The 121,277-nt window shown below is 41.0% G+C and overlaps 5 protein-coding genes and 2 long non-coding RNA genes across 19 annotated transcripts in view; 3 read left to right on the forward strand and 4 right to left on the reverse strand.

Moving 5' to 3' along the window:
- Positions 1-899, reverse strand: part of LOC120456807 (serine/arginine repetitive matrix protein 1) — a 2,938-nt gene extending 2,039 nt beyond the window's left edge. For both annotated transcript variants that reach the window (XM_039643844.2, XM_039643843.2), the window contains exon 1: positions 1-899. This exon is cut by the window's left edge and continues 1,819 nt beyond it. In XM_039643844.2, coding sequence (XP_039499778.1) covers positions 1-603 — 603 coding nt within the window. In that variant the 5' untranslated portion in view covers positions 604-899.
- A 29,560-nt stretch (positions 900-30,459) lies between these two features.
- On the forward strand, positions 30,460-76,178 carry LOC120456589. 3 transcript variants are annotated; one of them, XM_039643497.2, is made up of 9 exons: positions 30,460-30,540; positions 31,324-31,436; positions 71,095-71,395; positions 71,453-72,557; positions 72,625-72,843; positions 72,913-73,140; positions 73,195-73,488; positions 73,554-75,952; positions 76,038-76,178. In XM_039643497.2, exons 3-9 carry the CDS (start codon positions 71,138-71,140, stop codon positions 76,044-76,046), a joined length of 4,512 nt encoding a protein of 1,503 aa, XP_039499431.1. In that variant the 5' UTR covers positions 30,460-30,540; positions 31,324-31,436; positions 71,095-71,137; the 3' UTR covers positions 76,047-76,178. The 3 variants fall into 3 exon arrangements, with proteins under 3 accessions (XP_039499431.1, XP_039499433.1, XP_039499432.1); XM_039643498.2 differs by lacking the exon at positions 30,460-30,540 and adding an exon at positions 30,813-30,841; XM_039643499.1 differs by lacking the exon at positions 73,554-75,952.
- Positions 42,967-44,170, forward strand: LOC120456590. Its single transcript, XM_039643500.2, has one exon. It carries the CDS (start codon positions 43,080-43,082, stop codon positions 44,076-44,078), a length of 999 nt encoding a protein of 332 aa, XP_039499434.1. The 5' UTR covers positions 42,967-43,079; the 3' UTR covers positions 44,079-44,170.
- LOC120456591 lies at positions 52,409-52,972 on the reverse strand. Its single transcript, XM_039643501.2, has one exon. The coding sequence runs from the start codon at positions 52,840-52,842 to the stop codon at positions 52,483-52,485; it is 360 nt and encodes a 119-aa protein (XP_039499435.1). The 5' UTR covers positions 52,843-52,972; the 3' UTR covers positions 52,409-52,482.
- A 15,400-nt stretch (positions 76,179-91,578) lies between the features above and the next one.
- LOC120456124 lies at positions 91,579-92,431 on the reverse strand. 4 transcript variants are annotated; one of them, XR_005616810.1, is made up of 4 exons: positions 92,414-92,431; positions 92,006-92,144; positions 91,788-91,941; positions 91,579-91,726 (listed from the first exon to the last, which is right to left on the reverse strand). It is a non-coding gene; the product is annotated as an uncharacterized LOC120456124 (long non-coding RNA). The 4 variants fall into 4 exon arrangements; XR_005616812.2 differs by lacking the exon at positions 92,414-92,431 and having other exon boundaries at positions 92,010-92,373; XR_005616811.2 differs by lacking the exon at positions 92,414-92,431 and having other exon boundaries at positions 91,579-91,723; positions 92,006-92,371.
- Positions 92,432-93,681: 1,250 nt separating this feature from the next.
- On the reverse strand, positions 93,682-96,796 carry LOC120457059. Of its 6 annotated transcripts, none has more exons than XR_005616903.1 (4): positions 96,782-96,796; positions 94,109-94,254; positions 93,891-94,044; positions 93,682-93,829 (listed from the first exon to the last, which is right to left on the reverse strand). It is a non-coding gene; the product is annotated as an uncharacterized LOC120457059 (long non-coding RNA). The 6 variants fall into 6 exon arrangements; XR_005616902.1 differs by lacking the exon at positions 96,782-96,796 and adding an exon at positions 94,517-94,549; XR_005616901.1 differs by lacking the exon at positions 96,782-96,796 and adding an exon at positions 94,517-94,534 and having other exon boundaries at positions 94,109-94,247.
- On the forward strand, positions 96,323-101,138 carry LOC120457058. Of its 2 annotated transcripts, XM_039644235.1 has the most exons (4): positions 96,324-96,506; positions 100,156-100,331; positions 100,388-100,705; positions 100,767-101,138. In XM_039644235.1, the coding sequence occupies exons 1-4, from the start codon at positions 96,449-96,451 to the stop codon at positions 100,794-100,796; spliced, it is 582 nt and encodes a 193-aa protein (XP_039500169.1). In that variant the 5' UTR covers positions 96,324-96,448; the 3' UTR covers positions 100,797-101,138. The 2 variants fall into 2 exon arrangements, with proteins under 2 accessions (XP_039500168.1, XP_039500169.1); XM_039644234.1 differs by having other exon boundaries at positions 96,323-96,506; positions 100,388-101,138.
- Positions 101,139-121,277: the final 20,139 nt, after the last annotated feature.

Genomic DNA, 121,277 nt, shown 5'->3' on the forward strand with positions numbered 1-121,277 from the left:
TAGACGCTTTCGAGATCGCTTGACTAGCGAGGGTGGCACATGCAACAGGATCTCCCGTTGCTCACCAACCTGGGGCAAGTGGGTTTCGTCGATGATGACGCCGTTCAAACTGCGACGACCTGCATCCGCCAGCTGAAAAATGGTGGTGGAGCTCTTCTTGCGACTCCGTATTTTTGGTCTCGATTGCTTTTTGACCGGCAGACCGGCCTTTTTGATAATTGATTGTTTCTTGGGTGGCGCTGCCAATTGCGGTGGTGACACTTTCATCTGCAGTTTAACGTTGGGATTGGCTGGATACTTTGAACGCTGTTTGATTGCTTGCTTTTTCAGGGATCGCGGTTCGTGGAGCAATAGATCATCGAAGGCCTCCTTGGACTGGGCAATCAGCTCATGAAAATTCAAGCGATCCGGCTTGGCGAAGTACATGTGACCCTTGTAGTCGGCCACCTCCCCGAGGGTATGGTGCTCGGCGACCACCTGGGCCACCACTCGCTTCATATTGCAGCGGTTCAGCTTCAGATGATTGGCCACATTCCTGGCCAAAGCCTTCAAAGCGCCACCAGAACCACCCACCTGCGGCGCACTCCAGATGCTCTGATGCATTCCTTGGCAATGGATATATGGTTATGTGGTAGATGTTATATAGAGAGATGGTCCTTCGGTAATGGTAACGAAAACAATTAATTTAAACTTGGGCCAAAAGTTGCTCTGGTTTACTAAAACTGTATAATATATTATGTATGGTTGGAGTGTGTTTTCTAATTTTGTTTCTCAATATATTTTTTTTTATTTTGTTTCTGTCAATCGGATGGGGTTTTGCCTTTAGGTTTTGAAGTGTGATGTAAAAATGAAAATGCGTGCGTTTACTGAAAGATTACCGATTACCCAGTCATGCTAAAAAGCATTTGGAAAGTATATTTTACAAAGTATTTGCCAGCTCAAAGTGTTGGAAATTTCAATGCCTACTATTTAAGGCTCCTTTTTTTTAGGCAGCTGAATGCCAGAAGAGCCGACATTAGAGCAGGTGATCCGGTGATCCGGTGATCCAGCAGTAGTAGCCACGTGCTAAGACTGCCAACTATCCCCTATCAATGGGATAGGGTCTCGAAATGAGCAATCAAGCGTCCAGCAGGAAAACACAAAACGCGACGGGAAAGAAACGAGAAAAAAAATAAATGTAAGAATAGTAACTACGGGGCCAGGAAGAAAACCAACGAACGCAACCGCAAGACATCACACACACTGGGCACATTTACAGGGTAGGAAGAAAAATTATAAATGATTTCATTAAGAGGCGAGGGAAGCAGCGAGGGCATCGATGGCATCGAGGGTCGTCGTCGTCGTCGTCGTCGTAGGTCAGGAATGGAGGAAGGTTGATGCACCTGCAACTAGTGGTGCACCTTGGGCAGGTGAGTCGTCTCCTTGAAATTCGCTTAGGGGTGGGAAAAATGATTTACGCAATGAGCGGGACACACAGTTCTGATGATGATGATGATGATGATTCGCTTCAGTAAACGCCAAGGGGAGTTTGGAAACCCAAAACCGAACTAAACTGAATACAAACGGAACCAAATTGAACCAAACTGAATGCAAACTGAGACAAACTGAGTCAAACTGAATGCAAACTGAGACAAACTGAACCAAATTGAACCAAACTCAATACAAACTGAACCAAACTGAACCAAACTGAATACAAACTGAACCAAACTGAGCCTAACTCATACAAAACTGAGTCAAAACTGGGCCAAAACTGAGTCAAACGGAACCGAACCCTTTGCAAAGTTCGATACGGAAGCCCCCTTTCTGCTCTTTTCCTTTATTTTCTTTTCATTTTTGTGTGTGTTTTTTTTTTTTTGCCTCGTTTGGGCCACTTAACCGTAATTAGGGCTTTTCAATATTATTAATGATGATGGTCGCGCTGGTCTGTGGGAAATGCATTGCGAATTGATGACGATGACGATGACGACCGCCGCAGACAACAGACAACGGACAACGGACAACGGACAACAGACATGAGACAACAGACATCAGCGGCAAAGGCAGCGGACAATGAATGCAAAAATTGTAAACACGCAAACCCAAAGCGCAACAATTTTCGAACAGCAATTTTTGTGCCGCTCTTGCCGCGCTCTATTTGACTTTTGTTGTTTTGTTTGTTTGGTTTGTTTGGTTGGTTTGTTGGCTGCACTCGGTGGTTGTTGCCAGTTGCAAGTTGCCCCGTTGCCCCGTTGCAAGTTGCCAGTTGCCAGTTGCCCCGTTGCAAGTTGGTGGTTGGGCCATCCATCCATACGTTTTTAGCGTTATCAGTGCAAAATAATCTTTCAATCAGCCCTATGCCATAGCATCAACTACACACAACTACACACACTACACACAACTACACACACAACGAGGTATGGGGTTCCTATGCCGAGTTCCCAGTTCTGGCTTCTGCGTTCTCTGTCCTGTTCTTTCCCACTCTCTCCATCTCTCTCCCTCTCACTCTGCCTGCAGAATGCTCGTGTATGCAATAGTCCAGCGAAGCGTGACGCCAATTGTTGCAGTTTCAGTTGCATTTGCAGGCGCGTCAAGGGGATGAAGGGGTTGAAGGGGGTGTAGGGGGTGCAGGGGGGCGGGGCACTTGAAGGGCTTGCAATTACAGTCGGCGCAGGAACCTATCGAATGGCCAACTTTGTGGAAAAACTGGGGGAAAACAACAGGGTCATGTATTAGTGCACACACACACACACACACACACTTGTTGCACCAAAGTGTTGAATTGAATTTGCAGTTTTGGCAAATGCACACAAACTGCTCATCTATGTCCTTTGTCCATTGGCACAAGTAAATAGCACTTGGAAATTGATAAATTTATAGTATAAATTTATATAGTATAACATTATGTATCATCATTAGTTTGGCGCTTCATAAATTGGCTAGTAAGAAGTCGATATATAATATTTGCAGCTCAGCTCAATAAGTACTTTTATTTGATATAAATTTCTTGTTCTTCTTTTTGTTTGAAAACTGAAACACAAATTTCTAGATAATTTAATTACAAGTCCAGTTTTGGGCCACCCTAATCTAATATGTCACTAAAGCTCGTAAGCAGCAGATCATAACTGGGTTAAAAGCAGTTGTTAGCATTAAATGTGATACCTTTTGCAGTTCAACTCAAAGAGTACTTTCATTTGGTGTCAATATTATATATTAAATATTATTAATATTGCAAAATTATTATTTCTGTTTTCATGTTTTTCACTCTTTCAATATAAGTTTCCTTATATAACTGGCAACTCCCCCCCCCCCTTTGGCAGCCCATCTTCTGTAGTTTAAGCCCATTTGCGCCTCGTTTGCGGGCCAAAAAAAAAGAGAGATGAAGAAAAAGAAAAGTCGGCTGGTTGGGGGAAAAAAGAAGAGGAAGCGACTTGCGACCGGGAATCATTTAAGCATTGCGGTGTGAAATTTCACACCGATTGCAATAAACATTCAACATTCAACGTTCAACATTCATTGCGGGCCGCCGGAACAATAAACTCGAAAGCGACCCTTGTGCCTTGCGCATTGGAACAAAATCAATCAAACAGACGGGCTGCGCATGCGCGCACGCCGGATGTGGATGTGTTGGTAGTTCAGCGGCAGCAGCTACCGCCACAAAGTGAGGGTGTTGCAAAGGGGTTGTGGGGGAGGGGAGCGAAGGGAAAACTGGCGGCGTTAATGGTGTCACTAAGTACGCCACAACTGGCGGCCTTTGAAGTCGCGCTCTGATCATCGAATGGAACCAATAAAAGTCGCCTTCCCATTGTCTTTATTTGCGCGGCTCTCTGCACTCGCCTGCACTCAAAAAAAAAACTTGCTGCTAGTCTTTGGCAAAGTTAAAGAAATACCAAAGAAGCTGTTGAACTTTATAAGCTTTAGTAGCTATTATACATTTTAATATGGAATTTATACAAACCACTGCTAATGACTTACATTTTACTATAATTTGTTGGTTAGATCAATGCACTTGTGTGTTTATTTTTGCTCAGTGCAGCCCGTACGCGGACTCACACTTGCACTACCATTTCCATTTCCCATTTCATTCAATTTGCATTTGTGGCCAGCTCATCATGGTTGAATGGTCTTGCGGGTGCTACTGGTGGGGATTTTTTGGAAAAGAGAGTCAACTGTAGGGCCAAAACAATTGAATTGTCTGCCTGGTTGGTTAGTTGGTTGGTTGGTTGGTTAGTTGGTTGGTTGGTTGGTTGGTTCTGCATTCGGTGTTGGCCTTCTTGTTCCATCCGCAGTTTGTTAGTTTGTCAGTTCGTCAGTTGCGCTACATTGCATATCACACATCTCACATTAGCGCTGCCAATGACAATGAATGACGATTGCAGTTTCGATGACGCCGACGAACTTTGCTATGGATTGAACGGTTGAGCGACCTGCCCGCTGCACTCGTTCTGCCCCGAATAGTGAATAGATCTGCATTCAAATATATATGGTTTATACAACGCAAATGTTATACAACGTTACATTTACAAAGGCACAAAACCAAGTTCTAGTAGAACATACAGAACATACAGAACATCCAACTGTTGCTATTGCATTTATGCCGCCAATCATCATATATCACACATTAATCGACATTTCCGAATAAACTCCCACTATCCACCATCCACTATCCCAAAAGACCCCATTTAGTACCCTCTATATGGCTTCCTTCCTGAGTGCTCTGCTAATATGCGGGCGCGATCGGAACCGCAAACGAAGCGGCGATTCCAATGTTAATTGCACTTGGGGAATGAGAGCAACGTATAAGCATACTCGTATATACATACATACATATATATGCGCACATATAAATATTTTTTCCAATGAAACATTTTTATGTTAATTCGAAAAATTGTTTTACAACCAATTAACTTAGCCAATGCACCAAAAAGATCAACGGACAAGATCGCACTGCTGCACCCGGTTGCGGGAAAATTGAGGGATTGAGGGAATATACACTATAGTATGTATAAGTATGTTGTTCAGAAGCGGGGGGTGGGGGGGTTCTTCGACGACTTCCCAAAGGGTGGGGAGGGGGGATGGGGTGAGTGTCGATCGCATGCCGCTCGGAATTCCATTATGCGACTTGCCAGTTGATGGCCCGTACCAAAGACTTCTTGGCCAGCGGGCAGGCAGGTGCAGTGCCATCTACCAAGATACCAAGATACGAAGATACCAAAACGCAGGAACCCCGATGGCAACTAGATGGTGGTGCTGCATCTAGTTGTATGATGTGGTGCACTGCCACTGGTGGTGGTGGTGGTGGTGGTGGTTGTTTCCTTCCTTATTAACGGGATGAATGTCCTGTTGGTGCGGGTCAGTGCCGATCTCTAAATCAATCAAGCGCGCTCTAAAAATAACAGAACAGAACAGAACAGCCTAAGAACGAACAGAGCTGCAACCTGATGCGACTGGAAAATACCCTTTAAAAGGTGTTATTTAAATGATATATTGAAATGAGTAATATGGAGTAATATTTGCAATATATTAGTTTTAATATATTATTGAACTTCTCAACAGGCAAAGGTTGCTTAAAGAAGTTGCTGGACTGTAACTACAGACTTATTGATAATATGATGTTAAATATGTCAGATATTTATATTGAATATATAAATATTGAATATATAAATATTGAATATATAAATATTGAAAATATAAAAATTCAATATATATAAATATATGGAAAGGCAGGCTTTGAAACAGCATACCCCTCGTTTCTTGGCCAAGAGAAGGAAAACAAAAACACGAGAGGCAGTAAAACCATTTCAATTAAAATGCCACTTGGGGTCGTGTGCTGTTCCCTTCCTTTACCTCATCCCCTCGCCCTCTTCGCCTTCAGGTGAGCTACAGGTGCGAACGGACACCAGGTAACCTGACCTGCGGTTGTGTCATGTAATTAGGCACTTCCCCGAGGGGCTGGGCATTGCCTATCGAATGGGGGATCGCTTGATCGATTCATCGATGCCATTCAAATGTGAATGGGATCGTAACGTATCGCATTGGATTGGGTCAAGTCGGCACAATAAAGTCATTCGGCAGCTGCTTCTGTATTTCATATTTCGTGTTGGCTTTTCATTACCATTTCCATTGCCATCAGTTTTTTTTTTTTTTAGCCCAGTCATGACCCGGCTAAGTGGGCACTCGTGATCTGCAAAAAAGCGAAAAACTTTCCCAGGCCATCTATAAGATCCGACTAGGCGGAGATCTTCATTATGGCCAAGTTCCCGGTTATCTACCAGTGTCGATCAGCTGGCCAGATGCATCCAGGAACTGCTGTCCTTCGGCTCACATCTATGTACATCCATCCATCTGGCCGCTTTTAGATGCTTCAGATGCACTTCTTGGCCAGCCAATCCCAGTATCCCAGTTAGCTACCGCTAATCTTGGCCAGCGAATCGATGTCACGTCGCCAGTGCCAACCACGCAGTCTCTCTCTATGAATATACACGCGAAGGCAAAAGGGGTCAAAACTCGCCTAAATGTCACAAAATTAAATACAATTATCACATTACAAGGCAGCCCCAAAAATTATACAAATATATAATTTTATATTGTGGTATATTGTAAGCTTTTGTTATAAGAATTTCATTATAACTTGACCGCTGAATAAGCCAATCAAATAATGAATAAGCCTTAGAAATTGCACAAATATATGGTTTAATTTAATGGTAAAAGTTGTACAAATATATGGTTTAATTTAGTGGTATATCATTACCTTAAGATATATGAAAATTGCACAAATATATGGTTTAATTTAGTGGTATATTATTACCTTAAGATATATGAAAATTACATAAATATATGGTTTAATTTAGCGGTATATTATTACCTTAAGATATATGAAAATTGTACAAATATTTGGTTTAATTTAATGCTTAAGATATATGAATTTCATTATAACTTGACCGCTGAATAAGTTAATCAATTGGCGTACAATTTTGTTTTTAGTTTCAGAATTTAAGTTTCAAGTGCTAAAATGCGAGTGTGCAACCTAATTGCGACGCGTCAGCGTATAGGTGAATTATGATATAAAAGTCGTACGGATAGATATATAGCAGAACTTCGGCTCCGTCAGCCGCTGATCGCTGGCGAGATAATCGCCCAGTTCCAAGTTCCAAGCTCCATGTTCCATGTTCCATGTGCCATGTCTCAGGCCAACAGTTTGGGTTTTAGCCTCCGTCGTTTCCATTTCCATTTCCATTTCCAGCCTCTATCTCTATCTTTCGGTGGCAGCAGAAATCAGAGCTCGTTAAAAACGCTCAACTTGAACCAATCAAAAGACGCGCCGTTGTCGACGACGATGCCGCCATCGTTGTGGGCCATAAAAAGCAAATAAACAACAACACAACACAACAACACAAAAAATTATTAAAAAACATAAAAGACAGAAAAAAAAAACCAAAAACAGTGCGACAGAGACGGCTAGGTAGAAGCGCTTGAGATAGATATAGATGAACAACAAGATAGATAGATAGATAGATGGATAGGAAGAAGATTTGAAGACGTATATAAAAATGGGTAACGCATCACAAAAATGGTGAAAATGTGCGACTTTTTTTATTCGTGTTAACTATTCATATCGAAAGTTCATTGTACGGAAGAACGACAACAACGACAACGACAACGACATCGAGTTGAAGTGGAGAGTCATTAAAATATGATCTATGATCCATTGTTCTAGAAATTCAGGGGTTCGGAAGTCGGCTTAGCCCGATTTCTTGAGCTAAAAAAGAAATGCGGGAATTTCCAAAGGGACAGGAAATGGCTTTAAGATGCCAACAAATGAAATTAAGTTTATGGTTGCGCGATTTATGGCTGTTATAGAAATTAAATGAAAAAAGAAAAAACACTGCTACCATTTAATAATCCAAGCAATAGTTACTAGAAAATTTAAATAAGAAATGCAAAATTACAATAAGATCACTACAGCTTTTTATAGAATATTAGGCTCTAAACTATATAAATTAATTAAAGCTGAATGTTTTGTAATAAGTCATAATCTTTACTTGGAAATTCATGCAATAATTAAATTCCTAGTTGCCATGGCAGCTACGTGCATGTTATCTCCGTCAACGGACTTAATATCAACCAACTTCAGTTGGGAGCTGAGCTTTCCCTAAGTCGTAACCCTCTTGGTGTGCCAACATATTATGGTGGCCATGGCCACCAGTCTACCAGGAGTTATGTGTGTGTGTGTGGAAAACCTCTTTCCCAGCGTTTTTCCCACAGCTTTAGCACCGAATCCGAATCTGAATCTGAGTCCGTATCCGAATCGGAATCCGCGGGCTGCAGTCTTGATTTCCAATCCATCAGCATGACTCGCCTGCTTTAGTTTTTAGTTTTCAACTTTCAGCTTTTGAGTAGCTTGCCTTTCAGTAGTTTGGTTTTCAGTAGTTTGCTTTTCAGTAGTTTCCTTTTCAGTAGCTTGCTTTTCAGTAGTTTAGTTTTCAGTAGCTTGGTCTTCAGTAGCTCGGTTTTATGTGGCTTGAGACTCTGGACTCTTGGCGGCAGCCCTAAGCGGGGACCATTAAATCAAACCACTCAACCACATCAACACCCGGGCGTGCAGCTTATTAAGTTGAATCATAATGGAATCTATATGGCCATAGCTGCAGCTGGGACTATAGCTACACTGTAAATATAGCACAGGACTTTTTGCAATATGCAATTCAAAAGATTTTTGACAGCCAAGCAAATGCTTGCTTAATTACTTCTTAAATATATTTTTATTTTAATGAAAATACATATTAATCACTTCTTATATATATTTCTTTTAATTATTTATTTATTTTATTTTAATAAAAATACGTATACACAATCAATCATCATTTGGGCTAAGGAAAATATTCCGTGTGTAATCTCTTGCTGTTTTTTTTTCTCTGCCTCGCGGGCTTATCAATTATTTTCGCAGAAGTCTCATCGCCGTCATAGATTCGACTCCACTTCACTGCGATCCACTTCACTCCCTACGAAAGCTTCCTATAAATCCCATGCATATTTATGGCAGTATGGGGTTTTGGGGTATGGAATATAGAGGGGGGGTATGGCAACTTTTGCCCATATTTTACACGTTCATAATTTTTACATTGTTCTATCACGCGAATCGGCTCTCGGTTGGGATTGGACCTGCGATGGTAGATGGTAGTCTTTGGGCTGGGATAAGATGGCTTGGAATGGGTATGGTGTGTGGTGTATGGTGTATGGTGTATGGTAAGGGGTATAGTATAAGGTATGGTTTGGAGTATGGTATGGGGTATGGTTTGGTAGGGGGTATGGTTTGGTATGGTATGGAGGTCCCACCTTGATGTATGGCCTATAAGAAACTGGGGGTTCGAACTGCCACCACTTCATCACTCCGCTCTTTTCTGGTCTTTGTGGCCATATAGCGCATATATGTATAGCGCATACTCCATTGCTTTTTAGTCATTACGGGCCCTGTGGGCATAAATCAGAAGTGGAAGTTGCCACCTTACGTTCTTATACTCGTACACCTAACTGCTATACTCCCATACTCCGCATAGCTAACTCCCCTACATTTTGGCGTCGCATGTGCAGCATTTTGAATTATTAGCATTGGACGATGGCGTTGTTTTTGCTTGCTTCGGTTCTTTGATTGCCAACTTCTTCTTCGAGCCAAGCGCCATATATATTATATATATATGTATGTATATCCAGCCATATCCGAGCTATATATCATCATCATCGGTTCGCTGTTGGCCATATAGATTGGCGTTGTTTGGTTTGCTCGCATCGTGTAATGTGTGTGGTAAATAGCGGCAATTGGCACAACTCCTCACCTCCAGCTGACTCGAATTTAAAGGTGCTATTGGAAGGGGGCGTGGCAGTGGGCGGTGGGCGGGGTTCGAGATGGTGCCTTCATTTCGGTGGCATTGACTGATTGAATGGGTTGCCTAGAAGATTTATGTATCTGTAAACCCTAAAGATCGGTTACAAAATAGGTATTGAACTGTACATTCAAATGCATAATTGGCAAATCTCTTTCTCCCACTTGCCTTACAGTTTTGAGACGCAGCTTCAGCCGGACTGGCTTAATATCATTGTAAGCCCCATTACAACGCAATGCCAATTTCTCATGGCGAACTCAATGCAAATCAGCTCATTGCCCAACGCTAAGACGGAAATGAAGAGCAGCCAGCTAGTAGCTACTCCATTAATTAAAACCACTAAATATTACCAACTAAAGCGTACCAAAAACTAAAACCTAAACCAAACCGAACCAAACCGAACCGAACCGAACCGAAGCCAAAATGGAAATTAAGAGCCAGACTTTGGACAAAGTTCAGAAGCGCACAAAAGCCAAAGCCGTGACTCAGTTAACCAGTGGATACAAATAAAAATGGGGGTAACGAGGGGCCAAAGGGGTCTGCTATAAGCGTAATCAGCGCATTGGCCGACTGATTTTTGCATAATAAAACACTTAATTTCTATGAGCATTTCCAAAAACGAAAAAAAAGAAGTCAAAAAACGAAAAAAAAAAAAAAAAAAAATGCCAGCGAAACTAAAATAATAGAAAACCCCAAACATCTTCGTATGTAATTTCAAATGGGAAATTTATACAGCGAGTTGTAGAAAATCATTAAACAAATCGCACTTTAATAGGCAACAGCCAGACGGAGGCCTACGGAAATTTACGATCCGCAGACTCCCCCCAACACCCAAAAAAAAAAAAAATATATACACCAAAACTAAAACCCAAAGCGAAAAACTACAAGTACAAAGGAAAAGAGCAAGTTGAACCGAGCTTTGAGCCAAGTTGAACTGAACTGAGCGGAGCATCCAAGCGGTGCAAAATTGAAGTGAAGTGAAGTGCAAAAGGCAAACAACAATAGCTGCCGAGTTCAAAATGAGCCTCTCAAAAATCTGAAAAAAAAAATGAAGAAAATAAACTAAAAGAAAAACCCCCAACAGCAGCCACATCGCAACACCAACATCGCAACAACGCAACATTGAATCACCTGCGCCTGCGCAAAGCCAAAAGCCAAAAGCGCAGTGGAAGGCGCTTGCGCATGTGTGTGGGCGGTGGGCGGGGTTGAGGGGAGGCAAGTTTGAGGGGGCGAGTGGAAAGTACACTCAAAGAAAGCGCCACTCCACTCTGGTATTGAAAAAAATGCAGCAACATTTATACGGACTTCTAAACTACTCTTTATTACAACTTGTTGCTTATTGCTGTTATTAATACTATTTTCCTTTTTCTAGTGTGTCTCATAATAACGTTAAAAATGTCTAAGAACTCTTACCAATTATTTACTTAATAACTATGTATTTTATGCATCTTATTAATAATAATTTACAGCATTTTTTTTTTGTCAGTGCACGGAGTGCAAGGTGTTTCTCATGCGTTTTTGGCTGCCTGCCTGACTAGTGAGCGCTACGCATCTAAGAGTCGCAAGAAGTCGACTCGCCCATTACGTTTCAGTGCGCCAGCCAACCAAGCAGCAAACCCCAAAAAAAAAGAAAGAAAAAAATAAGAGAAATAAAAAAAACACACTCTGAAGAGAAAAATATACAACAATAATGAAGTAACTGCGGCCGATACGTATGCGATTTTTATGTGTGAACGTAGACAAGTTCGGTAGTTAAATAGATGCACAAATACACGGTCGCCGAGTCACACAAAAGGCACTAGCAGCAAACAACAACAACAACAACAACACCATTCCGTCAGTTAGTTAGACGAACGGACGGACAGACAGACGAACGGACAGACGAACGGACAGACGGACGGACAACAATAAAAACAAGCCAAAGGAAAACCCCAAAGTTAACCAACATTAACATTTAATCGAACCTCATGTTCAGTAGAGCATGTCTCCTGTTACATACGAGTTATCATCCAAAAGAGGGAGGGTGCCTGCCGTGGGTTAAGCCAGAGGGGTGCGGGTGAATTCGGCTGCCAAGGGTTAAAGGGGGACTGTAGGGGAGTAGGGGTCTGGGAGCAAGGCAGCGGGAACTACTGAAGCTCTGCAAAAAGACTTTGCCACACTTGTGAGCTCCAGTTAAGGGTTACACATGAAAAAATAAATATGCATATGCATAAAATAAAATACTTATCTACTAACTACTTACTACTAACCTAATGTATATTGTAATATACTGTCATATTGTTCTTAGTTGAATTATGCAAATATATTTAGCATTTAATTTGTGTTTCAGTGCACGTATACCCGTACATATGTATCGGTTCTATATATACTTGTGCTGACTGTTGGCAGTGATGATCGCTCAACGTCATCGTCATCGTCGTTAGCGTTTGTCGTCTTTTGTTTTCGCATGTGATCGCTGCCTGTTTCCACGCCAACCGATTTTCATTTCCATTTCCATTTCCACCATTTTGCAGCAGCGCTTTAATTTAATTTTCATTCGCATTTCATTTGTTTTGGGGTTGCGGCCCCCACCACCATTTGCCATTCGCGATCACCATCGACGCTCAAGTGTGTAAAAAATCACATAAAACCTGCACTCAATGGCGCCTTTTTCCAAGACCCCAGTGTTATATAGTCAGCATATATACCTACATACATAGATTGCTAACCGATATGCAAGTCTTAAGATCTTCAGGCTTGAGCGAGCTGTAAGTTGTGATTGGGGCGTTTGGTTCTGGGCAAGAAGCTCACTCACTTCCGCATAGAAAAGTCACAGGTGTTATGATACCCGTTATTATTTGGCACTCTCAACAAAAAAAAGAAAATAAAATAGTAAAATAAAGAGGACAGCAAGGCGATCTTTGAACTAACCCAAATTAAGTGAGAAAAATATGAACCAAGAACGCTGGCACTCATTGCGAAACTATATATGCTAAACGATCCAACACTTGACCAAAGAAGATCACAGCTGCAAAGACAAAGAAAAAGACAATTTGCTAAACGAATATAAATGTGAGTAAATGAGTATATTGAAGGCATATGGCTGATATGCAGGAATGTCGGGCAATCACGTTGCGATCTGCGGTTTGCATATGCGGCTTCCGAAATGAAAAAAAACCAGCAATAGTATCTGCAGGCATGATCCCTTTGTGGATACGGGACAGGGATCTGCGGATGCACGGATTCATGGCTCCACCTTAACCCATTAAAGGCGAACGTGGCACAATTATGTGTGCGTTTGCAAATTGCTCAATTGCCCGGCTGACCACCAACTGAACCACCAAGCTACTAAACCACCAACTGAACCACCAACTGAGCAACTGAAAACCACTTGGACCACCGCAAATGCGAGCAGAAATATTTGCATTTTGCCTGGCACCGCTTATACAATTTATTTGCAATTTTCAATCAAAAGTCGTGGCCAGAACAAACATACAACGGAAAACGGAAAAATGTTGGCAAAAACCGAAACCGAAATTGATTACCTTGCCGCATTGCGGTTACATCAGTTCGGTGTTCAGCTACACTGAGGATCAGTAGTGTAAGGTCCAAGGATCAAGCTTCAAGTGGCAGCTCAAAATGCTTATAAACTATGAAAATTAATAGTTTTATTAAGGAATAACTTACGCTTTATTTACTAGTTATTATTGATTTTGAAGATGAATGCTGGCTACTTGTTATGAAACGCACTGTATGCCGTTTTGGGTGGCCCACGCCGATTCGATCACGTTGCAATACTTTGAGGTTTTCCTTTACGGATTTGTCGGCCCATAATTTATAGCGAAAATTTGTTCAATTTCGATGGCGCTTAACTCACAGGTGGCATTCGGCGCATACCCCTTCCTCATTCACCTCGAATCTCTGGATCTGGAGATCTCCTCCAGCTCTCGATACGTTTTCACGCATCAACTAAAATTGAGCCCATGAAATGCAGGAAGCGCAACGTATTTTGAAGATCTTTGTGTCGGCTTTTAACAAATCTTTACGATATGTCATTAAAAAAAAAAAACACATACACACACGCACACAAAAGTGAAATACATATAGGTATTTTGTATATATACGCAGATAGTTGAAGTCGGGCGGCGTTTATCGCTGTCGGCAAATCGGAAGTTTAATGGGTTAATGATGGGCACACCGAGCCATATCCCATAGCCCATATCCCATAGCCCACATCCCCTGCTCAAGTTGGACTAAAACTAAGCATGGCAACAAATAAACATATAAAAATGAAAAAAGAGAAACAATCATAAAAAATTGCAGCCGACACGACCGCGTTGCACCACCCGGTGGTGCTGGTGGCAGCCGCTCGGACCACCTTGGTGGCCATTCCCATACCCAAACCATTCCATCATATCCCAGCCACTGCATCCATCGAAAATATTTCATTCTGTGGATTTGGGGGCGACAACACAACGCACAGCGATCTTTAGCGCCACACGGATGAACTGTAATAGCGATCCAATGAACCTCTCACCATTTAAATGATTTGATTTGGGACTCGACCTCACTTGATCTAAACCTATGCTATATAAATTATGTTGATCGTAAAATGAAATGATATTTGGCTTCAGAACTTTTTAATTGTGTCATTATGATTCGATTTAGAACTTTTTAATTTTATCATTATGATTTGATTTAGAACTTTTTAATTTTATCATTATGCTTCGATTTAGAACTTTTTAATTTTATCATTATGATTCGATTTATAACTTTTTAATTTTATCATTATGATTTGATTTAGAACTTTTTAATTTTATCATTCTGATTCGATTTAGAACTTTTTAATTTTATCATTCTGATTCGATTTAGAACTTTTTAATTTATCATTCTGATTAGATTCAGAACTTTTAAATCATCATCAGGATTAGATTCACAAACTTTTAAATATATCATCATGATTATTCTCAGAGCTTTTTAAGCATTATTATTTGATTAGATGTTGAACTTCTTAATAATCATTATGATTAGATGTTGAACTTTTTAATAATCATTATGATTAGATGCTGAACTTTTTAATAATCATTATGATTAGATGTTGAACTTTTTAGTAATCATTATGATTAGATGTTGAACTTATTAGGAACATGCTGGGACATATTTTATATTCTAATGCTCAAACATTTACGAAACTATTCGTTGCAATGAAACGCACATTTGAAGCCCACATTTGTTAATCTGGACAATCGGAGCTAATCGTGCTGTAAAGCACTATCAAACCTATCTAATCTAATTAACCGATGATCATTGCCGTTGTCTTTCCGCCTTACTAATTGATCCTCATGGCATAATCAAATATTCAGCATCCGCATGCATACTTATATATACGAGTGTACACGAGTATCCAATGCGATCAAGTGATCACTTAACAAGTTGCCTTCTGACCAACGGAAACTCTCAAAGTGAATAAAAAACGAGAAACATTTTCAATTAAGTTAAATTTCTCCACACTCAATTGAATTGAAGCATTCACACGCCCTTTTGCCTCACGATTGCCGATCCAACGATCGCATTGACAAGAGTCAAACAAAAAAAGATACAAAAAAAAAAGATACAAAACAAAGATACAAAGTTAAGATGCTGATGAGCTGCCGTTGATCATATTAACACTAGGCGGAGTGGAACGAGCGATCATCATTGGCATTAACGATCGGCGAGCAGATGAGCTACTCATATTCATGAACATATTCATATTCATACGAGCACATTACCCATGCAGACTGACACTGCACTGGCGGCTTACCAATTCCAATTTATTGAAATGTCACTTTCAATTAAAACTAACTGCTGAGCAAACATAATTCATGCGTCGATCATGCGTCCCTTTGCATCAGATCTTTGCATTAATTGATGATATCAAACTGAAGTGTCCGCATTGGCACATTATCGTTTTGTCTGCACTGACAAAAATAAAAAAAAAAAGTTGTAAAATTATAAAATCTATAAATGCCAGTTTATAAGTGCAGTTGCAAGATAAACTGCTCTTAGGGGACTCAGTTAATTGTAATCAAGCACAGCATTTTCTCTCAGTGTCGGGCAGCTGCACTGCGCCAACTTGACCCCGAAGACAATACCCATCTTGGCACTCATTAAGCATACAACCATACAACCATACCATGTCCAACTCTTGCAGCTCATCCGCCCTGCTCCTCTGTCTGATATTGACTTATGGCATTTTTATTACCAGTACCCCTTCTTCTTTCTTTCATTTTTTTTTTTGGTTAAGCTTACAGCGGCATTCCGGGAATTTTTCAGGCTTATACTCGTGTTGCATCGCATGGTGTGGGCCGCAAGGAGCCACCAAGGACATCATTATCATCATCAATAAAGCATAATTCCTGGCAAACAATTCTATTGAACAACAACAACGTTGTCGTTGTCGTTTGGCCCACCAAAAGTGCCATTATAAAGCGAGAAGATGAAGCTTCTGGCTCGTGTTACCAGGTTCCAAGTTCCAGGTTCCCGGCTCCCGGCTCCAGGTTGCAAGTAGCAGGCTGTTGCAAGTTGCAAGTCTATGATCAGCGATCATAGCTGGTTTGCAGCGCGGTGGTGGCGGTGGCTACACAATAGGGGTCACAATGAATGGCAATTTTTTCAAACTGTCAAAAATTTATAGTTCGAGCTGACTGTCTGCCACGCCAAGCGGCAGCTTGTCCAGGAGTCCAAGAAACCAGGAGCGGTTCAGCTGTTTAAGGGTTTATACTGTATAGAAGCAACAATAGAAGTGTAAGTACACATGCATTGCAAGCATATGGCAGCCAATGATTTGTGCATTTAAAGAGCACCATTGTTTTTAAGTACTTATTATTTTTATTTCCTAATAATGATTAATGCGGCTTTTAAGGCCCCGCTGCTGGCGCCAAACACATTCAACACCGCCTCCTTGCTTATTGTCCGTCCCGATCAGAAAGTGGCCATCAGTAGTCGCCCACCTACTGAGGGCGTTCCTCGCATAGCACCGAATCCGAGCTCCAGTCCAAACCTATGGTAGCAGCACCACTAGCACCACCAGCAGCAGCACTCTCACTCCCACCACCATTTCCATTTCCTTGGACTGGCGGCCAATAGACAAATAGTGGACGGAAGAGGTGCGCGCTGGTCGATTTATAAAGGTGGCTTATTATTGCAATTTAGCCACTGGTTTTGATTTTGCCAGGCATAAAAAACACAGCGAGTGGTCTGCCAGATGAAGAAGCTCATGTGTGTGTGTGTGTTTGTGACGAGACAAATGTCATTTGGCAGCATTCGAGCGACTATATAGGCTGTCATGATCATTATCGCAATATATATTCTTCCCCTACCGAGAAACGGCACGCACAGTCGAGGTCGCGAGCTCCGTTGCTGCTGTAATCCCAGCTCATCTCGCCCAAGATCGCTGTGGTTGGTCCCCCGCGGAATGGGAATGGAAATGGGAATGGGCATCGAGGAATCGGATTGGGAATCGGATTCCGGGGGCATCGTATTCGGAAATCGGTATGCCCTCTCTATGGATGAATTGTTGAGGCGAAAGTGAGTTATGCCCGCCGCGCGTGCACTGAGCCAATGTCCTGCTGTGTGACACCGTGTTGCCATGGCTTTCGTATGCGCCTTCGATTCAATTCAATTCGAACCGAACTGATTCAATTCAATTCGATACGATCCGATACGATGCGATGCGATGCTATACTTCAGGCAACGGCAAGTTGGTCTGGATGGGCTCTTCCTGGGCCACTCATTTGTAATTTATACCATCCAGCCAAGCAGTCAATAAATGTCATGTTTGTGTTGTTGATTGTCCACACCACACTATACTAACCAACCAACCAACCAACCAGTCAGCCAGTCAGCCAAAAGCACCCAAGACCCGGTTTTCCCTTCGAAAAAAGGAGAGAGGAGAGGCGGTGGTGCTCCAGTATTCGAAATCGCAGGCATTCCTCTTGACTGGACTCCTCGCGCTGCGATTTGCATACACAAGATCAATTGCAGGTGATTTGTTTAGCTGTCGAAATCGTCGTCTTATCGTAACTCATTACGAGATTTATTTTGTTCAACAAATGCAGAAGGTGTGATTTGTCTTTGTACCGATCACAGTCCTGCTCGCTCTCTTTCTTACCCCCCCCTCACTTATTCCCCTTGCCGATCTTTGCATTTATTTTTTATTGAGTGAATCATGCATCAGGAGGCAGTTCAGTGCACAGAAAGAAAATGTTATGCTGTCTATTAATTAATTGTTAATTCATGTGGCATATGATCTCTAGGCATATGTTTAATGTTTACATCTTGATTCATACACATATGCACACATACTGAGATACTAAATAAAAAACGGTAAGTAATGGCAGTTCAATCGAATTTTCGTTCAGTGTAGCTTTGGTTCTGGCTTTTGGCTGGTGTCGGCTGAATGGACTTTTAGGCAATGGTTCAATAAATTCTCCTCGCTCCCAACGCACTTGGCAGCAGCATCATTAACCGTCCGCGGACACAAGCACGGACACAAACGGACACGGACACGGACAAACGGACACATGGACAAACGGACAAATGGACAAACGGACAGAGACAGTGGGCCGCCCACAAAGGCCGCCCGGCCGCCTGGCCGCATGATGAGCAGCTTCTAAATGCGACCGCATCCAGTTGGTCCACAAGTGAAGCGATAATGTGATTTATGCCGTCCATTAATCTGGTAATTCATTTAAGCGCAGGAAACTGAGCCGCTATACCAGCTAGTCAGTTTGGTTCAGTTCAGTACGGTTCAGTTGAGACCAAGTCCACATGCAAACGAGGAGCAGGAGGAGGAGGAGGAGTCGTCGTAGTCGGAATCGGAATCGGAGGAATCGGAGGAGTCGGAGTCGCCCAGTGAACATATTTTATGGCATTGTGCATATGAATCTCTTGGCCGGTTGCCGCTGCCTCACCGCATCGATTGCAATTCGACTGCTGTTCATCTTTGCTGGGTGAGCAACAGGTGGGGAGCGGATTGAAGGGGATTATGGTTTGGGGGCTCTGGGGAGATCGGAAGGATTATGGTGGAGTTGCAGGAAACCGGCCCCTTGCTGTCTCCCAGCGGAGGGCCAATGAAGTCCAGGTCGAAGCTGGCAGCGATCGCTTGTCGCTTGTATTAATAAAACATTAATTACACACTTGATACTCGCTCAAGTTGCTGGCTTCGACGCAGCCACTGCACTGAACGTAAATTTATATGAATAACAAATAAATAAATATAAATAAAAATATACATAAAGGGCCAGAAACTATAAGACATAAATAAATATACAAAAAAGGCCAGAAACTATAAGACATAAATGAATATATAAAATGTAAATTATGTAATAATAAAAATACATTGATTGATTTTTAAAGCACGCTAATATTTTGCAAATACTTTTAAAAATCTCATATATATGCTATTAAATACTCTACAATTTTAAAGTAGCAGTATGTGTTCTTATTCACAATTTGCTGTATCTTTTCTTACTCACACCATGCTGTACTAACGGCGTGTTTCTCTCAGTGTGCCGCCGTGCTGCAGTACTTTTTGCCTTCGTGCGCTCTGTTGCGTTGCATCGATGTTGTGATGCTGCGATGTTGCAATGTTGCGTTGCTGCGATGCTTCGATGGTCTATGAGGTGTCGTTGTAGGTGTTGCATGGGCTTGGCTGGTGGTCCACACGTTAGACGCGCCTGCTGATGCCGATGATGATGCGCAAAATTGATGGGCACACGGCCACCGAATGCTGTCAGTTTGCAGTTTGCCGTTTGCAGTTTGCCGTGGCTGCTTTGGTGGATTTTTGGATTTTTGGCCAGGGGTTTTGGGGGTCACCAGAGTGTGGCTTTCATTCACCTTTCGCCGGCTGTGGCATTGAGGTGCCGATTGATGGGTGGGTCAGTTGGGGTTAAGTGCACCAAAGGGAAGGAATTTCAGCAAGCTGTTTCAAATACACCATACAGCATAGGGTAAAAGTAACAATGCCTGTTGCACAGAGAAGAAAAAAGATACTTTACCTTCCATCAATCTTAATGTTATTCTTAATCTGTTATTATAGGAAATAAATGATGGAAGCTTCATTAACCAATCTCTCAACTTCCTGATGCCCCATCATTTACGCCCAATTTCCCTAGCCAACCAATCAATTCGTTTACCTGGCAATCGTCCAGGGCAAACAAATTGATGGCCATGTCGTCATGCTAATTGTACGTGTGATTATTTTGACAGCGACGACGACGACGGCGAAGGAAGCCTTCAACTTCCGTCGATGTTCGTTGTCGATGTTCGTTGTCGATGTTCGTTGTCGATGTTCGTTGTCAAATTGAGAATGCAATCATGCGTCCAAACGTCAAATGAAACAGCTCGGAACTGATTTCTGGCGGCAGATCGCACCAAAAACGCTGGTCCACGGCCAAAATCGTATGAGCGAACGAACACCCACTTAACTAATCGCATGATTAATGATGTCAAACTGACACTTGAGGCAGAAACTCGGCTCCTTTCTGTTCCATCTACATTCTCCATCCCTCATCCTTTGGTGCCCACTTCCCAGTTCCCAGTTGCCACTTCCCAGTTCCCAGTGCCCAGTTCCCAGTTGCCACAGCTTATATATAGCAATCTCCTGGCGATGCCCCTTCCGACCTCCAGTAGTAGGTGCATGCATGTTGGGCCTGCCAATCGCAGCTGCGACGCTTGAATGACAGGTGCTGACAGGTGATAGATTATTGCTGGCGTGCTGCCGATGTTTCTGCTTCAGCCTTTGGACCCTGCGTGATTTATCCAAAAAAAATCAAAAAAAAAAAAAAATCAACAAAAATCAAATAAAAGAAGTACGAACAGGAGGTGAAAACACATAAAATGATGTGTTCCTGATTATGCGCCGCACACTGAAAGAAAACTTAGACTAAACAGCTAATACTTAACAACTAGTACTTTCTAGTGCTAGTTACTTTTGTATATGTATAGGTACTTAGTAGTTATTTTTTTATATGTATAGGTACTTAGTAGTTATTTTTTTATATGTATAGGTAGTTAGTAGTTTTTTTTTTATATGTATAGATACTTAGTAGTTATTTCTTTATATGTATAGTTACTTAGTAGTAACTTTTGTAAATGGAGAAACATTTTTCAGATAAATAGGTTTTAGTATACAATATCTGGTTGGCTTTTAAATGCATAAGACATGATTATGACAATGATACATTGATTTTTCTTCGTGCACTATATGCGTAAGACTTGAAATGTATCATTGATTTTTCTTCGTGCACTAAATGCGTAAGACTTGAAATGTAACACTGATTTTTCTCAGTGCACCGCATCATCGAAGCAAGGCAACTCATTGGCATCGCCGCATAAAAGCATTGGAGCATCGGGCAAGCAGCCAAGCAGTCAGCGGGTAATTGATCTGTTCAATTCACGGCGATCGGCCACGCCGGAATGGGACTCCCCAGCAAGATTGCCGAGTGGGTGAAAATATGGGGGAAAATCGGGGGAAAATCGGGGGGAAAATCGGGGAGAAATCGGGGAGAAATCGGAGAGAAAACGGGGGGAAATCGAAGGAAAACGGAATCAAAATCGGAATTGGAATTGAAATTGAAATTACTTGGCGTCACTTTGAGCGTTATTAATGATGGCAACGTGTCCGCTGGCTTCGCAGCTCCGTCCTATTAGCCGATAACTCAATTCATTTCGACTAATTGAATGAGGGAAAAAACAGGACGAACGAATTACAGGCCAAGGCTTTTACTTCCGCTGCCGGTTGACATTGAACAATGAAAGGGATAAGCATTTGTGTGACTTGAGTGCTTAATAGTGCGGCGTTCAAAGGGTCACAGGTCATAGGTTACTGATGAAGGATTTAGTTTGATTTTATAAGGAAAGGATGGCTAGCTTCTGCTGAGCAAAAGCTGGGAGTACTTATTGCCATATTGCGCGATTCAAATGCAAACCCATCCTGCGAGTTATTCAACCGATTTGAACTGATCCATCCGATCCCACGTAGCGACCGCAGGCGCTGACAATTGATTTGTCATCACAATTGGACGTGGCCCGGCGATCTTGGCCAGAGATTTGCCATAGTCGAATCAATCAAAGGCCCCAGCCATTATGAAACCTGGTGATTTGGCTTGAGGTTAGGGCAAAGCAAATCGCTCAAGCAAAGCAAATATACGAGAGAGAGAGATCACCAAGCAGTGATCGTGTCACGTACATGGAATTGGGTTGCCATCGGTTTTGCTTTTAGTTTTGTTTTTTGTTTTTGGCTTCGGTTTGAGTTCTGGGTACCAGTGCCAAGTCTCCATTTCCATTTGCAGCTCCAACTTGAGCTCCAGCTTCAGCTCCAGCTCCAGCTCCATCTCCATCTGCAACTGAAGTCTTTGGGGGCTTTGGCAAGGTGCCGTCGAAGCCGTTTACTAGAACGAATTTCGTTAATTTTTATTGTGATTTCCTAGAACCGAACGACAGTCAAAGTCTTTGGCCTGGTAAATCACGAAAAAGTGTCGGCGGACACGCGCCTCTAAAAGCCAAAAAGCCCAGCGCGAGCGTTCCAATCGAATCGAAATGCAAATTATGCAACGCCGCCAAATGAGGTGGACTCAAATCCAAGGCGGTTGATGGCAAAGAAGGGAATGAAGTTGCTCTGCAGTTAATTTTTAACGACTCAAGATTTGTGCATTCAGGCGCTACAAATTGTTTATTGTGGGGGCCCCCAAATCGCACTTCAGTTCTTCTCTTTTTTTTTCACAGAGCACTGCAGTGTGACTTGTCGTCCAAGAGTTTTTCCATCACCAAATCGAATTCGCTGTGGTCAGTCCAAGTCTTTTATCTTTTATCTTTTGCTGTCTGCTGTTTGCTGTTTGCTGTTTGCTGTTTCCTGCGACATTCAATCACGGCTGGATGGCTTCAATTTGCGTGCTGGTGACAGGCTTTTTGGGAAAACTAAAATATCCAAAGGAGCACCTTAAATGAACATATAGTTTACACAAAAAATATCCTGCAATTAAATTTGATTTAAGAACTTTGCGCACATCTATGCAATTGATTAAATTGGCAGATATATGTATGTGATATAGAACTTTTGGGCTGAGTTAGGAACCTCCTGCGGCCACTCCTTGTTGAATCCAGCAAAACTCTCGAAAGAGCCCAAGCCCCAGAAGAAACCCCACACCCAAAACTAAGGAGCATAAGCAGCTCGTTTCAGTTGGGGCTGCTTAAGCATGCAAATCACGGACTCCAGCGGCAGTTGTCGTCTCGTGTTGAGGAACGCGCGTCAGCATCGTAAAAATGTCATTCCAAAGAGGCCTGACTGTAGCACCGATTTCTGCCTAAACGGAGCTCAATTTGAGCGGTCTCCTTTTTTATGGGCGAAAATCTGCAATTCGCTCCACTGTGCCGCACAGACTGAAGAAGAAGACGAAGCGGCAGGCAGAATGAACGATTTGTGTGTTTTAGATTGAAATCAAAATAAAGCTCAAAGAGCCAGCCGACATACAGCCCCCCTACCCTTTAACCCTCTAAAGTCCCCTTTCTGGCGACTACCTTTTTGAGGCAGTCACCTTTTACAATACAACACACACATGTGTGTGTGTGTGTGTGTGTGATTTGTCAAAACTGTTACGATCGCCAAATTGCAGATAAGTCTTACGGCTCCAACTCTCAACTCTTAAACGAGAATCTCCATTTAGAATCACAGACGGCGGCAGGCGGTCTTTTATATATAATTATGTTTTGGTGTTTCACTCGGCGCGTTGTCATAAACTTATTGAATATCTTGATATCGCCATGTGAATATGAATACGAATGTGAATGTGAATTAGCTGATCCTTCGACTAATTGGCAGTGGCACAAATGCTGTAAGATTCGGCAGCCAGATTTCCATATAAAAACAGCCAATCAAAAAGTTTATAAGACTTTGCTGAAAGTGATGATCTCCTTTTGAAATCATATCTTGGAGTTAACTAAAGAAAGAGTTTTTTTCATTGGTTTTTAATTCGATAAACTGATAATGGCCGTGTAATTTGGGGCAATTCATAGTGTTCCACAAGCACTTGGCTTGACTCGTGTGTCAATAGTGTCAAACGGAATGTCAACAGGCCCATGGCCACGCGTCACTCGCACTCGCAGTTCATATCAGAACCCCACCCCCCCCCCTTCCCCCCCTCCACCCCATCCAAAAGGGACCCGCCCCGCCGCCCACTTTTCCGACAAACGATCCGACCGACGGTTCGACACTCATTAACATAACAAGTAAAGTCAACAATGGAAATTGTTGTCTAAACAAGACGCGAGCGGTCGCAACGTTTCAATAAACGATGCCGGTCTTCGTACGTCTTTAATTCTTTCTTCATTTTTGTTTTTTTTTTTTTTCGTTTTTTTTTGGTTATTTTTTTTTCGTTTGGGCGCTTTGCTGCAGAATTTATTGAGGCTGTGGTAAATATTCGGGGCTCGTTCAAAAGAAATCAAACAAGTAATTTGTTTATTTGGCCAGGGCAATAAAATGAGTAAGCGGCAGGAGAAAGCAACAATCAAAGGGCAGAACGCTCAGCGGCACAAAGAGAAAAAAGTGCGAGAATTGTGTGGAGATTGTGAGGGAGGATCGTTAAAATTTTGGGAGCGACAAATACGGGTAATCATCGTGGTCGTTATCGTTTCAATAATATCACAAGATTGCCGGCCCGCAAAGCAGATACCTCGTTGTACTTAAAATTCTTGCAAAAATACTTGCAAAAGTGCCTGCAAAAATACTTGCATAAATTAAAAGACTGCAGCAACGAACTTTTCATACCAAAACTTTTTTATGAGAAAGCAGTGTCATCGCAATAAACCACAAAACTGACCTTGCACTCTGGCGAACGAACAAAAAAAAAAGTAATATAAATACAAAAAATTGGCCCAACAAGCGATCCGATTGCAGATTCCTGATTGATTTATGGCGATTACCAAACTAATTGCTTGTTCACGATCACTTTATTGCTAGCTCGCTGATCACGAACCGAAACCGATTCTCAGACTCAAATCGTATTACGGATGACAAACGATTCATTTCATATGCACATGTGTGTGGAAAGATCGGGCCCTGAGATTTATCTACCGTTTTGTTTTTGGTCTTTTATATTTTTTTAGCCTTGTGGGGAATTTGGGGAGGGGGAGGGGTGGATGCCTTCCAATGGATCACGTCTGCAACGGAAACTTATTAGAAGAATTCTAGTTCGTTTCATAGAACTCGAACATAGATGCATTCAAGATGGATGGAGATAGGCCATGTCCGATGCTGACAAATCACCTGTAATAAGTCAAAATGTTTGCTACTCGCTGGGTCGATATTTCCTTATTTTCCTCCGTTGCCGATCTCCAATGGGAAACTCTCTCCATGCCATGTCCCTTGCCTGCCTACGCCTACCTACCTTCTCCTTGGCGCGGCACTTTCACTTTTCCCCCGTCCATTTCTCTCTACTAATGAGCATCCTTTACCTGTGCGCTGCAAAACACCCAGTGCACTTGAAGAAAATGTGTGCGCGTAGTGGAAAAGATGTAAACACTTTGTGCACTTGCGTGGAAAAAACATGCATTATAAAAATCATCATCAAAAATTGGAAGAAAAGTGAAAATAATTTTTTTTTTTTCTAAAAACACAGTTTGATAGGAAATTTAATTACGAGTTCAACGAGGTATGCCATTCCATATTGGGACCAATATTTCGAAAGTTCTGATCAAAATACTGATATTTATAGGCGCAAAATAACAGAAAAACGATTTTCGGCGAAAATCATCATCAAAAATTGGAAGAAAAGTGAAAAAAATTTATTTTTTTTTTTGAAAACACAGTTCGATAGGAAATTTAATTACGAGTTCAACGAGGTATGCCATTCCATATTGGGACCAATATTTGAAATGTTCTGATCAAAATACTGATATTTATAGGCGCAAAATAACAGATTATTGATTATTGGCAAAAATTCATCATCAAAAATTGGAAGAAAAGTGAAAAAAATTTTTTTTTTTTTTTTTGAAAACACAGTTTGATAGGAAATTTAATTACGAGCTCAACGAGGTATGCCATTCCATATTCGGACCAATATTTCAAATGTTCTGATCAAAATACTGATATTTATAGGAGCAAAATAAGAAAAAAACGATTTTCGGCAACAATTAATCAAAAATTGGAAGAAAAGTGAAAAAAATATGTTTTTTTTTTTTGAAAACACAGTTCGGTAGGAAATTTAATTACGAGTTCAACGAGGTATGCCATTCCATATTCGGACCAATATTTCAAATGTTCTGATCAAAATGCTGATATTTATAGGCGCAAAATAACAGAAAAACAATTTTCGGCGAAAATCATCATCAAAAATGGGAAGAAAAGTGAAAATAATTTAATTTTTTTTCTGAAACCACAGTTTGATTGGAAATTTAGTCACGAGCTCTAACTAAACAGCGAATTTGATTTTTCCCAGTGTAATGCACCACAAATGATTGGGAAACCTCAGGCAAATCGATTTGATATCGATGGGCAGCGTTTTAAGATCTCCTCGCCCGTCAATCCGCTTTAGTGGCCGTGTGTTTGGACCAACAAATGAGTTACGGGCTCGGAAATCGATCTTCGTGTTGGGCTACCTAACCTAACCAAACCTAACCCCCATCATCATCATCCTCCAAAGACTACTAGATCTATCTATTCTATGCCCGCACCGCTTCGATTTGTGGTTTCAGTTGTTTAGCTGTCGCTGGTGGTCCCGAGGCTTCGGTGTTTTTGGCTGCAACAAATTTTGATTTATCTCATGGATGCACCTTTATTGCCGGCATTGTTGGTTCTAAATTTATACCGCCGCTGTTGGTGTTCACACCTTCGGGCCATCAAAAAACAAAAATAAAAACACAAAAAAATAGTAGAAAATAAAACTGGCAAATGGACAGCGACAAATTTGTTACAAGTTGTTGGATTTTCGAAGGAGGATCGGGACAAGTCCTCCAGGATAGCTGTGGATACTTGTGTTGGCTTTGTTCAACAGCAAAATGCAATAATTGTAGGAGCGACAACGCAACATTGTGACTGCACCCACGGATGCACTTTACAAAAAATGACTGAGGCCTTTAAGTTTAAGGCACAGTGGCAGCGAAATAAACTTTAAACTTTATGCCAAGTATTTTTGGCAGTGGCTTAACTCCTTTGGCAGTTGTTGCTCTTCACCTGACTGAAGTTTTTGGTGTTGTAAACATTAATTTGGTTACATGATCACCAGCAAAAGCGATGAAGAATAATTATTTAACGACCTGACCAACCTGACCTCTTCTACTGTCTCTACAAAATCCCTGAGCATTTTTTTGGTGGTGGCTCTACTTCCATTTCCCAGGACATCGGCCAATCCTTTGGAGGGTGGCGTACAAAAAAAAAAATAAAAGATAAGCAAACCCAATTCAAATGCTTTACGCTCCATATGCCACGTGCAGCGCACAAAAGTCGTTTTAAAATTTAAGAAGACAGCCAACGCAAAGAAGCCAAGTCAAATTCCTGGTATAAAATTCATTGAAAAATTTTATGCAACATAAATTTTGCGTGCAGGATTTGCCTGGCCATCGCCCAAAAAACCAGAACAAAAAAAAAAAAAAAAAAACAATCGAAGTGGGGTTGGAAAGGTGCGGGGGCGGAAAACTCAATCACAAGTGCAAGTGGACTGGCTGCGGGTGTGTGTGTGTGTATCATTTCAATTTTAAAACCAAACGAGCTTAGACCCAGCGACCCTGACCCCCCTCCTCCGCCTCCCACCCAATCCACAGGGCAGTCGAGAAAAAGAAAACACAAGAGGCAGAAGTTTCAACATGGAATTTGGACTACCCTCTATTTACCTAAAATAAATATATTTAGTTTGAAAAAGTATATATTTCGAAAGGAGTGCGAACAAATAAACTACAAAATAGAATCAGTACCCTAAATATAAAAAATTAATTTATAAGCAGAACCATGTCAACCTTCCTTCGAATGCAATGGACTCTTTGGTAAGGGTACGCGAAAACCCGCCCTTGGAAATCGCTTAAGGAGCAAGTACTTCGACACACGGCAGGACGACAGGACGACAGAATGGGACACTTGGTCCGTTTTTGGTTTTTGGGTCTTATATATAAATATATTTGTATGTATTTCTGTTGGTTTTGGTCGTTTGTCGGTTTTTATGGCTTTTTGATTTGCCATTTCTGGTAGCAAATGATCAAAAATTGAATGAAATTGTTATTTTCAAGTGGAACATGTCCTTTTTTACAACCCAGGAGAACTGAGTGAGGGAACCTTTCAAGATTGAGGGCTTCGACATGCCCGTTTTGTTGCGGGTTGTTAGCCTTAATAAGAGGCATCATCTGTCGGTGGACTATTTGTTACCGCTGCCCCCACTCCTTTTTTTATTTTCCATTTTTTTTTCGGTTTTTTGTTTTTGGAGGCATTAGAAAAGCTTGCGCTTAAATCTTCATTTCCATATCCATAGTCGTTTCATTTTGAAATTGAAAAATTTCCAGGCGATAAAATTTTAGCATAGCCATTGCCAAGACGCCGTCTCACATGTGAGTATTTTCAGGTGCCGTCTTCTTACTCAACGGCAATGACAATGAAATGCTCGTGGACCGAAAACAATTAAAATATTTGCTTAAATTACATTTACACATTTGCTGTGTTCTTCCCCCGTTTGGATGTTGGGGGAATGGGTTAAATGACAGTGTTTAGTCTTTTGCGAATTATATTTCTCTTGGATTCGTCAAGGCTCATGTACGAACAACCACATACATACTATACACACTGTATATGCGAGTTCTTCCCTTGTTCTTGGAGCGCAATATTAATTATGAATTTATGGTCCAATATTTATTACTCATAAAGCCCAGCAGGCGTCCAGAAAATCCACAAAAATCCAGAAAATCAGAAGCCACCCCCGTACCGGATGTGGTTTCTCTACTCAATAATAAGGCGAGTGTCCACTGCTTAACCCACTGAGGCGACGCTAATGAACTTTTGTCATTGCCAGCCACACATGGCCAACATGTGGGTTAATTCGCTACGATGGTGGAAGTGCTCTTGATATTGATCAAAATCAATTGCCAGTCTGCGCCAAAAAGGGGGTCTTTAATCGAACTTAATGATTTAACTAAATAAAAGATCATTTTTAATATGATTTTTGAAGTATCTCTTCGTTTTCCTGGTTTCAATAGAAATAAAGTATCTTGCGTTTTGGGCGGTCAGAAAAGGTCAATCGGAGCAAACTTTTAATTGCTCCCGTTCGAGTGTTTGGCTTTTTTTTATATTTTATTTTTTATGGCATTCCGGTCGCTTCGACTGTCATTCCGTCACTCTGTCCGCTTCTCCACTTGTCCGTTTGTCCGTTTGTACGCTTGTCCGTTTGTCCGGTCTTGTTTGGCCATGTTTTATGTGTTTCGTTTCCATTGAAAACCCCAAAGAGCCGAAAAAACGAGCAGCCACAAAAATTATTTGTAAACGGCGGCTGTGACAATTTTGTTTTTTTTTTTTCGTTCATCCCATTCCGTGGAAGTTGCTTGCCCACTAAAACAAAAAAAAAAACAACAAACAACAGAAACAAGCCGGTGAAAAAATTAATTGGAAATTTTTATGTCTCAAACATGTTGTAAGCGCAAAGAGTGGCAACGGCGGCAACACCAAGTTCGAGGTTAATTGTTTGATTTTCTAACAAAAAATATAAATAATTTTTAAGGCCAATCTCATGAGAAGTTGAGCAGTGCGCTACCTGCGACGACGATAAGCACAGGAAATGTTTGGATTGTCTTCCGTTGATTTTCGGGCTTCTTACAAATTCGGTCGCGTTTCCGGAGAGTGTAAACCACATGCAAATCACTGGAAAAAGATTTGACCCGAGCCCAAAACTGGACCCAAATGCTGACCCCGGCGATCGGGCTTCCTTCGGGGAATTCCAAAAAATATATATAACATATAGCCCTAATTACAAGGTGTTGAGTAAAAGGCAATTCATATTGTGGCTTTAAGATAAAATCACTTTTGGCTTAAATTCAGGACGGACGTGTCTAAATTATTTAATAATATATTTAGGACAGCTGATAACGCCAACATTTTTGCAATAATATTTGCAAATATTTTAATAACTGCAATTTTGGTTTGTGGCGTTTAATTCTTTAGTAACAATAACAATGACCCGTTTTTATGTCATATTTTTGAGAAAAGTGGGCAATTTGCAGCATCTTAAAGTTTGTAATATAATTATTTAAAAATCTATATTTATGTTTTAAATATTTGAATTTTCTATATATTAAAAATAGTAAAAATGTAGTTATGATAGTTATGATCTGCTAATGATGCGTTCTAGCTAGAAATTGGTGTTGGACTAGAAGGATTCGAAACCTAAAGCTATTTTTGGTACAGAAGATGGGTTCTGGCAGGAAAACTTAATAATAAATTAATTTTTTCAAATCCAAAGTCGTTGGCTCTGTTGATCCAGCTCAAAGCTCGTTTCCCGCCCGCGAAATTCGCAGCCCTGGCTATCAAATGATATCGCATTATCGGTTCTTATCGATCGCAAGTTGATATATATATTCCCATATATGCAGTTCAGCAAATTCTATTTGCTGCCCAGCAGCAGCAGTAAGCTTTTATCAGTCGACGAGTGAGTTCGACCAGAACAACAAGTGTGTCCTCCAAAGTATTTTGTCAAGTGTAAGTGTTTACAGCAAGTGTTTACGCCAACAGCTCCAAAAACGATCCATGGTGGGTGCCTGATAGACGCGTCGCCGAAATCCGATACGATCAGCAGCTCTCCTTGTGTGAAAATTCCAATGAATTTTGTCGCCGTGGCAATCAAGTTGGTGCCAAGTGTTCAATTGGGTCGCAGTTCCGAGATTCGAAGCTGGAGTGTTAGAATCGCCATTTATTCGATGGCGCCACAAGTGGCACACACTAGTTTCTGTCTGAGATTTGGCAGCTCCAGCTCCTGGTTCTGTTTCTGTTTCTGTTTCTGGTACTGGTTGTGGTTCTGGTTGTGGTTGTGGTTGTGGTTTCTGGTCCTGCAACAAGATCTCTCAGTTCCCTCAGTTCCCCAAGTTACCTATGCAACTTGTCCATTGTCAGTTTCGCAGACGCCACGTGCTTTGTTACTTGTATTTTTATTTTTTCTTTTTTTGGGCAGGGGAAAGGGAAAAGGGTAAGGATAATGGTTTGGTGAAGGCGTCTACGATTTCCTGTGCCTGGCAAATTGTTCTTACCTCAAAAAAGAAGGCGACGAACACTCGATAGTTGAACAGACTGATCAAACAGACTTATCTACTTTGCATAATGCCGCAGAAACTACGCAGGCTTTTGCATGGTACATCGACTTTGGGAGAAATAAGTGCAATCGATAGCTGAAATAATGTTGTTAGCTTTTAGCTTAAGCATACATATGATTTTATTGTTAATTCTTAAAATAACGAGCTATGCTTTAATATATGCATTACATTTCAGGTAAGGCACTTGGCTTTTCAAATACATATTGCTGGTATAACAAGAAACCGAGAAGTCCTACATTTTTCGCTGATCTAGTGCGGAACCTAAGTGAAATTGCAAAATTACGAAAGGTAAGAACTGAAAACCCAGTGCGTAGCGCATTAATTCCGCAGCCTCATCTTCTTTTGTGAATGAGTCTTGGCTAAATTTTTGGCTTTGGTCAGCAGCCAGTTTGCAGTTTGCAGTTTGCAGTTTGCCAAGGCAAGTTGGTCCTCCAGCGAGTTGGTTGTTTCGGTTGTTTCGGAATTGTTTATTTAACTTGCGGCTCTTCCGGCTGCTACTGGCTGCTTGGCTTTATGGTTATGGATACGGCAGCCCCAGAGCTCCAGGGACTGACTCTCAGTTCCCCCGACTGATCGCAGGGGGCAACAGTAGCAATGAATTTGCATGTAGTACATGAAAACCGTGATCTCCAATTTGTTGTTGCCGTGGAGCGAGAATAGAGGATTGCTGCATTGGAGCATTGTTGGATTGTTGGATTGTTGGATTGCTGCACTGGAGGATCGAGGATCAGCGCAACGAGGATCGGAGATCGGGATTGGGTTCGGGATGGGGATGGGGATGGGAATGGGGATTGGGAACGGGCTTTTGGGTCTGGCATGGCGTTGCTTCGAATTGGTTACAGGGCCGCACTGAGCTACAAGCCGAAAAAAAGAAACGTTTTGTAACATTATTTTAAGGTGCCGGCTTTGCGACTGCATTTGCTACCTTGCTTCTTTGATTCGCTGCCTTTCTGCTCGCCAGATTGCTAAGCCTGCAGCACTGAGAAAAAAAACCACTCATTTGAATGCGCTTTAGGTATGGAAAAACATACATTAAGTTGTTGCCAAGTGGAGTTGTTCCTTAGCTGCTTCACTTATTAAGTGCTTATAATTGATAAAAATCTATTTGATTTGTTTGATTTATTTCTCCGTGTGTATCCTTGTTGGCTCGTTGCAAGTTGTCAAGCTTGCCATGGCAAATTTGCGATCAAGCGACAACAACAGTGACAACAAGAGCCGGTGACGGGACGCCCAATGTCCCGCTGTCTTCCCGCCACCCGCCACCCGCCATCCTTCCCTGCTCCTTAACCCACTGAGTACCCAGAAACTCTTAACCATTTCCATATGCACACACATATAACACACACCCAGTGTGATCTGGTGGTGGTGAGGCAGGCTTCTAGGGTTTCAGCGCTGTACATCACGTCGCCTTGTTTGTTGTTTGCCATCGCAACGTCTCTCTGGGGTCCCCCCCCCCCCCCAAAAAAAAAAATAAAAAGCAAAACTAAAAACCCCTGTTAACCCCCCAGTAGGCACTCGTATCCAAAAGTCTGTTGTGAAGCTCTGAACTTTATTGACCATATTGATTGCTGCTGTATTGATCGCTTGTTGCTGATAACAAACGAATGGCCAAAGGGGGCACCACAGTGGGATCCAAAGTTGCAGATGACACACTGCCTGCTTTATGATGATGAGCTTCGAGTGCCAACGAATGCGTTTATGCAAGAAATTTGACATTTTTCATAACACCTCTCACAAAAGTATTAAACTGTATATGAAGAGTGACTTGAGCTATTTAGAACTGAAACTGAAACTTGTTTATATCGTGTTCAATTGCAACTGTGAGCCAGTATATCATTTCTCTTGACGCATAAACGTAGACCATGTCTAGTGCTGGCTACCGACCTGGCACAAATGCCAGCGGGTGGTTCCTTTTAAGATCCTCTGGGATTGCGAATTCAGGGTTTCAAGAAGTTGGAAGCTGGGAGCTGGAAGCTGAAAGCTGGATGCTTGGCACTGAGCAAGATTCACTCTGGCACGTTGCATATTCATAATTTCCAGTTGGGGATTTATCAATTGCACATCTCAGTCATGAAAACGCATAAACATTTCAAAATGCCTGGCGCGGGTCAATAATTTGACATGAACGAAACAATATGCAGACACGTTCGGCTGTTGGTTAGTTGCTTGGAAGGGTAGAGGATTGAAGAGAGTTAAGGTCGCCTGGCAGATGGCAGACAATGAAATGTGGCCAAGAAACCTTTTCAGCCAAGTCAGCCTGCCATGCACATATACATATATGTATTGTGTATATATGTATTCATTTATGTTTATGTTTGGCCCATTGATGATGTGTGAATAATTGCAAGCGGCAGCAGGTTGTATTTTTGTCAGTAAGCGAACGTGGAGGGGGAGGGTCTTTAAAGGGTTAAGCGAAGAGGAAGCACGAGCTTTTCCGCGACTTGAGCTGCTGGCTTAACTTTCAAGCCTAGTGGCTGAGTTGTCTGCCAACAACAGGCTAGCAAACACTTCATAAAAAAACCTTTAAGAGCCTGCTAGATCATCATCATCATCATCATCAGAAGAGAAGAAAGTCCAACTGCTCCCTGATTTTAATACCACTAAAATGAATTCATTTGAATTTTTATAATAATGTTAAAAACTCTATATCCTTCACGGCTAAAATAACTTGACACTTTTAGCTTATATTCAACTTGTGAATAACTAAATATTTAAGATATTTAAATATATCAGAGATGGCGAAAGCTGGTGAATTTGTTCGCTGTGCAGAAATTGAATTCCTCTGCTGTGTTAAAGACCCAAGAAAAGGGAATGGAAGTTTTTGAGGGATCGGAAAGACTGTGTGGGGAAGCCTGTGAGACGCCCACACACAAGTTGCCAGTTTTTCTGATTTTTGGAGTGCACACACACACTCACACACACACACACACCAAACGCCCACCTTGCCACAATTCGCGTAGAGCAGAGCCATGGCCATAAAATCTGAAAATCTCCAAATGCAATTCAGTTCATCTTCAGGGCTTTCTTTCCCATCATACCCATATTTCTCTCTCTGTGTTTTGAATTTCGTAATTAATTTATTGCCCCGATGGCGCGACTTTGCGCGATGTGTCAAAACTATTTTTAATTGCACTTGCAAGTCAGTCACTCAGAGTGGAGTCCCTGTTTCCATTTTTCTTCCCTTTTCCGATCCCGAATCCGAATTCAAATTCCGAACTTATTTGCAATTCCCGGAAGATCGTAAACCAGGCAAGAGATCAAAGCGCTACTGACTGCCGCCTTAAAATGGAATTCACTTTCTATTTTCTGCTATTTAATTGATATTTTGCGGCGTTGTGTCTGTCGCATTTAGCCACTAAACCCAACCACTCCACTTCTGCCCACGACCAGCCACGTGACTAATGTCCTGCTCAATAGACACTAAAGATGCATTACCCACTACCCAAGTAAGTGCACTGCGAAAAATCGAAAAAGGTTTTCTAATCTGATATATGTAGTAGTCATGAATGCGCAAGGTGTTTTGTTAAATCCTGCTGCTCACAATTAAATCTTAATAAACTTTTCTACACTTTTTTTCGTGTGGAAGTAATTTTTGTTAGGAAGTACAAGGAACTTCTCACGGTGTACCAAACCAATCCGATCCAAAAGCGAAACGAGACGAGGAGAGACGCGTTGCGAGTTCTGCGTTCACAATTGCATTTTAATGCAAATTTGGTGTCAACGCAATATCGACCATGACAGACGCAGTCGCAGTCGCATTCGCAGTCTACAGTCGAAGTCTCTTCCAGTCTTCCAGTCTTCCAGTTGTTCGTTCTTCGGTCTACCAGCGATCCTCCAGATCCTCCATATGCCCCGTCTCTTTCGCGACGCTCACGCACTTTTGGCGACCATCTCTTTCTGCTCCCCATCAGGCCGTCTCTTTCTCCATTGGCGGTGTGTAAGTGGCGGCTGCTGGGTGTTAAAGTGACTGATTAAGTTTGCGTTTGCCAGTTTTTTTTTCGCTTTTTTCTTCGCTTTATTTTTTCCCCTTTTTTTTGGTCTTTTAGTTTTTTTTTTGTGATTTTTCTTGTATTTGCTGGGACTGCTTTTTGACGCTAAACGAATTATACGCTTACGTAGGTGGCAGACACTCTGGCAAAAATCGGAGAAAGAAGTAGAGATGGGGTGGGGCAGGGGGAGGGGGGGGGATGGGGTGCCTAAATGAATTGAGACGCGCCAGAAAAGTTATAAATATTGTCCCTAGAGGGGCGTCATCGCCGCCTTGTTGTTGGCTCTTTTGCGACTTTGGCGCGATGTTTTTGCAAACTCAAAATCATATAGTGATCCTTGTGTGGGCGCAGCGAGTGGAAATATGTCCCCACAAGGTGATGTGAAATCGAGGGGGGAGGGGTGGTGAAATGGAGTTCGCCAGAGGGGCAGGATAATTGCCTCGAGGGAATTATGATTTACTTTCATCACTGATTTCCTCTTACCAATCGAAAACTTCATCAAATCAAATGGGATGCAATGCGTTGCGATGGGAGATCATGTAGATGATGGCTATCAGGGCATGGTTTTATAGCATTCACGTTATAGGAAACTACTGGATTTTTATATATCTTTCGAATGTATTTGACATCTAGATCAGATAGCAATTATATACTCATCGGTATCCGAAGAGGCGTTACCTCTCTGCCCCCATGCCCCCTGACATTTTCCCATTTCCCAGCGCATATTTACCATGACATCTAATAAAGTCGTAAAATATCGCACGCACTCGTAAAAGTTCTACGGATCTTCGGATTTATGATCGCCGACAGTTTTGAAATTCTTTTTATGGCGCCGCTGCTACTGTCTGCGGTCCCACTTTCGGATATAACCCGCTCTCGATACATCGATGTATGTATGTATGTATGTATGTACATAGATTGTACATAGTACACTTGCGTAATTGAAACCTTTCTTTCCTGCCTTTCGGATCGGATCGGATCGCATCGGTTTGGTTTTTGGTTTATGGCGATCGTAAAGCGATCGCCAACAGGGCTACCTGTTGCTGCCCCTTGTTGCCCATTGAGGGAAATGGTCGCCCATTGATGTTTATCGGGCTATCGGTGAAAGTTTTATGGCCTGTTACGCTCGTAACTGTCCTAGGTACATAAATACACCCATCGCCCAATACTCCCAAGCGGTAGCCATCGGTATTTTACTGCCACGCCGAGATGCGATCTAATCTACAGAGCGTTTTCGCCACACTCAGATGATGCCAAGGCCAACAAAGTTATATAGGTTTTTGTTCAATTCCGATTCAATCAGTTAAGTTTTCTATGCCTTTAATCAATTATTAAAAATCACATTTTCCCACTGTATTTCTGGCCACTTCTTTAGCTTCTTACAAGCCAAGCCTCCTGCATTTATTAGCATTTTCAATTGCCTTTGTGCGTCCATTGTCATCGAACATCCTCAACCTCAACTTCAATCTCAGCCTCAATTTCAATCTCAACCTCAATTTCAATCTCAAACTCAATCGCTTCAAAGGAAATTTCGTTGGCCAAAGCGATTTTCAATATCTTGGGCTTGCCATTTGCTATAGCTCAATTTTTTATTGCTTCCTGTCGTGCTTTTCCTGGGTTAACTTCCTGGGATAACCTGCCGCGCATTCCCCCTACTTTTCCCGATATATTTTTTATTTTTTTGTGTGTGTTTGCTGCCTCGGTTCTCATTTCAAAAGGCAACTTAATCGAGCAAAATAAACCGTTTTCATATGCTCGAATTGAGGCAAACACGTCGCATTACAAGGGGGAGTATTGTCATTTGGTTTGGTTCTTCGCATCTCCGATTCTTTGGGGAATTTTCAAACGGGCCAAGGGGTTGCCTCTCATTTTGTCCTCTTCCTTTTTCCTTTTTTTACTTTTTTTTTACTTTTTTGCACGGATTTTCTTGTTCACTTCACGCGCCGTTCGAAATGCGCGAAATCTCTCAGGTTTTCAAAGGGAAGGGGGAGCGGGTGAGAGAGCGGTGGCGGGGGGGGGGGGGGGTGATAGGGAGTGGCTGCCTTTGTCAAAGGATTATCACTTCCTTTTGGGGGACAGTGTAAAGGAGCGCAGGGTGCAAGGAGCGAGTTCCTTTCTGGGGGCAGGGCGCTGCTAATGAGGTGTGTCCCTAACTGACTCCCCTTATATACACAGCGAAAAAAAATTAATTCCAACAATTCATTCTATCTCTAGAATGAAGAAAACTGAGTTTATTTGAAACTGTAACAGAAATAGTAACAGCAACAGTAACAGTAACAGAAACAGAAAGAGTAACAGAAATAGTAACAGCAACAGTAATAGTATCAGAATAAGTAACAGCGACAGTAATAGTAACAGAAATAGGAACAGCAACAGTAATAGTAACAGAAATAGTAACAGCAACAGTAATAGTAAAAGAAATAGTAACAGCAACAGTAATAGTAACAGAAATAGTAACAGCACCAGTAATAGTAACAGAAATAGTAACAGCAACAGTAATAGTAACCGAAATAGTAACAGCAACAGTAATAGTAACCGAAATAGTAACAGCAACAGTAATAGTAACAGAAATAGTAACAGCAACAGTAATAGTAACAGAAATAGTAACAGCAACAGTAATAGTAACCGAAATAGTAACAGCAACAGTAATAGTAACCGAAATAGTAACAGCAACAGTAATAGTAACAAAATTAGTAACAGCAACATCAACAGTAACTACACTTTGTATGCACTTCCCACTTCTCACAGTGTAGTTTCCTATTCCCGCAGCCCATCCAGTTTTTCTCAGTACATCTACGGCACGATGTGGGATTGACAGTGTGCAATATGCGTTGATTTTTTATGGCCTTCAATTTGCCGTGGATGTGGATGTGGATGTGGATGTGAATGTGGGGCCAAATGCCGAACTCTCCGCTCCGAGTCGAAGTATAAGTCGATGCCGATGGCGATGGCGATGGCGATGCTCCGGAGTCGCGCTGTGCCGATCTCGAAATGCAGATAATAATTATTTCAATATGTGTGACTGACTTGCTCGAATGACTGACTGCCAGACGGACCAACTGACGGAGGGATGGATGGATGGGTGGACGGACGGACGAGCGAACGGACGGACAAACGGACGGATGGACGGACGGACGGTATGGATGGAGATCGCAGGGCAATGCCAATGCCAAAACGTCGTCCCAGATCGTCATCTTCATCGTCATCGTCATCGTCATGATCTTCATTATCATTATGCGAGTGGATCAAAACCGCGACGCCGCCAACATTTAAGTCTCGTTGCTTGCTTTTTTTTCGATACCTAACTTTCGTGGGGTATATTCACTTTTAGCTGGAACTCGAATTATTATTTCTAGAAAGTCTACTTATGCAAGCTTTAGTTGTAGTTCGCTTAAATAAATATATATCTAATTTATTTCGATTTAATAATTGAAAGCTAATTTATTGCTGCTTTTGAAGAATTTACATACTTATACATATAGTGTAGTATGTATAGTTTTTCATTGTCCTGTAAGGGTATTTGCCAATTCGATTTGCTGCATGCATAATTAGTTTGTTTTCCTTTTTTTTTTATGGCTCTTCTGTTTGTGTTTTTGTTTTTGCATGTGCTCCGTTTAGTGTTGTTCTTGCTGTTGTTGTTTTGGTTTTGGTTATTGCTCTTGTTGTTATTGTTGTTGCTGTTGTTGTTGGTTTTCACTTAATCACTTGTTGAGAGCGAGACGGCAAGTGTTGGGATTTTAAGTTGAAAATTGAATTTCTAAGAATTACAAAACAGCAACAGAGCAACAAAGTGCCGTTGGCATCTCGCGTTGGCATCCCCCCCAAAACCAAACCGAATCAACCCCAATCTGAATCTGAATCAGAATCTGAAACGGAATCGGGAATCCCAATCCCCCGTCGAATATGCTTCATACGATACGATACGATACGATACGATACCATCGCACCACCATCTTATGACGATTTGGCTTGGCTCAAGTCCCATGCATACTTATGTACATATATGATCCCATCTACCATAACCCATCTACCATAACCCATCATCCATATCCCATCATCCATATCCCATCTACCATATCCCTTATCCCTTATCCCGGATCCCCCGCAAAACTTCTGCCATATCCCGTATCATCGCGACGGGCTTCGTTTCATTGCATTGCATTAATTTTGCCAATTAAAAAGTAAATAGAGCCTGCATCCTTTTGCTGGATATCTACCCAATTTGCCCCATCTCTTTCCGAACTGCGAAGGGTATATCTTTCGCTGGAAAGAGATGTAGAACCATTTTCGGTTGTGGGCGCGCAAAAGTTTTCAATACAATTTAATCCAATCTGCACATTGTACATTTGTACATTGGGATAGATGGATGATATATATATGTATATATATTTTGTGAGTGATGAATGCCACAGGCATTGCCACGCCCCCCTTCGCTTGGAATCATTTTCGGCATGCCCCAAGTGCCTGGCTCAATTCAATCAGTTTTTTTTTTTTCTGTTTTGGGGAAGCCGCACAGTGGTTGGAGATTTGGCCATGGCAACCGCGGTATTTCGCCCACTGTACCCGCACAAATGAAATTGCCAAAGGCAATAAAGGCCCTTGTTAATCATATAAATAAATGCAACAAATATATATGATTTAGTTTAAAGGAAATGGAAAGGAAATATAATGAAAGTATAGCTATAATATTTGCAGAATTATTAAAACTGATTTTCCATTTTCCACGTCTTTTTTTTTTTAAGAAATTAGCTTTCTTTCTTTTTTAGCTATTCCCTTTTTCTTGTAATCACATCTGCTGCTGCTTTTTTTTTTGCTGCCAAGTTTGGTAGAGTCAAAAATGCTTGACATACATATGTATATATGTTTTTCTTTTGTTTTTGAATTATTCTTATTTTGGGGGGCGGTGAGTCCCCATAGTCATGCCGTAGCCACAGAGCTTCAGAGTGGGGCAGGCAATCTTCTGGGGCATCCAGTCGCAACCGTTTTGTGGCGCAATTGTCTCAACCGTCGACGCGTCGCTTGCGTATCGCATATCGCACCTGATGGGCTGGTCCAAAACAGGCGGCTAAAACCGCTCCACCCTTTTGGCCCCACCACTTCCACCACCAGCACCATCTTTTTCTTGGCCGGATTGCTATGCTCCGAACCAAAGCCAAAGACCCAGGCCCAAGTGGCAGCAGCCAACCATTCGTATAATTGTCGATGCGTTAAGGTAATTGTACACCCAGCCAACTGGCTGCCAACTGAGGCAGCAGTTTAGACAAGGCCGATCCAGCCAGCACTGCGAGAAAATTCGTCTCGCAACGTAACTAAACTATATTTTTGCACTGTGCCATAAATAATGATTTCTAAAAGTTAAAGTTAAGTGAGAGAAATAGTAAGTCTGGTTTTTAAAGCTTAGCTTTGTTTAGAGGTAAAACCCGTTGACCTTTTTTGTTTGCGGTGCACATGTGTATCTGTATCTCAGAGCATACCGTTTCCGAGGGGGGGAGGGGTAAAGAGGGGGGGCTGATGGTGGAGGGGGTGTCACTGGGATAGATATGTGGCTCTTCTGTTGGCTTCTGTTCAATGCCGTCGCCGTACGCAGTAGCAGTAGTAGTTGCCATCGTCGATTCACTCAGTCGTTTCTAAGTTTGCGTTTGTCGTCGTTTGCCATATTGATGGCACGCTCCGCCGCCTAGCTTTTCCACTGCCCCACCCACTTTTCCGACCACCGACCACCGCCTACTGAACCCGCCACCCACAATCAACCTCCCATTTTAGACGCCCCTGGAGAGCATTTAAAATTTTAGTTTTCTGCTGACAACTAGCATTTTGCCATAGACAGACATCGGTCTTAGTTTGGTTTTCGGTGTATGGTGGCTTTGGTCTGATTTGCTAGATTTGATTTCAGGAAATCTCAAACGTCTCACTCTATCTGCATACATACATAGTACACCTGCCTGAAAGTGCCTGAATGCCTGAATGCCTTCGGTTTTGGATAACGATTTGGATACCGATTCCCATTTGGATACACGCATTTGTCAAGCCCCCTTTTGTTTGGGCCATTGTCTCCGTTTGCCTTTTGTTGCAATTGAAAAATGATTGCAATTAAATGCCGGCAAAGACGAACACTGAAAACTGAACACTAAACACTGAATACTGAACACTGAACACTGAAGACTGAACGCAATTGACCAAGGTCCAGTTGGTTTGGCAATGCGAAATGGGATTAGATTCACTGCGGTTTCGCCTTTAAATAGCTGCATCAATGAAAGTGGCAATTGGATAGCTGGCTAAATGTTCTGCTCATTGCACTTTTCGTTATGGTGCTTAAAACCCTTAATTAGATTTAAAAGAAAAACACAAAATAATGCATTTATTAATCGAATTATGCCAACGACCCCTATTATCCTTCATAATTTGAGATCGCCAACTCCTTTCGATCGTTGATCACACTTTTATTGGCGCTTATTTTCTTGGGAAGGAGAATGGAGTAAGGAGGAGGACTGTTTCCGAATTCCTTGACTTGGGTCCCGGAGTCAACTGCATCGGCACACATATATCACAGTATATCCGAGGGTTTCGGTTTGTTCGCTGCCAGTTTCGTATAATTATACCCGTTACACGTGTAGTGAATGGGTATGCTGGACTGCTTGAAAAGTATGTGACAGGTGGAGAAAGCAGGCGTTTCCCACCCTATACAATATATATGTATGTATATTCCCTATCAGGATCGTAATTACTCGCATACCCTTTTAGCTGAGTAACGGGTAGCCGATAGTCGAGCAACTGGACTTTAGCATTCCCTCGTGCTTTTATATGCAGTCATCAACAGCTCATATATATTTTTATTGCCAGCGCGAACAGCGATATGCATCTGAGGCATCAGAAACAAGAAAAAGATCAGGCGGCAGATGAAGATGCGGCTGAATCCGAATCCGAATCCATATACGAATACGAATACGTATCCGAATCCAAAATATCATTACGATGATCATGATGATGATGATGATGATGATGGCGGAGATGGAATGGGATGATGACTATTTCTGCGTACAGATTTCCAATAAAAATTTCTGTCGACTTGAGTTCGGTTTTCGGCCGAGTCTCCGTATTTCATCTGGTGTGTGAGCGAGATTTACACGCTGATACAAGAATATAAATACATACATATATGTACACAAAAGTAACAAAAAAGTAAGAAAAGTAACAGAATGAACAAAAGTAACAATAAAGGCTGCGGAGATACGTTAGTCACTCCCGATTCCGATTCCGAATCCGAATCCGAATCCGATTCGTTGTCTCTCTTCAGCCAACTGGGCGTTAAGATTTATTTCTTTATTTTGGCAGCCAGTGGCCAGAGTTGTCTCACTGTTTTATTACCAGGAAATTTGTATTTAATACGTTTTTTCCGCGTTTTTGTAGCGGGTTTCGGGTGCACGAGATGAGATTGTCGCCTTCAAGCTCAGCCCAACTAACCGTAAGGTTCTCCAACTAAACGTCGGTTAATCTCGGCCCTTCGATCTACACGCATAAAGTAAAGATACAATGGGCTGTGATCTAGTTGCCTCATGGTGTGGTGGTGCCTATGGTGTGGTCGGTAGCCAATTTTCAATGGAAGCCACACACAATCAATCGCTTCGCAGAAGAGCTTCCAAAACCAACTTATAAGACCTATATAGCTTCTTTATGATCTTATCGACTTGTTGGCCCACACTAATCGATTTCGGGGTATTCGGAAGGGCCTACTTTTGAGGAAAACCAGTAAGTTCTACACTTATAAATTATGGCATTTTCAGCAGAATTTTTATTTTGATAAACAACAGGAGAAAACTGTCAGTTTGATATTGCTGACTTCGAACACAAACAATTCATTTCAATTCAAAACTTACACCAGAGAAATTACAACTTCAGATATTGATATTTGCAAAAGTGAAAACATTAGAAAATACATAAGAAAATGGGTCGCAGTAAGGTGATTAGAAAGAAGCACTTGCGACGTCATTCAAGTGATCAAGGGAATACGGAGGATTACTTCTTGACACCCGATGAGGTGCAGGAATCGGTGCAGCGATGGTCATTCCTTTGGCGAACCACTCCGGATTCGGATTCCGAAACAGGCAGCAGCTCCACATCGACAGTGACGCAACGGGATCCATCAGCTTATGGCGACTGGCGTTTGAGGGGTGAAAAATTCAATTTCCAAACGACCGGCAGGGAAATGCTGATGAATCTAAGCAAGTTTCCCTATCCGGAGATCATCCATCCGCCCGTTTTGTTAGAGTCCAAGTTGCCCAAAACGCTGCGTGTGAATCGCCGACCCTACATCACTCACAAAATCTTCGAGCACGTAATGCCGGACATATACAATCGGGCCAAGGAGTTCATGGAGCCACCGGTGTGCGAGGGCGCCGTGGGCTATAATCCATTGTACTTTGACCCACCCATTTTGATCAAACCGCTGTGCAAGTACAGTAAGCCCCGGTATTTCTCAACCACGTGGCACAACACTAGCGACGATTCCTGGATGGATGGGCGACGTTGTGCCAAGATGCTGGTGGCACTTAATGAATCCCTGCTGGACGGCGAGAAGCTCCGAGAGCCAACGAGGTGGTCCAAGTATCTGCCATCCAGGCGCAATAAGCTGCTGGCTGGAGTTCGAAAGGAAACGAAGTGGAGTACTGGAAGGCAGCGTTCCAGGGTCAGGTTTACATTGAATTCGGAATCCGATGGGCTGGACAAGCAGGAGGAGGAGGAGGAGCAGTTGCCCTCCGATGATTTCTACGCAGAATATCTGAATGAGGAGCTGGAAACCGAGACACAGCCATCGTGGAACTCTTCATTGTCCGATGAATTCAGTCGTCCAAAGATTACGCGATCCCAGTCGGATCTTAATTTGGAATATTTAAGGACAAGTTCGCTAATAAGGCGTTGCCAAAGTTTGAGCAGTATTTATTAGTTATCTTGTAAATGTAAAGAATTTTGCGTCATTTGCCAATTACAAATTAAAAGTCCATTCAATGAGCCGCCGCCAACTGGTGAGACCCCCTATTCCGATTTCACACAATTAAAAAGACCAGCAGTTAAACGAGGAAAAAGAGCGGCAATTGTAACAGGCGGCAAGCTCATCGATCAGTTGAAATTAATAAAATACTCAATAAATGCGCTCACAAAAACGTGTGCAAACAATCGATCAATCAGCGATTTGACAGGCCCGCAAATCGCTGGGTGAGCTGGTTTCAGAATCACCGACTTGGTTTTGGCTGGGGATTGGAACTGGGGATTGGGGATTGGGAATGGGGGATTGAGGATTGGGGGATGGGGATTGGGTCTGGATGGGAGAGTTGGCTGACAGCCAGTCTGCTACCAATCTGCGAGTCGAGACTTCAAAACAATTACACAGCAACATTTCCAAGAGCCAAGAGTATCTGTGTATCTTCAAGATACACGCATACTCGTATCTTAGGGGATGAGTTTCTCAGTCTTCGAATTCGAATCCGAATCTGAATCTGAGTTGGAATCATGAAAGCATAATCGGAATCGGGCAACTGCCACCGTACGTACAACTGCTTGTTGATTCAAGCGATTAATCGATAACAAATAAAAACATTTCGACAACTACTTCCAAAGAACGCTCTCCCAGCAGCCGCAATACAGCAGTGCCAACTTCAGAACAAAAAAAAAAAAAAAAACAATTCCCTTTTGCTACAGTGAGAAAAATAACAGGTGTACATATATACCAATGTAGTCTGCATAAAGGTAACAAGTCGAGTTTGCAGCATTTCCATTTATCCATAGGTTAATGAACTAATTCCACAAAATAGATGCTATAAACTAGGCAAATAAAGCCAAAGATTTCTTGCAGTGCACCCCGCCACTGAACCAACTCCATCGGAGGCTGTCAACAACTCGACATTGTGTGTATGAGTGGCGTGGTACGCATAAATGCCATGGAAATTTTCTTTTTAATCAATTATGAGTATTAAGCCAAGGGGCCAACCTTCCATATGGGGATCGCTGGGGGAGTGGGGGGATTTCGGGTGTATTCCGCTGTATTTCATGTAGGGATTGGGGTGACTTTGGACGCCGTCTCTGTGTATCTTGTATCTCTGGTATCTTGTATCTCCGATCACCGATCATCGTTGGGGTGAGAGAGAGAGAGAGAGCTCAAATGTGAGGCGCGCGCGCGGCGGCAGCAAGATACAAATCGCAAAAATTCTTTATTGAATGCTGTAGATGCCAGAACGCTGTATATATTTTTGTATGTGTTTACCATACAAGTGTAATACCTAAGACCAAGTGGAGTGGCACTTCGAGTGTGCTTCTCCAGCTGAAGTGGTAGCCTTTGGTAGCCAGTGCTCCTCTTCCTCGAATTGGTTTGGGCATAGATTTGCAGGATCTCTTGGCGCAGATTTCCCAGCTATCGAAGCAAACTTGTAGCCAGCCGATTGTTAGAGTCTTGTAAGGTATGTGTTAAATTCTAGGGTTTAGTGGGAATGAATCCTTTAACTCTCTTAGAGGACATGAATCCTTTAACTCTCTTAGAGGACATGAATCCTTTAACTCTCTTAGAGGACATTCTCCCTGGACAGATCCAACTATAGCGTTCCATGGTTATGAAAGATACCTGTGGAGTAAGTACTTAAGGCACCTTCACCACCTTTTTTGATATTTTTCAATTGATAGTGGATGCACATAGCCGGCATCTGGCGAGGAAGCGCACCACGTCATACAAATCATAATCGGTGGCTGGTACGCGGTATACGGTACGCGGTATACGGTAGACGGTAGACAGTAGCTGCATACGCTTCAAACGGTCGACAGTTTGTCTGTCAAATTGACATTGCACGCAGCGACGCGACTGCCACGCCGGCAGAGGGTAAGTCAAGTGCCGGCAGAGGCAGCGGCAGAGGCAGAACATGTCAAAGGCTCTGCGCTTCATACACTGGCAAAAAAGAGTGACTTTTCAAAGGGTTTTCAAATATCAAGAAATATTTGTAGTTAGCTTCCAAATTTCCAAAAACAAAAGGTTAGATAAAATCATCAACAGCATTGATATTTTCTGCCAGTGCATCAATAGCTCTTTTCAAGGAGTTCTCAAACATCTAGGCACATTTATAGATAAATGGCAGAGTTTCCAAAATAAGGGTTCTATCTTAGATAAAATATTGACAACAGCCTTGATATTTTCTGGCAGTGCAGCAAGTCCTCTGGCTGGACTTGGACTTGGATTGGGCCTTGCTCTTGGTCTTAGTATTGCTCTTGGTATTGGTATTGCTCTTGGTATTGGTCTTGGTATTGCTCTTGGTATTGCTCTTGGTATTGGTCTTGGTCTGGGTCTTGGTTGTGGATTCGGATTCGGAATCGCACCCAGTCTGAGTTCCATTCCGGGCGTAGGCCGCTTGACTGACTGACGGACTTGGCTGTTGGCTTCTGTTTGCGGCGCTGACTCAGCTGAATCTGCACCTGAATCCCCCAGTTCGAGATCTGACTCTGACTCTGACTCTGAGTCCGAATCTGAGCTTCAGTCTGAGCTTCAGCCTGAGCCTGAACCTCAAGCCAAATGCCAAAAGCCTGAAGATAATGTAGTCGAGGCGAAGGCCTCCAACTGAAGCCGATGATTTTCCGCTTGGTTTGGCTTCGCCTGGCAACCTGTTGGCAACTCATTAAATAATGCCGATGACTGGACAAATTCGTATTATGCTTGTTTTATTTATTTATTTTTATTTTTTATTTTTATTTGCATTTTTTTTTTTGTGGTGATTAAACAAGCTCGCAGCGTAATCCTTGCTGTGCAGTGGAATTGCATTTGACTGGGGAGTGCGGAACGTTGGCGTTATAATTCTACCATTCCACCATTCGAGCAGCCCACCTCCATTTGGGGGTCTCTCCTCCTTGGCCCCGATCTCCTCCAGCTGACAGTTCTCCTTGTGGCGAGGTTGCTTCTGGTTCCTTCTGTTGCCTTCTGCTTCCTTCTGTTCCTGTGTATTTGTGTATTTGTGTGCCAAAGTGACACTTGTACAGATTTTCTTAATGCGCCAAAGTGCCACTTGTCGTCTGTTGACGCTCCTCGTCCTCCGTCCTCCGTTCTGCGTCCTCCGTTTTCCTGCTCCCCAGAAGTCCCAGTATCCGCACTGAAAATCCCAGAACGCCAGAGATCGAAGCCGTTTTGTACGTGTCTTGGCAGTGAAATTTTGTGAAATCAGCGCTAAAGCTAAATGCTAAAGCGAAGACAAGTTAGCTGGGAATCCTCAAGAACTTGTCCGTCGCCCGAGCACAATTCTAATTGCTGGCCAACGCACAATTTGTCACATGCCAAATTAATAAACGACTTGGCCAACATGCACCTTTGCCTTCGCAGTTCGAACCTACACCAACCCAAAAACGGTAGCTGATTTTGGCTTGAAGCTTCAAGTTGGCACAATCGGTCCTTTGATTGAGTGGATGAGTTGTCGGTGAAGCTGTGTGGGTTTCAATGGAGCGTGAGTTTCAATGGAGTTGGGGCAGAAGTAGTTTTTCTGGGCAAAGCAGCTTTCGCACTTCAGATGTGTGAGGTCTTCAAGGTGGCTGTGGTGCATATATACTTTCTTTAAGAAGTTTGCTTACTAAAACTGTGATTTTCAAAACAAGAGCTAACCTACAACGTTAGCAAAGAAATATATAGGAATTGAAGCTCTTTGAGGTCTCCATTAAAGAGGAAACCATTTATTTACTTAACCTCGAGCGTCGCCATTGTCGGTAATTACCTTCCTCCAATCGCCGAACATTTAATAAATCTCAAAGGGGCGTTCTTCACTTCCAGCCACCTAGCTTAACTTACTCTTAATTGCAACTAGTTGTTGTGATTACTATAGGCATATGTGAACGGGTATGATCAAATTTGTAGTTTACTTAAAATTCATTCCATATTTGTATTTATCAACTGCATAGTCTAGATTCTTTGAGTAATTTTACCAGCAAAGTGCTTAAAAACTTAAAGTACTATGATTGAAAAGCTATGGTATCTTGTAGTCGGGTTTCTGGGTATCTCAAGGATAGCCACTTGTTGCTGCTGGCTGCTTGATTTTGTTGTAATACTGGCCAGTGCCCCGGGGCAGTCTTTATTTTCTTGGTTTTTGCCCCTTGTTGTTTTTCCCTCTCTGGTTGAGGCTGCCACTTAATTTATTTGTCACCGAACCGAAGCGCAAATGAAGTTCGAAAAAAGCAAGCGAGCGACATGCAAAGGCATCCAAGAAAAGTCAACATAACCAGCGACCACGGAATCGTTTGAAATAATACGAGTGGGGAGTGGAAAAACGCAGGCAGCAGCAGCAGCAGCAGCAGCAAAAAAAAACTGAAGAAATAATTACAAATTAAAATGAAACACGGAATGGGACAGACATTCAGACGGACACACACACATGAGGAAGAGCCGGGCTTTGAGATCATATGTATATATGTACAATAGAGGGGGGGACTTTGAGTTTTACCAACTTTATAAATAGCTGCGTTGACGACGCCGCTGGCCACGCATGCGCAAAGATTTGTCATAATTGATAAACGACAACAGCAACATTCGACTCTCGAGAGACTCCTCCATTCAAACACGGCAAACACGGCAAATAAAACAAAAGTAGTCTTTACAGCAAAATGACAAGACAGCCATCGAAGTGGGCACTTTTTTTTCATTTAAGGGTGGACCACGGCGATCTCAGTTGCCTTGCCAGTGACAGTGACTGTGACAGTGACTGTGACAGTGACTTAGACTGCGATCACGCCTCGATGAACATACAAATCGAAGCTACTGCATATTAGCTCATTAGGTTGAGAAAGAGCTTAAGAAATTGCCAGCTAATTCCTATATATAAAGTATCTCGTTTGCCAAAAGGATATACACTATAGCTATATACCAGAAATTTGCCTAACTACTAGAATAAATTACTGTGTAAATCGCAAATACCCAATCCACAATCCCCAATCGATCTTCGCACAGATGCCCCGCCAGATATTCAGATATCCAGATACTTTCAGCAGCTGCCAGACATAAAATCCGAATCGCAGACACAGGTGACGATGACAATGACAATGACAACTTCAGCACCCGATTCAGCTGGAATCACAGCTTTAACTGCAACTTCAACTTCAACTTCAACTTCATGTTGAACGATGACGCCAAATTGGCAACGCGTTTCTGTGTTTCTGTTTCTGTTTCTGTCTTTTTTATTTATTTTTTTTGTTGTGCCCCGTTTTTGTGGACCGAACGTGAGAACCAATTGCTATGTATGGTCATTACAAGCCGACCAGTTCAGCTGAAGGTCCGTTTGTTGGCCAGAGCGAGAGATATAACCCATAAATATTTTAATGATGATTACATTTTAAAAACAACGAGCGAGCTGCAATGGCATCACGAAATCGAATGAGAGAAATCACGGCCCTGCCTGATGGGTATACCGATTGGAATCGTCATCGGGATCGGGATTGGGATCGGGATCGGGGAATCCGGGGAATTGAGGAATCAGAGATCGAGGATCCCAGTATACCAGTATCCCAGTATCCCAGTGTCCGTGTATCCATGTATCCCAGTATCCCACTGATGATGAGCTACTAACCCGGCACTGACGACATTTTTCGAATTACATTGACAGGCGGGGACGGGACTAAAAGCGATAATTATTGCCAACTTGGCGGCGCTGTAAGTGTTGGCGATCGTGTTTCGCGGCAGCGTTTGTTGCAGCTGTTTGCCGCACCGATTCCCAACCCATCCCAACTCCAGCTCCAATCCATCCCAACTCCAGCTCCAATCCCAATCCCAATCCCTGGTACGCCCCTGGTATCCACAACATAACCCTCTGCCTGATCGACGGCGTCTTGCCAATGTAATTTCAATAATTTTATCTGCCGCCGCTCGCGTCTGCCGTGATTCGATTGGCGAGCGGTGACAGATCAAAGCCCCTGCTTGCTACACTGAGAGAAAAATTGCTTTGAAGCATAAATGTTTTAAAAACCAAAGCTACAATGTTTATTCACCAAGCTGTTGAATCAACTGAGATAGTATCTTATCACTTCATCCATCATCCTGTATTAAAATTGATACATAGTGGGGCTGCATTTTCGCTCAGTGCTGGCACGTCGGCAAAGATCTGTGATCGGCGTTCACAAGGCAGCAGGCGATGGGTGGAGCTGCTCGATTCGACTGCTTTTGGAGCTGCCTGCTCCAGATGTTTAGCTGCACTTTGGCGGCTCGATGAGGAGTTCCTGCGATCGCAATCACATCCAGGTTCAGGTTCAGCTTCACCTTCAGCTTCAGCTTCAAGTTCAGACTCTGGCTTGAAGCTTGAGGTTGCGATTCACTTTGAGGCTGCAGCAGAGGTCCCAGTTTCAAAGGCTTAGCAATGTGCAATCATCAACATCAGAGCAAGCGTCATCAGCCGACCACTGCCAATTACTCGGCAGCATTGTTGACATGCCTTTTGCCATTTGCATCGTTTTCGTATTGATTTGTTTAACTCTCCGCGTTTTTTGGGCTTCCAAACCGAGCTGATTCGCTGCCCCATGCCCCATACACTGCATTTTTCTCCCACGGCCCAAAAAGCGTGTGAATGGCCCAAAAGGCCGCATGAACAACAATCAACAATCAACAGTTCAGTTCAATGTGCCCATCAAAATATGTCAAAAATCTATCGCAGGGCGAGAATCGATCGGAGATTCTTTCATACAGAAATCAGTTGCATTCCTAAGCGTTCTGTAGGTCAGTTATCGACCTAGTTTACGTGTTGTGCACAGGTAGTTATTGGCTTCTTAAATGGGAGTAAGGCGTTGCTTTAAGTGCACTTTTTCAGTTATTAATAAATAATATTTCCAGCTATAAAAATATAAGAGTTTTCTGTTTTGTTCTACAAATTGTAAGTAATATATTACGAGCTGTTTAATATTTATTTTTTATATTTACTATAAGCAAAACCAGCTATTTGACATGTTTATTAACTGAACAAGAAGCAAAAAATTCCCAATGACAAAAAGCAAAGCAATCGCTCTGCGATCGGTTAGATCCACTTTTGGGGCAATTAAAATTCGATTGAAATCGCCACGAGGTGAACATGTTAATGAAAGATCGCCACGCCTGTTACCACAATCACACACATTTTTCCCACACCAATTGGCAATCGAATGGGGATTTCAGTGACTTGGTGATTTGCTGACAAGGGGAGTACCAAAAAATAAATAAAACACCGATTTATCGGCTTCCCGAGTTCACTCTTCAAACTCTTCAAACAAAAAAGCGCAGCGCAGTCGCATTTCATTTGGGATTCCGTGAGCGTTTCGGTTCAAACATAAAATAAATAAAAATCAGTACAATTCGAAGAGCTGTTGTCGCCTTTGAGCTTTTGCGACAATCACTCACGTTGCCATTTGGCGGTTCCGTCTCAGGTCCCCCCCCTCCCCTCTATAGCCCCCTTGGCACCCCCCTTTGCTCCACCCCTGTGTCCACACCCTTTCCCCAAGCGTTCAATCATCGGCGATTGCCTTTGAGGCCCGGCTTCATTCGCTGAACGTTCTGCGTATTGAAATGAAATTTGTGTCGCTCGACACGATGACTTATTCAATTATTCGATACGATGCCCCACGTGATTGAATTATTGAACTAAGTTCGAGTTCACGTGCCATGTGATTTCTTCAAGCTTAATATAGTTGCCTATTTGCTTGCAAATATACTTTAAAATTTCTTCAAGCTTAAAATAGTTGCCTATTTCCCTGCAAATATATCTTAAAATATTCTTTAAACTTAATACAGATGCCTATTTGCTGGCAAATATATCTTAAAATATTCGTAAAGCTTAATATAGTTGCCTATTTGCTTGCAAATATATTTTAAAATTTCTTAAAGCTTAATTCAGATGCCTATTTTCTTGCAAATATATCTTAAAATATTCTTTAAACTTAATACAGATGCCTATTTCCTTGCAAATATATCTTAAAATATTCTTAAAGTTTAATATAGTTGCCTATTTCCTTGCAAATATATTTTAAAATTTCTTAAAGCTCAAATAGTTGCCTATTTGCTTCAAATATACTTTAAAATTTCTTCAAGCTTAATATAGTTGCCTCTTTGCTTGCAAATATATCTTAAAATATTCTTAAAACTTAATACAGATGCCTATTTGCTTGCAATTATATTTTAAACTATTAAAGCTTAATATAGTTGTATAGTATAGTATATAGTATATAGTTGTAGTATATCTTAAAATATTCTTAAAGCTTAATTCAGTTGCCTATTTACTTGCGAATATACCTCAAAATAGATGTGTACAGTTTTCTTAGCTTTTAACAAGTAGATAAACTTTTAATAAGTTTTTAATCACACAATTAAGAGTTAATTCGATATTTCATATCCATATTTTCTCGGTAAACTGAGATATTAGCTTGGATTTGGCAGCAATTTTCGCATCTGACTGCGTTTGTGTGCTAATATCCTGAACAGGTGTCTTTCGCAATCGTTCGCTTATCCTTGCGATACTTTTATCCCCATCTCCAGATTGTTTTTCCGCAGGACCGCCTCGTACGATTCGTAGGTAATCCTCTAGGCTCAAGGACCTGCGAGTCTGAACCGATTCCAAGTTGGTGTCATTGGTGTTGAGACTCGCCAGGAATTCGGCAATGGTGGCGTAGTGAACGCCATTGCGCCGACATCGACTGTATTCCAAGTCCCGATCACTGCTGCTCTTCCGGATCTGATCTCCGTCCATTGTGATGACTTTATGACTTTATGACTGTACGATTTACTTGAAACGAATAATTTGGCAGTGCTTTAAAGTAATTTTTGTGAGCGCTTCACTGGCAGCAATATAGTTATATACAACGTGGCCAACTTTGTCAAGAAACATATACTATTTTATTGGAAATAAAACTAAATGTTGACTTAAAGCTTGTATTGCTGCAATAACTAACTTGATATGTAATGTGCAAATAATAGAATGTTTCTGTGACTTTTAGACGCAAATTAATTTAAAGCAATAAACATGTGGCTTTTCCTTTTCGGATAAAAAATTCCAAGGGGAAAAGAAAGCCCCCCTCTCATTTGACAGCTCATTTTGCATAATTGTGCGACGCGACGGGCGGCGCATACAAATCGATTATTGAACTGAATTCCTGATATATATATTTTTTATGGTTTGATTTATGATCGCCATGCAGTTGTCAGTCAGTCAGTCAGTTTGTCAGCCAGTCAGTTTGTCAGCCAGTCAGTTTGTGAGGCAGTCGAAGGGTGAAGCAGCACTCAGTTCTTTAACGATTGAGCATCAAAAATGCTAATTGAGCTGTTTATCGATTTGTCAACAACAATAACCCGCAAACAAAGTCGAACAATGGCCACATCAGCGGCGAGAATGTCATTTGTTCATTGTTGCTCGTTTTTGATGGGGCTTTTGGGACCAACCTCCCCTTCCACCCCTCTCAAGTGGACCCCCCCCACTCTCCTCATGTGCTCCATGGAGTTTTATTGACTATTAAAATTGTGTCAAAATGTGTTTGAAATTTTTTATTGTTAATTATACGCGACGGGCGTAATGTGGAACCAATAAACAATATCGCCCTGGCAATTGAAATTCGGTATTAATCGTTTGTTATTTTCTTTCCTTCTTTTTTTTTTTTTGTTTTTATTTTTGGGCTTTTGTTGTTGTTTTGCTTTGGAGAAATACTGGGAATTAATTTGCCGAACTAATTAAAGTATGAGGCAGGCAAGCATGAAACCGAAACAGAAACAGAAACCGAAACCGAAACTGAAATCAAATCAAAATCGAATTCGAAAAACACTCAAATGAATAGACAGGCGGATCGGACAAGCCGACAAGTTGTAGTCCCACATCCAGGTGCTGGGCACTACACTGAGAAAAATAACAAAGTCAAATAAGATGGTTATTTGTAAATTATTGAAAGATAATTCCATAATTAGCTAATTTCTAATTATTTATAAAATACAGCTTCTTCTAAGATAATAGAGTAAGTAGCTAAAGTAATTTCCGCTAATTAATATATATTAAAATATATTAAAATAAAAAAATAAGATTTTTAGCAGTGCAGCAGCAAATTCAAAAGCAAGCTTTGGCTGAAGTTTGAATAATGAGCCCTGAAGATAGAGCCCGTGGCAAATACCGATTTCACTGACCGCCCTGAGTGAACCGACAGAATGAGAATACTGACTGAGTGACTGACTGAATGACTGACTGAATGACTGACTGAATGACTGACTGAGCGAATGACTGAGCGAATGACTAACTGAGTGACAGAACCGCAAAAGAGATCGCGGGGGGCTGGCCAGGCGGATCCTGACTGACATTTGATTATTGGCTTCCAATTTGCTGCAGCTCTCGCTTTGTTTTTATTTTCCATTCAAGCGCAAATTGCGTGCCTGGCAATTTGCAAAAATCCAACAAAAAAAATAAAACAAAAAATAACAAAAAAAAGGAGCATATACATATGTATGTATAGCCAGGTATATCCAGGTGACGGAGCAACAGAGAAGGAGCGATCAGCGAACAGAAGTCAAATTGTGGCCAACATGGAAATTAATGGAGCAATGGAGCGGCGGCGATCGAAATAAAAAAAATAAAAAAACCAAGAAAAAAAGGCGAAAAATCGGTGATGGAGATGGAGATCACGGCTGCTGTTGCTGCTGTTGCTGCTCCTACTTTTGCAGCAAAATCGGCGGCAGGAAAGGAGTTATTAAGACAGAAAGGGATGGCCAGAGGTTGCCACCAGGGTCTCTACCTTTGGTTTTGCTCTTATTTTGCGCTCTGTTTTCCATTTAATGAAGGCAGTTCGATCGATTTGGCTGGCTGCGAATCGTGGCAGCCCCACCTCCTCCTCCTCAGCCTCAGCCCGAACCCAATTTCCAGTTCCAGTTGCAGATTCGATTTTCAGCGATGGCACCTTACTGTTCAATTTATTCAGCTAAATCACACATATTAAGCATATAAAAGAGTTTATTTCACAATTGATATTTTTGCATAGATATTGCAACAAGTGATTAACAAAGAAATGGCACAGTTATAGTTTTATATGTTTCATTATTTCAGTTTGAAATGTTTCGTGTCACGTTGCCGTCGTTGAAATCGGCCAATTCAGCGACCAGTCCTCGGCACAATTTTAGTCGGTAGTTGTTGGTAGTTGGTAGTTGTTGCTGCCGTGGCTGCTGTTGGCCAGGCCAAAAGAGCCAAAACCAAAAAAAAAAAAAAAAAGGCTATAAGCGCCCAGGGTCCAACCAAACTGAACCAAACCGAACCGAACTGAACCAGCGTTTTCGATCTGTCTGTCAGTCAGCTGCCATTTTTGCTTGGCTCGAGACTCCAGACTCGAGATTCAAGATTCGCGAGACTGAAGACTACTCTGCAGCTGAAGAAGCTGAAGAAGCTGAATGAGTGAAACTGGGGGGGATCTGGCCAAGAAATCAGCCAACCAAGTCGACGAACCAATTGATTGACATTGCCCACAACGCCCTTTTGCCAACTTGGGGCGGTCGTTCCAAATGCTCCCAAATCAGTCTGTCTGTCCGCTCAGTTTGTCCGCTCAGCTTGTCCGCTTTTGTGGCCAACTGTACCGGAAATGTGTGAAAATGCAAAGAGCCATGAATGAATCGCTTAGTTGGCCGGCCAGTCAGTTAGTTAGTTAGACTTCTGTTGAATTATTATGCCCCCGACCAACTACTAATTATACAACAATAATTAATTAAGCCAAGAAGACGAAAAAACAACCAACAAAAAAACAGAAAAATACAGAAAAAAATACAGGCAACAAAACCAGTTGGCCCAAAGCCGAAGTTCATTCAAGAAAAGCTACGGCTGACAATGACAAAAAACAGTTAGCAACCGTCGTTGAGCGGTCAAAGCCGTGTAATTATGAAATTCAAAGAAATGAAGCATTAAACCGAACCATCTCGAAACAAACGAGAAATATGATATATGAAAAGAAAAAAAACACAAATGTTCATAACTAAATTAGCATGGAGCCACCGCCCATTGATAACTCCACTTTGGCTTGGATTTGTTTTACTTCTTTTTTTTTTTGGTTTCTGTGTCTGTGGTTGACAAATTAATAACATACGAAACTAAACCCTTTTTGAAGTGAACCGAGCAGCGCTATAGAGAGTTAGTGCTATAAAAAGCATACTTTGATTGCCACAGCCGAAAACTACGCTTTTCTCACCATTCACTTTACGATTATTTTTACAACTGCGATTATGATAACTTAAGACGCCTTTTTAACAATTTCCAACGAAAATTTCAAACGCGGCAATTAATTTATAGACATTAAACTGAGAGTTATGTCTCTATGCATCCCATGTTAGCTGAGCTCAATGGAAAGTCGTGACAAAATGCGCAGGGCGTTTGAGTTTCAGGAAACTACTAAATACGCACCAAAATTATAAGTCTAAACTATTAGGTTCGTTTAAAAATTAATGTGTTAGGTGCTAGTTATTATCTTATCTGAATTTATAGCTAATTCCCTCTGTTCTCCCTTTAAATCCCATAAGATCTTGGCGAATCAGTTCCAGCAATTTTCCGCGGACAGCGATGTTTGCTGCAACAATTAGTACAACTACTGACACTTTCCTTGGATTTTCGCAGCACTTGCAGTTCGGTTCTCATCGCTTCAATCGAGAAGATTTCCCATTTTCGCATTTACCATTTACCATTTACCATTTTCCCATGCGGTTCGCAATGCCCGAGACGTGTACACATTTCTAATTAAATTTTCAAAGTTGCTTTTCCATTCTGCGCGATTTTTGATTGACATTTTACATTAAATGCTCTGCACCCAGAGCTCGCGGAAAGTGGCCACGGCGGACGGGCAACGTTGAAATTGATCAATTTCACATAATTTCAAGGCAAGTCGGACGCGGTAATGCAAATCCGACAGATGCGACTCTGCAACTCGCTCTACTCGCGACTGTTAGAACATCTTAGATCGCTGTTCTTTTTTCTTCTTTTTTTTTATACTTTTTTTATATTCCTTCCCCTTTGGTTGGGGATGTGTGGATGTGGATTGGATTGGATTGGATTGGATGTGGTGGAGGAAGCTGGACTGGACCTGGCTTATGATTGACAACGACTGGATTGAGCAGCGCTGTAAGCCCAGTCTCCATCCCAATCCCGAACCCAATCCCAATCCCAAACCCAAACCCAAAGCCAAGTGAAACCAAACCAAAACCTAACCAAACAGATCTGAACCGAACGGAACGGAAAACCGAACCCTGGCGATCCGCGAATCCCTGACAGCTCGACGGCCTTTGGGCGATTTAAACGTTTCGGTTTCCTCCCTCACCGCTCCTCTCACAAACACTCAAAAAAAAATTGTTAGATGGAAACTAAAATGATTTCTATTTTAAATTGATTATGCAAACGTATTATATAATATCATTTCATTTATAGCACCTTATCCCGTATGAGTAAATAATCAATTTAAAATATAAATCATTTTTGTTTGACAACAAACTGTATATGTAATGCACAAAACTGTTTAAGAAATATTTAAACAAACTATATATGTAGATAATTCATAAAATTGTGAAAGAAATACTGAAACAAACTATATATGAATGAAAGAAATATTTTAACAAACTATATATATAATGCAAATATTTAAACAAACTATATATGTAAATAATTCATAAAAGTGTGAAAGAAATACTGAAACAAACTATATATAATTCATAAAAGTGTGCAAGAAATATTTAAACAAACTATATATATAATGCAAATATTTAAAATATTTAAACAAACTATGTATATCTATGATGCATAAACTTGTTACAGAAATATGAAAACAAACTATACAGATATAGCATTAATCTGTTAACTTAATATTAATGCAAACCATATAGATATAGACACATAAAACTGCTCAATTTGCCTAGATTTGTTTGCAGTGCACTGCAGCTCACCTGAGCCAGCCCCCACACCCCTCGCCTTTTAATTGCTCGCCGTCTGCTGGATTTCTTCAACTTCTTTTACAATTCTCATTGATCTTTTTTCGAATGTGCGCAACTGTCGGATTTTGTGAGCTGTCAGTGGCTCTCTCTGCCGTGGAGACCGTGCTGCCCCTCTTTGGCTCCCAGTCTCCTCCTGCTTAAGCCTCCCCCCCCCCCCTCCCCCCCCTTCCCCTTGTCTCGTTCTAACCACCCGTTTAACCCCTCTGTGCCCCCTGTGCTCTGGATGTGTGTGTCTGTGGCGTGGCATATCTTTGATTTGCTAATTAACGGTTTGTCGGTTCAGTTTGACATTTGAACATGAGTTCTTGACATTTCTTTTCTCTCTCCGCCGATTTGTTTGGATGTGTCAAGGGGTTAAGGGGGCCTCTTGTGTGGCAGGGGGCACGGGGACGGGTTAAGGCTCTTGGCAACTGAATTTTTATTTGAGGCCGCCTATTGATTTGATTCTGACCTTGGATTGGACAGCAAACGAACTATCATTTTAACTATCATTTTATCATATATATACATAAAATAAAAATAAAATAAAATTATATAAAATTACTACAAAATGCCCTTTCCACTGCCAAATTCCCACCGATTCCGAGTACAAGTCACCGTTGCCACAAATTGATGGCCAGTTGGGATTTCGGACGCGGCATAACATTGTTAACACCTTGACTTTCCCCATCCCGCCGGCCGCTTAATATTAATGATGATGTGGTGTTGATGTTAAGTGCAGTTTAATAAATGAATTGTCTCCCATTCCAGCCTCCGCCGAATTTGCAACATTTGCAGCATTTGCAGCATTTGCAGCATTTGCAGCACATTTGCAGCATGCAAAGAAGTGTTTTCCAGAGGACGAGCATTTCCCGTTGCCCCAAAGGCAGCTCGTAATCCATCAGCGGATTTCGTTTGGGTTTCGTTTGCCATTGCATTTGCATGAGCTCGCAGCGCGAAAAATATTCCAATGGGTGCACTCGAAGAAATGCAAACATTTAATCACACTACAATTGACTCAAATGCACTCTTTAAGTGTGCTGTAATTAGCTAATGATTAGTTAACCAAGCCAATCAATACCCTCTAGTGGCTAAGTCATCTTTGCATGGATATGTTGTTCATCAGGGCTTTGTTTCACTGTGCTGGCGATCATTTGTCTAATTTCCCTCCCTTTGGCTCCACTGGTGCAGCTCATCGCCAGGGCAAGCCTATTTCTTACAACTTCTTCAAACAACTGCAACAACTGGTGTATCATAAACAACAACAGCCAAATCGCAATGTTGCTCTTGCACTTGCAACCTGCAACTAGCAACTAGCAACTAGCAACCAGCAACCAGCAACTTGCAACTTGCGATGCAGCAACAACAGCAACAGCAACAATAGCAGCAACAACTACAAGTTCCTCTGGGGAACCTTTGTGGAAAAGTGTTTTGGAATCTCTCCGCCGTTTCGGTTGCTAACGTCTAACAAGCCAAAGAAAAATGGGCCCAACGCCAACTTTTGGCTAAAGCGCAAACACATTAAAAATTGCTCCTTCTTCGTCTTCGTCTTATTTCTTTGCAACTGCCTTAGATTGTTGCTGTCGCTATTGGTGTTTGGCAAAATACTCTAAGAAATGGAGTAAGTTGTATAGTAACCAACATATTATTATTAATTTTATTCTTAATAATTTTTTACAATTTTAAGTGCGTGGTTTTGCTGATGATTAATAATTTTCTATAGGAAAAACCTACCACAATCAACTGCTTTATTTAATGAATCGCTTTCTAATCTGATTGGAAAAACTGCTTTAATGGATTATAAAAGAATTATTTTCAACGAGAATAAACTGCCACAATGAACTGCTTTACTTTAATGAATTGCTGTCAAATCTGATTGGCAGAACTGCTTCAATTGCACTGAACTGCTTGACAGCTGGTCCAATTGGAGTGTTTTACCCATTAATTATAAAAAACCAACTAGAACATTTCGAATGCGTAGTGTATTTAATTTTCGAACTTTGTTAACTTTTTTTCCAGTAACCATTGTATTTTGGCCTGAGGCCTCAAATGCACTTTGCGAAAAAAGCATTTCCTCCAAACTTGTCTCGATTTTTGCTGCTTGCCCCGCGGCGATTTTAGTGCGAAATAGCTCTCTTTGTGCGAGTTCGCAAGCAGTGCGATACACTGAGAACATTTCGCTGCTCTTTCTCTTCCCAAACCACTCGAATTTGAGCATTAACAAAGTGCTTGCCAATGCAGTTTATACATAAAGATCGTAATATAATAAATTGTTTTCTTATACCAAAGAAGAGGAAACTCTTCCGCATAACTACAAGTATTTTTCACAGTGCATTTTGGTAGTTTGCTGGCGCAGCAACAATTTGCAGTCTGGCCATGCGATTTATCTTTGGGCTGGCAAGTTAATGTGGCAATTGTATGCTAAGCAGCAAATGCAATCGTTTTTTTTTCTATATATATATATATCTTTTTTTTTTTTGGATGGAAGGAAGGGTCGTGAGCGAGGAGGTGGGGCCTTCAAAAAGGGGGCGGGGCTGGGGCAACGGTTTTCATGAATGAATTAGTCGGTGGGCAAAGTTTGGCTCTCGGTGGCGAAAGGGCAACAACTCAATTTACAGTTGTTATATTTGCTGGCCTTTTTTTTTTTTTTTTGCCAGTTCCTGGTGATTTTTCTTCTTTTCTAATGTGTTTTTTTTTATTATTATTTTTGTGGCTGGATTTCCTTTGACCAAAGCGAAATTCCATTGCCCACGGGTCGGCCATTTTTGCGCTGGAAAATTGCCGAAGAAAAATGCAGAAGAATACGCATTCTTCTTCTCGTGGGACATCTCATGGGTGTGATTTTAATTTCATACACAAATGAACGCGAATCGAGAGATACACCACCAACAACACCACCACCAAAAAGCACCAACAACAAATAGAAGAAAAAAAAAAGAGAGCAGCAATAACTCCCACGAAGATTAATAACATAGAGGCGCACACACTCGTAAATAAATAACAAAACAAGAAATACTAAATGCACAAAAAATGAACAATAAGCGCGGGGGGGGTGGGGGGCGAAAATGAAATTTATGCATAATGCCGAAAAGCGCGCAGGCGAATGGCCCATCAAAAAAGCGGCAAATAAAAGGCAAAACTGAAGAGGAATACTCAAAATGAAAAAAAAAAAAAAGAAAATGCAAGAAAAAAAAAAAGAAACAGAACAAGAAAATTCCAAACTAGGAAGAGCAATTGGATGAATTGATGGGTGGCTCTATGTGCTGGTGGGTGGGGTTTTCCACATCCACTGCCATTTCCACTCCCTGTGCTTCTCCTGTTATGAGCACTTGATTTCTGAGACGTGGCTGAAAGTTAAAAACGAATCCTATATGCCCTGCGTTGTGACGAAGGTGTCTGCAAGTATGCAACACTTTTGCAGCTGCTCAATGAGTTGTTGCCATGAGTTATTGCTCATTTTGTTGGCCCCTTGATATTCACATATTTATATTTAGTAACCCAAGTCACTTTCCTTAGCATATCGTCACTAACCAAAACATCAGCAACTTTTCAGTGAAATCTGTCGCCTTGATCCCAGTGAAATATACCCAAATGGGCAAATGGGCCACATCCTTGCTCGTACATCAAGGATCAATGGCACGTAGCAGCACTAAAGTTATTAAAGCCATAAGACACACAGCCAGGCGGACGGGCGCCCGCAATCCAATCTCAATGCCCAACCAGCCAGGCGTCCATATGCAAAAAAAAGCAAAAAAAAAGCAAAAAAAATACAGAAATATCTTATATATTCGTATGTAAAGATGTACGTGCATACGTATTTTGCATATACGTACAGATAAATTTATTATAGATGTGTGTGTGTGTGTGCGGCTGTGAGTTTGTGTTTTTTGTGAGCGATACATTTTGACGCACCCCCTCTAGAAAACCACCTCTCCCCCCCTGTCGACAACTAAACGGAGCTACACGACTTTAAACCCATCAAACCATTAACAACAACAACAATAGGACGGGGACAGCTCTGCCATCTACACGTGCACTGGGAGAAACTATAAGCTAATAGCACAGAACAGCAACACTGAATAATTACAGTTAGAACAGAGATTTTTTATAAAATGTTTGGAGAATGTAACTTGTATATGCAACTTTATCTTTTTTTTTTAATATTATTACTCATATTTCTTTTCTGTGTAAAAACGCCATCCCTTCCCCAGCATGTGAGTACAAATTTGCGTATGAGTCAACGGCAGCGACGTTTATCTTGCAACCACCACCCATCAGAAAGCACAGGTATGCACCCCTGCCACGCCCCCAGTTTTCAGTATTCAGTCACCCATTCCGCCCACTTGATATGTATCGCCGTTGTCGTCTACAGTTATAAAATATATATGAGTGGGGGCGACAAGGGGCAAACGCTTGGCTCAAGAAAAATCGACATGGCAAACGTGTCGGAAACGTGTCGCAAATTTGTCCGTCGAACGTCGAGCGGAATCGGAATGGCAACGCGTTTGCCCACTTTCCGGGATTACGGAGCGGTCCATTACGGACTTGTACTTCTATATAAACTTACGTAAACCAGGCATCAAAAAAAAAAACACAAAAAATAAATGAAGAAAAAGCAAGCAAAAAAAGTCCTGGTTTTGGTAACAGTTTGCCTTGGCTTTGTTTTAGAATAGTTCTGGTTTATTGCATGATTCTTAGTTCGACTCACTTTTCGAAAGTAGTTTAATGGAATTTCAAAAATTACCAGTTACCAATTACCAGCATCTGCAAGTGTGTTATTCAATTAAAACGCATATATACATATATATACATATATATACCGGTTTTACTGCTGAAATTAATGTGGTTCTGCTTAAACGTTCCCGGGATTTAGGATTCTATATTCGGGATTCAGGATTCAGGATTCAGCATTCAGGCTTTAGCATTCAGGATTCAGGATACAGCATTCAGGATTCAGGCTTTAGCATTCAGGATTCAGGATACAGCATTCAGGACTCAGCCTGCACACAACGATGAGAGCTGGTGCTATCCGCACATTAACGCCCGTAACGTAATTAAACAAAAATAATGGTCTCAATAATCAAGGCAGTGCCATTAAAGCCAGCTATGCAGCTACCCCTTTCAATTTTGGGCCTTGCCTTTTTTCCGGACTCCACTGATTATTTGCTCTTAAGTTCCAGTTCCAACCCCCTTTTTTAGATTTACACACATGGAGATTTATGGTCGGGATGGGAGGCCATCCATGTACGCTCCACATTCTGTATCAAAAATCAATTAATGGCAATAATTTTAAAATTAAAACAATTCTGTGCGCCGTACCGCCAACATGTGTGAAATTTAATGACTTTGAAGATATTTATGGAATTAGACCAAGTCTTGGGCCCAAAGCCTTTCTGCCATTTCGTTCGCAATTATCGAGTATATTGCGTAGCCGCCCCTCTGCCCCTCCCCCGCTCCTCCCCCGCCCCCTACTACCGAATCGTATCTGAAATGGTCGCCTTTTTGTTGTAATTAGATGAGCAGCAGCAGCGCAAGGGTTTAATTACATTTTGAATAGGAAATTTATGAAACAAGTTTCGGTTCGGCTCAGTTTTTGGGTTCAGCTCTGTTTTCGTTTCAGTATCGTTTTCTTTCTTTTTTTTTTTGGTCCTGCAGCTGAAGTTTTCCACAGGACAAGTCATTGTCGGCATGTGTGTCCCATTGTCGCCATTCGCATGTATTTAAATACATATATATTTGAATATATGTACCATATATCTATCTACTCTTGTGGACTTCATCTTCATCTGTGTCGCCATCGATCCGCACCCTGCTCCCCTCTTCTCCCCTTGGATTTCCTCTCCTTTTGGCGTCTGCCTGGGCTATTATCCTTGCCCTTGGGCAGCAGACTGCGGAAAAATCTTTGTTTCATGTTCGAGGTAAGGTAAATATTTATAATTAGTGCGGAAAAGACTGCTCTTAGCATAAGATCTTTTGCAAAAATATTTTACATTCGCTTTAGTTTTATACACTAAAATAAAATAGCAAATAATGCAACTTCAACCAATTGTTAGCATTTATAATTTGATTTTTCACAAATAAACAAACAAAATATCGAAACGGCCACAGGCGGGATCGGTTTTCCGCAATATTTTCCACCCGATTTCCTGCATTTTCGCAACCCTAAGCTGAAAGACAAAAGTTAATGGCATACACACATATGTGTATATGTATATATATATATCTATATATTTTTGATAGATATAATTACAAGCAAATATGCCGCTAACGCTGAAAATTCGCCTCAAATTGAGTTTCGCCATGGGTTTCGGGGGTTTTGTGCAGATTCGGTTTCAGTTTTGCCCGTCGAATGTTGTTCAATTAACGTGGCTGCGTTGTTTTTGTTTTGGTTTGTCTGTCGGCGTACCCCGCACCCCGCTCCACTCACCCCTCTTCCTGCACATGGCAAAATTGGCAGCAAAATGACAACCGCGAGCGTTTTCCGCCGACTGCAAAATGTGGCGGTGTGCGGTGCGCGATGTGCGGCATCAACATGTTGCACAAATATAAACATAAATCAATTAACATTTTTCGACCATGCCAGTGAACTACTCGGTTTTTCGGCTACCCCATCGAGTCCTTTCCTTTCTGGTCCTTGTGCCTGCAAATGCCGCGGATATGTGGTGGCCAAATTTTTTGCCAATTCGCCGGCGGCGCGAATTTACCGAATCGGTAATTTACAACAGCCGATGTCTGTGTGTGTGTGGTTGTGTGTGTGTGTGTGTAAGCAGGGAATTCCCCCAAATTTCGGAGGTGCCTACTTTTCGGCGCAGCTAATGAAATGACTTGCAGCTAAAATTAAGAAACTATTTGAAAAGTTTGGATTTAAAAGGATATTTAAACAATGAATGTGATTGCTATGTAGCTGAATATTTCTTACAATCTTTATTAAATAATGTTCTAGTTGGCATTCAAAGTGAAATTATAAAATTATAAGTAAAATAGCTGAAAGTATTACGTTAAATGAAAGTGAAATAATGAATAATAAGTACTAAATACTAATACTAAATAAATAATACTAAATACCAAATAATACTAAATACTTAATACCAAATAATACTAAATACTTAATACTAAATACCAAATAATACTAAATACTCAATACCAAATAATACTAAATAATACCAAAATATTAGTGCCCTCCTCTGCGCTTCTCAAAAGTTCTACATAAGCAAACCACTTTTTCGATGTTTTTCAAAAAAAATATACTAAATGTGAGTGAGTGGTGCAGTGATTTTAAGTGGCAGCAGAGGATACCAATAATGTGATTGCGACCTACTGGAGGAAGTGCCTGAGCTGGCTATTTCCCAGGAGCTACAACCAGCTCTCAGCTCTGACGTGGAAGAGAGGAGAGCTTGAGGAAAGGGGTGAGTACCTTTATTTTAAGAATAAAAATTATATATCAAATAATGTAAAAATAAATGCATCAGTTAAAACAAATGAACTTTGTCTTGTGCACACATCATTGAATTGAGCCTTGATTCGCTTGGCATTAGATCACTTCACTTCCATCTCAAATCTCCATTCAGACTCAATTTAACTGGCAATTAATGTATTCGGCTGCCGGCTACCGAGTTCTTCAGTTCAAGTGCCGTGCCCATTCTCAATCGCATTGCGAAAGTCCAGTATTCTGGCATTCGATCCATTGCCGAAAGTGGCAATCAGCAAAAACAACAGCAGGACAAAAGGCCGCCACACGTTGGATGTAGCCAGTGCCACGCCCCCAAATTTCTGGTCAAAGGTGGGCGTTGGGGCGTTGTGAATGGGTGGGTATGTGTGCGTATGTGTGAGAAGGCCATGTCGACACCTATTACCATTCATTGACTTTTGCCATGTCCCTGGGGTGTCATCTATGCAGGTTGCTTTGGTTTATCCTTCCACGTTGCTGCTGCTGCTGGGTATGTTGTTGTTTCTGATGTTGCGGCTGTTGTTTTTGCTGTTCTTGTTGTTGTTGCTGCTGCTGTTGTTGCTGTTGCTGCTGCTGTTCTTGTTTTTGCTGCTGCTGCTGCTATTGCCCAACGCGTTTGATTGCATTTGCAGGCGAAAACCCAACGACCGTTTGCTAATGTCCTTCGATAAAGCCGGCAAAATCAACACCACCAGCCACCAAAGGACACAAGCTCACTCCACCGCACATTTTGGGGATATGGATATGGCGATATGGGGATATGGAGATATGGGGATATGGAGATATGGGGATATGGGGATATGAGGATATGGGCCAGCCAAACAGCCAGTCAGCCAGTCAGCCATCCGTTCAGAAAGGCGACGACGACTGGTCTCCGTTTTCATTTGGTGTTTGATTGGATTTTCAATTATTCATTATTATTGGTTGCAATTTACCTGGCGGCCAGCACAGAACTCATCCTATCCAGCTGCATTGATTGCGTTCCATCAGCGAATGGAATGGAATAGAATGGCTATGGATATGGATGTTTGTCGCATCAGTTTTCCAACTCATCAAACTCCAATTGCATCATTAAACGGAATTTTTGATTTGATTTTGATTCGCCCCTCGTATAGAACAATTCACATCTTTTTGAACCTTTTCATTTGCATGCGATTGCTTTTCGTACTTGCAAACTTGATTCATTATTCTTTCAATGCGTATGTGATGATGTGCAATTGATGATCTTCCGAGATTCTTCAAAGACTTCAAAACATCAAGACTTTGGTTTTGTTTGTTACATTCAAGGCCAACGGTAGAGTTCATTGATCAATTAAATGCAAAAAGGCGAGCAAATCGAGGCTTGAAAAATTCCAGAAAATTTAATGCCGCTCCCCAAATGCGATTAAGTACCTATGTAAACAATACTCTACTCAAATACTCTATCCAAAGGCATTTGCACAAATAGAATGTTATGCATTACCATGAGGAATATAACTTTCTGTGTAAGTACTCAACATATAATATCTAATTGAAATTTTGACTACGAAATCTTAAAGATTTCTAAGGTAAAACTGACATATTTTGTCATTTTTACTCATAGAATACACTAGGTATTATTAATATATTAAGAATACATTTTTGTAATATTTCCATATATGGTTTTATAATATGAATGTTTTTGTTTTTGGCCATACGAATTCCCGTTGTTTCCCCCGTTTCCGTTTAAGGTGGACAATTATCTGCTCTACGAGAAGACAATACCCAGAATTTCAATATCGAGTGATAGGGGGGCGGGTGCGGTGAGGGGAGGGGAATGGAGAACACAAAACCAGAGACTCCAGATCGAGCCATAAAGATAAAGACTACAAAGCAAAGCAAAACGAAAAGCCAAACCCAAACCCAAACCAAAACCAAAACCAAAGCCCCGAAAAACAAGCCAAGCCACCGGACAAAGTGTTTCCGACTTTTTCGTAGATTTTTGCTGCCAGATTTTTATTGGCAGAAAGAGATAGCCAACTTCGGGATAACTGACTAACTGGCTAACTGGCCAACTGGCCGACTGGCCAACGAGATAGAAAAAGAGGCAACATTTTGATTTTTACGAGCATTTCATTTCGTTTTGCATCGGATATTTGGGGAATACTATACTCGCACATATACATAGTATACTGGTATGAGGCGGCTACTTGTCTTGGAAACCGACAAATTTCTTGTCTGATTTCGCCGGCGACAATAAATTAAGTCAAGTGTAGCATTTAATTGATTTTAATCATAGATTAAATATCGTTAAACAACAAAATCCAGGGTGTGGGGGGTCATGGCAATATAGGCCAAAGAACAATGCCCAAAAGGCCGCCGTTGCGTTGACCAATAAAGTCAACAATCAAATCAAACAATTCCCCACCCCAATCCCCATTCCCCCCCATCGAAAACCGAGCCCACAAAAGGGGCGGTGGGCGGTGGGCAGGGCAAACAAACCAATTTGTAGCAACAATAAGTTGTCGTTACTTGGTTGTTGTAATCGCTGTTTACCAATATGTAATCCTCAGAAACAACAAGAGGCCATCTCCTTGCCACATCCTCTGCGCATCCTTGTCGTCGGTTTCCAGTTTTGGCCCTGGGTTTCTGGATGCTGAATTCTGGATTTTAGATTTCGGATTTTAGATTTCAGATTTTAGGGTGCTGGCTGTTTGGTCTGCTTGCCTTGAATTTCAATTACCCCGGACTCGATTTTCAGGATATTGGCACTGCCTTTAAGGATAGCACGTTGCGGAAACTCAAATCGCAGGTAAAGAGCTTAGCACTTTGTTTCATGTAATTGGTGCTGCCTAGTTTGACATTGGAGTTTTAGTTCGAATTTATTAATGCACTAATTCATTTAATAATGCATTAATTCATTTAATAATGGATTATTTCATTTAATAAGGGATTAATTCATTTAATAATGCATTAATTCATTTAATAATGGATTAATACATTTAATAATGTATTAATTCAATTTAATAATGGATTAATTCATTAAATAAGGGATTAATTCATTAAATAATAGATTAATTCATTTAATAAAGGATTATTTCATTTAATAATGGATTAATTCATTAAATAATGGATTAATTCATTAAATAATGGATTAATTCATTTAATAATGGATTAATTCATTAAATAAGGGATTAATTCATTTAATAATGGATTAATGCATTAAATAAGGGATTACTTCATTTAATAATGGATTAATACATTTAATAATGTATTAATTCAATTTAATAATGGATTAATTCATTTAATAATGCATTAATTCATTTAATAATGGATTAATTCATTAAATAAGGGATTAATTCATTTAATAATGGATTAATTCACTTAATAAGGGATTAATTCATTTAATAATGTATTAATTTAATTTAATAATGGATTAATTCATTAAATAATGGATTAATTCATTTAAAAATGCATTAATTCATTTAATAAGGGATTAATTCATTTAATAAAGGATTAATTCATTTAATAATGGATTAATTCATTTAACAATGCATTAATTCATTTAATAAGGGATTAATTCATTAAATAATGTATTAATTCAATTTAATAATGGATTTTTGTTCGATTCTTGTACCAAATAGTGGTAGTGGTAGTGCCTAGATTAAAAACCCCTAATGAAACGCACTGTATGCATATATGCAGATATAAATTTAAACATAAGGGAGCCATGTTTGCGATGGCGGGGAGTACAGTGGGGTCGAAAGGTGAAAGCCAGGACAGTGGAAGAAAATATTCGCGTTGCTAACGAATCAAATAAATTTGTTGGTCAATTAAAAAACTGCAAAACGCGCACAATTTCCACATGTGTGGCAGCAACAACCACACAGCGCCAACAGTTTTTTTCAAATTCCCCTCTGCCACTCCCCCTTTTTCCCACGCCCATGGATGCTGCTGATTTTTGCTCTAATGGATGCCAGCGCCAAATGAAAAGCTTCGCGCGAAAAAAAGTGCATTGCAAACCAATTTTTTTCCTCTCTCTCGCTTTTTCTTACCAATTTTTTTATTTTTTATTTTTTTTGTACCATGATTCCCTGCATGGTTTCTGACTAGCTTTTGACCAAAAATTCAACTCCCTTCCGATTTTTTTGCACACAGTTTTTTATGATATTCCTTTTTTGGTCATCTTTTTCAGTTCGCATTTTTTGCACTTTTTTTTTTTTGATTATTTCTTCTATTTTTTTTTATGTTAAACTTTGGCCGTAAACTAACTTTGTCGGGTGGGGCTTGATAGTGTCTAGGGAGAATTGATGTTGCGCAGGGTGGGCTGGGCGCCTTTTTTAGATGGTGCACGAAAAAAAAATGGGGGGTAAGAGGTAGCACCAGTTCGAGCTGAGCCAGCCACGTTAGTTATTAGTCGGGGGCAACGGTGGGTTGAGTGAACATGAGAGCGGCGATAAATGTCTAGTTCAGCACTCGAGAAAAAATGCGCCGAAAACGTTGCAAGCGGAAAACATTGATAAACTAAAAGCGTCGGCGCTGCAAGGGGAACGGGGAGCGGGGAGCGGGGAGCGGGGACCCGGAAAATGTGGCATCGGAAACTACGAGTACGAGTATATAATAATCACAAGTTAGCTTCCTCTTCTGCTGCAAGCCTATGACTTATTATTTATATCAAAGCACAGAAAAGCGGTTTACTATATGTTCTTAGGTACGAACCAAAGCTCATAGATTTTCGCCCAAGCTATAAGGTATATAAGGTATATAAGGTATATAAGGTATATAGGTGTTGAACTCCATTGCGGCGATTGCTGCATGAAAATTGACATCGGCTGGCTGACCAGCGAAAACGAAAACTAAATAAAAATGCAGTGCAATTTACAGTTGGCCGAAGGGTGGGGCGTTGGGAGGTGGGTGGTGGGTGGTGCCACAACCCAGAGGAAAGTCAACGAGGTGGCGGAAAATGTAGGGGGCTTGGGAGGGAAAGCATGGAAAACTACTGCCAATTTCATGCTATGCTCTTCCTCTTTTGTTCACATCGCTCTCATCTCTTGCAGCAATCTTCTGCTGCTGCTGACTCCTGATTCTCCTAACTCTGATTCCTGATTCCCCCTTTTTTTCCCCAATGACTGCTTGTTCTAATACCCTATAAAGTACTGCTGGGTATATGTTGTTGTTTCCCAAATAATGTAAGCCACATAATTTCCATTTAATTCTAAATTTCCATTGAATTTCCATTCTGAATTCCCATTGTATCTAAATTTATTGTATTGTATTTAAAGTGTACCACATATGGAATGGAATGCACTTCTAGTTACAGGGTATGTGCCATTTGATTGCATGGCATTTTTCTGTATTTTCACTACTCTCTGCTGCGCACATTCTGATGTACTGTATGCGCTCGTTGTTTCGGCGTTTGATTAAATTTACAACAATGCTTCGTTTTGTGTAGGGAACCGCCTTCGGGTCTCTACTGCGCCTGTCCATCGAATCAATCGATAGCCAATAACCAATACCCCATGACCCGTGACCCGTGACCCGTGGCCACTAGCCAATACCAATGAGTGCCTATTATTACACACATATATCAGTGTATATATACATATATTTGTGTATAAATTGTTGCAGGCGTGGCACCGAGAGTATTTTTTTTCGTGTTTTGCAAGGAAAAATGCCGAATGACGACGGAGCACGAGGTCAACCAAAGCACCGCAATAGGAACAGGTCACGAGCTCGTCCTTGCACGCCGGAAAATCTTCTAGAGAATCACTTGCAAAAGCTTTTGGAGGAGCAGGAGCTGCTCCACAACCTGTTGGTCAGCAATCGTCCTGGAATAAAGCCGCAGTTGGAAGATCTGGGCGGCGAAAGCAACTATGAGTTCGACATCCAGGATGAGGATGGCGTTGATGAGCAATTGCCCAGCTTTAAGGTAAACGATTTAGAACGAAATTAGCTCCTATTTTTATACGTTTTCATGTCGTTGCAGTTGCAGCAGAAGTCGGTGCAGGAGGAGCAAACGGAGCTCAATAACCAACTACGTTCCGTAATTCTGGCCGAGGATGTGGAGCCATCGAGTCCTGGGAACTTGGAAGATCTGGCAACAATTCCATTACGAACATCTCCAATTCTGGCCGAAGATGTGGAGCCATCGAGTCCTCCGAAATTTGAAGATCTGCCAACAATTCCATTACGAAGATATCCAATTCTGGCCGAGGATGTGGAGCCATCGAGTCCTGGGAACTTGGAAGATCTGGCAACAATTCCATTACGAACATATTCAATTCTGGCCGAGGATGTGGAGCCATCGAGTCCTCCGAAATTTGAAGATCTGCCAACAATTCCATTACGAAGATATCCAATTCTGGCCGAGGATGTGGAGCCATCGAGTCCTCCAAACTATGAGGATCTACCAACAATTCTATTACGAACATCTCCAATTCTGGCCGAAGATGTGGAGACATCGAGTCCTGGGAACTTGGAAGATCTGGCAACAATTCCATTACGAACATATCCAATTCTGGCTGAAGATGTGGAGCCATCGAGTCCTCCAAACTATGAGGATCTACCAACAATTCCATTACGAACATATCCAATTCTGGCCGAAGATGTGGAGCCATCGAGTCCTCCGAAATTTGAAGATCTGCCAACAATTCCATTACGAAGATATCCAATTCTGGCCGAAGATGTGGAGCCATCGAGTCCTCCAAACTATGAGGATCTACCAACAATTCTATTACGAACATCTCCAATTCTGGCCGAAGATGTGGAGCCATCGAGTCCTCCAAACTATGAGGATCTACCAACAATTCCATTACGAACGTCATCTCCAAACTATGAGGATCTAAGGACAATTTCCTCTCGAGCGACTCCAATTCTGGCCGAGGATGTGGACTCATCGAGTCCTCCGAAATTTGAAGATCTGCCAAGAATTCCCTCACGAACGTATCCATATCGAACCAGGAACCACAGCTTGATCCCGCTGCCCATCACAGTGGGCAGCTGCACACCACCCAAGGTCATAGGTCAGGGCTTCGATACGCCCTTTCACTACCCCGAGTTTGTTGCCAAAAACGAGCGAAGTCGTGTAAAGTGTGAGTAAACCCATGAATTAAAATCAATCAAACACGAGTTATTAATGACTATCGTTCGATTTGATAGACATCTTCAGTTTGGTGGACAGTCTGGCATTGCAAATGAAGCGATCACTCAAGCTAAACAAGCATTCGATGGCCGAGGAAGCCGTGGAAAAGGCAGCCACTGGAGCTGTGCCCAAAGCCAGGCGCAAACAGAAACTCCAAATAGATCGAGTGGGCCATGCCAAGTACACGATCACTGTCAATTCTCGTTTAAAGGAGCCCAAGCCACACAATCAGTCCAGTGAGTCAGATAAGTAAAACAAACAGCAAATCATTTTCATTTATGAAAGCTCCTTCTTCGACACCGTAGAACACCATCGTTTGGCCAGGAGTAAGGTGCATTCGCATAACAAATTGCCGGAGATACTCGATATCGATTGTGAGTTCGGAATGGAGTTTATTGAAAAGTTTCGTGCCAACAAGGTTCGAGATGAAAGCAGAGCCGAGCCCGTAAACGTATCCGTATCTGAAAGTGGCCAAGAAAAACAGGTTGATAGTGCGGATGCTAAGGAAAAGGAAGTGCCCCAGATCGACGAAGGTTATTTTGGTGCACTTAGCAATAACAGACTTCATAATATTTCTTTTTATTTAGAATGTAATGAAAGTGAGATAACTATTACACCGAACTCGGATTTCTCAAGCGAACTCTCATTTCTTGAGCTTGCGATGGCCGAAGCATTCAAAAAGCAGCGAAGACATAAGAAGAAAAACTACAGCTTCATTTCGCGACCAAGTACACCCATCACCAGACCGACTACGCCCATCAACGATGATGTGCCCAGTACATCGGCAGAGGCAAAGTTCTATCAGCAGTTAAGAGGTCAATCGGAGCCCGAGAAAAGCGAATCAAATGTCTTAAACACATGGCAGCTGCTAAGGGCCAGAGGTAAGTCACTAGTAACTATTTCAATTACATTCATTCCCAAAAAAGAGACTTTGCGATGGCCGCAGGACCGCCACCATTGCAGGATTGGCAATGGAATATCGTTCTGTTTATGAGGAATTTTAATAAAGAAAAGAGACGAAGGGAGCGCCTAGCAAATAAGGACACAACTTCCAATCCGGAACCCGTGAGTAAGCTGAGTAAACTGAGAAAACTGAAGGAAAGAGAGCTGCGTAGAAACGAACTGCGACGGAAATACTCGTATGTGCCCATAGAAAGGCCAAAAATACGCCCCAAGTTCTATAAAGCCATTAAAGAGCAAAAGGAATGGTTAAAGGCGGAACAAGACTTTAAAAAAGTTCAGTATCTAACATTCTACAGACCACAAGATCTCTACGAGCCCGAGATCAAATGGTCGAAAAAGCAACTGCATGCCATGCGACGCAGATTGTTCAATGTTGTCCCTAGAAGACCGATAGAACCCTGGCCCATTCCGAAAACCATAGAGCCTGAACTGCCTGTTGAGGAAGAGGTCGCAGTTGAAGAGCCACCCGAGGATCAGAAACCTGATCCTGATCCTGATCCTGATTCTGTTCCTGGTCCCAACGTTCCAGTAGACAGGGGTCAGCGGTTGAAGAATCTGCTCATGGACGAAGAGCGCCTAAATCAACATCTGAAGCTGAAGCACTTGGTGCTACCAGAGGATCCGGTAAAAGCCATCTACCTGCCCCTTTTCCATCGCCACAAGACTTTGAAATACTTTCATAAGAAACAAAAGCCATCGGCTCATTGGAAGAGCACTACTAGCTCCACTGCTTGGCGCCATAGAAAAACTAGTTGGATTTTGCCCCAAACCAGATCGTCAGCTTCATTTAGTACTCTATTCTACGATGCCAAGCACTCGCCGTCGGACTTAAACGATTCGCATGACGATTTCCTCACCAGCAATGAAGGCGTTCTGGGCTTCAACGAGTTGGAAGATCCATTTGACAAGCCAATTGCAATGGATGCAGCCGAAGAACGTGTGGATTTCAGGAGGTTCATCGACATAGACTTCGTATCGCGACACATCCTGCAGCTAATGTCGAACATGAAGCCTAAGAATAAGAGCAATCTTATCGAGATTCAGCCGCAGATCACCAACTACATGGAGCACTTCTACTGGACGCATTTAACGCACGATGGTCTGTACTTTCATTGGTTCGTCAGCGAGGGTTTCTTTCCGGCTCACTATCTCACCGAGGTGAAGACTGCCAAGGAGCTGGAGGTCATACCGCATTGCCAGCTGGACAGGGATATTATGCGGTATATAGATGTGGTAAATGACGTGAATGCGAAGAGAATCAAGTTAACCAGACAAATGGCGCACCTCATGGTGACCGCCTACTTTCGCGTTCTATGCCACAGAGCCCAGTTGGCCACGTGCCCCATCAAGGATAGATGTTTGCTGCGATGTCGCTTTGCCATCTCGATGGTGGAGCTCTATCAGCAGGAGCGAGGTCGACACATATTGCGAGATCGGGTCGATTGCTGGCGCCTCATGAAGTGGGCCCTCAAGCACGAGAGTCGCGTCAAGCAGCTGTACGATGAGCCCTTGTACTATGCCGGGGAACGGGCCAGCATCCATAGCTGCCTGGTGATGCGTACCCCCAACTTGGAGTCCTTCAAGGAGTTCTATCGTCGCCAGGTGCTGCCCAAGCCGGATGCACTCGCCATCAATCCCGTGTTCAACAAAATCAGGCGTTATCCGATCAATCGCAAGGATCCTTCTGCCACTTTTGTGTGCCCCATTCCCGGTTGCCAAACGGGTCTGAACTCGAAAATACTGATGGCGCACTTCTTGAGCGATCACTGTCGCCGTTTGGAGGAACTTTGGCTCACGGATCGCATGGTGCTGCTGTTCTATCCCAGTTCCTATCCCCCCAATCAAGTCTACTGCATTTGCGTGATCGCCTTGCTGACGCGGATGCCCAGCCAGAAGGTGCCGATACCGCAGAATATACTGAACGAGGACTTACCCTCGAAATATCTATACTTTATTGAGCACGGAGCTTGTTTCCTCATGTTCGCGCCGGTTTCGAGATTTATCATTGAGGGAAAGACGGAGCCAAGTCCGGTTGCTCGTGAAAAATGTGCCAAAAGGCATCCAGACACTGTGTTCATCTTTTGGCTGGCCATTGCCGATTACGAACTCAAGGATGTGGGCTGTCGACTGCTTGTGTATTGCCAGGATCACTGTGTCAGGGGTAAATCCCCATCGACGTTTGTCAAAATGTCCGAGTTCAAAGGGGTGACCCATTTGCTAACGACTCAACCAGATTGCTATCTGGCCATCGATTATGGGACCATGGCCACGCTGACCAAGGACTTCAGGGAGATGCTCTTCATCGAGGTGCGATACGTTAATAAGTTGTTGGAAGACGCCAACAACTCTGGTGATGAGTTTTTCTATGAATACTACAGGGAGGTTAGATCTTAGATTTATTGTAATCCTTTCCATGCATATACTCAAGCTTATCAACTTATCGTTTTTATTTTCCATTTCATTGCAGGACCCGTGAAAAAGGCAACTTGAAGCATATGTGCACTAAATCTGGATTGCATATTTGCATATATTTTAAACATATTTTATATGCCTTAATGGCAGTTTATATCGAATAAAAAAAAAACACTTTTGGTGGCGGGTATCAAAATGAAATGTACTTTTTATTTTGGTGCGAAGGGGAGCCAAACCTTTAGTTTATTTATTATCATTTAATATTTTGCTATCGCCAGTAAAGCAATCAAAGCCAAAAAAAAAAAAAGAAAAACAAAATGGAAAATGGAAAATTTAAAATAAGCAAAGCGTGGCAGCAAATCAAAAAACAATTACGCGGCAAATGACATTATCAAATGTCAAATGTCATGTTCCCAATTTTTTGCTCCCCAATTTTTTGATGTTGCTTGGTATCTTGTATCTGGAAGAGCTCGCGTATCTGAAATGCCGAGTAACTCGCACTGAAATGCAAAGCAGCCAAAAAAGAGAGCGCATCAAATTTGTTCGAGGCAATTTTTCAATTCATTGAAGTGGAATTCATAGAAAGCCGTGGACTTCGGCGACTCCGGACTTTGGATACTAAGCGCCACTTGACTTCTGGCTTCTGACTTGTGACCCCAAAATCCCCTGTAAACGAAAGCTCCCTTGGGTGAGGGGATGGGAGGGGAGGGGGTGGAGTATCTGAAATCAAAATCAAGATTTTTGATTCTTTTATACACGCGCATTATACTCGTACACCCCTCTTTCCCTCTACCGATACAAATTGGGGGCAGGGAAGTTTACTTTGTTTGCTGGGGTTTCTTTTATTCGCTTGAAATTGGCTTTAAGAGCGTTGTTTGTAAATAAATCTGTGATGCCTTTGTATTGCCTTTTTTATTTCTACATTATTGGTTCGTGAGCATTGAGCAAAGTCAACCGATAGCTGCTTGAAAATGTAAATACAATTTGAGTTGGCTCCGCATTCTGTACTTATAATTGTATAGTATCACGCATTCTATACAAACAATTAAGCAGTTGTGTGAAAAGCGTTTCTCCCAGTGTAGCTGACTTATTGCGGTTACTTGAGGACATCCTTGGACACCAGATGAGCGTCCATGGCAGCCAATGTCCCACCTGGATCTAAGATTCTACGATTCCATATGTATGGCTCGACCTATTTGGCCTGATATTGATGACCTCGCATTTATCTCTCGTGAAGGTTGAAAAATCGCCCTGACAATGACCCTGTACCGAATGTCCTGGCCTCTAATGAAAGTCAACACGCAGGACTGTGAACTAATGACCTGCGGGATGGCCAGTGGGTGGTATCCGTCTGTCATCAATCGAAATGAAAACCCAGCGGAGAGCATTTGCTCAGTTTTGAATATGTCGATTACGAGAGACGTTTATTGATTGCGAACTTCCACTTACATCAAACTAAAAGAAAAACTATTAGTAGTAAATGGGGCTTTTGGCCAAAGACAACGCACATATGTCACAACCGAGGCGCAAGTTACAGGGGAAAAAATGAAAAATGATCTCGGCGCAGAAATGGCGTGAAACGGGAGACCATTGGAGGGTTAACGCCGCTTGCCGGGCACTTTTGGGTTAAGAGTGGGGGTGCATTCACTAGCGAGGTATGTGTGTTGTCTTATAGGTAAGCGATTACTATTTGATATAGATTGTAAAATTTACAGAAATTCACAGAAGTTGTAAAATTTATTAAAAATCAATAAATCGCTTAAAGCATATAAAAATCAACCAAGTTATTAATCAATTATGCTGGCATAATTAAATCCCACACCGCTTGCATACTAACATAAAATCTGTGTAAACTTGGAATTTTATTATTACTTTGTGGAATCTTTATACCTTAGATATATCGCCAGAGTTGAACATCTCTAATGTACATACATAACACACATAGGTGTGTTGGCATCCGTTCAATTGCCATAATATATCTGTCACATGTCGAATGTGTCAGCGTGAATGCGGAGTAGGAAAAGTAGTGGGATCATCCACCATTAACCATTACCAACCACCACCACCACCACCACCACCCACGGAATCACCCACCTCCTGCACCACACATCATCATCTGTGTGCCACCACCCACTGGGCGGTGTGCGGATCTCCTTGACGGTCGGTCAGCTGTCATTAATATTTATTATGTCACATGCATGCGCCGGGGACCAAAACATCGACTTTGACTCCCGGATACGGATACGGGGATACGAGGATACGGATCCGGTTTCCAGGTCCAACTTTGTGCCGGACTCGCAGCCAAAAGTACGTGCCCGAGCAGCTGGCCAATAAGTTAGGGGCCAAAGGTTTTTAATATTTTAATAAGCCACATGAAAATTCGCAGTTCTTTAAACTGAACTGAAATGAGAATGACTATCAGAAAGTTCCTCTATCAATTCCCGATATGTATATTTCTTTATGGCTAATTCTGGCACCTGAATCGTGATCCTGGCCATAATAAGTAGAGTTGCGTCCGGCAGCACAATGGGCTCATTAGCCGTTTAATGGAATATGTAATGTGCATGGGCCGAGTTGATAAAGTGATGACGAGTGGCCAGTGGTCTGGTTGCTTCCATGGTGGTGGTTGATAGACAACGAAGTCTGCCAGTTTGCCCAGTCTGCCCCCGAAAACTAACGAACTAATCCAATATTTTTATTACGAAATGCCATTAAGGGTCATTGAATATTGTGGCATAATAAATAAATGGCCTGGCCACAGTGTACCGCATATATATATATTTATTTATATATATATGTAGTACGTGGATGTGGGTATGAGTATAATCCTAGCTATCAACGGCATCATTATTCAAAGACGGATTTAGCGGTATAATACATATGGGAATGGATTTGCTGTGGGGGGAGGGCGGGAGTATGAAAAACTTTGACACACATACATCAAAGCATCTTAAGTGCGGGGCAAAAGCAGAAGTTGACTGCTCTAAAAGCGATTTCTCTGCCTGTCTTAAATGTGCCAACGAAGCCATTTTCATTAATAGCAAAATCCTGGCTGTGCGTTTTGGGAGTAAACGGAGGATGGCAAATCCTTTTTAGTCTCTAGCCACTTGCCAATTGAAAATGAGGCATCTGCCAGTATGCGCAATATTTCTCGTTCTCGTTCTTTTTCACTCCTTCTACTTTTTCTTTTTTTTGCCTTTCAAGGCGACTAGCCATTAATAAGCCAGTTCACACCCAAACACCTGACGCCCTTGGCTCACCTTTGGCAGCACCACCCACAAGTCCACATGCTCACCACCATAGACCATAGACCATAGCATACACCACATACCATACCATACCATATCATACCATATCACCCCTTTTCCTGGTTAGCCACTCAAGGACCAACACGGCCAACGTGCGCTTAATTAGTCCGTTTTGTTTAAAACGATTCTGATGACCATGGAGCTGATGATGATTCTCGTGTTCCCCATTTACGTTCGCATATAACTTGTGTGCATATTCAGATAAATGCATGTACACATGCTTATATATGTTTGCCCCTTTTTCCATACTCTTTCTGTGAGTTGCATGCTTTCTGGGCGCACTTTTGAACCAATTTTCTTCTTTCTACTTTTCTTTTTAGCTACACGCACTTGTGTCTTAGGTATTAAGTTTTTGAAATTACCCTGGTATACACCTGAGGTATAGGTACCATTTGTAAGAGTATCCTTTGAGTCGTAGCAAACTTTTTGATTCCTTCAGATTTTTTTTGCCACCTCACTTCCTGCAGGAGCTGCTTGTTTGCCAGCAATTCAATTTGCCGGCTTTCTATACTCATACGCCCAATGTTATGTATTTTTTTTCTGGCTTTTTCTGTTTTTTATTTTATTTTTTTTTTTGCATTTTCCATGCCGGTCATTTCTCCCACTTTTCACTTTTCCACCGCGCCTTTCTTTCTTTTCGCCCGTGTTTGCGTATGTTAATCGAAATGTTTGGCGGCCTGAATGGGTTGCGCTGAGTATACGTGCATATGCACATACATATATGGATGTATTTTTGTATTTTTTTTTCCCCCACATCGCACATGTGTAACGCGGCTTTGTTTAACATTAAATGGAGGTTAATACCTGGCAGCACGTCCAGCGTCCAGTGTCCAGTGTCCAGTGTCCAGTTTGCCGCGGAAAGGGTCAAGTGCAGCATCAAAACAGAAGGGTTGTGCGATGTGTGTTCGCATCTGCAGTTTTGCAGGATGCGATGGTGGGGCTGGGATCCTGGAGAGCCTGGGATGCCTGGGAAGCCTGGGGAGCCTGGGAAGCCTGGACGACCGGGGCTAATGTTATTGCCACCACATTTGATTGTTGTCCATTTTCCCGGCGCCTGCGGCACTTTTTGCAGTCCGCCTCGTGGCCCCCAAAGCATTTTCGATTGTTTGCAAATAGCCGAGTGATTTTACGGTTAATTGATTTTAAAGCGATTTCGCTTAAATGTTATCTCTGCATTGTTGTTATTGCGACTCCATCGCTGGATTTTGATTGTGATGCTGCGAGTGGATCACTTGGGATTGGCAGTGCGGTTTGTTTGAGGTTTTGGGCATTTTTTTTATTGTGTGTCTGCTTACATTTAAACGATTTTCCTCCGCTGTCGTTGTAATTAAAATGCAAGGTGTGGGTATAAATTATGCATATGGTTACTTTGTACTTTACTTTTACCCATTTTTTCTTTTTGTGACAAGGTGTTTCTAAAGCCTGCCAGTTGCTCTTTATATGAGCTGCACCCACACTTAATTGTTTCATATCGACAGCATCAATTATGGCGTGTCCTGGGGAAATGTTTACCCAGCCCACTGGAAATTAGAAACCATCCACCTAAGTGAGCAACTCAGTTTCTGGCCTAGATTGTGCTTGTGTGTTCATTAAAACAATAAAAAGAACACACGCCCAAATACAAATACAAATACAAATACAGATACAAATACAGATGCGGATGCGGATACAGATACAGATACAGATACAAATACAGATACAGATACATTTACAGATGCGGATACAGATACAAATACAGATGCGGATACAGATACAGATACAAATACAGATACATTTACAGATGCGGATACAGATACAAATACAAATACAGATACAGATGCGAATGCGAATGCGGATAAGGAACCGAAGGGCTAATTATGATTTCTCCAACTGACAGCGGTCAAAACAGCCTTGGGAGGTTATTATCGAGGGGTGGCATATCCGGTTCGCTTTACCAACCCCCCCAACCCCAATTAAGAGCATGAAACCTTTTCTTTTCTTTTCTTTCATTTGGCTGTCCAAACGTCTATCTGTGCGTAACGCAACGTAATTACACAACATTCTTAGTTTGGGCATTTGGCCACTGGCTATTTGCCCATTGGTTTTACGAGCGTGCTGCACTTTTGCGGCCATCATCAAGGATCAGCATCCAGGACATTCTCGGCATCAGGACATCAGGACATCAGAGCATCAGAGCATCATCAGCAACCCCGAAACGAATAACTATCCCACAATAACCGAACCGAACGGCCGACTAACCGAAGCTGTAACTGTAACTGAAACTGAAACTGAAACTGTTTGCTGAAGGCTGTGCCACCTGTCCGCCCAGCGATTGTGTGGGTATACACTGCAAGAAATTGCAGCACAAATGTGCATAATTTCTAGTGTCTTGTAATTATGTCCATGGATCAGTCAGTACAACATTTGTGCCAAAAAAAATGCAGTTTTGTTACTATCAATACATTGTAAAATCAAATAAGTTAAGTCATTGCTGAACTTTTGTTTTGTGTGCATTCCGAGTCCCAGGAATGTTATAAGCAGCTTGCGTGCAAAAACATTTAAGAAACATTCCCAACCCCGTGGAGGACATGTCTCACATCCTGGCGAAAGCACTCTCTGTCTTTATGTGACGACGCAGAATGATACGAAAACGTTTCGTCATAAACTTCAATAATCGTAAATATAGATTTCTCCATTTCCCCTCCCCCCCCCCGCCATCCACGTGGGTTGAAATTAATAGTTTTAGGCTTTCGTCCCCAGCATCATCGCATCGCATCGCATTTCATTTTCCCGTTGCCTGGTCAGTTATATGGTTATATGGTTATATGGCCACCCCCTTGACCGCCTCTACCCCGCCAATTTCGTTGACCCCGCGACCCCCGTTCATATCCACTCTATTGGCCGCTTGTGTGTAATGCACATTTATGTCGACGGACAGTGGCTAACAGCTTTATCGTTTCGTCAATGTCATAAATTCTGATCTAGTAGCCGAAATTGAACTTAATGCGACATAGACACAGCAGACGCAAGGACATGCTTGGATATGTGGAAGAAGAAGTCGCCTAACAAGATGCTGTTTCTGAAGTACAGTTGTGCTCGAACGGGAAAAGGTGGAATATCCCTTAGTATATAAAGTAATATTACAAATTCTAAACAAAACCCCTTTTTTAAGACTCCAGATCCATAGAAGATTTGCAGCAAACGATAGAAGAACTCGCCTAACAAGATGCTGTTTCTGAAGTACAGTTGTGCTTGAATGGGAAAAGGTGGCAATACTCAAAAGTATACACTATATATAAAATAATATAACAAATTCTGATCAAAAACACCTAATTTGAGATGCATAGAAGACTTGCAACAAACGAAGGAAGAAGTCTCGTAACAAGATGCTATTTCTGAAGTACAGTTGTGCTTGAAAGGGAAAAGGTGGCAATTATATATCCCTCAATATATAAAATAATATGACAAATTCTAAACAAAACCCCTAATTTGTGACTCCAGTTCCATAGAAGATTTGCAGCAAACGATACCAAGTTCTACTTAGTGTCCTTGCCAATAATTACCAATGATATATGTGCAGACACATCGATAGTCGCGTCTGGATAAATTGTAATGACCCGCTGCGAAACTGCCCACTGGGGTTTACCAATCGAAAATGGGGGTTTCAACTGGTCTCTGGATTCCGATTGCGATTCAGATTCAGATCCTGGTTTGGGCTTATTATTTATGTGGCAATTAGCGGTGCATGCTTTTAGGCCAAAGGCGAACGATTTTAATGACCATTTGAAGCGCATTTCGTTGTTGGCACTTTATTTTTATTTATTTACGTACGACTGCGAATCGGCTTTGTGTTTTTCGGTTTCTCCTTTGCTTTTTGGGTGTTGGTAGTGAGGGGGTTAGGAAATTTCTTATCAAGATGTTCGGTCGCCAGTTCTAATTGATAGGGCGGGCACGCCCACCACCGCCTCCGCCACCCAAGCGGTTCGATATATAGTCGCGTGTTCATAATTTGAGCGAAAGTGGAGCGGGCATTTCTAAGGGCTAGAACAGCAAAACACCAAAATGCCACGGTAAAATCCACAAACACATTGTGTGCTAAATTACTAAATCAAAGGGTGGTTCGACCTGGGATTTTGAATGGTCGTGGGTCAGTTTTACCAGCGATTTGCACAATTTCTTGGTAGTCGTTCGTTTCTATTGCTGGTTGCTGTCGCGTTGGCGTGTCGATCGCTCATAATTCGCTTTTGGCCAAAACGCGACATGCAAGCAAACAAAATCGAAAATTCAGCACGAACATTATCGATAAAATTGCCATTAAAGCACCGCCCGACGAACCTTATCGATAGTTTGCATCGCTCTCTGTCGGAACGGCATGGAACGGAAGTCGATTTGGATGATGAATGAAGCCGAAGCCCGATGAAAAGGGGCAGATAACCCCGGGCCAACTTTATACCCCATCCAATCTGCAATCTCCAATCGACTCGACAAGGGTTAACCCAAATGCGAGGGGGCGGGAAACCCCCCTTTTTTTGTGGGGTAAACAGCGAAACAGAAGCGAAACAAGCACTTAAAAACAAAGAATATGCTTTGACTGCACTATAAATCAGATTAATAGATTAGAAGTTATCCAACTTACGGCGATATTTATTTGCGAATGTTACTTTCGGTGTAAAAACTTATTCTTCAATCATGTTTCAGCTTTGTGTATAAAGAACTCCAAAATGCATTACTTTTTTTTTATTGATTTGCGACTTTTTTTGTTTATAATATGCTGATCGTGAGCTTTGGCTTTGGATTAGAGTGGCTCAAAACGGAACTTGTAATAAAAATAAATAAATAAAATATTATCTGTGATCAATATAGCGAGTGATTTATTCAATTACCAAGCTTGCTTTAATCTTTCACTTTTCAACTTGCCCTCTTTTCACTCTCAATTCACAATCACACACACAGAGTTCCATCCATTGCAAATAATACAATTAAATAAATTTACGTGCGTCACGCAATCTGCATGCATAACTTGGTCATAGAAGGAACCACTTCTCTCGCCACCAGTCACCCACCAGCCACCCACAAGCCACCCAGAAGCCACCCAAAAACCACCCAAAAACCACCCAATCACCACCCCCTGCCCAACACTCAAGGACGGGGGCAGCGCCTGAAAGTATTCAAGAATTCATAAAACTCCAAGCCAGCGACTGTAAAGAAATCAAATGAGTTCGACTGGAATGGAATGGAATGGCTTGGCTGGGGGTTTTGCATAAGCTCCAGAAGTCGGTTCAATCATGCAAAGTGGCGACCAACTAAAAAAAAATAAATAAAGCGGAAAAGCCAAAGGAAAATAGAGGAAAATCGCGGGGGGTAAGTTTTTGGAGGCATATATACATACATAAACCTACTATATACATAGATATGGCGAGAGCATGACGAAAATATTGCCGGCAAATGAAGTCATTTGCATGCATGACAATTGTTATTGCATATTTTTTGGCGCACGCGCTAATATCGAAATTGACAAAATGCCCCAAAATCCAAAAAACCCCCTCATCAATTGAACTACCCTTTTTTTTTTTTTTTGCTGCCCTTGTCGACAAAGAAATTTATGCGCCATAAAAAACTATAAACGTCTATAAAAATACAAAAAAAAAAGGGAAAAAAAAATGAACTGACAGCAAAGCAATAAAAATGAATTGGCGACAACTCCGGATATATGAGAATATGCTATCTTTATTAAGACGGAAATCGTCGCAAAGAGCGAGAGATTTAACAGCATTTTGCGGCTTGTCTGGGTGTTTTTTGTTCGCATATTTATTTTTCGAGGGGTGAAGAAGGGTCCTTGAATCGGAAAGGGTTTAATATACGGCAATCTGCTCCAAATTGATCTCATATTCCATATTCCATAGATGAAGTCATCTCTATGCTGGGGCTTATGTTCTGGAATGTTAGATAGAAACTACTGCTATCAAGATTATATAGCAAAGGTAGTAGTAACTATTGAATTATTCGACTGCCATGCAAGAGGGCAATGAAGTTGAAGGTAGAAAGCGAGTTCGTTTTAGGGGTACAACGCATATTAAAACAACACGCCCAAAAGGTGCAGTCGATGTCAGTTGGCTTTTGGCTTTGACATTTGATGAATTACACGCATAGTAGCACAAACAACAACTGGAATCAACTACACGTCTAATTAGACTGGGGACACCATTTTATTGCACACTCACTTAGAGTTCGAAGGTCGTGGATGCGGCTGCGGGGGCGGGGTGTGTGTGCCTTTCGAGGTGTGTCCCGGCGATTTTTCACACCACTTGCGTTTGGCTGTTGTTGCCGCTGCTTCTAATTAATTAATTAGCTTGATGACAAAACAAACGCGCTGCTGATGAGCTAAACAAGAACAACAAAAAAATAGAAAAGGAACATACGTAATGGAATTGGAAAATGTAAATTGAAGTGCTGCTGCCTGCTGCAGAATAAAACAGTCATATTATTGATGTTAATATTTTCTTAAATATGCAAAGCATAAAAATCAATAACTTGGCCCCCGTCTTCGAATCGCTAGAGCAGGATAACCCTCAAGGCCGTTTATCATTTGCGGCTCATAACTTTGTGCAATATGCAGAAGGCGACAAAGTCCGCCACCCACCACCCACCAAACACCACCCACCACCTCCCCACCCCCCCGGGAAATATCAGGGCCCCCCGTGGCGAGGGCGGCATGTGAAAATGCAAAGCTGTCAATGAGTTATGTGTGGCGCTATCATAAAATTTGACAGGCCCTCTTCTCAACACAAAAACCCCCACCAATTGGCAGCCTCATCGAATCGCTTTCGCTGGCAGTATGCAAATATTTCCCGGCGGAAACGGATGCTCACATTTAAGAAGGCCGATGGAAAGGATTGCCGCCCTTCTCCCAGTGTCTGCGTTTATTGTTTACACGTTGAGGAATATAAACCTAAAAAGTAGATTTTTAGGAATATTTCCAGTGCGAGAATTGCAGCCGAAAATATTTTTTTCACTTATCTTCAAATTTTTGATGATGATTTTTGCCAAAAATCGGTTTTCTGTTATTTTGCGACTATAAGTTTCAGTATTTTGATAAGAACATTTGAAATAATGGTCCGAATATGGAATGGCATACCTCGTTGAGCTCGTAATCAAATTTCCTATCAAACTGTGTTTTCAGAAAAAAAAAAAAAATTTATTTTCCATTTTCTTCCAATTTTTGATTAATTTTTGCCGAAAATCGTTCTTTTCTTATTTTGCGCCTATAAATATCAGTATTTTGATCATAACATTTGAAATATTGGTCCGAATATGGAATGGCATACCTCGTTGAGCTCGTAATTAAATTTCCTATCGAACTATGTTTTCAGAAAAAAAATTAAATTATTTTCACTTTTCTTCCAATTTTTGGTAATGATTTTTGCCGAAAATCGGTTTTCTGTTATTTTGCGCCTATAAATATCAGTATTTTGATCAGAACATTTCAAATATTGGTTCGAATATGGAATGGCATACCTCGTTGAACTCGTAATTAAATTTCCTATCGAACTGTGTTTCAGAAAAAAAATTAAATTATTTTCACTTTTCTTCCAATTTTTGATGATGATGTTTTGCCAATAACCGCTTTTCTGTTATTTTGCGGCTATAAATATCAGTATTTTGATCATAACTTTCGAAATATTGGTCCCAATATGGAATGGCATACCTCGTTGAGCTCGTAATTAAATTTCCTATCGAACTGTGTTTTCAAAAAAAAAGAAATATTTTTTTCACTTTTCTTCCAATTTTTGATGATGATTTTTGCCGAAAATCGGTTTTCTGTTATTTTGCGCCTATAAATATCAGTATTTTGATCAGAACATTTCAAATATTGGTTCGAATATGGAATGGCATACCTCGTTGAACTCGTAATTAAATTTCCTATCAAACTGTGTTTTCAGAAAAAAAATTAAATTATTTTCACTTTTCTTCCAATTTTTGATGATGATTTTTGCCGAAAATCGGTTTTCTGTTATTTTGCGACTATAAATATCAGTATTTTGATCAGAACATTTCAAATATTGGTCCGAATATGGAATGGAATACCTCGTTGAACTCGTAATTAAATTTCCTATCGAACTGTGTTTCAGAAAAAAAATTAAATTATTTTCACTTTTCTTCCAATTTTTGATGATGATGTTTTGCCAATAACCGCTTTTCTGTTATTTTGCGGCTATAAATATCAGTATTTTGATCATAACTTTCGAAATATTGGTCCCAATATGGAATGGCATACCTCGTTGAGCTCGTAATTAAATTTCCTATCGAACTGTGTTTTCAAAAAAAAAGAAATATTTTTTTCACTTTTCTTCCAATTTTTGATGATGATTTTTGCCGAAAATCGGTTTTCTGTTATTTTGCGACTATAAGTTTCAGTATTTTGATAAGAACATTTGAAATAATGGTCCGAATATGGAATGGCATACCTCGTTGAGCTCGTAATCAAATTTCCTATCAAACTGTGTTTTCAGAAAAAAAAAAAATTTGTTTTCCATTTTCTTCCAATTTTTGATTAATTTTTGCCGAAAATCGTTCTTTTCTTATTTTGCGCCTATAAATATCAGTATTTTGATCATAACATTTGAAATATTGGTCCGAATATGGAATGGCATACCTCGTTGAGCTCGTAATTAAATTTCCTATCGAACTATGTTTTCAGAAAAAAAATTAAATTATTTTCACTTTTCTTCCAATTTTTGATGATGATTTTTGCCGAAAATCGGTTTTCTGTTATTTTGCGCCTATAAATATCAGTATTTTGATCAGAACATTTCAAATATTGGTTCGAATATGGAATGGCATACCTCGTTGAACTCGTAATTAAATTTCCTATCAAACTGTGTTTTCAGAAAAAAAATTAAATTATTTTCACTTTTCTTCCAATTTTTGATGATGATTTTTGCCGAAAATCGGTTTTCTGTTATTTTGCGACTATAAATATCAGTATTTTGATCAGAACATTTCAAATATTGGTTCGAATATGGAATGGCATACCTCGTTGAACTCGTAATTAAATTTCCTATCAAACTGTGTTTTCAGAAAAAAAATTAAATTATTTTCACTTTTCTTCCAATTTTTGATGATGATTTTTGCCGAAAATCGGTTTTCTGTTATTTTGCGACTATAAATATCAGTATTTTGATCAGAACATTTCAAATATTGGTTCGAATATGGAATGGCATACCTCGTTGAGCTCGTAATTAAACTTCCTACCGAACTGTGTTTTCAGAAAAAAAATTAAATTATTTTCACTTTTCTTCCAATTTTTGGTAATGATTTTTACCGAAAATCGTTTTTCTGTTATTTTGCGACTATAAATATCAGTATTTTGATCATAACTTTCGAAATATTGGTCCCAATATGGAATGGAATACCTCGTTGAACTCGTAATTAAATTTCCTATCGAACTGTGTTTTTAAAAAAAAAAAAATAAATTATTTTCACTTTTCTTCCAATTTTTGATGCATTATTGCCAATAACCGCTTTTCTATTATTTTGCGACTATAAATATCAGTATTTTGATCATAACTTTCGAAATATTGGTCCGAATATGGAATGGCATACCTCGTTGAGCTCGTAATTAAATTTCCTACCGAACTGTGTTTTCAAAAAAAAAAAAATATTATTTTCACTTTTCTTCCAATTTTTGATGATGGTTTTTGCGTAAAACGGTTTTCTGTTATTTTGCGGCTATAAATATCAGTATTTTGATAAGAACATTTGAAATAATGGTCCGAATATGGAATGGCATACCTCGTTGAGCTCGTCATTAAAAGAATTGCAACAAGTTCCTCGACCCTTTTTCCGTGAAAACTCATTTGATTTTCCTCCTCACTGAATATACAATAAAATCTAATGCAGTGTGATGTGTGTGGCGTCTGTGTGCATAACTCTGTCAATTGTTTGTGTGTGCATTTGCCTGTGCAATTTTCAACCATTTTCAACAATTTTCGCACTTATTTTTGAGTATTATCGAAAAAGTTTTCCCATCATCGAAGCGTAAGCGGCAATTGGCCAAAGCAGGCACGTCCTGGCCACCACATACACGTTTTACGTGTCCAATTGTAAATGGGAATATTCATTATGAAACTCCTCATATGTACATATATCTGTATCTCTATCTGTACATCTGTATCTGTATCTGTATCTGTGGCTGTACATCTGTGCAAAAGTTTATTGGCAATTTTTGGCTATTTTGTGAAGTGTTCTGCAAGCGCTGCAACGTACGTGTTCGTATAAATAGTTATTTTGTGTTGATATGTGTTATGTGGCATTGGTTATTAAAAGTGAAGCCAGCACTCAATTTCAAGACTCAAAACGCTTAGGGAACGAGTATTTCAACTTTGTTTTATGCATAACAATGCATCAAGTGTTGTGGAAAATCTGTTCATCACTTTTAAGGCTCATTATTCTAGTTCAAAAAAAGGTATAACTAATTTTCTTATTTCCATTTTTGTATTTATTTAATTTCTTGGGTGTTTACTTGTTTCATAAATTATGCCATCGATACTCAAAGTAGAGTAATTCAAATTGGCCCCACAGATTTCCGGATTTAAATAATCAGTTCTGGTGTACCCCGCCCCCAACCCGCAAATTTCCAACCCACCAACCCACCATCAACCACCCACCTGCCATCCGCCCAATCACTCAGCCAACTGTTCATTTTACAGCTTCCCCCTTTTTGTACTTTCTCTATATTTTTAGCTGTCCGGAGTCGGTTTAACGCTTAAATTGGCCCAAAAAACACTAAGGATCAGCGGCGAATAACCCAATCCACCACCGAACTACCTATGAAAATATTTTAAACATTTTCATTTTCCCCCTGCATTCGTGACAGCCGCAAACTGAGTATGAAAATGGTAGGGAAATTATCAGGAAAAAAATATTCATTTCGCTTTTCCTTTTTTTTATGCTTTTTTTCTGATCATTTTTGCGCTGCTGCTTCTTCGTTTGTTAATTTATGAAAAAACGCTTGAGGCCGCTTGATGGGCAAGGGTGGGGGGTGGCCGTTTTTTGGGAGGGGGGAGTCGCAAGGTGAGGCCAAGTGTCGCCCGGTGGGCGGGGGAAAAGTGGGTGGTGAAGGTGCGAGACACGACTTTCGGTGGTGGAACGAGGAAAACTTCAAACTTCAAACGAGATAAATACAATTTCCATTAGGCCTCGCGGAAAATCCCCTGGAACCACATTCATACTTTTCCTTATCCATATAAATGCACAGCAAAAATTTCATTTTATCGATATGTGTAACAGTATTTTATATATTTAAAATGATTATTATACATCTACTAATAGATATTGTAGTACTTGTGTTAGTAAGGAGACACTTGTCAAACCAATTATTATTTTATTAAAGACGTATGAAGTAATAAATGATAAATATGTAATAAATGATGATATAAAGTAGCCAGCAATATACGATCAGAACTACTGCCGCTTTTATCGCAGTGTATGCATGCAAAACTTAAGCATCGTCAGATATTTCACAGCTCACTCCACTTGAGGTTTTTTCCTATTGATTTTAGGGCTTTTTCACAGTTTTTTCCCCGAAATTTTCCCATTTTTACCCCCACCCCCCACAATTTTTATATCAGGCAAACCCCGTAAGCCACAACCCCCAATTTTTCGTCCTTCTTCGGTCTGTTTTACGTTAATTTTTTAATTGTAAATATTGCCTAGGGTCGAATTTTTCATCTGGGCCCGCAGTTGTCCCTGTTTTCTTTTACCGCCCTCCAACCCAAAATAAAAAATGAAAATAAAAAAAAAAACCTCTCTTCAATCTGCCTCAAGGTTCATAATTTTTCACCCCCTCGACCCACGATGTTTACATAATTTGTACGTTACAACGCGCACACGAAACGAACTCACTTTTTGGGCTACTTTCTACCGAATTTTTTAATAGATTTCTGCGGTGGGAAATGTGCGCAGTTGTTGTTTGATAATAAGTATGTTGCATAGTAGGCGTGGCATGTTCAATTATTTGCCATTTGCTGTAAGGGAAAACAAGACTACAAATGACCAGCTTACGGATTTTTCTCGATTATTTTTATGTTGATTGCCATTTTGATTGCCCGCCATCTAATTGCAAACTATTGGCGAATCAACACACACCACACACACAGTGCGTCTAATAATGCCAATAAAGTAGGGTTATGCAGCGCTATACATTTTTGGGGCCTTGGGGTATTAGAAATTATGACAGCGCAGGGCAATTTGCGCCTTGGCCGTAAATCCTGGAATTTATATAGAGACACAAAGACACATAGACGAAAGTAAGTTTTTGCCTGTTTGGCAAGTGTATTTTTGTTTAACAAATAGTGCCGTATAGGAATTGCAGACATGGTCGAATGGAATGGAATGGAATGCCTTGGTGGAGCAGCTCTTCGATTTACGCCCGTTTCTGGCTGGGGTCAAGCTTCTTCTGAAATATATAGCAACATTATCATGGGAAGAACAACACAAACTATATATTGACAACTCACCCATATTCCTTGATGATCAATGGCAATGCCAAGTAGCAGTGCTTTTCCGCGAATTTTTGTCTGCATTTTTAGATATTTTAACTGCGAATTTAGGTCCTACGTCTTCTTGTGTGCATCATAGTTTTTGGCGTGTTTTTATTTAGTTAATTGCTAGCTAAAATTTAGATGATTAACATCATGCATACACACCAACCCACAGCTTTTGCATATGTACTTACTTACACCACCCTTTTTTCTGTGCCTTTTACGTGATTCGAGTAATAGTTCCTTCCAACTTGTAAGCTTTTGCCATTTACATATATCAGATTCAGCAGCATATAGCGATTTCGTATTTTTAAAGTGTTTTCAAATGGTATTCTTAAATATATTTTGTGTTTTAGAAAATGCTTTTGATTTTATAGCATTTTAGAAAATGGTTTTGATTTTATAGCATTTTAGAAAATGGTTTTGATTTTATAGCGCTCCACTATACTTGACACTTTATGCTTAAGCCTAATAAAAACTCAATAAACAAAACAATAAAAACTCAAAAACAAAATACTGAATTGAACAGAAATAAAAAGTTAACCAAAAATGGGCCGAAAATATTTGAATGCTTATTTATTTTGGAATTTTTTACTTGTTACCTCTACGAGATCTGTGTGTTGACTGAATTCTGCTGCGGCCGATGAGCTTAGGTGGAAATTTGAAAGTGACAGTACAAAGCATGGATAGCTCGATCAGAAATATTTGCTTTTATGAATGCCAACTAGATTTCATTTTTTGTTTTATTAAACCCTAAGTCACGATTTAATATTAAAAATTGAAATATTAAAATTAAATTAAATTAAAATATTATTAATCATTGCCAATTTAGAGTTAAAAGATAATCACTTCAAATATGTATAATTCTGAATATTATAAGAAACTTATTATACCCGTTACTCGTAGAGTAAAAGGGTATACTAGATTCGTTGAAAATTATGTAACAGGCAGAAGGAAGCGTTTCCGACCATATAAAGTATATATATTCTTGATCAGGATCAATAGCCGAGTCGATCTGGCCATGTCCGCCTGTCCGTCCTTCTGTCCGTCCGTCTGTCCGTATGTCCGTCCGTCTGTCCGTCCGTCTGTCTGTCCGTCCGTATGAACGTCGAGATCTCAGGAACTACAAAAGCTAGAAAGTTGAGATTAAGCATACAGACTCCAGAGACATAGAAGCAGCGTAAGTTTGTCGATTCATGTTTATTATTATTTTTCGTCCTTCTTCGGTCTGTTTTACGTTAATTTTTTAATTGTAAATATTGCCTAGGGTCGAATTTTTCATCTGGGCCCGCGGTTGTCCCTGTTTTCTTTTACCGCCCTCCAACCCAAAATAAAAAATGAAAATAAAAAAAAAAACCTCTCTTCAATCTGCCTCAAGGTTCATAATTTTTCACCCCCTCGACCCACGATGTTTACATAATTTGTACGTTACAACGCGCACACGAAACGAAAACTAACTTTTTGGGCTACTTTCTACCGAATTTTTTAATAGATTTCTGCGGTGGGAAATGTGCGCAGTTGTTGTTTGATAATAAGTATGTTGCATAGTAGGCGTGGCATGTTCAATTATTTGCCATTTGCCATTTGCTGTAAGGGAAGACAAGACTCTCCAAATTACCAGCTTACGGATTTTTCTCGATTATTTTAATGTTGATTGCCATTTTTATTGCCCGCCATCTAATTGCAAACTATTGGCGAACCAACACACACCACACACAGTGCGTCTAATAATGCCAATAAAGTAGGGTTATGCAGCGCTATACATTTTTGGGGCCTTGGGGTATTAGAAATTATGACAGCGCAGGGCAATTTGCGCCTTGGCCGTAAATCCTGGAATTTATATAGAGACACAAAGACACATAGACGAAAGTAAGTTTTTGCCTGTTTGGCAAGTGTATTTTTGTTTAACAAATAGTGCCGTATAGGAATTGCAGACATGGTCGAATGGAATGGAATGGAATGCCTTGGTGGAGCAGCTCTTCGATTTACGCCCGTTTCTGGCTGGGGTCAAGCTTCTTCTGAAATATATAGCAACATTATCATGGGAAGAACAACACAAACTATATATTGACAACTCACCCATATTCCTTGATGATCAATGGCAATGCCAAGTAGCAGTGCTTTTCCGCGAATTTTTGTCTGCATTTTTAGATATTTTAACTGCGAATTTAGGTCCTACGTCTTCTTGTGTGCATCATAGTTTTTGGCGTGTTTTTATTTAGTTAATTGCTAGCTAAAATTTAGATGATTAACATCATGCATACACACCAACCCACAGCTTTTGCATATGTACTTACTTACACCACCCTTTTTTCTGTGCCTTTTACGTGATTCGAGTAATAGTTCCTTCCAACTTGTAAGCTTTTGCCATTTACATATATCAGATTCAGCAGCATATAGCGATTTCGTATTTTTAAAGTGTTTTCAAATGGTATTCTTAAATCTATTTTGTGTTTTAGAAAATGCTTTTGATTTTATAGCATTTTAGAAAATGGTTTTGATTTTATAGCATTTTAGAAAATGGTTTTGATTTTATAACGCTCCACAATACTTGACACTTTATGCTTAAGCCTAATAAAAACTCAATAAACAAAACAATAAAAACTCAAAAACAAAATACTGAATTGAACAGAAATAAAAAGTTAACCAAAAATGGGCCGAAAATATTTGAATGCTTATTTATTTTGGAATTTTTTACTTGTTACCTCTACGAGATCTGTGTGTTGACTGAATTCTGCTGCGGCCGATGAGCTTAGGTGGAAATTTGAAAGTGACAGTACAAAGCATGGATAGTTCGATCAGAAATATTTGCTTTTATGAATGCCAACTAGATTTCATTTTTTGTTTTATAAAACCCTAAGTCACGATTTAATATTAAAAATTGAAATATTAAAATTAAATTAAATTAAAATATTATTAATCATCGCCAATTTAGAGTTAAAAGATAATCACTTCAAATATGTATAATTCTGAATATTATAAGAAACTTATTATACCCGTTACTCGTAGAGTTAAAGGATATACTAAATTCGTTGAAAATTATGTAACAGGCAGAAGGAAGCGTTTCCGACCATATAAAGTACATATATTCTTGATCAGGATCAGTAGCCGAGTCGATCTGGCCATGTCCGTCTGTCCGTCCGCCTGTCTGTCCGTCTGTCCGTCCGTCCGTATGAACGTCGAGATCTCAGGAACTACAAAAGCTAGAAAGTGAGATTAAGCATACAGACTCCAGAGACATAGAAGCAGCGCAAGTTTGTCGATTCATGTTGCCACGCCCACAAACCGCCCTAAGCTGCCACGCCCACACTTTTAAAAAATGTTTTGATATTTTTTCATTTTTGTATTAGTCATGTAAATTTCTATCAATTTGCCCACTCTAAAGCCCACAAATCGCCAAAAACTGTTGAGACTCTCCTTCGCACTTCCACTACCTGAGTAACGGGTATCGGATAGTCGGGGAACTCGACTATAGCGTTCTCTCTTGTTTTTATATTATGTCTTGCAGATATTGAAAATGTTTTTGGTTCAGTGCCCATACCGCCTCTCTCTTTTTAGTGGGCGTGGCGAGGCACACATGTGTAGGTCACGAGCCAAAAAGTGGAGGGGGAATTGGATGGCAAATGCCAAGAAAAGGAAAGGAACGAAGCGAAAGTCGCTTTTTGGCTAATGAAAAAGAAATAAAAGTGTCGAGTGCATTATTGCCAACACACACACACACACACACACACACGCAGACAGAAGGAGACGCACGCACACATATGCCTTCGCCCACGCAAACACCGAACAGAAGCACATATCATTTTCCTTGGTAATTGTTGAAACATTTTTAGTACTAGTCTGCGTGCTACGTGTCTGCGTCCTTTTTGCCACTACAACCCAACCACATTTCCCATCCCCATTTCCACCCCCCTTTTTTTCGTCACTCCACCCCCCTAATTTCGACCGCCGGCTATTATTTTGCACTTACTATAACATGCACATAAATATTTTTCCTTCGGCCTCCCAGTTTTCTGGTGTATGTGTATGTGTGTTTGTGTGGCTATTTTATTGATACTAACACAAAAACCCACGAATCCTCATAAAAGGACATGTGAGTACGGACTTTTCCTTTGGCCCGGCTTGTTTTTATTGTCGCCTTGGCGAATCTCTGTCAAAAAGCAATAATCATCAATTCTGATTCTCCTTTTTTTTTTTCATGTGTTTTGTGTTTGGTTTTCTTTCGCTTTTCGGCAAGGACATTGTCGTCTGTTGGTGGCTCGATTTGATATCAAATTGATTATTATTTATGTCGAATTGAGACCAATTGCCTCTGCCCCTTATTTTGCTAATTTGGCCATAGTTCCATAGATGGTTTGGAATACTCAAATGGGTTTCTTCAGCTCAAAGGCGAATAATTTAAATGGATAAACTATTTGTATTATCTGCGTTTGGTTGTTTGAAATTTTAATGCATCTTAGTTGGCTTTGTTAGTTGTGTGACAGCAAGTTAGTTCGTTCTGTTGAGTTTCAGGTCAGTTGTATAACTACAAGCCTGAGAGAAGGTCGTGCTATTTTCAATAGAATATATTTTATTTGAAAAATTTCAACGAAAATAAGTGAGACTTTGATATTCTATAACTTGAAAAGAAAGCAAAAATGGATGGTGGCAATCTGGATTTCTTACTTTTCTCGAATGCCCCGAATGGCGATTTCGGTAAGTTCGTCAAGTTCCAGTTTCACTACACTTTAACCAGTTCGTTCTTATGCGGTTCGGTTTCATATACATACATACTACGTGGGTCTAAATTACTTAATTTTAATTTATCGTAGGCGCTCCTTAATCAGCAACTATTAATGCTGCACTTTGCTTATTTACGAGCTCCAAATTACTACCATTGAGTGTCCTCCGCGTTTTATCTGCTTCTGCGTGGGCAGCTCCTGTTCCTCACCTGCGGTTTTTTTTTTTTTTTTTTTTTTTTTTCTCCTCACCTGGCTTTTTCAATCTTTATTCGCACTTTTTGGTTATTTATTGGGATACCAAAGGTGCGCAATGAGTCATTTGCGTGAAGCGAACTTGCATTCGTGTGTGTATTATTCGAGTTGCTTATTCAGTTGTCACATATTCAAAAGTCTACTTTGTTAAGTAGCAAAGCATATAACTTTGCTCTAATTTAAAACATTTTATTAACATCTCACAATGCCACGCAGAAGCTGCTCCTTGTCAGTGTACTCATCACCCGTCTCTGGGTTATTTTGCCCACAGTTTGTCACACTTAATTAAAGAAAATTTTAAGCACTTTAGATGTCAATTTGTGCCCACTTTCCGCAGTGGCCAATACGATGACAGTTGCCAGTTTAGACCCCCTTTTTTCCCCCCAATTTACCCCCCATTTCCCCCCCGGCATATTACCGAGCATTTTCAATTGCGTCGAAAAGAGGGAAAAATAAAAGTACGAAAAAAGAAGAAACGGTTTAATTAAGTTGAAACCCTTTCGTGCGTGCCATGGCCAGTTGGCAGTGCCATCCAGTGCCGCGAATCCATAGCCTCACCATACCGGGGACTCACTTTCCAGACCCCCGGGATCCCAAGATATTGCGATCCAAGTGGCTCAAGTGGCCAAGTCACCAGTCACCAAGCCGTCGTCCTCGTCGAGTTTCTCGTTTCTCGTTTCGTTTCAACTTGGGGCGTGTTAATTTCCAAGGTGTTTGCTATTCCAAGCTGTTTCCGTTCTAATATAAAAAATCAGCGTAATTAAAAATCAAATGATTTTTTCTTGGTCCTCAACTCAAAAGTCTTTCCTCACCCCCCTCCCTACAACTTTTTTGGTCCGACGACAGCGAAATATCTTCATTAATTTTGCTCTTTTGCGCTGTGGGACAGCGGCAAATCCTTTCGCCTCTATCCTCTATCCTTTCCAATTCCAATTCATTCAATGCTGCACAATTTTTAGCTCATTAATTGGTGTGGGCAACCCTTTTCTTTTTTTTTTTTGTTTTTTTTCTTGTGCTCTGCCCTTTTGGTTTCACCCTCGCGTTGTGAAAAATCTGGTCGAAAATGTCCTGAAAACGGAGCCAAGTGATTTATTTGTTTAATCCCTTTCATTTTCGACCGATTTCTTTTTATTTATTTTCTTATGCCCAGCCACTTGAAATGTTGCTGATTAGTGAAAGTAACAGCCGTTAAGGGGTAAGTAGCATTTCGATTCATTTCTTGGTGTTCATTAAATGGGTAACTAACACTGGCAATCTAATTCGCTGTTGCCCAATAGTTAATATGCCCACTAAAATACCTTTTGAAATTCGCAATATTCTTTCTTCACGAACAAAACTCCTAATTGATTCGTTATCGATTCGCATTGACCCTCTTCACGGCCCATCAATATGGCTAAAAGTGAAAAGAAGTTGGGAAAAAGAAGGGTAAAAAGCCAAGGAGGAAGATCGACAGACATTGAGCGACCAATGCGACTGGCAACTTGTTTAGCTGATTTTAATCCGCATTCGATACGGTAACAATTTTTACTTCATCACTCTCCCGGCAACCGAATGGCCATCTCTTCAAGCGATGAATCTCGAATCTCTGAATCTTGTGGCTTCCACACCAATCAAGCCTCCTCGAGGGACGTGAGGAGGGTGAGGAGACGAGCTTTTGACATTCGCATAACTTCCGATTTAATCCCAGCGCGTGAACGTCCTCGATCCTCATGTTCCAATCGCTTGAGTGGTTCCAGCTTTAGTTGTGCACCGAAAGAAATGTATATAATATTGCTATAATAAACCAGCACTTTGGACAGCCTTCAGCTGTTAATTCTAACTAGTTTTTTCCAGTGCACCACTACTTCTGCGCTCGCATCGCCTTTTGCTCCATCAGCTGAGTTATGTGCTTCTGTGCGTTGTCGTATTTTGTAAGCTCTTACGCGCCGGCTACCAAGTGCAGAAACCCTCCACTAACTAAACCCCCAACTAAACCGAACCAATCCAATCCGAGCCCCTTCCACTTTATGCCCTTCAGGATCTCTGATCAGATACTCAGATACTGAGATACTTGCCTCGAGATTCTTGAGAGCAGCGCAGCAGCGTCGTTGAAGCGATAAAAGATCAATTTAGTTGCGCCACAGTCGCCGCTGATTTAAATCCGATCATTGCGCGGCGATTTGATGCGAACTGAAACATGCACAAGGAATTTGCAATTATCGAACTTCAAAGGCCCTCTTCTTCCCAACACACATTTTTTTTTTTGCATTTGCTCTTTTTTTTTGTATCTTGTAGCTGCCTTCGTTTTTTACTGGTTTTTGTGCTGATCAACTTACAAATTTGATCGCTGCTTGGGAAAGCGAATAGCGATCTGTTAATTGGCATATCAATGCGAGAGTATCCGCCGGTTCGCGTTACGTGGTGTTGCCTGTGGCAAAGCGATTTAAGTTTGCAAGTGATCCTGTTTTGGGTTTGAGTTTGGGTTAAGCTAGCAGCTTGAAAAATCAAATAGCAAAGAACTACAAATTACATGCCAAAATGCACTTCAATACAAAGCACTTGGGTAAACACCAGCAGACAGAGGGGGGGGGGCGGTGGAATAAGTGGCGGGGGGTGGGGGGGAGACACACCTGTGGGCCACTGTGAAATTTTCCTATTTTCCCTGCTTTTCCTGCTTTTTCAGCTTTTCCTGCCTCCGCCACACTGACGATGTAAACCTTAAGGTATTTTGCGATAATTGCACTTTGCTGTTGTTGCTCCTGCCGCCGCTGTTTTTGCTCCTTTTCGTCCTTTTCGTCCTTGCAAGAGTAGTCCTAGTCCACCACCCACAACCACCTTCCATTTTCCGTATGTCTGTGCGCAAGATAAACAAAAGACAACTGTTCCATGTGCTCGTGTATGAGTTGTCTGGCACACGTCTTCGCCTTCCACACCCACAACACCCAGGATACCCAGGATACCCAGGATAACCAGGATAACCAGGATACCCAGGATAACCAGAATACCCAGAATACTCAGTTTCCGTATTGCTATAGTACTTTCCTACTACTTTTCAGCTATTAATAATGTGAAACTTCGAGCCTGGGGTTTCCATATCAACTTGTTTGCCCTAGCCGGTGACGACTGTACTTACTACTTAATTAATTCAAATCTTGCTAATTGCATTTTATTTGCCTTCGCTGCGCAGATTTGCAGATTTCAAGTTTTTAATTGCAAATCTCTTTTGCCATTCAAAGCATCCACGCAACCCACTAAAACACACGACCCATATTTAAACACACTAACTTTCCACTTGAGATGCATTTGATATTGGCAAGACATATGTATGTACATACCTGTGTTAATACCCTACCATTCATAACATGATGATTTACCATGTATGTATATTGCAGATGGCTTTTGCGGCTTTATCAGAAGGATAACTTTGATGGTGTACATGGGATTGGACAATGTGCTGAATAGACAGGAGACGCGTTACGATACAACACTGGTAATTGGATTGACTGCCTGTGCCATGGGTATTTTTAGCTTCTTTGTGTACTTCATAATGAAAGTGCAGAGCTGCCAGGTAAGTTTATGAAATATAAATATATATATATAAATAAATAATTTATAAAATACTAGACTCTGTTCTGCGGAACTCCTGGTGCCCTAAATCAACTGCCTGAGATCGTCGATGAAGATGAAGATGATAAAGATGAAGATAAGACGAAGGTCGATGAGCAAACTTCGACGGAGGATAGCATCTCCACAGGTTCGGATTTATCAGTTCAAGGGCGATCACCAAAGCTTGGTAAACGTGGCCGTTCTAAGAAGTCGCCAAAAGGAAAGCACCGCAATAAAGAACTAATTAATCATTTTATGCAAGCTGCCGATGTGGGACATTGCCTATTTAACTATAACGATCGCAAGAAATCTCCTGAACGACAACCCAGGGTCCAGGTGGGAATCAGAAAGATCATTACTATCTATGGCAGAAAACAAGGCTATCTCTACTTCACAGCTACAGAGGCACTCCAAGTGCCAGCCCTAAATAAGGTGATGTATCCACGTCCAAAGGGTGCTAAGAAAAGTCCTCAAACTAAAAAGCTCTGCGATGCTGGAGTGGATCTCAACCCCCCATCCCCGAATATTTGATGTTAATTATATTTTTAATATTTCAAATACTTTTATATATCTACACATCATACGTCGATCAATGTGATATGCAAAGCATATCCATCGACTAGACACAATGCAAATTCGTCGTCGTGAAATCATTTGTATCAGCTTTTAGAGAACACTCGCTTCGTTTTAAATTATTTGTGTGCATTTCTTTCGAACTAAGCGTGCTGCTGCCATATTGTATGAATACAACAAACATGTTACAATGAAATCGTGTGCCTTTGTAGTTCTTTTCCTTTGGGAGGGAATCGCCATTATCAATAGTTACTAACTATCATAGGTGTTTGAAGATAACCCTTTAAATGGCTTTCTTATAGGTTGGGCATGTTTAAAATGGAGCCTACAAACGAGTGTGATCCCAAAAGCAGTTACCAATCGTTACTAACTACTATAGGTGTTTGAAGATTATCCTTTAAATGGCATTACAGGGTTAAGCATGTTTAAAATGGAGCCTACAAACGAGTGTGATCCCAAAAGCAGCGCCAAGGACACGTTCCAGCCATCATCATGTTCAAATGTTCAATGGCCGCTCAATAGACTCCGCTCGTTTCCGCTGTTGTAATTTGCTGGCCCTGCCAGCTGTCGCTGCGGTTGGCCGCCTAATGGTCGTCAAAGGGGGGGAGGGGCGAAATGTGGGGGGTCGAAGGACCTCCATTTCAGCAAACCCCCCCCCTTGAAACCACATTCATATGGCGCAGACACCCCGCCATATAGAGAGATACATCCCCATGGCCAGGACGCCTTTGGATTTCATTAAAGGCAAATTTATGCCTTTACTTGAATGTCAAATATTGCAAATGTCAAACGATGAGGCGGCGAGTGAGGGGGCGTGGGGATACGGGATAAAACACTGTCAGAAAAATGTGTAAAATTCCAACAGCACTTTCAGAAGTTTTCACTGCAATGCCAGCAATATTTATTTGGTAAGTCATTAGTATTTGTTTTATGCATGTGTTTGAATTTGTATTTTAAACTAAACAATTTTCACTAGATTTTCTCACAGTGCACGGCATGGCATGGCATCGAGTCCCGTTAGACAATAGTGTCCTTCCTTGGGGGTAATGTGCAGGAGAGGTGGCCCATCGACGAACCCAGCTTCTGTTGGTTTTTATGCGTTGTTCGTTTTGTAATTAAGCGACGCACTTGGTTGGATTTGGATTTGGATTTGGGTTGGGGGGAATGGGAATGGGAATTGGATGTGGAGCGGATGTGAGATGTGCTTTAAATGGAATGGGTGGTTATATATGTATATATACATACATGCTGATATATGTAGATATTTAAGTTTAAGTTTGGCCTGGCAACTGATGGACTTGTGCAGGTCCTGCCTCCTCCTGTCTCGAAAATCGTCATGAATATATATATATATTTATCCTGCTGCTGCTGCTGCTGCTGGTCATCGGGTGTCCTTTCCTTTTCGATGGCTGCATTGACCCAGGCCAAGCATCTAGATTTGCGGTCAAAGTTGGCGTTTGACATTTATGCCGGATGTCAAGTCTGCTCCCAAGGAGCACAAAGTCCTCGAACTCGGTCCATTGTCGTCATCATCATCAGTAGTAGCACTACCACTACCACTACCAGTTGTTGTAGTGTGGTGTCCATTTTGCGCCTTGTTATTGTCACTTTGCCTTGGCCCTAACTCTTCCTTGTGTCCATTTGCCATTTTTTGTCTCCGGTTTGCCCCGAAACAAACTCTATGTATGCTTAGCTATCAATACCTAAATAAAAAGGGGGAGGGATGGGGATTTTTCGGAGTGTTAGTTAACCTTTTTCTGGGCCCAAGTTATTGTTTGTCTCGTTATAGTTTCTATTCAATCGGCTCGTCCTATAGGGTCGGGTCACTAAGTTTGCCTGGCAAATGCACCCCGGAGGGCGTTTGCGTTTTCATTTTCATTTTCAGTTTCATGTCCATTCGCATTTTCATTCCCATTTCCATTCCCATTTCCATTCGCATCTCGGATATTTGTGTATTTGACATTTGGCTCAAGTGTTGCTGACTTTTCGGTTAGTTCTTTCTTTCAGCCCCCTCCATTGTTTGGCTTTTTCTGTGGCTTTTTGTTTGACTGTTTTCGTTGTGCTCTTAATTAAAGTTTGGTCAACTGTTTAATGCTCAATGGATCGGTCAGCCTTGGGTCATAATGAGAGTTTGATATTGGTTGAGGGGTTAAGTCGCAAAGGGAATCTTAACATACCCCTCCTACCAAATACATTTTCAGACAAAGAAAGCTGGTCGTAATACCAATTGAATACCTTAAGTATATACTTTAAATAAATACAATTGTATGTTTATTAGTGCCATTTTGATATCCAACTTGTAATTACCATTATTTATTAAGTTTTTTTTTTAGCGATATATCTGGCGCTGCTGAAGGAAGACCTTCTGCTACTTTTTTGTCCACTTCCACTTCGCCTTTTTACGATGCTTGGCCCCAAAAGAGCATCACGTAGCGAATCACTTAACTTGATTCCATGACCACCCCCCATTTTGGCATTTTGCCGCCTGATGAGGCTGATGGCACAATGGGGAATCGCCGGGGCAAAAAAAAATATATATACAACATACAACAAAGGAATACGAAGGACTGAAAATAATTTGCAGTTATTTGAGGCAAGCACGCAAATGCGTTCGAATCAATTGTCCGATTGCGCCGATTGTTCAGATTGTTCAGTTTGTTCAGTTTGTTCAGTTTCTGATGCGAGATGGTTAGCCTTCTCTGCATCCCTCTCGAAATTTCTCTTTGGCCGCAAAAAAATGCGTTCAAATTGAAATGAAAAGCTCAGCGTGCAACGCATCCCAAATGAGGCCGTTTCAGGGGAGGAGGAGGGGTGGCAACATTTTCCTGCCTCTTGTTTTTCTTTTTTTTTATTATTATACTCTGTTTTTAGCGAGGGTATGATGTCTTCTGCGCACAACTTAAATCTATTTAAATATATCATTTGTATTTTTTAAGATTCTTTCAACATTATTCATAAAAATGCTGTACTTCAATAAATTTCCATATGACTTACAATGCTCAAGTACAGGATATCTAATAGTTGGGACATTATTTTGGGCTGTTTTTTTTTTTTTTTTGGGTGCGTGCCGTGTGCGGTCAGAAGGCTTTACTTTCACTTGGCCAGTGCAACTTTCACCCGAGACTAAAAAGGGGGCGTGGCCAAGAGGCTGGTCAACTGGCGGCACGTGTCCTAATTTTTTGGGGTATCTTGTGTTTTTTTTGTTGTTGTTGGTTGTTGTTGTTGTTGCCGTTGGCCTATAAATAATTTGTGGCAGACGCTCAATGAGTTTGCTTTTTTTTGCCAGTGATGTCATTTGTAAATGGCATGTTATCAATTTTCGAGATGATTGAATCAAGTGATTTGTGTGCGTGTCAAAAGGGAGTTGTCCGAGAATTTTTGTATTCGAGTTGGGGAAATAGAATCGGGGATCTCAGTTACCCACACACACACACATACAAATACATATACACAAACACACACGTGTCTGGGGAAACTCCTTTTGAAGTTGGCTGTTTGTTGGTTTACCGGCTAAGGAAGAGGATGATTCTTAGACTGTTTGCCTCTCGGCTTATTAAGAGATTATCAATTTCTTTTGATGCAAGACGCGTATACTATCTATGTGGATAGAAATATGTTCGGTAACGAGAAAATTGAGCCGGGATAACGAGGCTAATGGCTCCTGGGCGACAGCCAACTAATGACAGTTCACAAAATTGGGCAAAAAAAAATCTGAGGCAAAAACTGCGGTTCAAGGGGAAAGGGAAAGGGAAAGGGCAAGAGAAAAGGGGAGGGGAAAGGGCAAGGGGAAGGGAGAGAATAAAAGGACATCCATCAGATTCCTGCTTTTTTTTTGGGTTCAGTTCAGTTTCAACGAATTGACTTGCAGTTTGACTGGCAACAGATGCGACCGGTTGTCTCATTGCGAATGCACAAAGACAAAGTTGTCCGGCGATGCTTAACCCTTTGGTAGCCCCCACCCCCCTCTCTCTGCTCTGGTATCCATCCACTTAACCCCACCGGTATGCCCTTTCTGCATTAAGAAATTAAAATCTGTCCTAGAAAAATGCACGGAAAAGTGTGCTGTGCATGCGTGTGTGTGTGTGTGTGTGTGTGTTTGCTGGGCTTGGCAGCACATGTGCTGCTGCTAGCTTTTCCCCAAACATTTTCCCACCCCTTCCCCCACCTCCCCCTCCACCCCCTTCTCACCTCCACACGCAGCGGAGCTTGCCGCGCGAGTGTTTTGTTATTTTTGCGGAAGTTTTGTAATTGCGGAAACGGCAACTGCTTCAGTTTCGGTCGCAGTTTAAGTCCCAAGTCCCATCTACAGATTGTGCACTCGCAAAAACTATATACTGCAATGTCACAAATGAAATTAAATAAATTATATTATTATAAATTAAGCATCGAAATATTAAATAGGTTTTTTTTAAATTACTACTTTATAAAACCAATTTCCCCTACTGTTTAGTGCCTGCTTTCTCCCAGTGCAGATTTGTCTTCGGTGGAGCTAGAGTCTTAGCTCCGATTTCAGCTGCAACACTATAGCTCTGCAGTAGTGTGAGTGTGCATGTGTGTGTGTGTGTGTGTGTAGGGTGTATGTGTGTGTGTGCGGCTGCTGCTCAAGTGTTCGATATGCGGCCCGTCGACAACTTGTTCCTTCGGGTGTTGCTCGGTAGGTAAACTTGCAAAACTTGAAGTTATGGACGCGTAAATTGAAAATACACATGAGAGTGCATACACACACATGCACGGTTGTTTTTCCGACTACCCCCCCCTCCCCCCTCAGTTGCCACCACCCACCTATAGGCGGCCCACTAACAATGCAACGGTTCGTAGAACGCGGTCGCCACATTATTGAAACTATAAATTTCTAAAAGCAATCTTTTGCGGGCAGACAACAACGATGCACTGCGAAAAAAGGGGGGGGGGGCGAAATTGGAGAAGGGGCCATGGCAGTGACTGGGTTTTTGGCGCTTTTCCACGAGCATTGGTGTTTGTATTTGCGTTGTAGTTGTGCGGCCCGCCGGCTGTTAACGCCGTTGCCACCACGTCGATGTTGTGGTCGAAAAGTTTTCTCATTTCGCATGTGCAGGCGCGTGTACTTGGCCCAGACTCAAGTTGCCACACCCCCTTGCTCCCTGACCCCTGACCCCAGCCCCCCCCCCCCTCTTTAGACATACCGCCTGGAATTAGGCAACTCAAATTTTTACACAACTGAAGGGTAGAAGAAATGTCATGATGAAAAGAGGCAGTAATTGGCATGCTGAGTTTCACTGCAATTGGTTTGAATATTTATGTAGCTAAATATAAATATATTGAGTTATTTGAAGGCATTATAAATTACTTAATATTATAAAAATTTCCAGTTAATTACGTGCCACAAAATTTCGAGCGGCTTGTCATTGATTTGCCTGCCCAATTCATTTCCAATTTGCAATTAATCAAATCTCAAGCAATTTTCCATCTTCAATCTGCCTGAGCCTCCTGCAAGAACCCCAGCAACATCTTCTTCTCGGTCTCTCAAATCAAATTATAGCAAATTTCCCATTAGTTTTAATGGAGGAATAGGCCAACCCAAGCATCCCAACCATCCACTTGGCCATCAAAGTGCTGCAGGTGAAATGCGGCGAGCGTTTCGATAGACTAGATAGATTCAAGCGAGATTTTCCCCAGCCATTTTCCAAACCCCTCGGCGATTTTACTGGTCTCGCTGCCGCTGCTGCTGATATTGCCTTGGTCATTTTTATGTTCGAGCTGCGTTTCCCCATTTTCCATTTATTTATTTTTTATTATTATGAGGGGAACAGGAACAGGAAATATCTTTGGGTCCGTTTCTCTTATAAATGACAACGCCCCATCGCGCAATTTGTTTACCTTACATCTGGCTATCTTTCTTTCTTACTTTTTTTTTTTTTCATCAATTTCAAAATTGCTACATTAGTGTTGCCCACTTAACAAGTTTTGGGGGCGAGGTTTTACTTTGGTTTTCCTTCGCTTCGCCTCGCTTTTCTTTCCTTTTTTTGGTTTTTTGGGAAAGCGCTCTCACTCTCGCTTGCTGTTTCGGCCTCGTTGCGTATTAAAATTAGTGATTAATTTTTACGCCCTAAATATGCAAATGTGTTGCATTGATGAATACATTCACTGGCCCACTGAGATAGGTGGTGGATTCGGTGAGGGGGAAAATGGTGGGCAAAGTGGGCGTGGCGCTACTTCATTTTCTACTTCATTGCCAAAGTTCGTCGTCCGCTGGGAATTGAGCTTGAAAAATCCACCAGGCGATGCGCTGCTTGTCGATTTTCACGCTTCCATTTTTTTTCTTTTGCTTGCCGCTTACTGTTTTTCCTCAAGGAAATGAAAAATTTTTATGTCATATTTTGTGCGTTTCTTTTTTGGGCTTTTTTCCATAGAATTTTTCCCTGTGCTGGGGCCAGCGGCCAAAATTGATTATGGATGAACGCAGTCGGGGCGCAATTAACATTACTTTTAATTCGCAGAGCTCCGCGGACGCCGCTAATGAAGCATGCAAATGGGAAAGCGGAGAAAAGCGGAGAAAAGTGGAAAGTGGAAAGAGGAAAGTGGATGGATAAGATAAGTTGATGTCGTGCTTAACTTGATTTTCTCTATTAGTGTAAATTTTGAATGTATTTTCCTCGCGGCAATTGATATGCAAATGTTGACAAATTTTTACGAGCCTTGCAGTAATTGTGAGCCAAGCATTTAAGGTATTTCGCCTGGCACTTGAAATGGATTGAGCTGTGTAAATAATATATTAAAATATTAATTTACCAAAGGGTTTGATGCTGATCCCTGATCCCATTTCCATGAGCGCTGAAGGTGATTTGAATATGCAAGCAGTTGAATTTACAGCTCAGACATATAATACATATACTACACATGCCATTATCACACACGGCACACGCACACAAGTGTACGAGTATTTCCTATGTTATCGAAATAAATCACAAATAAACATAAATAAACAAACAAACCGAAAGCATGGAGAAATGGAGAGAAATGGAGAGAAATGCCTAAGTAGATTTGTCAAAAAGTAGTCGGCAGAAAGACGTGCTCGAGTAAAGTATGCAAAAATGAAAATAACTTGAGTAAAGTTGATATGTGTCTCTTCCCCACTGACAAGAATTTATGGCTGCAAAATGTCAATGGCTCGGCTCACACTTCCCCCTCACTTCTGCCCATATATTCCACCCATACTTATTTGGTCACATATTAAAATAAGTCTGATGATCCAATAAAGTGCTTATATCGCAACGGTGGCTTAAAGCCAGCCCCTTTTCCATCGCCTTGTTCCAGCTTTCCCTCTTTTTTTTTTTTGTCTGTCACATTAGCGACGCATCGCAGCCTAATATTTTTGCATAGCATACTTTTGCGGGCTCGGGTTGTTGTAATGAAAACAAATGCGTTACATTTCAATACGTTTGCCACAATCCCTTCGTTTTTTGATTTATGTGCGTGTGTGCCTGTATGTGTTCACGTGGGTGTGGGTGTGTGTGCTTCTGTGTGTGCGTTTGACATTTGTACGAGACACGTGAAAATATTTCGAGTGCTAGCGAAACCGAAACTACTTCAGACAGTCATCCCAATCTGAATCAAAACGCATTTCCCACCGCCTCACAAGCTCCTACGATGGAGGTTAATCCAACTAATGCATAACACGATAATTAAATAAAGTTTAATTTGAACTTTAACTATATAATACATATATATATTGCATTGTATTATTGTATATTATACATTTATAAAGTCTGCAAAGAATGCTCGTTCTATCATCTTGACCTATGCTGTACATAGATACTCACCGCTATCTGTACACACACGCATCTCAAGATGGCAAAAAGAAATGATTTATTTGTGGCATTTCTAGGACTTCCCTGCCACCCAGGACTCGCAGCTGCTTTTAATACATTTTTCTACTTTCGGCATATTTGGCGCTCCATGCATGACAAATTGTTAAGAAAGCGCAGTGGAAAGGACCTTTTCCGCTCTTTCACCCACCACCATCACCACCACCACTCACACATGTGGTTCCCTAGCTCCTTTAGCCTGCTCCTTATCATCGAAATGTACTCGAGAAAATTCCACAAATAACGCGATGCCAGCTCCACTTGCACTCACTTTGCTGGATTTTCCAAGGATTCGCCATACGGGGAAAATGGCAATGGCAGTGGAAATGGATATGGATATGGAAAGGGGTCCTTGCATGCATGAGCAGTTCATTGAGTTGACATTGAGTGCTTGTGATTTATGTTGGATTTTTGCCACTTCTTTCCTTCTTTCTGCCATTGCCTGCCACAGACAAGAGAGCGGAGATGTTGAAATAATAATAATATTTGCGATTCAAGGGTTAAGCTCTGCGGGCGAAGGTGTAACATTTGTCAGGCAATCGAGTGGGGGAATAAAGCTACTCAAAAGGGGGCTTACTTCTAATACACAAATGCGATTTAAACAGGTGCTCAAATCGTTTATCAATGTCACTTAGATAATATTTCAAATTGCTTTCAAATAACAACTTATTCATATTTTTATAAAATATATAAGTTTTGTGACTATTACACCTGCGATTAAAAAAAGTAAAACCTTCGACATCTTTGGTTGCGTTTGGACAGTTTCCTTCTGTTTTGTAAACCAAATTGCGTTTACGTCATCAACAGTCGTCAGTCAAGCCCCCTCCCATTTTTTTTTCTGCTCGACCCACATACCCTGGCATTTTGCCCCCTTGCAGAAGCAAAACCATCTACGTTCCGATGCTCGTCTGACTGACGACTGAGTTGCCATATATTCAAACTAAATGTGTCACGTCCAAGCAACAAAAATTTCATTTATATTCGCATATATATAGTATGTATGTAAAAAACAAAAAAAATAAAATAAAAACCAAGAATGAAGAATTTTTAGAAGGAGCAGCAGCTAGAAGAATGAGCTTGAAATGTTATAAAGTTTATAACATTTATAGGGAGGTGGAGAGTGATATTTTTTGGGCAGCTGGCTTTGGTTTATTTTAAATTTGGAGCAATTTGGAGAGATCCTCCTTCTTGGCCCAAAAAGTGCGGAAAATACGAAAAAATTCCACATTCCACCTATTTTTAGAGGAAGGGTGTGAAATGGTTACAAATTATGTGCAGCATAAGCTGAAGCTGCTGCTTCTTCTAACACTTTGCTTTTTTTCCCCCCTTTTTTTTTACTCCTTTTTCTGCGTGCGGCGTTTTAAGCAGCCACTTCCTGCCACGCCCCTGCTTTTTTTTTTTTTTTTTGGGGCGCTAGCAACAAATCAACGGAAGCGGAAGTGGCAATGGAAATGGAAATGCGACGGCGAATGAAGCGAAGCCGCAAAAGGTGTGAAAAAACGAGCGAACAGAGATGAAGATGAAAAATCACAAAAATGTTAGCGTTAGTCACACACAGAAACGACATAAGCTGGAAAAGCGGACGTGGACTTTCGAGGTTTTCCGACGCAAAGTCCTCGAGGTTTTCCATCGGTTGGGAAAAGCGTATGGAACTGGGATAGGCAGAATCCAGCAAGAAGCAGAACCCTTCAAATAAGAATTCTATTCTTTAAGTATCAGAAATAAAATATATTAAATTATTTATGACGTAAATAATTAATGGCAAGTTCTGGGACTATATACATATTTTTAAAATATATAAATATATTTTTATTTCAATTGGATAACAACCAAATTGGCTCAGTTAAAGTCGGATATTTCTTAGCTACATAGTACCTTTACACCCTGGATTTTAAAATTATATTTCCCCATTTTCCACCCCATTCCATTTTTTGTAGCTTTCTTTTGCATTTCTCTGCACTGGAAATTCTTTTGATTTATGCTAATTTGAATAAGTGCGCACCATCAATTTTTTTCTCCCAAGTTCTTTTCCTATTTTTTTTGTTTTTTCTTTGCTTTTTACCCCTATCTATACATTTCCCTGTCGAGTCCTGCGTTTTAGCACCAACTACTTTCCACTGCGAATTCTGCACGAGTTTTCTTGCCAGTAAGATCCTTTTGCGTCAGAGGATCTATCTTATATAATTACTTTTCTATATTCAGCTATCAATTGAGGTTTATTTTTCTTAGCTTTCAAATTATATGCTGATTATGTAGTAAAAGCTTACGAACACATCCGCTTGGCTAACTGAGTTCTTCAACGAATCTCCAAACGAATACGAATACTCGTATCTTCTGCAAGAAATGTAATCCCTGCCATTTATTGAGGAGTGCTGTGGCAAGAACTTGCTTAGCATACGGTAGTCCGTAGTCCTTGAGGAACCCCAGATGGGAACCCTTTTCCGAAAGCCAATAAGCCAGCCACTTTGCCACCCAAAGAATACGGGGGGGGCTTGCCAAGGGTTAAGGTATTTAGATGTGAGGGGCTCTCAAAGTGGAAAGGCCGTCAAACGGAAATCAGATTTGTGTCTGGCATTTCTTGCGCTTGATTTGTTTGCATAACAAAAAGACGTCCAAGGATGGCGAAAAGGACATGCGTGCAAGTCTATCAAAACTAATGTTACATTGGCCTCCGTCTCCGCCCACGTTTTCCACATTTCCTTCTCCTTCGGGCTGGCAAAGCAAAGAAAATCTGAAGGCCCCGTTGGGCAAAACGAAGTGGACTCTGCTGTTTTATTTATTTTATTATTATTATTCTGGTTTTTTTTTTCGTTTTTTTCGTTTTCTGGGTAGACCGCAACTCGACCTTAAAGTGTGTCATTTCACGGCGCGCCTGCAACAACACCCCTTTTTGCAGCTTTTTTCCTCAGCTTTCCTCTCACTTTTTGGGCCCGTGAAATGTAAAATTTTTATTGTTCGTGTTTTTCTTTTATTGCCAGCGGGCGGCGCATCTTCAGCCGTCGATCTGCCACACTCCTTACCACACTCCTTACCACACCTTACATCCTCCTCTCTGAACTTTCTGCAATCATTTGAATGCCCCATACGCTTCGAGTTGCAGTGCTCTTCATTTTCTGTATCACTAAGATATTGACAAGCATTTATCTTCAACAAACTTAAACTTAAAAATATGATTTTTAATCATTTATCTTCAACAAACTTAAACTGAAAAATATGATTTTTAATCAGCTAAAATTTGCATAGACACACAAATTATTTCTTATTTAACAGCTCAGTGGGTACAGAGTATTAAATAGTCGCATACTTTATTCCATCCTGATTTTTACCAGCGACTTTTCGACTTTTCCCACATGTCGTATCAGCGGCTTTTCCCGCGTGGCCTTTTGCCCACTGTCCTGCCACCAGCCCCGCTTTTCCTTAGTTTTCCACCTCCACCTCCACCTCCACTCCACTCCATGTACTTTTATTCAGCCCTCCTTACTCTGCATGTATTTGTTTTTTTTTTCAGCCTTTTTTAACTTGGTTTCTCGGGTTTTTCGCGATTTTCAACGCATGAACCTCAGGGGTTGTCTTCTGCGTTGCCTTCTCGCCATCACCCCGACCACTTTATTTTTGGGTTTCGTATTATTTCGCATTTAAAAATAGATTTGCATTTGTTTGTTTGTCTGGGTGTGTTTGGCGTGTCCAATTGATTTATGGTTTTTGTAAATAACGGAGAGAAAAAAAAAAAAGAAGAATTCCCGAAAAGGTTGCGCCACGGGGGCAGTTGGAAAAAGGGGCGAGGAACATCTATATACATATATACACAAACATATATAGTGGCTTTTTATCGGGGGCGTTGCGGAAGGGTAAAGTATGAAGTAAGCTCTTCGCCGTTGTTTACTTTTTGCGGTTATTTTGCGGTTTCGCGTTTTCCTTTCCTTTATTTTTTTTTGTACCCATTTTAACCATTTTTCCCATTTTCCAATATATCCTGTCCGCGAGAGTTTATTGACTTTTCAACTGATCCTTTGGGTGTAATTGTTGTTATTGTTTGCATTTTAAAACCCAATGACGCCGCAAATGGGAAAAGCAAATGTCAAAATGGTTAAATTGGTTGAAAAATCAAGATATAAAATGCAAAACGCACAAGGGAATCTCAGCGACTCTAATAGATAATAAAAAAATGTTTTAATGTTTAATGCATTTTGAATGGCGACTAAAGCGCTAAAAACAATGTTTATAGTACCAATTATCATTCACCATGTTTAGTGATCAATAATCGTTACAAGTTCACTGATATGAAAGGATAAAGGGCTAATGTTAAAACCTCCCTAGAGAAAGTATAGTAATAAAAAAGCATAGTAAAAAACAAAGAACCAGCTGGTAAAAAAAAATGAAAGGAGGAAACACAATTAACTGACTTTGGCAAACAATTGGCGGGCGATGGCATCTTGTACCCTCTTCTATTTTTATCCAACGCCCCCTCAAGATATTGTCACCAAGAAATGAAAAGCCAGGGGCGGTCCCGGCCAATGAAAAGCGGTGGAAAACGCCAGGAAAGCGGGGGCAATACAATGGGGAACAAGTAAACAACAATATACAAATAAATTGATGTCATTTTCGTTTTCGTTACGTCTCAAATGGAATTAGTGGCACGCTAAAAAATAAACGAAGGCGGGAAGACCTGTGCGGAAAGGACAAATCCAAATAAAAACCCCAAACGAAAGCTAGCGAGTATGCGAGTACAACATAAAAAATGCCCGAAAGAAAAGCGACGTGAGAAAATCGGGAGACGAAGGAAAAAAGGAAACGCAAAGGAAAACAGACGGCAATGAAAACGCAGATAAACATATTCGCGAATTTGTTATTATCAGAAAAATATTGCGCGAATAAAGCCGGGGGTGTAGTCAATGGGAGGGAGATTGCCACCAGCTTAGACAACAGACGAGTGCACTGCGAGAAATGCATTTAAAAAACACATACCTTAATTTTTCAAGTAAAGTTAAGTAATAGGCAGTGCATGTATGTATGTATGTTCTAAAAAGTTCATTAATGAAGTTTTTTAATTTCCTGCACTTGGAAGGTATAAGTTTCTGCCAGTGTATGCAAAATATGTGCGGAGTGTGAGGGTCGCGTGTGTGTGTGTGTGTGTGTGCGGCGTTAATTCCCCAGTGACTGCATGTGACGCGTTTTGCATGCGGTTTTCTCGCGTTTTCCAAGCGTTTGAGCGTCTGTGGGGCGAAATTAGCGTATGGAGGGCGACCGAGGGTTAAGGTAACTGCCGCAGCTAGATGGAAAATGGGAACGGTGTCGCAAATTAGGCAAAAAGCCCAGCCAGACAATCAAAGATCAAAACTTTTTGATAGGCAAATGCGTGTGTGACATGTGTGTGACTTGATACTTTTATTATCCTTGCTTTTTTTCGGTTTGTTTTTCTTTTTTGTGTCTAAGACCTTTCTGTCAGGAGTTAAATGGCAGCTGACTTGTACGATTTTGAATTTGATTCGCATCGAAATTGATCTCGTGAGCCGCTGGGGAAATGACTGGTGTGGGTAATTGATGACTTAGGGATGCCTCATCGGATGTTAAACAGGATTGAAGGAAGGGCAACTGGATTTAAGCACTGGCATTGTATATGACTTACATATATGACTTACATATGTGTTAGAAGGTTGATATTTTATAGCTTCATAAAATGCCTTTCACTGAATTTAATTAGAAAAAACTCTTAACTTCCAAACGATGCCTAACCAAAACCGTCCACTTTTCCTTTTGATGGCGAAGGTCGTCAAAATTTGACGCCTGTTGTTTGTCAAAAATATTTAACTCCCAAATGGAAATATTGTAAATTCAACGAAAAGACAGAGTTTCCCACAAAAATAATTCTAATCAAAATATAGACAAAAACGCCCAAAACATTGAGAAGACCTGAAAAATTGTAGCCATCCCCTGCCAAACAACATAAAATTGAATAAAAAAAAAGTAGCCTTCACCTTTTCCAGCAAAACGTGTAAATGGACTTTTTTTTTTGGTTTTTTTGGGTTTTTTTTTTTTGGGTGTGTGCGTTGACTGACTGACTTACCACCACTCAAATGCAAAATGGCGATTATTCATAAATCATTAAACACCATTTGGCGGGGGGCCTCTAAAATTTTTATCGCTTTTCCAACAAACTGGCGAAGAAAAATTCCTAATGAGCCAAGCGAAGAAGAGCAGTTACCAAAAAAAAAAAAAAAGTTAAAAAACTTCGGAAAAAATCAAAGGCCGTTTCCCGAAGAGGGTGGGATTTTTGGGCTGTAGAATTTCGCGGGCTTTTTAACAAGGCGCCCAGGCAGAAGACACCAAAAAAAAAAAAAAAAAAAAGCGGTAGACTCGGACGAAGACATTAAAAATTTTGTTTGATACTTTGGTCGCTGCTGCCACACACCCCACCCCACCCCCCCAAAAAAAAACTGAACGAAAAGGAAAAACCCTCCCCACACTCCAGAAAATCGTATGCCACCACTTACATCACTTCTTCAGCTTTTTTATTTTTTTTGTATTTTTTGGCTTTAGCTTTTTCGGCCGCTGTTCTGGTCGTTTGATTTCCGCTTCCGTTTGCCGTTGAGATTAAAAAACATTTTCGTGCGTTTTTTCCCTCATTTCCCTGATGTTTTTCATCGTTCCTCTTTTACCACGGATACGGATACGGATGGCCGTGGCCGTGGCCAACGGTTGCGTCTCTATCTGTGAGATACATTAAATTAAAAATTCATCTTTAATCAAAAATTATTGTTGGCATGCACAAGACGCGAGACGAAGTTGCGATGTCGATGGGGATCAAGGGGATCAGGGGGCTTTATATATAGAGTATACTACACGTATATATATATTAGGGGAGTTGCTAGATGTCCCAAGCGCTGGCCAAACATTGTTGACAATATATCAAAGTTTCTGGCATCTTGGCGGAATGGCAGTGAGGGAGTGGCCCTATTGTAATTGCTCTTGTCGCGAGTTTGGCTTTTAAGGACTTGTGCACAAAATGTACAGTGCGGTCAAAAGGAGGTGCTGCAAACATCCAAACTACGGACAGTAAAAAATATCCAAGAATTTTAAACAGAACTAAATGTGGGTAAGGTAAAGCCAGTGAATAAACAAACCCCTTTCACTTGCTGTGTGTTCCATACGTTCCATCAATATGTCACCAGAAAAATGTGTACCAATGTCAAGAATCAGGGCGTCTGCATTACGAAGATTACCTGGCCAGAAACTTGGCTGATTGTTTAACCACCCAAAACCTCAACCAACAATTTCAACTTAATTAAATGCGTCTTTAATACTTTTGGCTGGCTGGTAAACAGAGAAAGAGAGGCGATGGCGAGAATGAGACGGCAGATGCATCCTTCGTCGCACATTTACATTAATGTTCATATGTGTGTTTGTTTGGCCACGAAGAAAAAAGGAGCCAACAAACTTTTCAGTTTGAAAGGAGTAAGCTGAATAAGGAGAAAGGGACGTGTGTCTGGGCCAAAAATAAAGTTGATTAAAATTTGAAAGATTTTTGACAGTTATTATGCGCCGGCGGGTGGATAAACTGAAACTGAAGCTGAAACTGAAGCGCACAAACTTGTGCAAAGTGTCAATATTGAATTTTAAGCTCGCTGTCTTCCCAACTCTTTTTCTTCTTTCATTTTGCTATGCGAAAAATCAGTTGGGAATTACCAAACCCTGGGTATTCAAACCTAACGTGATCGTATTGCTATTTTTAAAGATTTTCAAAACTTTGAAAGAGCTATGCCACTTTAGAAGTGCGTATTAGGATCACCTTTGAAAAACATTTTATAAGAACTGTTCTGAGTCACTAGGAACAAATTAAACCACTTGGTAATAATATTAATATTACAAATTGCTCTTTGCACTTCATTGTCTGAATTTCATTCAACCAATTATCAGCTCCACAAGATCAATCAAAAAACGAGAAAAACCAAGATAATTTCCACCGTGTGCTGAATTGTACTCGATCGTTTAGAGGCCATAAAAACCGCACACGGCCAACTGCAGATGAAGTAGCTTGGCTTAATATAAAATTACATTTTATAGCAGTCACGGGTGGTTTGGGTGGTTTGGGAGGGTTGGGGGGATGGGTGGGTGGGTGGCCAATGGGGCGGCAAGGACATTCAAACTAATAAGGCTGGTTCAATTTAATGAGCAGACGTCGCAACTTTCCGCTACGTTGGACGCGTTAAACTAATCAACGCAGTGCCACCCACTTTTAGTTCACCCCTCGGCAACAGTTGTTTGTTTGTCTGCTCAATTGCTTGTTAACATTTTGCGCAATTTGGGTGGAAAAGTGGAGAAAAATTGGGGGGTGGGGGCAAAAGGGGGCTTAAACTACCTGCAAACATGAAAAAAAAAAAAACACAAACCAATTGAGCGCGAGTGTATGAGTGTGTGTGTTCGGTATGTTGTGTATGTGTTCTGTATGTGTTTCGTATGTGTTTTTGTGGCCACGGAGGACAGTGGCCTGTAGAAAGTCATAAAATTTTATAGTTTCGAGGGGCGGGACAGGTTGTCCAAATGCGAAATTGGCCGTGTGTTATGACTGTGAACTAATCGCCGCAGCGTTTTCGGTTTGCCTTGGGCCAGTTAATGAAATGGCCATGGCTCAAATGAATTCTGGGTACCATTTTGTTTTTCTTTTTTTGGGGGGGTCGAAGTAGATGACCTGGCCCCGGAGGGTCACTGGGCAATTAAGGGCCATCCGACGGCTTGGACATAAAGATGTCTTCAAGACATTCGACCAAAGGTCACATGGCTCAGCCCCAGCCACCCCAAAAACAAACATTGTAATTACAGCGACTTTAATTCTGAAACTCAATTTATTGGCATTCCAGTAAGGAAATCCTACGCTTAACCTTTAACTATGAAAACTAAACCTAGAAGGATTCCATACCGCGACTTAATAAATTACGGTCTATTAATAATTTCCTGATTGATTTGTATGGCTTGTGCATGGCTTTGAAACCGAGAGCTCAATAGACAATCTAATTGGGGCGCAAAACGTTGGGAATCGCAACAATTTCACTCGTATTACATTACACACAATCAAATGAAATCAAATCACACAAATCAGGCCAAATCGCTGTCGCAATTTGCCGTTGGCAAACCGTTGGCAAACATTGGACCCAAGTCGATTGTATAAAGCTATAGATGCCAATCACATAGAACATATAGGCCAACAACCCCAAAAACGCACACGAAGATCTGGCAAATCTCGGGCATAAGGCATAACTCACGCTTATGATTTTTACTGGGCCCATCAAAGAGCGAACCCCTTTTTTTTCTGGTTTTTCTTTGCTTTTTATTTGGATCCCCTGAAGAACACTATAACCAATAAACATTGTTGCAGGATTGCTTGTTTTTGCAGCTAATAAAATCATAAAAAATAAGCAAATAGCCGGGCATACATAAGTGGCCAGAGGGTTAAGGTCCAAAGGGGGAAAGTTATGGGCTCGGATGGCAATGACAAGTGGATTTTTTATCACTAAATTCGCTAAGAACGCGCCGGCTTTCGATAGCCCAAAGAAAATGGATGATAGGTTTTCTTCTTTTGAGTTGTTTTCCCAAAGAAAAGGGTCTGGATATTGAGATTGACATACACAAAGGAAAATAATGCAATACCATTAAGTTTGAAACAGTATGTTAGTGTACTTGATGTTTGAATTGTATTGAATATTTTAATCTCAGACTTATGTACCTCACACAATATGCCAAATAATTTGAATTGCGTGCCAGTTTCTTGCTGTGCATAAAATGAGGGTGTGGCTGATTGCCGAATGGCACCACAATGCATGCAAATTGTAACAAGGATAATGGCAAACTCTCAAAAGACCACCGCAAACAAGACGACTATGACGACAAAGTAGAGCGCGTCGTCAACCCCCAAAAAAAAAAAAAAATAGAAAAAAATAAAAGAAATATACTCGGATAGCCGAAAACCCGGAAAAAGTGAGACCCACACGCTTTACTGCCACTTGACAAATTGGTCAAGTGATTTTGCACAAAAAATGGACCGTAAGATGCGGAAAACGGGACGCGGGTGGCGGGTGGCGGGTGGTAGAAGGCTGAATGAGAGGTCATGGGCCATGTGGATATTCGTATAATTGGGAGGGGGTCAGCAGGTCAAACGATAAAGTAAACTGCAGGCAGGGGTTGCAAACTAGACTGCCGCATCGCAAATGGAACAGCAAATATTTAAATTCTCTTCCTATTAGTAGCATTTAAATAAAATAGTTATTTTTGAAATTAAACCCTCTTGAAACGATCACAAATTAGAACAAAAAGCTCGGCCCAATTTCCAACAGCTAACTTCCCTTCGATAAATTGCAACTCTTTGGTTGTTCATTCTTTTTTATCATGAGGGTTCCGGGGATTTTCCGAGTATTGTGGGTTTTAGATTTTTATGGATTGCGGATGCGGATGCGAATGCGAATGTTAAGCTCATCAAATCGAGCGATTGACAAATTGCTTGTCTACGTGTGTGTTCCTCGGTTTCCCAGCCATCGTAATGTGATTTTTCCTGGTTGCTTCGTGTGTGGACTACTGACAACTCTATACATATATGCTCTATAGAGAGGGTGGAATATATATACCCCCCAATCCATTCGCAACCCGAACCCGTATTGTTGCCAATTCGCTGGGATGTGTGGCAGAATGTATTGCTTGTAATTGTCTGTTTGATGGACCAAACAATTTTGATTGAATTCAATTACAAGGCCAACCCCTTTCGCCAATTTGGTTGCTGTTTTTCTTTTTTTTTTTTCTTTTATTATTCTCTTTGGGGTGCTGCCCCTTGGTTGCAATTTCTCTGGCTTTTTTTTTTTTTTTTTTTGGTTGTCCTTGTTGGTTTTAGTGATTTGCAATAATTTTGATGCCCGCCTTGGCTCATATGTGAAATATGCCGTTGTCATGGTTTGTTTATTCAGTGCGGATGTCCTCCGGCTAACCCCCCCCACGCCCCCTATCCTTAACCCACTCAAAAAGAATCAAAAAAGAAAAAAAAATGCACTGGAGAAAAGATGTTGCCTTTTGAGTAAGAAAAGAAAGAAGGCAGATATACAGCAGTTGCTATGGCTTGTTACAGTTTAAATTCCCATTTCGCTGTATATTTCTCTAAGTGCATTCGCTTTGCTGCCCGCATGTGCTTCCCTTTTGTCCTTTTTTCTTGGCCTTTTCTTGGAGGGAAATCCTTCAAGCCGAAAGGGTTTCAGTTTCAGTTTCAGTTTGTGCTTCGCTTTCGATTTCTTTGTTTGCTTTCTTTGCTGGCCAAGTAGATTAAGTGATTTTCAAGTCATGTCCTTTTTTTCCTTTGCCGTTTGGTGTTTGCGCCCTGATGGACTGCTGCCAAAAAGAAAGTCATGTCATGTCGGTCGTGTGTGTGTGTGTGTGTGTGTGGGTATTTATATATGTGGGTTTTGTGTTTATATTACAAGGGTTATTGAGCAAATCACCGGGCGACAAAAAAAAGGGAACAAACGAACGAACGAACGGCAGCAATGAAATCTTGTTTGTTAGCATAATTTGTTTGATTTTTATTAGATAGACAATATGTGAGAGCACTAACCGGACCATCCTAACCAGCTCCTGTACAAAATACAGCCCTTTTTCCTTTTCCTATTATTATTATTATGATATTTTTTCGTTTGTGCCAAGTCATATTAGTGGCGCATAGCAACTCAACTTTTGGCCCGACACGTTTTCGTTATTAATTTTTATTACGAGTCCGAATAAATTGCATTACCTACACACACACACATACAAGCACTAATTTTGTAAATTGAATTTGCTTACAGGAAAAAACAAAAAACCCTTTTTACTGACCAGATACGGAAGCAAAAACAAAAATAAAAAACAAAAACAAAAAATGCAGAAACCCTAACAAGGCCATTAATAAAAAATGGGAATGGTTGGGCATTTCATTTGCTTGGGCTGCGATGACTGTGTAAAGTCTTTGAACAATAATATATATCGAGCTACGGGTCTCCAAGGACCTCTCACGAAAAAGACGCATAAATATCAGAATGCTCATAAATTCCGCCAAGTGCCATTAATTTCTTGACATTCTATATGCATATGCTGCACCCCAAAGAAAAAATACAACAAAAATTACTGAGCACCACATCCCCATCTTATGTGTATCCCTCAAAATAATGATTTACTCGGAGCACAAACTTTTGCCAGCATACATTTTTAATAGCAAACAATTTGTAATAAATAAAATGGCAATGGCATAAATGTCAGCTACGACAGGATGCTAAACCTGAGTACTTTCACAGTGGTAATTGCTTCAAGAAGATTGAATTTAAAAATTCTCATTTAAATATGCAAGGATATCCCTTATATCATATGTATATACATATATAGCTTATATAGCTTATCTGGGTCGTAGACTATTAAATTGGTATGTTATGTATAGTTTTTATCATTATCTTTCTTAAGTTACTGTATTTTATATAGTTTATTTAGTTACT

This window comes from Drosophila santomea, chromosome X (assembly GCF_016746245.2).
Source record: "Drosophila santomea strain STO CAGO 1482 chromosome X, Prin_Dsan_1.1, whole genome shotgun sequence".
Classification (NCBI taxonomy): Eukaryota; Metazoa; Arthropoda; class Insecta; order Diptera; family Drosophilidae; genus Drosophila; species Drosophila santomea.

Excerpts from the sequence above, each read along its gene's own strand:
- LOC120456590 (XM_039643500.2), top strand. The coding sequence starts at position 43,080 with ATGGGTCGCAGTAAGGTGATTAGAAAGAAGCACTTGCGACGTCATTCA.
- LOC120456591 (XM_039643501.2), bottom strand. The coding sequence starts at position 52,842 with ATGGACGGAGATCAGATCCGGAAGAGCAGCAGTGATCGGGACTTGGAA.
- LOC120456589 (XM_039643497.2), top strand. The coding sequence starts at position 71,138 with ATGCCGAATGACGACGGAGCACGAGGTCAACCAAAGCACCGCAATAGG. Across the intron at positions 72,844-72,912 it reads CAAGCCACACAATCAGTCCA|AACACCATCGTTTGGCCAGG; the intron begins GTGAGTCAGATA and ends TCGACACCGTAG. Across the intron at positions 73,141-73,194 it reads AGTGCCCCAGATCGACGAAG|AATGTAATGAAAGTGAGATA; the intron begins GTTATTTTGGTG and ends CTTTTTATTTAG.
- LOC120457058 (XM_039644234.1), top strand. The coding sequence starts at position 96,449 with ATGGATGGTGGCAATCTGGATTTCTTACTTTTCTCGAATGCCCCGAAT. Across the intron at positions 96,507-100,155 it reads TGCCCCGAATGGCGATTTCG|ATGGCTTTTGCGGCTTTATC; the intron begins GTAAGTTCGTCA and ends TGTATATTGCAG. Across the intron at positions 100,332-100,387 it reads TGAAAGTGCAGAGCTGCCAG|ACTCTGTTCTGCGGAACTCC; the intron begins GTAAGTTTATGA and ends ATAAAATACTAG.